The sequence below is a fragment of the Apium graveolens genome, chromosome 8 (genome assembly GCF_009905375.1).
Source record: "Apium graveolens cultivar Ventura chromosome 8, ASM990537v1, whole genome shotgun sequence".
NCBI lineage: Eukaryota > Viridiplantae > Streptophyta > Magnoliopsida > Apiales > Apiaceae > Apium > Apium graveolens.
Genome location: NC_133654.1, coordinates 131017820 through 131161998, shown reverse-complemented (window position 1 = coordinate 131161998; position 144179 = coordinate 131017820). Strand labels below are relative to the sequence as shown.

At 36.2% G+C, this 144179-nt stretch overlaps 1 pseudogene; it reads right to left on the bottom strand.

The window, feature by feature from the left end:
• Window positions 1–73656: 73656 nt before the first annotated feature.
• On the bottom strand, window positions 73657–73753 carry LOC141681346 (small nucleolar RNA R71; annotated as a pseudogene).
• Between the last annotated feature and the right edge of the window lie 70426 nt (window positions 73754–144179).

The window sequence follows — 144179 nt, the reverse complement described above, 5'->3', positions numbered from 1 at the left end:
AATCAATTAATATTTAAATTAATTGATCAATTAAATAATTAATTATCAACTAAAATTAATTAATTAAATAATTAAGATTTATTTTGTAATTAAAAATAATTTTCAAAAAAGAATTAATGAATTTTTCAATTTTTAAAATAATAAAATCAATTTCTGAAAATTTTATAAAAGAAATTGAAACAGAAATCTTGTTTCTGCAATATTTTAAAACAGAAATATGATTTTTATAAGTTTTTAAAACGAAAAGGATTGGAATGTAAATTTTGCAAAGATGGGGGGTTCAAATGGCAAATTGCCATCTTACCCACGTCACCTTTGCCGGTGGTCGCCATTGACGGCGACCCCGAGCTTTTCCGGTGACTGAAAAACAGCCCACATCGTCGTCAAATTAACTAGGATTAAAGCCCTTGCATCCAGCAACAATTATCTGTAATCAAAACAAACAAACGATCTCTAAATCTCCTGGAAAATCCGTTCAAAAATCCCGACGTTACCGCGGTAAATTTTCCAGCGAACCTATTCCAGGAATCCTCCGTTCAATCCATTTATACCATTCGATTCCTTGTTCTACGATCAATCTACTGATGCAAACAATTCAATCTAATAACCCCTAGTTAAGAAATGCCCAATTTTCAATTAAGAACATTCAAGAACATAAATCCTAGTTCTTTAATCAGAGAATCAAACATCATTTTAAGCATGTTAATGAAAGTTTTTGACATATAATATACAAAATGACCAGGAAGAAAAGATCTACACCATTATGGCATCAAATCATATTAAAAATATCAAGAACAAAAATTCATAATTTAATCCATATTTAATTTGAATTAAAATAATTAAATTAGAAAAATACCTTGATTTATGGGCAAATACTGATGGTTGATTCAGAAAGAGGATTTCGAGATATTCGATTTTATATATTGTGCACCCGAATCGGAGTTCGATAACGCCTTCGTTTGTGCGGTTGATTTTCAAGAATACGGTGTTTTTAATAAAGTTTTCTCTGGTTTTCAGGGTTTGTACTGTCTGATTATGATTTTACGCATGAAAATGACATAAGATAGGGCTATTTATATTTTCAGAATATTAGACGTTCTGGATCGTGTTGGATCGATACAAACGTTTATTTTGGATAAACACTATCCTGTTTTGGATAAGCACTATCCGCTTTTGGATAAGCACTATCCTGTTTTGGATAAGCATTATCATATTTAGGATAAATATCAAAACTGGGGTTTTATAAAATGATTTGTACGAAGATATTGTTATCGAAAAGGGTTAGCGTATCGAAAATATTGCGCCGGGCCGCGCACGGGTCAAACCGTAATCCAGATCGAAAAAGTCAAAACATGAAAATGTCCGGAATTACCAGATTAGGTTAGGAAGGAGTTTTTGGAAGAGTTTCGGGTTATAAAAACGTAAAAATGGTTGAGGTTGGACGATTCCCGGCTTTATAAAATAATTTTATAATTATTCAGAAAGTAGGTAATAAATTCATAAATCAATATAAAATCATATAACACTCCAAAAATTGCCAGAAAAATACCTTAATTATCTATATTTTATTTTGTACATAATAAAATTAACATAGTTATACTTTACCATATATAAACATCCACATAACAACACCAAGCATCATATAATTCACAAAAAATCACATAATAATCACATCATAATCATTTATCAATAAAAATAATTACACGCTATGTCCCGGATATTACATCCTCCCCCCTTAAAAGGATTCTGTCCTCAAAATCACACTAAGGATCAGATAATAATATATTCCAGTATCTCACTTCCATTTTATATATAATGGAGCTTAGTTACTTTTCGTGAATATACACATATAAACACCTTATGAACTAGCTATACATGTGGCGGTGAAGCCAACTCACTTGCACTTATTTTCCCTATTCTACTGTTTCAAAAGGGCCAGCATAACGCCTATTAGTTCTCTTTTCTTTGTAATTCTAGAAATTCGTGATCATAAACGTTTCCAATAGTTACTGGTTGTTGAATCTCATTCCCACATGTTTATCTGTTAAATTAACCTAGTTTGTAATTGCTTCCAATCGCATTCGAGGCTCTAATCATTCGTTTAATCTTCTCGTCCATCTGCGAGTGATATACTGAAACTAGGACGTATTCGATTTTTAACATTCTCGAAATTACACTAGAGTAACGAATTAACGAGTAAATCTTGACTGGATATGGTTGGCGCACAGCCGTAACATCATAGCTTAATTTCCTTGAATCACAATCGAGTAGATTTTCCGAGCGAAATTCTCTTACTACTTAGAAGAAAGTATACTAATTTGGAGGCATCACCCGCTTATTCTAATCCATATTATCATTTTTGGTTTTAGGGAGTTCTCATACGAATTGACTACAATGCTCTTCCATGATGTCCAGTCACATATAACGCTTATTCTTCCTTTGTGCCATACTATCAGAAAGTCCTCTTTGACATCTATGTTTCGTATCATATTTTTCGGAGTAGTTTGAATCCCTTGAGTTATAGTAGCCAAATTCCTATCTTTTAGTTCTTCCTTACTTACTGTCTGTTCATCTAGGAGTGGTATATACTATTCTGGTTCGACATATTTCATCGTATTCTGAATACTCCTGTCAAATCTCAAATCAAGTAATATCAATCATTTACAATCAATTTCCTGATCTGACGACGTACCACCATCTCTTCAAGCAGCAACTAACCCACTTATTAGACAAACTTTGGTTCTCAGGTGACTTCACTACATCGTTTCCTGGCAAAATATATCCATCTAGTCTTTGACGTCCCGCCTTAACTCTTGGGTCGGCATAATATTCATTCACATATTTCCTCCCATTTCCTCTTCATGTCTAGTCACTAAATATCTTCTTTTAGCCCTCGGTACTTGATCGTTAACCTGGGTGCCTTCCCTATCTCAATTTACCAATGTTTCCCAAATTTTTCACCTTACTTCTGTCCCTGATATTACCCATATTTTACCTATAAAGTTTCTTTATCATCCTTTTCATTCCACTTTCCTTCCTATTTTCATTCTTCATTCTCATAGCTCATTCACAACCGAACTCCTCATATTAATACTTATTTTGATGTCATAACAAATTAGATATCAATATGAACTTTGATGCTCACAACATCCCATACTGAAGTAAACATCAATCATCTATATTAATACCACTTTTGATATTTAACAACAACCTAAGTATCAATATCAATCAGAAACTGAACTAAAACTGTACCTCACCTTTTATCCAAGACAGAAATACTTGATAAATCATTTATTTAATGATTATCAAAACAATTCAGAAACAAGACACCCTTTGATAAAACTTTATTGCAGATGATAGAATCTCTTTGATTGGCTAATAAAATCCATATTGGTGTAGGTACTAATTTCTTCTTTATTCCACCTCCCTTCTTCCTTTCCTTCATCCCTTCTCTTTGCTCTATCTTAATTCTTTAGTTCTTAAAAACCTCTTTCTCAGCTGTCCATACAAATAACTTTCTATCTTTCTTGTCCCTTACTAAGGGAATATTCATTTAAGTAAAGCTTCACACACTTGCATCAACTTCTGGACTATACTGGTGTCCTTACCTTCCCCAAATTCCTCATTTCTTTGATTTCAGATTTGAAAGTCACATCAAAATTTAACTTAATCTAATTGGAATCGATTTCCATCTAACTGACCATTAATTGGTAAAATTAACCAATTAACTCATTTAATTGATCAATTGCACCAAGTGATGACTAGCTAAATAAAATCAAAGAATAATTATATATAGTCAGATTGGTTGTGACAACCTCTTTCAAGAACCGATATCATAATCATTTGGATTATTAACATGAATAGCGATAACACACGGAAGTATACTTTCTATCGTTAAAAGTAGGGTATTTTCCAAAAATTTGGGCAGCATCTCCTTTATATTATTGACTACCAGCCGGACTCAAGCCGACACCAACAATCAATCAAACAACCAACAATTAACTCACAAGTAGACCAATCAACTTCCATCTTCTAAACTCACCATTTCACTATCACATATAATACTAACCAGTACAACCCATATTTTAGTTCAACTTAAGATAATAGCGAACAATTCTTATTATATTATACCCTTTCTCACATCCTTTTATACCCGAATACCACTACGGAGTACTATTATAATTTATTCTAAAATTTCTTCCGGTTTATGTTTCATTTTAAGCTCTCTCTCTAACAATTCGTCTATCCTCGACAATACGCGTTCTTATCAGTTAACTCGTTCAACTTCTAATAACCAACACATGGTCTCAACCAATATTCTCATAATCTTGTGAAAGAGTTCCTTTGGTTTAAAAACATCACTTCTTAAAAATCCTTACAATTACCATATATTCATCTCTACCTATATCGTTCTATACTGAACATTCTTTGCCTACTCAGTTATTCCTTGAAGAACACCTTTGAAGTTTATTCGTAACTAGCATTTCTTCGATCTTGAACCTTCATGACAAGTATCTCTCACATGATTAAGGTAGGCTTCATCTTTACAATGTATTAATCGATTATCTGGTTATTATTAAGAATTTCTTCATTCGCTTCTGTTGTCCAACCAATCATTTGCCTTATCTGATATACGCAGCTTTACTTTCTTATTCTTCTAATTAATTTACCTCATACGATTAGCTAACTATTCCATTTCACGCCAACATCTCATACTTGCAACGTATCATGTATACAACATATCTTCGCCTATGATTTAATGTCCTCGCAACAATCCCGTTATCGGTATAATGGTTCTTCTCTATATGTAAATGTCCACCATTTATCAGCTTGCAATTATCCACACTTATCATATAACTTCATCGGCTACACGGTTTCATTTCACTTCTTTTAAAAATATTCAAGGAATAGACCTTACGCAAGAAGGAATTTGTGTATATGATTCTGATTGGAAACTTTTTGTAAGGGATAACAGTACAAGGAAACAATCGAAAGGGTTCATAATACAGGAAATCAACATTGAAGAAGAAAGAATGAATGATGATTTAGATATGAGTGAGACAACCATATTTGTACTCAAGATGGCCGGTCTTTCATACTATATGGCATACAGCACATGATTAGGTGGCGTCCCACCAGACTCTTTGTCATTTCGACAAAGCGTCACACCATAACACTGTTTGTCTCAATCAGAAAATAATATTTTGAAGGAGGAACAATTTGAAAGGAATTCAACAATTTTCTAATCACCTCATAGAGCTGATCATGAAAGAAATTCATACTTTATTCAAGATTCATAAGAATATATATGGTTTTATAGAAAAGAATGATATCATTGGTCGACATCCACATTTCATCTGTTTACAGCTTCAACGCTTGTCCAACCAATAGGTCCCATTCTGAGTCATATATCAACTTTAGAAAGTTCTCAAAAAGGCTTTCTTGGATCGATTATTAAGATAATTTCCCCTTTATTAGGTCTTGTATCTTTAGCGTCATGCTTCCATGTTCAATATTCCTATAATTTGACCCTATTTGCATTCTTTACGAGATTTACAATCACAACTTCCAAATTCCATTTACACTACGGATGATATCCACTCCCTTGCTAATAACATTCTTCCTTTAGAAAGTCTGGAGATTTCCTTAATCTTCTTCGCTCGTACTCAGCTTCTCGTGAATTGACATATTCTTCGAACTCTAATCATCTCAGAACTTGAATAAACAGCTTCTCTGTACATTGGTCCAGTTGTTAAACTTATCGAATAATACTTGCACTCTTCTGCTAAGAACAATCAAATCTTCTCCATAATAGTGGGTCCACTTGGCCTTCTAAATGAACCATACTAACTTCTATGACAAGTATTCTCTTGGAAAATCTGAATCTTATGAAAACCAACAAACTCAAGTAGTAGTTCGACAACCAAGTTTTAAAACTTGTTTTGTTCCAAGGACTTTTAGAAAAATATTGTTATGAAAATCTCTTTTGAAAACTATTTAAAATTTTGAAAATCATAAACCTGATCGTCATTACTATATGAGTTGGTCGTCATCCTTTACTACTAAGTATCAAATTAGGAAAATGCTCAGGTAACAGCCCATTCATTTCCATATACCCTCTATCCCTTATTGGGTCTATTTTACTTTCATTGGTCGACAAAAACTCCAATTACCGTTGCATACTATCTTATTCATAACTTCACTTCTAGTCTCCATACTGGTAACATTCCCATCATCATCTCTTACAATTACTAAGTATAACAAATCTATTCAGCGATCATCAGATTTATTTTATAACACAAGGTCGGTCACATTATTTCTACACGTATCATGCTTAGTCATAACATCATCTAATTCCAAGAAAACTCTCGATCTCCAATTGATGAGGATCAAGGAATGAATATGTTAATTTGGATTTGGTTATGTATGCTCGTGGTGATGTTCAATTGGAGAGGACGCAAACATGGGTTATGCAGCTTACTTGGACAACAAGAAATAAAGGAGCGATGCATGAAGTTGGACAAGTAGCTAATTATTATATAATTATTAATTTGAATTTTGCTTGCAAGTTTTTACCTTTCACTTGAAAGGGTTTTTCTTGTTTTAAGCACTTAGGATTTTATTTTCCTATTTGTATTTAATTTTTGTCTTTTTTCTATTCAGATTTGGTTTTTAAATTTGTTTCCTGGAAGGATTCAGATATTGGCTAATTCAAGCTGATATTGAATTTTTCTTGGAATCCTATTGGGTTTGGGTTATTGTCTAAGCCTATAAATACCCTTCTCATGTAATATTTTAAGAGAGACAATGGATGACATAAAACTTATGTTTTGAGATAAACTATGAGTAGTTTTTCTTTTCTCTAAACTTCAATTACTGGATTGTTTTGAATATTAGATTCGAATTACTTAGTTTCTGGATTGATCTAAGCAATTTGAGATTCAAAGTTCACGTTTATGGATTGATCGTGTTCTTTTGAAATATCATCTTCTTCTCTTATCCCTTTTCTTCTTCTTTTTTTCTTTCTTTGTGGAGAGATCCACATCAATTTGGTATCAAGAGCCAAGGTTTTTTCTCCAATTTCTTAATTGTTGGGAGATCTAGATTTCAAAAAAAAAATTACTATTTACGAGTACTGTTCACGGGGGGTACTGTTCATCGGCACTGTTTCACGAGTTTACTGTTCACGGGCACTGTTCATCGGCACTGTTCACGGGTACTGTTCATCAAAAAAATTCAGATTTTTCTTATGGCTACGGATGAATTGCTCAGAAAATTACTTGGAAAATTGGATGAGATTGATAAACGTACTCAAAAGCTTGCTAATTCAACGGAATCGAGGTTTGATGAATTGGATAAAATTTTAGTTAAGGTGAAAGATAGTGATGAAGTCTATGATCCTGGTATAGAGCTTGGTTACTTTACAGGTTTGGGTAGCATAGATGATTTTGTTGAATGGGTTACACAAGTCGACAAGATTTCTGCTTATACAGGTTGGACTGAGATGAGAATATTCAAGATTGCAGCGCTTAAACTTATAAACAAAGCAGGTTTGTGGTTTGATAATCTAAACACAAAAAGAGTTAGATCTGGAAAAGAAAAGATTATGACTTGGACATCTCTGAAGAAGAAACTTCGTGCAAAATATATTCCTTTGCATTATAAATTCGAATGTATAATGAAGATGACATCCCTCTCTCAAGGTACTATGAGTGTTTCCGAGTATACTTCTGAATTTTATAGATTGCGCCTTATTTGTGACTTGGAGGAAACATAAACAATTAAAATTGGAAGATTTATTCATGGATTGAATTTGCCTATTTATCGAAAGGTTAAATCAAGTCCATATATCTCGTTTAATGATGTATGCAATCTTGCTTTGGAATTTGAATCTTTTCAACAAGACGAGAAATTGAAGTCTTCCCTTCACGAGTTTACTCTTTCAGAAGAAACTAAAGAAGAAAACTTTGTCAGTGTGGAGAATGTCGCGGATCTTGTTGTTGATTACCAGGTGTTACATGTGGCGACTACATTAAGTTTGGATAAAAAAGATGAACCAGTTACAAAAGAAGCTATGATAGAGAAGCATGAAGAAAGAAAGTCACTTGTTGAGAAAATTTTGGTTGTTGAAAAAAATCAGATAGATGCATCTCCTAAATTTGTGTGTGACGACATTGTTGAAGAAGAAGAGATACTAAAGGAGAAGTTCGAAACTAAAGAGGTTGTCTACAAGGAAAACAACATCATCCTAGTGGAACACAATGATTTTCTGGGGGTAGAGAACTTGTTGAATGCACCTATCTCATCAAACTATCTTATTCTTTCGAGTTTACTTCCAAAGCTATTGCTGATGGAATTGAAATTTAAGGCTTTCAAGTTGTACAAGAAATCTCTTCATTGTGTGCTTATTCTTAAATACTTCAGAACTCGAGGGCGAGTTTTCTTCAAAGGAGAGGAGAATTATGAGGATCAAGGAATGAATATGTTAATTTGGATTTGGTTATGTGTGCTCGTGGTGATGTTCAATTGGAGAGGACACAAACATGGGTTATGCAGCTTACTTGGACAACAAGGAATAAAGGAGCGATGCATGAAGTTGGACAAGTAGCTAATTATTATATAATTATTAATTCGAATTTTGCTTGCAAGTTTTTACCTTTCACTTGAAAGGGTTTTTCTTGTTTTAAGCACTTAGGATTTTATTTTCCTATTTGTATTTAATTTTTGTCTTTTTTCTATCCAGATTTGGTTTTTAAATTTGTTTCCTGGAAGGATTCAGATATTGGCTAATTCAAGCTGATATTGAATTTCTCTTGGAATCCTATTGGGTTTGGGTTATTGTCTAAGCCTATAAATACCCTTCTCATGTAATATTTTAAGAGAGACAATGGATGATATAAAACTTATGTTTTGAGATAAACTATGAGTAGTTTTTCTTTTCTCTAAACTTCAATTACTGGATTGTTTTGAAGATTAGATTCGAATTACTTAGTTTCTGGATTGATCTAAGCAATTTGAGATTCAAAGTTCACATTTCTGGATTGATCTTGTTCTTTTGAAATATCCTCTTCTTCTCTTATCCCTTTTCTTCTTCTTTTTTTCTTTCTTTGTGGAGAGATCCACATCACCAATCCTCTCAAATTTTTTTAGAAATCCATCCAGCTCACTTCACAAGATAATCATGGGTGACATACTCATTAGCAGCTCCATATAACCTAGTAGCAGCTATCCTTCGGAATAACTAAAATTTCTCTCTAGCTTTCTTCTTACCCCTCTTAATATCTCGTGTATTCACTACATGTTGTAGCTCTCAAATCCATCCTCATAAGTGTTATTACTTCAGAAGACGGATTTTAAAACTGATGGTATAGAACATGTATAGGGGAGACAAAAAAGATGCACCCACAGTTGAATATCCGGTAGAACCAGAATTAGCATGTGGGGGATTCTCGAATAGGTAGTCTCGCATCAGGGGATGAGATAGGAACTTGAAAAGGTACAATCGCTGTAACAGAATGTGACATGGCTAACACCGGTGGACGAGCAAGGCATGGATCAGCTGACGGTCCTCCAACTGACGGCTCCGAGTGATCAGATGATATCGAAATAAAGGAATCTGCCATCGCCGCTATCTGAATATTACACTTCTAGATAAGAATCTCGAATCTCACCACGAATCACACTAAAACGTACTATTTAATCACACTTAACCTCTCGACGTTCTATTTCTTAATACTAATCTTAACCCTCTACCCATTCCCGATAATCTAGGCTTGTTTAAGGGACTTATAACCAGTAGCTCTGATACCAAACCTGTGACGCCCTCCAAACCCGGGTCAGAAGTTTGGGGTTCACAACACACACACACTCAATTTATAAATACCTACTTATGAAAGTAATATATACAAAGACCCTCCTTACCACAACCATGGATCGCAACAGGTTAAAGTGCGAAAACAAGCCACAACCTTAACTTTTATTACATCGTACCAAATCCCAACTAGTTCTGCATACAACTGATAATGATATTGTTTTTTTCTCAATCTTACACAACTCATCTACATTATAAAGCTCATGCTAACTCGGTCCATCTTATCCTGGAATTCTAGCTTGCACACTGGACTGGGAATCCTTGTTACCAACAATTTCCTTTTCAACTATAAAATAAGATACACAGATTTGCAAGAGTGAGCAAACTAGCTCAACAAGTCAAGATAACAATAGCTGAGTTTCAACAATGATCAGTTGAAATGATTCATAAGAATCAAGTTTCTAGATAAGCAATGAATAGAATTGGATATTCTTTTCATTTTTTTAAAAACAGAATCATAATCAACATTGATAAAGCATTTATCTCAGAAAATAAAACATTTCACAGGTATCACCAGGATATATCAAGGTGTAAATATGAAGAATGACTTTAAGCCTGATGAAAAATCAAGTATCGGAAGAACAATGGTTCAATGATAATACAGGGTATTGACCTTTGATGTGGGAGGGTATTCCGGGGTGTATAAGTTTTTGTGTACTCAAGAAATTCTGTTGAAATACTTGGTTTACGGTGTTTATATATTTGTGGAGTAGTATCGTATATATCTGGCTCGTATATGAGAATTCAACAATCAATGGTTTATGAAGAATAAGGCTTATGGCTCAAGATCAATAAGAATCAAGATTTAAGGTTGAATAGTTTAAAACGCTTGCAATATAAAACAAGATTTATTTTGAATAATAGCAACATGTTATGAGAAAGTTCAAATATATTCACAATATATCTCGAAGAAAGGTTCAGAAAGACTTTCATTATCATAGATGATTTCCAACTTCACTTGTACTCATCTAACAGTTCTACTCATCAATCAATTTCCTTCTTTTTCTATGCCTTGCTTTTATTCGTCAATCATTTGCCTTCTCTTTCTATGCTTCAATTCTATCTACGGATCATTGACTTTCTTTTTCTATGTCTCGCTTACTCTTCTAGGAATCATAATCATCTATCAATACTCAATCTCATACTTTTCTAATCATCACATAGTCGTCATAAGATTTTATCTACCCTTCGTTTTACCCAAATCTGATTTACGGATTGAAAGTTACAACAAAAAAACATTCAAACAATAATCACATAGGTACATAACACATCAATTAGATAGCACGTAGCACATAGCACGCAAGATATTCGATCAAAACAATTTTTCAAAGAAGACTCGGGGTCAAAATGATTTTTCAGGTATTTAATGCGAATTTTTGAACATTTTTTAGAATTAAAATTTAACCCCGAATCATTTTATAATTAAATAATAGGGTTCGACACCCGAGTTTGACTTTAAAATGATTTTATAATAATTATCGAGCTTTGAAAATAATTTAAGATAATATTTAAAAGCTCGAAACTATTTTACAAAATTTTTAAATCAATTTTAAATAATTAAATCTAATTATTAAATCAATTAAAATTAATTAATAACTAATTAAATTAAATAATCGATTAATATTTAAATTAATTGATCAATTAAATAATTAATTATTAACTAAAATTAATTAATTAAATAATTAAGATTTATTTTTTGATTAAAAATAATTTTCAGAAAAGAATTAATGAATTTTTGAATTTTTAAAATAATAAAATCAATTTCTGAAAATTTTACAAAAGAAATTAAAATAGAAATCTTGTTTCTGCAATATTTTAAAACAGAAATATGATTTTTATAAGTTTTTAAAACGAAAAGGACTGGAATGTAAATTTTGCAAAGATGGGGGGTTCAAATGGCAAATTGTCATCTTCCCCATCGTCACCTTCGCCGACGGTCGCCATTGACGGCAACCCCGAGCTTTTCCGGTGACTGAAAAATAGTCCAGATCGTCATCAAAGTAACAAGGATTAAAGCCCTTGCTTCCAGGAACAATTATCCGTAATCAAAACAAACAAACGATCTCTAAATCTCCTGAAAAATCCGTCCAAAAATCTCGACACCGCCGTGGTAAATTTTCCGGCGAACCTATTCCAGGAATCCTCCGTTCAATCCATTTATACCATTTGATTCCTTGTTCTACGATCTATCTACTGATGCAAACAATTCAATCTAATAACCCCTAGTTAAGAAATGCCCAATTTTCAATTAAGAACATTCAAGAACATAAACCCTAGTTCTTTAATCAGAGAATCAAACATCATTTTAAGCATGTTATTGAACTCGGTTTTTGACATATAATATACCAAAATGACGAGGAAGAAAAGATCTACACCATTATGGCATCAAATCATATCAAAAACATCAAGAACAAAAATTTATAATTTAATCCATATTTAATTCGAATTAAAATAATTAAATTAGAAAAATACCTTGATTATGGGCAAAAACTATTGGTTGATTCAGAAAGAGGATTTCGAGAGCTTCATTTTGATATATGGCGTGCCCGAATCGGAGTTCGATAACGACTTCGTTTATGCGATTGATTTTGAAGAATACAGTGTTTTTAATAAAGTTTTCTCTGGTTTTCATGGTTTATACTGTCTGATTATGATTTTACGCGTGAAAATGACATAAGATAGGGCTATTTATATTTTCAGAATATTAGTACGTTCTGGATCATGTTGGATCGATAAATATGTTTGTTTTGGATAAACATTATCCTTTTCGGATAAGCACTATCATGTTTTGGATAAGCACTATCCTGTTTTGGATAAGCATTATCCTATTTAGGATAATTATTAAAACTTGGCTTTTATAAAATGATTTGTACGAAGATATCGTTATCGAAAAGGGTTAGCGTATCAAAAATATTGCGTCGGGCCGTGCACGGGTCAAACCGTAATCTGGATCGAAAAAGTCAAAACATGGAAAATGTCTGAAATTACCGGATTAGGTTAGGAAGGAGTTTTCGGAAGAGTTTCGGGTTATAAAAACAGAAAAACGGTTGAGGTTGGACGATTCCCGGCTTAAAAAATAATTTTATAATTATTCAGAAAGTAGTTAATAAATTCATAAATCAATATAAAATTACATAACAATCCAAAAATTACCTAAAAATACCTTAATTATCTATATTTTATTCTATACATAATAAAATTAACATACTTATACTTTACCACATATAAACATCCACATAACAACACCAAGCATCAGATAATTGACCAAAAATCGCATAACAATCATTTATCCATAAAAATAATTACACGCTATGTTCCGGATATTACATTAACTTTACTTGAAGATTGCTATGCAAGTAACTCAAAACTCATACCATTCTAATATACCAAAGTAATTGTGATGTTGAACCCTGTATAAGTTATACTCAGTAACCTTATCTTGACACCTAAAAGTCAGTTATTCCTTTAAGTTTTTCATGATTCCTTGATAATTCGATTTTTACCCTTAAACCATGATACCATGTTATACTTTGAATTGATGCTTACCTCCTTTATATTCTAATACTTATGCCTTATCTGGAACCACTATATTGAACCTAGTTTGACCTAGCTCTTTTCAATAACCCTGTTAAACTTCATTATCAAGTCCTTAAAAATCTTGTTTAATATTGTAATCTCTTTAAACATTAAATTGCTGATCTATCTAAATTTCACCCTATGTAGTTACAACTAAAACCTTTAGTTCTTGCACCCTGAGTTAATGTCATGAACTCAATATAACCCTGATTATTTGGTTAATACCCTTATGTTTAGTGATCAGATTCCTTGGAATAGAAACTTTGCTATACCCGTTGATAAGATATCAGTTTAGTTGATCATGGCCTTAAAATTGATTGAACCTATTCCATGTGCTTCGAATTTGACCTAGAACCCCTGATAAAGATGTTCACTGTTTAAGAATTTAACCGTCACTTGGCATCAGTTTTTAAAATTAAAAGTTAAAAGTGGGTTTTCAGTCCCAAAGGGGGATGAATGTTTTCTTTAAATAGTGGATCTGGACTGATACGCAAGTCCTTTCCTCTCCTAATTTATAGGCTTAAAAGTTGCCGAGGGATCCCATTAATGTTCTAGAACCCAACGAGGTTCGGGATTACTTCGCGGCTGATCACCGGCTATAATCCGTAGCGTCATAAAATGATTTTTGATAAAGAAATGGTTTTTAATTGCTTGTTACAAATAAATGATGACATCACCCTGAAAGTTTATCTCTTGTTACTATATTATTGGATCTTTCATTTCCATGGTTATTCTTTCATTCTTGTTTATGTATTATATAGCACTTGTTGAGCATTTGGCTCACTACTTGCTTTCACCCTGATATTTCAGCTAGCAGATATGGTTAGATTCAAGCAGACCGCCCGTAAGACTTGTGATGTCGATTCGTATGTTCGAGCTCAGGTAGTATAGTGATCGTTTCGTGTGAGGACTCGGTATTGAAATCAGGTTGTAATAGTTAATAGTGTTGGGTTGTTCCAAACCCTAAACTATAAGATCTTGGATTTGGATGTATTTATTTCCTTTTGATAACTATTGTGATTATTCATATAGTTTCTTTTGTTAAATTTGGGGTGTGACAGGGTTTTTGGTATTAGAGCTACGGTTTAGAGTCACTGGACAACCCAAATAGGTTATAAGATATATATACATAGGTTACAAAATATTATGTGACAGTGTGAGTATAGTTTAAGCGAATCCATCGTTAATAATTCTCTTATATATATATATATCTATGCATTGTTTGGTAGCAAAGGGTGCATTCCTCATCATCCTCTGAACCGTCTGACACAATTACTTTCTCCGTGTATGCTGAGTTGAGGCGTGAGTTCGACAGGCTTCAGGGCAAGTACGATCGACTGTTAGAGCGATTGAAGAACGTATATCCGGACAGCCGAAACTTTGGAGGAAAACCTAAGGAGTAAATGATTGCGAGGCTGGAATCTTTGGTTCAATACGTAAACACTAAGCTTGATGAGATTTCATCGCACCGAGACCGTACCAGCTAGTATACTATCCAGATGATTGTGGACGAGCTCCAGTGTATTGTGAAGATGCTTCGTGAGGAGAAGACTACCGGACCCCGTTCAGATGGAGTGGAGCCTTAGTTCTTTCCATTATCTACTTTTCATGTTGTTGTGTTATTGGACTTTGTAGAATTCCCTGTTGTTTTCCTTTAATTAAGCATGTTATCCCTAGATTCAGACTTTATTCTGATCTTGATGTACCTTGACCTTAATTTCGATAAATATGCACTATCGTTCTATTTGCTATCAATTATTTTTACGCCTTATATGTATCACCCTTATTGTTTAATTTGAAACCCGATCGTATATGTGAATATATTGACTTGTGATACCCTAACCTTGAATTATCTGAATTGTTCATACATGTTGTGTTATAACTTTTATTTCAGGATAATGCCACCTAAAAAGAAGAACCCGGCAACAACTTCTACCACAGATCCTAATATTCTTCGATTGCTGGAAACCTTACAACAGCGAATAAATGCTATAGCTCAACAACAAAGAACTCTTCAACAACAATTTGAAAACCAAGATTACCGTGAACCACACCAACCACATGATCCACCAGTACCACCTTGACAAGTTGTCACTTTCAAAGCTTTTCAGAATGTGAATCCACCTGCATTTCATGATACCACTGATCCAGTAATAGCTAATACATGGATTAAGGAAATGGAAAGAGCTTTTGAATTGGTTCAGCTAGGAGAAGATCAGAAGACGCCATATGCTACTTATTTTCTTAAAGGTGAAATCATCTATTGGTGGGATTAGTGAAAGCTATGGAGGCAAATCAACCGGTTTCTTGGGAAAGGTTTAAGAGGCTATTTCTGAAAAAGTATTACCCTAAGTACATGCAGAATTAGATGGAGCTTAAATTTCTTGAATTGAAGCAAGGAAGTATGTCTGTATTGGAGTACGAGAAGAAGTTTACAGAGTTGTCAAGGTTTGTGATGAAGTATATGAACATTGAGGAGGAGAAAGCAAAGAGATTCCAACAAGGATTAGAGCCTTGGATCAAAGATAGAGTGGCTATATTTGAGCTTGATACTTATGCTGGAGTAGTACAGAAAGTTGTTCTGATTTTGAGTAATGGGATGCAGTCAAGGAAAGAAAAGGATAACAAGAAGAGGAAGGTTCCATTTTATGGAGAGAAGTCTGAAGCTTGAAGCTCACAAGAAAGGAGTGCGAAAAGGATTGGATTCTGCAAAGGTAGAAATTTTCAGAAGAAGGAAAATTTAAATAAGAGACAAAATCATAAAGGGGAACAACCAAGCAAGCCAAGGACAAGTTGGAGAAAATAGATTTTAGAGATCAGAGTGCAAGCTTTGTGGAAAAAGACACCCAGGAGTGTGTAATAAGCTGAACATGACATGATATAGATGCAATTAAGACACCCATGAGTGTGTAATAAGCTGAACATGACGTGCTATAGATGCAACCAGAAGGCACACTTGGCTAATGAATGCAAGGTACCGAAGCCGGGAGTTACATGCTATAAGTGTGGAAAGACTGGACATATAGCTAGGGAATGCAAGTCAACTGGACCAGTCAAGACTTTGATGAATGTGGCAAGTACTAGTGCAAACATGCCAGCTGAGGTATTCGCACTACCTCCACCATCTACTACAACTCCACAAGCAACAGCAAGGACATTTGATTTAAAGATGAAGGACGTTATTCATAATTCTAAGGTGATAGCAGGTAAACTTTTAATGAATAATGTTGAAGCTAAGGTATTGATTGATTCTGGAGCTACGAGTTCTTTTATATCAGAAACTTTTGTTGATAAACTTCAATATGATAAAATGACTATGAACGAGGTAATAGATGTGGTAATTGTAAATCAAGAAAAGATTCATGTGAGTCAATTATGTCCTAAGTGTGAGATTGATATCTCGGGACATAAATTTTCAGCAAACTTGATACTTTTCAAGTTAGGGGAGTTTGATTTAATCTTAGGCATGGATTGGTTAGGAGAGAATAACACTCAAATAAATTGTAAATCTAAGAAAGTGTATCTAAAGATGGAGAGTGGAGAGAAAGTGGTATTTAAGGGTCAGAGGCAAGAGCGACTGTTTCTTACAATCGTCCAGGCTAAGAAATTGCTTAGGAAAGGTTGTGAATCGTTCCAAGACTATGTAGTAGATTCAGAAAGAGAGAGCCCCGGCATAGAAGATATTCCTGTAGTCAACGAATTTCCAGATGTGTTTCCAGATGAACTACCAGGTTTACCGCCAGATCGACAAATTTAGTTTGAGATCAACCTTGCTCCAGGCACAGAACAGTTTCGAAGGCACCTTATAGGATGGAACCAGCAGAAATGAAAGAGTTGGTGAGCCAACTACAATAATTATTGGATAAAGGAGTGATACGGCCAAGTACGTCGCAATGGGAAGCACTTGTTCTGTTTGTAAAGAAGAAAGATGGAAGCATGAGGTTATGTATAGACCATCGGGAGTTGAATAAGATGACGATTAAGAACCGTTACCCGCTACCAAGGATAGATGATTTATTTGATCAGCTGAAAGGAGCTAAGTGCTTTGCCAAGATTGATTTAAGATCAGGATACCATCAATTGAAGACAGCATTCAGGACAAGATACGGACATTATGAATTCTTAGTGATGCCTTTTGGGTTGACTAATGCCCCTGTAGCATTTATGGATCTGATGAACTGGGTATTTAAAAGTATTTGGACAAGTTTGTAGTGGTATTCATTGATGATATTCTTATATATTCAAAGTCAGAAGAAGAACATATGCAGCATCTATGGATAGCATTGGAGATAATCCGATAAGAGAAGTTGTATGCCAAGTTTTGTAAATGTGAGTTCTGGTTAAAGGAGGTTCAATTTTTGGGACGTTATTGGAAGTGAAGGAGTTAAAGTGGATCCGGCAAAGATTGAGGCAATTATGAGTTGGGAGAGACCAAAGACACCTACGGAAGTGCGAAGTTTTCTAGGATTGGCGGGATATTATAGAAGATTTGTTAAAGATTTCTCGAAAATTGCCACGCCATTGACTAAGTTGACTAGAAAGAATCAAAAATTTTAATGGAATGCAGAATATGAAGATAGTTTTCAAGAATTGAAACAGAGGTTGGTTACAGCTCCGGTGTTAGTATTACCAGACAATCAATGAGACTTTGTGATTTTCAGTGATGCTTCGCATAAAGGTTTGGGTTGTGTGCTGATGCAACACAACAAGGTGATTGCGTATGCATCAAGACAGCTAAAACCACATGAATTGAAGTATCCTACACATGACTTGGAATTAACAGCTATAGTATTTGCACTTAAGATCTGGAGACATTAACTTTACAGAAAAAGGTGTGAGATCTACACGGATCACAAGAGATTAAAGTATATTTTCACTCAGAAGGAGCTCAACATGAGGCAAAGGAGATGGTTGGAATTGATTAAGGACTATGATTGCTCGATAAATTATCATTCGAGAAAGACGAACATGGTAGCCGATGCTTTGAGTAGGAAGGAGAGGTTGAATATGATAGCAATACCAAAGGAATTATCTGAAGAAATTAAGAGATTTGAATTAGAACTTTGTGGTTGCGGAAAAGTTGAAGAGATTTGTCATACTATGACTTTTCAGCCAACTTTGTTGGAAAAGATAAAGAAAGGTCAGGAAGAAGTGATGAAACAGGAGAATAATCAACTGACCAGAGAAGAGATTTGAACTCAAAGGGATGAGCAAGGTATAATAAGGTTTTCCTCAAGAATTTGGATTCCTAATGTGACTGAATTAAAGAATGAGATATTGCAAGAAGCTCATAATTCTAGATTTTCAATCCATCCGGGAAGCACCAAGATGTACCAGGACTTGAAGCAGAACTTTTGGTGGCCAAATATGAAGCGAGAAGTCGCAGAATGGGTTGCGAAGTGCTATACTTGTCAGAAAGTGAAGGCAGAACATCAAAGACCAAGCGGATTAATTTAGCCCTTAAAGATTCTAGAATGGAAGTGGGAAAACATTGCCATGGACTTTATAGTAGGATTACCATGAACGAAATCCGGACATGACGCTATATGGGTTATAGTTGATCGCCTTACGAAGTCGGCACATTTTCTTCCAATTACTGAGAAGTCTTTATTGGACAGATTGGTCCATCAGTATGTGCGTGAAATCGTATTACGACATGGCGTGCTTGTATCAATAGTTTCGGACAGAGATCCACGATTTAACTTGAGATTCTGGAAGCAATTTCAAGAAAGTCTTGGCATAAAGGTAAACATGAGTACGGCATATCATCCGTAGACTGATGGTCAAAGCGAAAGGACAATCCAAATAATTAAAGACAGGTTGCGTAGTTGTGCGATTGATTTTGCAGGAAGTTGGGATGACCACCTGCCATTGGTAGAATTCTCCTATAATTCAACAGCTATCAGCCCAGTATTGGCATGCCACCATATGAAGCTTTATACTGATGGAAGTGTAGATCAGCAACTAGTTGGGATGAAGTGGGAGAAGGAAAGATTCTAGGCCCAGAATTGGTGCAATAAATGCATGAGACAGTCAAATTGATTCAGAGGAGATTACTTGCTGCTCAAGATAGGCAAAGAAAGTATGCGGACCCAACACGTAAGGATATCAGATTCCAAGTAGGTGAAGCCGTATTGCTGAAGGTATCACCGAGGAAAGGATTGTCTAGATTTGGTAAGAAAGGGAAGTTAGCGCCTAGATATATTGGTACTTTTGAAATTTTGAGTCAAGTAGGGAAGGTAGCCTATGAGTTAGCTTTGCCACCTCAGTATCAGCATGTCCATAATGTGTTTCATGTATCATTGCTTAAGAAATACAATCCTGATGTCAACCATATGATAGAGTGTGAACCTATAGGGATTCAGGCAGACCTGTCATTTGTGGAGCAACCGGTCAAAATACTCGACTGGCAAGAAAAGAGTCTTAGAAATAAGTTGGTCAATTTGGTAAGAGTACTTTGGAGAAATCCCAGGGTTGAAGAGTCAACGTTGGAACTAGAGTCGGATATTGCGTAGCCGGTATCCTCACTTATTCTCCTAGATTCTGAGGACAGAATCCTTTAAGGGGGAGAGGATGTTACGACCGGTATTTCTAAATCTTATTTATAATTGTGTGTTTATATTTGAGATTTAAATTGTGTGGAATTATAGATGTGGGTGATCTATATGTTGGGTGCCCATAAACTAAGTGTTTAATGTATTAGTTTATACAAAAAATTTCGAAAGGAAGATCTTATTATTTAGTATTTTTAAATGATAATCAAAAGTATTTCATTCTATAGGAAAAATTGATTTTTAAAAATCTTTTAACAAAAAAAATTTCAAATTTTATATCATTAAATTACTAAAATCATAAGCTATTTTATGATATATATTTTATGATTTATGGAAGTGTATTTATATTTATAGAAATTGTTTTATATAGATTAGTTAATTTTTAATTTGCAATTTACTTAGTTGTCCATGCATGCATTTTACTTCCAACAAAAGATAGGGCAAACTTGGAAATTCCAACCCCAATAACTACTACTTCACTAGCCAAAGTACATAAATAACCTTGCATGTAAATCTTGCTAGTAGTGGAAGAAGGATAGAATAGTAAAATTTAACTCCAATTACTATATCTTTGAATATTAGTATTTGAATAACCAAAAGCTAGTAAAAACACTCAACCTTACCTCATTCTCACTTCACTCCACTCCACTCTCTCCCCTCTTCTCCCTCTCTCGGCCGAAGCCCCCACCCCTCATTCTCCTTCATTTTTCATTCAAACATCCACCCTCCATTAAGTAATCTCACTTCCCATATATTGTTCATTTATAATCCAAAGAGTTTATGATGAAAAATCTATGTTTTAATCTTGCATGGTAGTGTTTTGTTAAACTCAAAGTGAACACCTTTGATTCTTGTGAATATAAGGTTTTCACCATGAGATATATTAACATGGGGTTGAGAATGGCTAGACATGAGTGTGTCATACTTGTGCAAATGTTGTTTTCACCCTAATCCATTCGACCATGACTTGTTAGGAGCCGAATGGATGTGTTCTTGTTGCTTTGTTTGATTTTTGTATGTTTTTGTGATTAATAGCATGGATTTGGAAATAAAAACTTGATAAAACTCTTTGCATGCTAAGTGATCATATTAGTTATGACTAATGCTAGGCTTGCATGTTGATTCTATGATGAAATTTATATGGAAACCATATTGTTTTTGGCTTGTAAGTTCGAGAGCATGCATGTATATGTTCAACTCATGATTTTTGAAAGTTCTTGATCATTTGGATTGATTTTTGTTAATAAACTCTAATTTCAGTTGAGTTAAGATATTAAATATGATTTGTGCTCTTTGTTATGTGATTTTAATTCATATATATGTGGAGGATTTGAGTTGTTATTCTCGAAATTGTGATGACTTGTAATTAGTGTATTATTTTGACTCTTGTTTTGCTATATTGCACTTTAGGTAAGGGTGATCTCCACTAAGCCAATATTGTGTGTGGGAGTGTTAGTTCAGTAGGTTTCCTTGGTTGGGGTTTATTTTGGGTTTTGTTTGATGTTTGGTTTGGCTTGTCAAGTAGGAAACATGAGGGAAAGGGTACATTAGATTCTGCAGATTTTCAGTTTGGTATCATGAGGTTTAGGGTGAGATATGACCTTGTAATTGTAATACACTTTGAGGCCCAAACCACCAGAAGCTAGTAATAGGAGTATATTTCAGATTTTAGATATTAATTAGAGGTTTGTAGGTTGTTTGGTTAGGTGCACGAGTGAAAATGCTAAATCTGTTCCGCAGGGGACAGTTTGACTACAGCCTAGAAATGAGGAGTTTTGACCATGTCATGGGTAGGACTTCACTAGGTCTTGGTTGGCCCTAGTTAGAGGGAGTGTCAGAGGTTTTTTTTCCAGCCATAGTTAATAGGAATTGAGTTAGAATCATGTGTCACAAGTTAGTGCAAAACATGACACGTTTCTATCTAGAAAACAGGGGAACCATGGACTTTAAGCTTAGGCCTAGGGAGGCCCAAGATAGGCCTTTGAGTCACACCAAATTTGGGAGTTACCTTATGATGAGAAGAGTCTAGTGTAGAAGTTTTGGAGGTAAACTTGAGGTGTAAGGGTGTCAACTATACTCAAGAAACCATTGATGTCATCCTCAAATCACTATAATGAGTACATTCACTTAACATTTAGTTTTAGAGCACTTTTGAGTGAGGCCTAGGTTGACCATCATAATTTTAAGATAGTATGAGATCAGTAGAATGTAGGGACTAGGTCAGGGTCAATAGGAACTTGATGTTTTAGGAAAGGCACTTCGAGTTATGGGGTCAATATTAGGAGTTTTGACTAGTTTAGCATAACTAAGTGACTTGAGTAAGTGGAGTGAGATCATCCAAGCTTAGTGATGCAATATAATGTGTTGATATATTATTATGTACCTAAATGTGTTATGTGAGCATATGTGGCTATGTGAACTATTATGCTTATAAGGTAATTGTAAGCATGTATGTGTATATAGGCCTAAGTGCCAATGTGCTTAATTTCGGTTTATAATTAGGTTGAGTTAGTGAGAATATATTATAATGAGGTTATTATTATTTTGTGTAGGCTCACGAGACGAGTGTAAACTTTCCATTAAAGTCGAGTAAAGCTCCCAATTGCTCCTACCTTCCAGTCAAGTCAAGCATTTCTCAAGGCAAGTGTTTCAATCAACCTTTTTGTTTACACCGCAAGTGTGTGCTAACCCAACTTTTATATATGATGCAAGTATTCTAAATCTCCTTGATATACATATATACATGATCCAAGTGTTTTCAATTCTATCTTTCGTATTATATGCAAGTGCCATGAACCCTCAAGTATCTAATACAAGTAGTTTAACTTTACTTGAAGATTGATGTACAAGTAACTCAAAACTCATACCATGAAAGTATACCAAAGTAATTATGATGCTGAACCCAGTATAAGTTATACTCAGTAACCTTATCTTGACACCTAAAAGTCAGTTATTCCTTAACATTGTTCATGATTGCTTGATAATTCTATTTTTACCCTTAAACCATGATACCCTATTATACTTTGAATTGATGCTTACCTCCTTTATATTCTAATACCTATGTCTTATCTAGAACCACTACATTGAACCTAGTTTGACCTAGCTCTTTTCAGAAACCCTATTAAACTTCATTACCAATTCCTTAAAAAATTTGTTTAATATTATAATCTCTTTAAACATTAAATTGATGCTCTATCTAAAGCCAACCCTATGTAGTTATAACTAACAACTTTAGTTCTTACACCCTGAGTTAATGTCATGAACTCAATGTAACCCTGATTATTTGCTTAATACCCTTATGTTTAATGATCAGATTCATTGGGAATAGAAACTTTGCAATACCCATTGATAAGATATCAGTTTAGTTGATCATGGCCTTAAAATTGATTGAACCTATTCCATGTGATTCGAAGTTGACCTAGAACCCCTCATAAAGATGTTCACTGTTTAAGAATTTAACCGTCACTTGGCATCAGTTTTTAAAATGAAAAGTTAAAAGTGGATTTTCAGTCCCAAAGGGGGATGAATGTTTTCTTTAAATAGTGGATCTAGACTGAGATGCAAGTCCTTTCCGCTCCTAATTTATAGGCTTAAAAGTTGCCAAGGGATGCCATTAAAGTTCTAGAACCCAGCGAGGTTCAGGATTACTTCGCGGCTGAACACCGGCTGTAATCCGTAGCATCATAAAATGGTTTTTGATAAAGAAATGGTTTTTAATTGCATGTTATAAATAAATGATGCCATCACCCTGAAAGTTTATCTCTTGTTACTATATTATTGGATCTTTCATTTCCATGGTTATTCTTTTATTCTTGGTTATGTATTATATAGCACTTGTTGAGCATTTGGCTCACTACTTGCTTTTACCCTGATATTTCAGCTAGCAGATATGGTTAGATTCAAGCAGAACACCCATAAGACTTGTGATGCTGATTCGTATGTTCGAGCTCAGGTAGTATAGTGATCGTTTCGTGGTATTGAAATCAGGTTGTAATAGTTAATAGTGTTGGGCTGTTCCAAACCCTAAACTGTAAGATCTTGGATTCAGATGTATTTATTTCCTTTTGATAACTATTGTGATTATTCGTATAGTTTCTTTTGTTAAATTTGGGGTGTGACAAGAATAATCTATAGAACATATACATTAATAATCCTAATATCTTAAACTAAAACATCATAATGTTGTCTCTAGGGCACAAACACTAACACAATTGAGTATCTCTAGCAATGAGACTCTAGTGGAAATGCAATAAATGCTGGATCTATCTGAAGATGATGAACTTGAATTCCACAGACAACTCCATAATCAAATAGAGGAAAACAATAGGAAGCTTGGGAAGAAATTCAGACAATCAAGGAAGTAGAATTATCTGCTCGGACTATAGGAGCACCTTGATAATGATTGTGAGAACTCTTTGTACACTTTGCTTTGTTCAATTTTCAATAAATATTGTAACACTTATCAGTTTTAACTACTACTTTTTAATATTTAATTTTAGGTGTGTTTTGTTATCATCAAGTTTCTCTTAATTTATGACTACAATTCCAGTAGAAATAAATTGGGGGAGATTGTTAGGAATATGTTGTGAACTTGATGATAAGTTAAACAAAACACCTTAGTAGATTTAACTTAGTGAACTTTGTAGCACTCGACGGATGATCTAATATAGTCCTGATGGATGAACTTTGTAGTCCCGACGGATAACAGATTGACATCCATCAAGCGATTAGCTTATGTAACAATAAGATTGTACCACATTTCTGTAAGCAATAATGTGTAGATTCTGTAGGAGTATATGAGTCATGTTGACTACTAGTGGATATACAGAATAGGGTGACTAATTGTAAATATAAAATGTCTAATAATTCTGTATAAATGAAATGGAGTCAAGTGACAGAAAAGGCTCCCGACGGATGGTTCACAAAGACTCCCGACGGATGATCAACAAAAGCTCCCGATGGATGATCAACAAAGTCCCGACTGATGATCAAATTCAAATAGCTATTGATAGTGACAACACAGTCACATGTGTTGGGTGTTTGCAAAAGGAATATGGTAGCCTGTTAAGCAGGATTTCAAGAACAAAGAAGCATTGCCATTTCCATGCAATTGTGAAGATATTCAAAGATGTTGGAATAGAGTAATGAAGTAGCATGGAGTTAGACTAGATATGTTTTGTTTTATTATGATGTCTTATTGTCATGTAAACTTGGTGATATATAAACCATGTGTAGCAAGTAGAACAATTAACTAAGCAAGCTTATTTTCAGAGAAACATATCAAGCTATATTATGTAAGCATTTTTCTGTAGTTTAGTTGTTCAAACTTGTAAGCAGCTGTGAGCTATTCAAAGATTCACAGAGTTCTCAATTTGATATATATATATATATATATCTGGTGGATACTTTCAAATCCGCCAGAAAGTTTTAAAAGCTTGTATTTTTATTACTTAGTGTTTTGATTTCTATCACTTTTTTATTCCGCACCATTGCTAATCAAACACTGTTATATTTATCAAGTTAGAACATTCTTTAAATTTGAAAAAGTAGTCAGAATTACATTCAACCCCCTTCTGTAATTCTTGTTGTATTGTTAGGGAATAATAAATTCGTAGATCAGATTTTTTATCTTAAGAAGCTTTACGATTATGGTTGTCAAAAGGAGATCCTATCTTTAAACGAACACCACGTCTCCCCCCTTAACGATCTACGTCGTAGAGGTATCCACACGAAAGCTGGTACGGAGGAGGCGTAGACTAGCACCAAGAACGGTCCTGTTTTCCCCTCTCTTACTTTCTCACCTTTAGCTACTAGGGTTTTATGTTTTTATCTAGTAAAACGTAACCCTAATTTTAGCCTTAAGGATATTTATATAGAGAGGCCAAAAATTGTCCTAACCCTAATCCAAGCTAGAGTTTATTAAAATATGAAATTCTATTTATTTAATAATTAAGATTAACTCAATTACTAAATAATGACTGAATTTTGGATTTAATAATATATAAATTTGAAATTCATTTATCCCATTAAATAAGTCCAATTTAATTTATAATAAATAATTCAAATTTCCTTTTTAATTCAAATCCGAATTTGAATTAAATATTCCTCCATACTTTCTCTGTGCGACCCTATAGGTTATTATTACGTTGGCAATAATTTAAATATCTCATATTTAAATTATAAACTATGAGTGGCATCTAGTAATACATCATTGCTACCCAAGTAATAATAATTAAATCGGTAATCTATTAAACCTTTCGTGAATAATGTACAATGTAATATGATCCCTTTAACCAAATATTAAAGTTTAAACTAGAGGCATGTAATGTGTCATCCTCATCAATGTTTAATCCAGGTTTCCTTGATCAATGAGTAGACTATCATATCAAATCAACATTTGAGCGGGGCTACGCATTTCATAGTCTAGCTCACAGAAGAGGCCAATAATATCACTCCTAAAATAGGAGGGTTAAATCTCATCTAGATTATTCATATTTCTCATACGATTCATAATATACCCAATGTCCACTTTTATCATTACCTGGTCAAGGATAACTTTTAATGGAATCAATGTATATGAATTCTCGTATAGAAATATAATGACTTCAGGTCTAAGGACCATTACATCATTATCACTGTGAGAATTACTTATGACACAACAAACATGTAGAATCTCACATTGGGTCTATCCAGCACCATGTGACATATACATCTTCCTGTGTTTTTGACTTTAGTATCACTATACCTATGATCAATGAGATGTGATCATCAGTCAACAAACACACCAGTCTTAATGCATTATTATTGTCCCTTAATAGTAATACTCGACTAGGGACCTTTAGGAATATTGATACTATTCTCATAATCTCATTTCTAAGTCACGTACTTAGAGATATAGAATTGCATATCATATTCTAAGGACATTTATTAATCTAACATTTATATCGTAGTAAATTAAGAATCAATAAACTATAAAGAGAATAATCGATAGAACATAAACATTAATAATCCTAATATCTTAAACTAAAACATCATAGTGTTTTCTCTAGGGCACAAACACTAACAATATCCCACTTGCACTAGAGCCAGTCACCCATGTATCTAATACTCATGGAACTAGTATGATCCTCGTGCTTATGCTGCAACAAAGCCTTAGTCAGTGGGTCTGCAATACTATCATTACTATGTGTTATGGATAAAAAACTAAGGTTATTATTTGCTGTATTTATTACTAAGATTCGGGAGCTCAAGGCCTTTAATGGCTGCTCTCGTGTATCGTAACTTAATTCTGCCTTAACAAGATGCCTACGTATCTCTGTGAATTAGAGAATCAAGCCAAAAAACGTAGTTCTGATTTGTGGGGTGAGGCCCCTTATATAGATGTTGGGAGTCCTTGAATTGGACTTGGTATAGGAGACTTGGTGGGCAAGTCTCATAATTAGAATGGACTTTGGAGTCCTAGATAGTAGGAAACTGATTCCTTATCCTTTTAGGTCCCCTTGAGGCTAATCTATAAGGATTTATATCCTTATCGAGACTCTTCTCAATAGCTGATTTTTTCCTTATTAATTAATTACGAAATTAATTAATAATCAGGGCTTTTGGTCCTTCTTTTTTCCATCAGGCCTGATCTGGTCCATCAGGCTTAACCTTTCTGGTATGAGTATCATATATCTTTTTATTGGGCCTAGCAGCCCACACCTTGCAGTATTTAATTATACTATCATAATTTATTTATCCCTATCATTTGCCCCCCAACTTTTGGGAAACATTGATTAGGTTTCGCAGAAGTTAAGTCTGTTTATTCCCTTACAGGGTTTCGTTTTCGCGTAAAGTGTGGAGCGACCTACACATTTACAATGAATTTTCCTTTTATTCAGGAATTATCTTAATTTCCAGGAATTTTTCCCTTATTTCCGGGATTTTTCCCTAATTTCCGGGATTTTTCCCTAATTTTCTGGATTTTCCCCTTAATTTCTGGATTTTTCCCTAATTTTCTGGGATTTTTCCTTAATTTCTGGATTTTTCCCTAATTTTCTGGGATTTTTCCTTTAATTTCTGGATTTTTCCCTAATTTTCTGGGATTTTTCCTTAATTTCTGGATTTTTCCCTTAATTTTCTGAATTTTTCAGATTTCCAGCCCTTTTTCGACCAGGATCCTAGTCGAAATTTCGACCTGGATCCTAGTCGAAATAGGGGTCAGCCTTGCCATCCTGGTCGAAGGAATTCGACTAGGATCCACGACCTGGAATTCGACCAGGATCCTAGTTGAAATTTCGACCTGGATCTAGGACCTGGAATTCGACCAGGATCCTAGTCGAAAACTCGACCTGGATCTAGGTCGAAAATTCCCCCACCTTTTAGCTTCTGGTCATGAGCCTATCGACTAGGATTTCGACTAGGATTATAGTCGACATTTCGACCTGAATCCTGTTCGAAAATTCTTTGGTTTTCTTGCTTCCTGGTCGAAGGATTTCGACTAGGATCCACGACCTGGAATTCGACCAAGATCCTAGTCGAACTTCGACCTGGGTTTTTAATCCTTATTCTTGAAAGATGCTTGGCTAATTCGACCTCATTCCTGGTCGAGGTTTCGACCTCAATTCAGTCCTATTTTTTCCGTTGTTTTCGTGTATCTAGTCGACAAATTTCGGGCAGGATTCACGACCTGGAATTCGACCTGAATCCTGGTCTTTTTTATCCGTTATTTTCGGGTGCCTGCTCGAAAGTTTTCGAGCAGGATTCACGACCTGGAATTCGACCTGAATCCTGGTCTTCCACTAGCCTTTTTTATTTGGCTTTAATTTAAGGTATTGTATTTTCCAAATCCTAATTGGATTTGGGCCTGGCCTTTTTTATTGGGCCTTATTGAGTTTTTCCAAATCTTACTGGGCCTCTTCTATTGGGCTTTTCCAAAACTTACTGGGCCTCCTTTATTGGGCTTCTCCAAAACTTACTGGGCCTCCCTTATTGGGCTTAATATTGATCTGTTTATAATCCTCTAGAATCCTTGGAATATTCTGGAATGTTCCTTTTTCTGGGCTTTTTCCCATGGGACTTTGTCCTTAATGGGCTTTCGTCCCTTCAACTTCCTTTTCCTCTTATATAAAGAACTGAGGAGAGGCTACTACTTCTTACCTTCTCATTTCTAAGTTTTCTTCTTTCTCCTCCTGCTAAGATTCTCAGAGCAATAGCAGCAAGTCGGAGCTCAAGGCCTTTTTCAGGAGTGCTTCTTCAGGTAAAATTCCTCCCTTTGCTTTTCGTGTCTATTTTTCCATTGTGTGCCGTTTTAAGGTAGCCTGTTTACGTGCCCCTTTCTTTTTCAGATGGCTGACAAAAAAATGACTCGCTTGGCCAAGATGAACGTGGCTAGAAAGTCCAACGAATTTCCTATTCGATCGAGGTATACTTCCTTAATCGATATGATCAACACTCGAGGGGACGAGTACCCGTCTGATGCGCATCTGGACGCGCACGATCATATTAGTGCTTTACGGGATCCCAAGGAGCTGGAAAAGTTGAGCAGCTGCTTCAAAATCAAGGAGCCTTTTAAGCTGGTTCTTGCGGGTCCGGCCGACAGGGCCTGTCAGTGGAAGAAGGACGCGCTATGCGTCTATAGGGATACTCTAAGGGCAGGTATCAGACTCCCTTTTCATCCATTCATTCCTTTGCTACTGGCTGATGTGGGCATCCGCCCTTGCCAACTCCCCCCTAATTCTTGGAGGCTGATTATGTGCTATCTGTCGCAATGTGCCAAGCACAATGTCCCCACATCTGTTGCTGTCTTCAGAAAGATTTTTCAGTTCAAGAACAGCCCTGATAAAAGTCCGGGTTGGGTTTCTATAAATCAGCGCCCCACTATCCCCCATATCGTGAATGGGAAGTCCATCCCTGACAACAACTTGGGGTGGAAGAAAGATTTTTTGTTCATTGTTTGGGAAGGTGGAGATTGGGGCTCCCTGTTTCGATCATCCTTCGGGCTGGCCGTGGACGGGAGCCCAAATGATATAACTTTGTCTGAGGAGGAGGCTAAAGCTTTCAACCTCCTTACGCAAGACAACGGTACTTCCCATTCTTGGGACCTTATCCGGGAGACCGTCCTGGTAGAATGCGGCCTCTCGCCTGTTCATAAGAAAAGTAAGTTCCTTTCTTTACCTCCTTTATTTCCTGCATTTTTTATTCTATTGATTTTCAACTGACTTCGTTTGTTGCAGTGGCTGAGAAGATTGAGGAGGCTACCAAGCCTAAGGACCTGGAGACAACCAGGATGAAGAGGGCTGGGAAGGTCTTTAAAGACCCTCGACTTGGTGACCGCTTCCCTGAGTTCCTTCTTCAGGCAATGGAGCCAAGCGAGGAAGGCCCTAGCCAAGTTTTGCGCACCAAGCAGAGGCCAGGGGCCTATTTTCAACCTGCTTGGGGGATCCGGGGCAAGGACTCAATCGTGGGCAGCACGGCGCTGTCCAAGGAATGGTCTAAGCATTCCATCTCCCCGGTGGACTATCAAGATTTTGTCCTTCAACAGGACTTAGAGGGGAATGAGCTATTTGGAGCCCAGGCTCTGGCGACGGTACGTCCTTTACCTATGCCCTTGATACTTATCTTTCCATGTTTCTTTTCTAAACTTTTGCTGTTTCTCTTGCAGGCTAACGCCCATTTCCAAGGGGCAATTCACCAAGCTAAGGCTTGGAAGGTTGGCCTGGAAGATGCCAACAAGAAGTTGGAGGAGGCCAACCAAAAAATAGAGGCCCTTGAAGCTCAACTGGCCTCTTCCACTTCTGACCTGGAAACGGCCCGGGCCGAAAATGTCATTCTAAAGGCGCAGAAGGACAAAGCTTTTGATGGCTGGATGGACACCCAGGAATTCAAAGACTTGATGGTGGAGCATGATGCCCTTCTTCACCCAGTTAGCTACAAAGAGGGCTGGGATGCTGCTGTGGAGGCCATCCAGGATGATTTCCCAGAGGTCCTCGAGCAGTCCTCCTTTCCTTGCCCTGTGCGAGTTCCAGAGCTTGGAGGTGTTACTGAGAAACTTGCTGATATGATCAAGGACGGAGAGGAGGAAGATTCTTCCGAAGAGGAGCTTGAGCCTGTCGCTAAGAAGGCCAGGGTGGAAGAGCCTCCAAGAGCAGCGCCTCAACAGCCATAATCTCCCGCAGAGGGAACCTCTACAGGGACTTTGGAGGGGACGACCGAGATGTCCGAAGGAACGACTGAGACATCCGAGGAGACTTCGGATAGTGGTTCTGAGGAATCTCATCCTTCCAAGGCCTAAGTTTTTTTTTGTATATCTTCTTTTTATACTTCATTCATATCAGAACTTGTTACCCTTCGGGGTTATATTTCATATGTTGCTTTTCTTGCCTCTTTCTATTTTAACTTTACAATCTTAATATGCATTTGAACTTTAAACATCCTTAGATTGAAATAATTTCAAACTCTTTAATATGAAGTCTGGTTTTCCAAAACCTTACACAGCATGGGTTCGACCCTAATCAACAATAACTAGACAATGTAAATTCTACTGGAATATAAAATCCTACGCAAGCAAAGCTTCAAGGTGCTTTTAAACCTACTTGTCACAATGACAAGTGAGAATCGTACTTCGCCTATCTTATACGAAGTAAACCTTCAGGTTTTGTGCGTGCCAGGTTCTCGGGCCTTCAAAACCATCCATAGTCTCCAGCTTGTAGGTTCCTCTACCTTGAACGCTCTTGACTCTATACGGCCCTTCCCAATTTGGGGCAAGCTTTCCTTTCTGTCCGACACCAGAAGCCTCTATTTTTCTCAAGACTAGATCACCTTGTTTGAAAAACCTCTCTTTAACCCTTAGGTTGTAGTAGAATGAAGCATTTTTCTGATATTCTACTATCTTTGCATGTGCTTTATCTCGCACTTCATCGATTAAATCCAGGGTTAACCTCTGCCCTTCCTCATTTTCTTCTGCATTGAAAGCCTGAATCCTTGGAGAGGAATGTGATATCTCTACTGGAACTACTGCTTCTGCCCCATATGCCAACATGAAGGGAGTTGCTCCTGTCGTGACTCTACAGGTAGTCCTGTAGGCCCATAATATTGGAAGTATTTCATCCACCCAATTATTTCTTGACTTCTCGATCCTCTTCTTTAGTCCATCCAAGATTATCCGATTTGCTACCTCTGCTTGCCCATTGGCTTGCGGGTGAGCCACAGAGGTGAATCGTAACTCAATTTCATTTTCTTCACAATACTTCTTGAATTCCTCATTGTTGAATTGTGTTCCATTGTCAGTGACGAGGATACGGGGAATTCCATATCGGCACATAATGTTTTCCCACAGGAATTGTGCAACCTGCTTAGTTGTGATTTTGGCCAAGGGTTTGGCTTCGATCCACTTGGTGAAATAATCAATGGCTACAATCAGAAACTTCCTTTGTGCCGTGGCCATAGGAAAAGGCCCTAGAATATCCATCCCCCACATAGCAAAGGGAATAGGCGAGTTGATAGAGGTCAGCATCTCGGGGGGTTGCCTAACAACTAGTGCATGCTTCTGACAGCGATCACACTTTTTCACATATTCTTTGGCATCAGCCATCATTTCTGGCCAATAGAAGCCTAAACGGGTTATCTTATGAGCCAAGGCCCTGCCCCCCAAGTGTTGCCCACAAATACCTTCATGCACTTCCTCAAGAGCCAAGCGTGCCTCGTCGGGCCTGAGACACCTCAAGTAAGGAACCACGAAAGATCTCTTATGTAGAATTCCATTTATCAAGGAGTACCTTAGTGCTCGAATAGTTAGCTTCCGTGCCTCAGTTGCATCGCTTGGAAACCAACCGGTCTGAATGTGAGCCTTGATGGGATCAATCCATGACGTCCACAAGCCTATGGGAGCCACAAGCTTAACATCTATGCTTCGTGTCTTCAAAACACGGAAGTACACACTTCCTGGACTTTCTTCAATCTCAGATGAAGCAAACTTTGATAGCGCATCTGATTTAGCATTTTCTTCCCTTGGAATGTGTTCAACATGGCATTCATTAAATTGGGTCATCACAGCCCTTACTAGGCGAACATACTTAGCCATCGTATCATCCCTTGCCTCAAATTCTCCCTTTACCTGGGATATGATCAGCTTCGAGTCTCCACGGACCTTTAAGTTTTTGACTCTAAGTGTCCCAGCTAGACCAAGGCCAGCAATCAGGGCTTCATACTCTGCCTCATTGTTTGTGGTTGGGAAGTCTAGCTTCATAGCATACTCAATTAAGAATCCATCAGGGCTTTGCAAAACCAACCCTGCTCCACTGGAATTTGTTTTTGATGCTCCATCAAAATAGAGAACCCAATATTCTTTCTCCTTATCATCCTTCTCCCTGTCCCCATTGTCGACTCCCTTGTCTTGAGGTATGGTATCTTCCTGATCAAAATAGAGAACCCAATATTCTTTCTCCTTATCATCCTTCTCCCTGTCCCCATTGTCGACTCCCTTATCTTGAGGTATGGTATCTTCCTGCCCCCCAACTTCTTGGTTGGGTATGGTACATTCCACCAAGAAGTCAGCTAGTGCCTGGGCTTTTATGGCCGTACGTGGCTTATACTTGAGATCGAACTCTCCCAACTCTATTGCCCACTTAATCAGTCTCCCACTTGCCTTGGGATCGTGAATGATATTTCTCAGTGGCTGATTTGTTAGCACTTCAATCTGGTGAGCTTAAAAATAAGGACGCAGCTTTCTTGAAGCCATTACCAAGGCTAAAGCGAATTTCTCAATAGTTGAATAATTCAACTCAGCACCATGCAAAATTTTGCTGACATAGTATACGGGTTTCTGGACTTTCAGTTCCTCCTTAACCAACACCGCGCTCAAGGCGCTCTCTGAAACAGCCAAGTACAAGAATAAAATTTCACTCAGAACTGGTTTGGCCAACAACGGGGCCTGGGCCATATACTTCTTTAACTCTTCAAATGCCTTCTGGTTTTCCTCACTCCATACAAAGTCTTTGATGCTCTTTAACGACTTGAAGAATGACAAACACTTGTCCCCCGACTTTGAGATGAATCGTCCTAGCGCAGCAACCCTTCCTGTAAGCTTCTGAACATCCTTAACAGTTTTTGGTGGTTCCATGTCCAGGATCGCCTTTATTTTATCCGGGTTAGCCTCAATTCCCCTCTTTGAGACCATCAGTCCCAAGAATTTTCCAGATCCTACTCCGAAAGCACACTTCGTAGGATTCAACATCATCTTGTGGTACCTCAGGACCTCAAAAGCTTCCCTTAAATGGGCTATATGATCAGTCTTTACTAGACTCTTGACTAACATGTCATCAACATAGACTTCCATAGTCTTACCAATAAGATCCTTAAAAATTCTATTCACCAACCTTTGATAGGTGGCTCCTGCATTTTTGAGACCAAACGCCATAACAAGATAACAATAAACACCAAAGTCAGTGATAAATGATACATTTGGAATGTCATCCTTATGCATTTTGATCTGGTTGTATCCGCTAAATCCATCCATGAAACTCAGCATCTCATGTCGAGCAGTGGCATCAATCAAAGTATCAATTCTAGGCAGCGGAAAACAGTCTTTGGGGCATGCATCATTCAGATCAGTGAAGTCTATACACATCCTCCACTTTCCATTAGCCTTCTTCACCATTACAGGGTTTGCTAACCACTCCGGAAATTGAATCTCCTCAATGAAACCAGCCTCTAAGAGCTTTTCTACTTCCTGTTTTATAGCCTCTTGTCTTTCCGGGGCAAAATTTCTTTTCTTTTGTTTCACTGTCTTCCGGCTTGGATCCACATTTAGCTTGTGAGTAATTAACTCCGGGTCTATGCCTGGCATATCAGCTGCTGACCATGCAAACACATCACTATTTTCTTGCAAAAATTTCACTAACTTCCCTCTAAGGGGCTCCTCTAATGTGGCTCCAATGAAAGTCATCCTCTCAGGATTCTCGGGGTCTAAAGGAACCGAAACTAATTCTTCTGCTGGCCTTCCTCTATTCTCATCATTTTCTCGAACATCCATATCTTCAATAGGAAGAACCTGCCCCCCAACTCCATCTGCCCTCAAAGAGGCCACATAACAGCTTCTAGCCATTTTTTGATCTCCTCTCTCTTCTCCAATCCCGTTTCGGGTGGGAAACTTCATGACTGAATGGTAGGAAGAGGGGACTGCCTTAAAGGCATGTATCCATGTTCTCCCCATGATAGCATTATAAGTTGAACTAGCCTTTAACACTACGAAATCCAGCATCTGCGTTGCTTGCCTTGGTTCCGTACCTATGGTGGTCGGCAATTTGATTATCCCTTCCACAGGACATTCTACTCCAGCAAATCCATATATCGGCATGTTGGTTGGTGTCAACTGGGAGTCGTTATACCCCATTCTTAGAAAGGTGTCATGGAGCAAGATATCCACAGAAGCACCATTATCCACAAGGACCCTCTTAACCGGGCTATTTCCTATTATCGGTGTTATGACCAGCGGGTCGTCATGGGGAAACTTCACACCCTCTAGGTCGGAATCATCAAAAGCCAATGTTACTTCTGTCCTGGCCCTCTTCGGGGCTTCTCCAACAATATGCATAACCTCCCTAGTATATGCCTTTCTGGAATTTTTGGACAATCCAGCCGCAGTTGGACCTCCAAAGATCGTGTTTATCACAGGTCCTCGAGGGCATCGCGGTCCTCCAAAAATTGCATTTATAACCGGCCCTCTAGGTTGGGGATTCCGCCCCTGATCGTCTTGGTCCCTCCTACGATCTTCAAAGTTCTTCCCTCCATTATTATTTATGTCCCCTCCATCTCTAGTATACTTGTTCAATCTTCCTTTTCGAATCAAAAACTCAATTTCATCTTTCAATTGCCTACACTCATCGGTGTCATGGCCAACATCTTTGTGAAACCTGCAATACTTGCCCTTATCTAGCTTGGCGGGATCAGCCTTCAAGGGCTTAGGCCAGCGAATATCTCTGTCTTTCTCAATCTCCATCAAAATCTGACTTCTAGGAGCATTCAGCTTAGCGTATTCAGTGAACTTTTGCCCAGGTCCTCCCCTCTTGGGGGTTGAATTAGGGTTTTGTTCGGTTCTAGGATATTTGTCCTTTGCAATATATTCTAAATCAGTTTTCCGCTTCTTGCCTCCAGTGGGCTCATTACTTACTACGGTCTTCCGCATACTTTCTTCAACCTTGAGATACTTTCCTGCCCTCTCTTGGAGCTGCAACATGCTTTCAGGGGGACGTTTGGCCAAGGACATCTTAAAAAACTCGTCCCTAGTTCCTTGTTGCAGTGTTATCATGGCTACCTTATCATCAAGGTCCGGGACTTTTAAAGCCTCCTTTGTGAAACGATTCAGGTAATCTCTCAAGGATTCCTTAGCTCCCTGCACAAGACTCATAAGAGATGCTGAACTTTTATCATGGACTCTTCCACTGATGAATTGCTTAATAAAAGCCTGACTTAATTCTCTGAACGATCCAATAGAATTTGGGGGCAGGCGACTGTACCATCTTTGAGCCATACCCGACAGGGTTTGAGGGAAGGCCCGACACTTTATAGCATCATTCACGGGTTGCAGCAGCAGTGCATTAGAGAATGTCCTAACATGATTAGCGGGGTCTCCCGTGCCATCATAGGCTTTGATAGTGGGCATCTTGAATTTCCTTGAGATATGGGCATTCATTATCTCTTCTGTGAAGGGTGGAGTTGGATCATCAGGATCTCCAAGGGGAAGGAGATTGCTTGGATCAGTTCTTGGGACAGCAGCCCTTCTTCGTACCGGACCATCCAGGTCTATGACAGGAGGAGGATTTCTCCCCCTAGGAGGTATCTGGGGTCTGCTGGCCTGGTGAGCCTCCAAATCACGCCTCAGCCTTTGGATTTCAGCTTCATGAGCCCTGATCCTTTCCTGCACTTCTTGGGGATTCGCCCCTGGGGTGCTTTGGGGGCGTTGCCTTCCATCGGCCATTGGCTCTTTTCCAGGACGCCTCCTTCTCGGGGCCACTTCATCATATTCGGAGTCTCTCTCAGTGTAAGGACCAGAAAATTCCCGATCCTCAGGGATAGGACCCAAACCTCGTATATAGGGGGCGACTGCCCTCGTGCTTCGCTTCGCCCAGCATATCCGCTTCCTCCAACCTCAGGGTTAAGGGGCATCCCATAAGGGGGGTTAGTAGTAACAATAGTTGAATATTCATACCCGACGGGTCGAGAATTCACAGGTATATGTACTTGTTGAACTTGAGGATTCGTACCTTGAATAGTCGGGGGAGTTGTCCCTTGTGGCTGAGGTTGAGTTGCCCCTATCTGGGCTTCCCCCTGAGTAGATGCATAAGTCGAATGGGGAGGAACCTCCACGGTTGACGAAATCACCTGGGTTGTCTCTGATGGTGTTCCTTCCTCTAGAGCTCTAATTGTTCTCCGTGTTCTCGCCATGGTTGTTGTTGTGCTTTCCCACAGACGGCGCCAAATGTTATGGATAAAAAACTAAGGTTATTATTTGCTGTATTTATTACTAAGATTTGGGAGCTCAAGGCCTTTAATGGCTGCTCTCGTGTATCGTAGCTTAATTCTGCCTTAACAAGATGCCTACGTATCTCTGTGAATTAGAGAATCAAGCCAAAAAATGTAGTTCTGATTTGTGGGGTGAGGCCCCTTATATAGATGTTGGGAGTCCTTGAATTGGACTTGGTATAGGAGACTTGGTGGGCAAGTCTCATAATTAGAATGGACTTTGGAGTCCTAGATAGTAGGAAACTGATTCCTTATCCTTTTAGGTCCCCTTGAGGCTAATCTATAAGGATTTATTTCCTTATCGGGACTCTTCTCAATAGCTGATTTTTCCCTTATTAATTAATTACGAAATTAATTAATAATCAGGGCTTTTGGTCCTTCTTTTTTTCATCAAGCCCGATCTGGTCCATCAGGCTTAACCTTTCTGGTCTGAGTATCATATATCTTTTTATTGGGCCTAGCAGTCCACACCTTGCAGTATTTAATTATACTATCATAATTTATTTATCCCTATCACTATGCACTTTACATTTATATCTCCTTGATCATTAATCTCATTAATAAGGTGATATCGCTTAAGGACATGCCTAAATAGTCTCCTTGGCTATTTCGAAAATATCAATATATTCAGCTTCCATAGAATCATCAATGTTTTTGCTGTGAACTATTCAAGCTAACATCAATTATATTTAGATAAAATACAAACCAGGAATAGACACATAATTATCCTTCTCTATCCATAAATTAGGTTCAGAAACTAGTATCGGTGTAACCCTTTACAACTAGTTCCCTATCTTATTCTTACACCAAAAATAAATCTTTAGTCCTCTTTAAGTACTTAAAAATATTCTTGACAACTATCCGGTGACCCTCACCTGGATTAGACTGGTATCTGTTCGTCATGCTCAAAGCATACGAAATATCAGGAAAAGTACATATCATTGCATACATTATAGATCCAATTGTTGAAGCATATGGAGCTTTTCTAAGACGGCCCTTATCATCTAATGATATATGGGGAAATTATCCTTTGAGATCACTATCCCATGAGACATCGAAACATATCCTTTCTTTGTCTCCTGCATCCTAAAATGATGCAACATTTTATCAATGTATGTACTCCGACCAGATCGGTTAATCTCTTCAATCTATCTTTATAGATCTTGATCCCTAATATATAGGTAGCATCGCCTAAGTCTTTCATCAAGAAACTATTTCTCAACCAAGTCTTAACAGCCTGTAGAGAAGGTATGTCATTCCCTATATATAATATGTCATCTACATATAATACTAGGACTGTTACATGGCTCCCACTAACCTTCTTGCAAACACATGGTTCATCTTCGTTTTGAATAAATCCAAACACTTTGACCATTTTATCAAAATGAATATCCATTCTCCTTGAGGCTTGCTTCAATCTAAAATATATAGAAGCAATTTACAAACCATCTTAGCAAACTTTGAATCGAAAAAACCCTCAGGTGGTATCATATATACATCCTCTTCAAGGCTCTCATATAAGAAAGCAGTTTTGACATCCATTTGTCAAATCTCATCGTCAAAGTAAGCAACTATTGCTAACAAAATCCTGATGGACTTGACCATGGCAACTGGTGAAAAAGTCTCATCATAGTCTATACCATGAATTTGTTTGAAACCTTTTTGCCACTAGTCGCACCTTATAGGTCTGTACTTTACCATCCATGTCAGTTTTCTTCTTGAAAACCCACTTGCACCCTATAGGTTTTTACCCTTTCGAGTGGATCAACTAAAGTCACCATAAGCATTATCATTATCCGTAAGCATCACATCACCATCTTGAGTCAAAAGAAATCCATAATTTCTCCCGGACTCATGGTGAATCCTACTAGATCTATGAATAACCTATGTTTCTTGGACATGATTACTTTCAACATTTTGATGTACATCCTAATCTTATTCCAACTCTGGTTCAATGTTAACATGTGGTTCTCGATCTTCATCAAGATGTATTATCCTCCCACTGATTTTCTTAGAAAGTAGTTCTTCCTGAAGAAATACAGCGGCTCGAGCAACAAACACTTTGTTCTTGGAAGGATTATAAAAACTATACCCTAGTCTCACTTGGATATCCCACAAAATAGCATCTATCTAATTTTGGTACAAGCTTGTCAGAGGTTAAACGTTTCACAAACGCTTCATGTCCCTAAATTTTCATAAATGACATGTTATGACATTTATCACTCTATATCTCATATGGAGTATTTTGAACCGCTTTAGTCAGAATTTGGTTAAGTGTATATACAGCCGTTTCTTGAGCATAACCCCAGAATCTGAATGGAAGATCCACTTGACTCATCATCGATCGCACTATGTCCAACAAGGTACGATTTCTCCTCTTAGAATCTCTATTCCATTAAGGTGTTCCAGAAGGAATAAGTTATGATACACTATCACACTCCTTCAAGAAACTCCTGAAATTGAGGCTTAAGTATTCTCCTTCATGATCTGATCGTAGAACTTTTATACTTTCCTATGTTTGCTTTTCTACTTCAGCCTTATATTCTTTGAACTTTTCAAAAAAATTGGATTTGTTCTTCATAAGAACCACATATCCATATCTACTGAAATCATCAGTAAAAGTTATGAAGTAGTATAAGCCACCCCTTTCCATCATACGCATTCGACCACATACATCATTATGTATAAATCCTAATCGTTCGGTGGCCCTTTCACCTGATCAGATAAAAGAAGCTTTAGTCATTTTGCCAATGAGACAAAATTCGCATCTTCCGTATGATTCAAAATCAAACTTATCCAAGTATCCATCTATATGTAACTCAGAAATGCATTTCTCATTAATATGGCTTAATGACAATGCTGGAGGTAATGTTTAATTTGAGTCAACTTAGAACATATAAATTGTTAACTCATTGTGTAACATTATAAGCCTTATCATTAAAATAGAATAAACAACTATTATTTATTTAATTAAAATGAAAACCTTTCTTGTCCTGACAAGAAATTGATTTAATGTATCCGCTAAAGGCAGGCACGTAATAACAATTTATCAAGTTCTCAATCTCGCCTTATGGGCAAAATTAGGTATCAAGTTCCTTCAGCTAGAGCAACAACTTTTGATCCAATTCTAACCCGATACCTGAAGCTTGACCATTATTGGTCTTCTTCTTTAGATCTTCCAAACAAGCTCGACAATTTAACTTCCAATCATCTAGTTATTTCCACAGAAGTGACAATCATCTCCTTTAGCAACACCACTATTAGGCTTCAAAATCCCTTTGGGATTGAACTTTGGTTTGGCACCGAATAAGATCAAATCTTCACCTTGTCTGTCCACTTTCCTTTCCCATTTGCATTCCATGTGTACACCATCAATATGGACATAATTCATGCCTTTACCGTGTTATTTTCAGCAGTTCTAAACATGCTTAACAACTCAGTGAGTGTTTTGTCTATCTCATTCCTTTGGTTCTTAACAAACTAAGAATAGAAGTTGTTCAAAGATTATTTAATCAAATCAAGCTGAGTCTCTAGACTATTCTTGAAACCCAAAATATCAAGATACATATACATATCATCTTTAGAACATATGGTCCAACCGGATATCATTCTTCCATTAATGCAAAATTATGGTGCCTTATTATTGTCAAATCTTTCTGACGAGCCTATCCTTTAAACATCCTTTGAAGGTGCTCAATTATATCATAAGCATCATTATGCTCTTGTTGCTTCTAAAGCTCAGCACTCATAATTACAAGCATGAGACATGAAACATCAGTTGCATAATCAATTTGCTTCTGGTAAGCATTTTGTTCAACACATGTTTCATTCTCAGCTAGAAGAAATAAGGGAGGGGTTTGAGTGACATCTTTGAGCCTAAGAACAATCCTCAAGTTCCGATGTCAATTGAGGAAATTATTTCATGTCAGCTTGTCCTTCTCAAGGACTATTACATAGAGAAGTTATTTGTGTTATTTGTCATTTGATATCTACAATATTAAAGTGCATAAAATGACTTAGCCTACAAATGATCATTAAATTATGTTCAAGTGATTATTCATATATATATTTACAATATATATCTCCCACTATTTTTATCAAATAAATAGCCCTAACTATTAATTCGGAAAGAATATCTTTTATATCCTTTCTAGTGAGCCAAGATCCATATTTCACCATGCATTAGGTTAGCTTTGGCTTTTCTCCTAAATCATGATTATTTAGGTAGACAACATTTATAAATTATATTAACTATATAACTCTTGGATAGTTTGGTGGAACAACATTTGTTCATATTTATCTAATAAATCTCGTCAAACTCTATGCCTATAAGTTCACAATCCTATTGTGGTAACTTAGTTAATTCAAACTCAATAGTTAAAAAGTATCAATATACTTCAACACATCTCCCACGATAGATAGGAGTACTTCGCTTTGGCGAACCCACTCCTTTTCGATCCAGGGGTTAACGCATTGGACTAATTGGAAGGCATTTGATCAATTTAATATTAACTTTAGGGTTTTGTTAATTTTAAAATGATCATGATCCCATCATAAAGAGATTCCCAATTTGTCCTTGAATAAAATACTTCAAATCAATATCCGTCAATGGTTTGATTTCCAGGTAGTGAGGGAAACACAATGGTCTCGCTTAAAACCCACAGCCTTACAAGTTCAATGAACTCGCTTTTGACAAAATTGCACCATATCAGAAACAAAGAAATTTTGTATTTTATTCCGTGTTTCATAAACACGAGAATCTCATAATCATTTGTTCATCTTAAAATCTTGAATCGTTATAGATTTTATCTTGTTTAGCAAGCATGGCATGGGTGTCGTATCTAATACATACATCCTTAATCTAATTAAGCATGCATCTTTATAAACTACTTTACCCATACATTCATCATAAGCGCATATATATGTAAAGTGCAAAAAATAAATGTGGTTGGTTATGACTTCATCCTATGTGATCTTTATCAAGCTAATGACAAAGATCTAGCTCAATCTAAGGTGGAAAATAAATACAAGCTAACTATTGCATGTCTTCTTTCTTGTATTGCTTCCTTAGATGGCCTCCATGTGGGATTACCCTTGATCTTAAAATATTCATATCTTCATGTACATTACAAGAATGAAATATGAAAACTAAACTAATGAACTTATAAGAAGAACTCGAGTTACATTCGAGATTTAATAATTACAAGATTTAAACGACATGCAAGCCGTATTTGAAAAACCAAAACCATTAACCTAAGGTCATAAGCCATAATCTTCCACCATGCTCAATTAACATAAAAGAACATGTTAAAACACATAATCTGATCTTAATATCATACCCATCATGATCTAATCATAAAAAACCAAATATTGAAAAAATCAGAAAATTCAAAATTAAATCTGATAACATTAAATTACAGATTACAGTGCCTAAACGATGTCAAACACCTTACAGATCAGTCGATGATAGTAATAGCTATCAGTTACGTTCAGATGCTCAATTCCATATGAAATAGTGTATTCGTTCGCCAAAATTGGACACAAGACACAGATTTCATCAAATTCGCTACATCCGATTCAAAATCGTATTAAATACGATTCTTATAATAAGAACAAACACAAAACATGTATATATCAGAATATATACAGATTATATAATCATCATATGATTATACAACTCTCATGAATATCATATATTCAAAACATATATATACGCATATATAAACATAATAATATGTAAAACATACAAAATCGCACACTGAACAGTCATCGAATATTGTATACATGTTATCATCATAAAATCAGTAAACACATAAATGAATTAAACACTTTTCACAAGTAGCTCTGATGCCATTGTTAGGTTTCGAGCACATAAACGCAATGGAAATAGTAATTAAAATGTGAAAATCAGAGTTTTCGAAACCCACCGCAGGATCCATGTGAAAAACAAATATTTAATTTGTAGATCAGATTGTTTACCTTAAGAAGTTTTATGATTATGGTTGTCAAAATGAGAAATATGAATGATCTAGAAAGGATTTATCCCTCCTAATTTTAGGAGTGATATTATTGGCCTCTTGTGTGAGCTAGACTATGAAATACGTGGCCAAGCTCAAATGTTGATTTGATATGATAGTCTAGTCATTGATCAAGGAAACCTGGATTAAACATTGATGAGGATGACACATTACATGCCTCAAGTTTAATCTGTAATATGTGGTTAAAGGGTTTATATTACATTGTACATTATTCATGAAAGGTTGAATCGATCACTGATTGAATTATTATTAATTGGGAAGCAATGATGTATTATTAGATGCCGCTCATTATTTATGATTTTAAATTAGATTTTAAATTCATTGTCAACGTAATAATAACATATAGGGTCACACACAAATAATGCTAGAAGGATTATTTAATTTAAATTGGATTTAAATTATATTAAAGTAATTCAAATTATTTATTATATTAATTAAGTATGACTTAATTAATTAGATAAATAATGATATTTGAATTTACTAATATTAATTATGAAATTCAGTTGTTAAATAATTAAGTGTGACTTAATTATTATACAAATAGAAATTTTGAAATAATAATAATTCCTAATTGGTTAAGAGTTATGATTCGTTTTTCAACTCTCTATATAATATGTCTTGCGGCTGATTTTAAAGATAAGACTTTTATTAAAACCCTAGCCACCAAGAGAGAAGATGGAGAGAGCAAGAAGAAACGAGTTTGTGCTAGTACACATTGAATCCTTGAATTCAAGCATTCGTGTGGATACCGATAGAGCGTAGATTGCGAGAGCGGGATGTGTGGTGATTGAACAATCTTTGGATCTCCATTATTCAACCAATTTATAAAGCTTTATAAGGTAAACAATCCGATCTATGAATTAAATATTTGTTTTTCGCATGTATCCTGCGGTGGGTTTCGAAAATTTGGTTTTTCACGTTTTTTAATTACTATTTCCGTTGCGTTTATGTGCTCGAAACCCTTCAATGGCATCAGAGCTACTTGCGAAAAGTGTTTAATTCGTTTATGTGTTAACTGGTTTTATGATGATAGCATGTATACAATATTTCATGACCATTATTTATGCGATTTTGTATGTTTTGCATGTTGTTATGTTTATATATACGTATGTATATATTTGTTTTGAATATATTATATTCATGAGAGTTGTATAATCATATGATGATTATATAATTTGTATATATACTGATATGTACATTTTTTATGTTTGTTCTTATTATAAGAATCGTATTTGATACGATTCTGAATTGGATACAGCGGATTCGCTGAAATCTAGGTTTGGTGTCCGATTTTCACAAAAGAATACCCTATTCAATAGGTAATCGAGCATCTGAACAAAACTGATAGGTAAAACTATCACCGACTGATTGGTAAGGCGTTTGACATTGTTTAGGCCATGTAATCTGTGATTTAATGTTATTAGATTTTATTTCGAATTTCCTGATTTTTGCCGTATTTGGTTTTTATGATTAGATCATGATGGGTATGATATGTTGTGACAACCAGCAAATTGTTTAGAATATTATATGAGTATATATATATATATATATTCTGTGTAATAATGTGAATTCTTGTGGATTGCGTATGTGTACGATTATTTAGATATGGGAATTTTGCGCTTAGACGATTAGATAAAATTGAGATAGTGATATATTATATTTCAAAATTTTAGTTGCATAAAAATGTGATTAATTGCATGCTTAAATGGTTTATTGTTCAAGCATTTAATCTTAGAAAATTCCTTTTAAAAATAATATTTTTGCTCAAAAATTTTGATAGCACTTTTATAAAATTTCTAATTTTCTAAGTATTTTATGGTATAATTTTTGTGATTTATGAAATTATAAATTATTTATTAAAAATCTTTCTTTTAAATCAGGTTTTAATTTTTAGAATAATAGTGGATTACTATAGTACCCTTGCATGCAAATTTTCACACAAAGAGACTAAGGCTATGATTGACATTCACACCCCATTATCTCATTTTTACCAACTAAAAGACTTGTTTACCCTTGCATGCATTAGTGCTAGCTTGGCAAAAGCATAAAATTGACCTTCTCAATTTCACTACCAATCTAACCATTTAAAAGACAAAAGATCAAGTGAGTGCTATCATTTTCCACCCACCACCATATTTTCACTTCACCTCCTTCCTCCTTGTTCCATTCGGTCGAGAGCAACCCCCCACCCTCGTCTCTCATTTTTTTCCATTTCTCAAACCAAACCAAGCTAAAAACCTTGTTCACCTTGTGATATCTTTTTGATACTTGGAAGTTCTTGCAAATTTGAGGTAAGCTTATTAAGTGCATGTTATGTTCTTGGAGCCAAAGGTTTAGACTTTGATTCTCATGAATCTAAGGTCTAAAACCATGGTGGCTTGTAGATATGAACTCAATATGATTTTGGAGAAGTGTTTTACTTCTATTTCCCAAGTCATAATCTTGTTCATAAACATTTGGCAATGATTTCTTAAGAGCCGAATGTTTAGAGTGTTGATCTTGAGAAGTTTTATGAAAAATGACCATGCATGTTGTTTTCAAAAGTCTTGCTCCTTAAAAATGTTGTTTTATAAAGTTTAAATCTTGCATGCCATGTTTTATTCAAGATAAGTTAAGTTTAGCACTTGCATGTTGGTTTTAGCACTTGTATGTTGGATATAGCACTTGCATGCCGGTTTACAAGCGATTTTCGAAGTAAAAACCATACTTGATGATTTTGTGCTTTGGTAATTGATTTTTAGGTGATGCAGGCTATGGTTTATGTTATAAAAATGCTATATGAAGTATTCCATGATGAAAAGTGATTATATTAATTAGATATAAGTGATTATTTTGAATATATAGTTCGAATTTTTGCTTAAAAACTCGAAGATATAAAATTGCTATTGTAGTTGCTTCTTTTAACCTCGTCATAATCGATTTTTGTGTTAAATAAAATATGATTAGACCTTGTATACTAGAATTCAATAGGTATTAGTTCATCATAGGACTTGGTTGTTGATTTGTTGTTTGGTTTTGGTTAATAAGAAAGGAGTTAAGGTGGAAGGAGATGCATTAGACACTTAGTGGCAGATTTTGTACCATAATTTTAGGATATTTTAGGTGTTCATTGGTGAGGCCTTGATAGACCCGAACTCAGTAGAGTTAGGACTTGGTATATACTTGAGTCCAGTAGCTTTCGATTTAATAAAAACATGCATTTGGGCAGGTGCACAAGCATAAAACCGAGAGGAGCCCAGAACATGGCAGATTTGGTGTAAGTCCACATTTGAGCCATTATAATCATGATTTAAGTTAAGAATTCATTGGGCATTGGTTTATATGACTATAATTAAGTCTTAGGAAGCTTATCAAGCCATTAAAATCAATAAATGAACTAGATAAGTGAGTATTAAATTAGTAAAAATAGGGCAGTTTGGAAATTAGGGTAGGCAGTTTTGTGTCAACTTCCACTTAAGGCCTAAGGAGGCCTGAGTGAGGTCTTTGAGTCATTCTAACTTTGAGAGTCATTTTAGAGTCTTAATAACCTTTGATAGTTGGTTTGGAATGAATGTACAAGGTGGAGATACCCCATTTCCACCAAAACACCCAAAAGTCATCATTAGAGTTGTAATCGAAACTTGAGAGGAGTGCATTGCATTCGTGTGTCTTTAATGTGAGGCATTGATGTCAAACCAAGTTTGGGAGTTAGTATTATGTCATAAAATTTTGTGGGAGTCATAATTGAGTGAATGCATAAGGTGGAAATGAATATTTCTGCCAAGGCACACAAAGGGTGCCAAAGTGAGCATTCAGGAAAGTTTAGAATGTGCATTGGCTTTGTGAGTCATTTGAAATGAGACCTAAGTGTACCTTATAATTTCTAAGTTGAGTTGAGGTTTGTAGAGGTGAAGTAGGAGTATTGGTCATAATGCTTGTGTGTTACTTGGTCATTGCATAAGGATCTAGAACAGCAAATAAAGTATAAGTATGCTTTGTTAACTAAAAAATAATTGCCATGCCATTTCGTGTTTATGTGAAATATTGATGCATATATTACTTGTAAATAATTAAGTTTATGTGGATATATATATACTAGTTAATAGGGTAGGCATATGTATATTAGATGCCTATGATTAGTAAAGAGTTAAGGTATAATTAGTAATATGGTCTAATATTATGTGTAGGTTCCGGAACTGAGAAAGGAAAGACTCGTGCCCTTAAAATAGAGTAATTTCCAAATCGAATAAGAAGGCGAGTACTTCTAACCCTTTTATTTCATTGCAAATATTCCCATCCTCGATTCGTAAATTACTATAAATGCTTTTGATTGTATCTCATGATGATTGCCATGCTTTTACCCGTAACTTATAAATATTGTAAAGGCTTTTATTTTCAACTTGTACCCTTGCTAGTGCTTTATCCTTGATATATTACTCATTCCATTAACTCCATCTATATACCTTATGAACTAAATTCATTGACTATTCCCTAATGCGAACCGATAATTGTTGTTACAATACCCTCCCTAGCATCCATGTTATAAGACGAATGACTGTTTAAAAACAAAATAAATGTTTTCTTGATTTAGTGGATTGGACTTAGATGCAGGTCCCTTCCACACGTATTGATAGGCTTAAATGTTGCCTAGGGATCCCATTATATTTGAGAATCCGGAGCGGTTCGGGATTACTTCGCGGCTGATCACCGGCTGTAATCCGTAGCGTCCTAAAATGAGTTTTGAAGATGTTTTGATAAAATATTTTATAACATGATGCCATTATGCTTTATATCATGTTCCTGTTGTTATTATGCCTTTATGATATGATTTCTTGCTATTAATGCCATAGATACCATCCATCCATTTCTTCAAATTATGCTCTTCTGATTATGAGATTATACCATGTGTTGTTGGAACTGTTTAGTACTTGTTGAGCACTTTAGCTCATTTTCTTGTATTTAACCCTTATCTACAACTAGCAAGTATGGTTCGTACCAAGCAGACCGCCCGTAATTCAACTGGTATGCAAGCTGAAGACTATGTGAGGGTTTAGGTAGTTTTGACAACCTAGAAGGACGAGAGCGGTCATCATATATTATGTAATAGATGGAAGGGTTGTTCTATACTCCAAACCTGTAGCGATTCTTGGATTGTTTCTATTTTGTTGGGATTGTAATCTAATTACGATTATCTTCTGTATTTTATTAATATGTAGTTCTATTTATGGGCTATATCTGGTTTGTGTGTGTGTGTGAGTTGGGGGCGCGACAGGTTGGTATTAGAGCCGAGTTTTGGAGTCCCTGGATAGCCCAATTAGGTTCTAGGAAGTATAGGTATAAAGGATAGTATTGAGAGTACGAGTACGCATTATTTGAGTTAATTGTATCTAACCCCTTATATATATAAATATATTTCTTGGGAGCAACTTGCCCACTCATCTTCTTCGACCCCGTCGGCCGACACCATTGCTTTTTCAGTATACGCTGACTTAAGGCTAGAGCATGATCGACTCTAAGGGAAGTATGATAGGCTGATGGAGCGACTCAATGAGGCACATAGGAGTGAGCAGGCTTGACTCATTGATCCAGGTGGCTACTACCAGACTCGGAGAGATGCTCGTGCACCGAGACCAGACTAGCCAGATCACTATCCAGATGATAGAGGATGAGCTGACGAGTGTGGTCAGAATGCTTTGAAAGGATAATACCCCTGATTCTGTGAGGACCCAGCTTATTAAGGAGGAGACCGAGGAGGAAACCTGGGATTAGTTCTAGGAGATTCGATCCTTTATTGCTTTGTTAGGCCAGCCTTGGTGCCATGCAAGTTGACTCTGTTTTCTAGACTTTTGAACCATTTAAAACTTGAATTCGTATTATGACATTTGTACCCTTTAAAACTTTAAATTTGTGTTCATTTCAATTATGCACCTTTTTAGAACTGCTTAATTCCTTTATTGCTCTTTTAAACTTCATAATTGTTGCTTATATCGACACTTGTATACCATGACAATCCCCTAGCCTTGAATCACTTGAATTATTAAAATTGTATAACTCTTATTTCAGTAAATGGCACCTAGGATAGCCCGTGGAAGAACCACTACTAACCCAGGGAATGAAGAGGAAAATCGAAACCCTGATATAGCCCAACTATTGGAACTAGTACGACAACAAACAACCACTATAGCACAACAACAACAACAACTTATTCAACAAATACAGCCACCTCAACCACCCCCAACAATAATCACTACCTTTAAAACCTTTCAATCTGTAAAACCGCCAGAATTTTGAGGAGCATAGGACCCGGTAGAAGCCCATGATTAGCTTAAGGAGATGGAAAAGGCTTTTTCCTTAGTAGATATCGGAGATAATCAGAAGGTCGAATATGCCACCTATTTTCTCAAGAGAGAGTCGAATTATTGGTGGGAGACGGCTAGGACTTTAGAAGCTATGGAATTATCATTAAGGATAGGTTTAAGAGAATATTTTTGGACCAATATTTTCCCCGCTACATGCAAACTCAAATGGAGATGAAGTTCTTTGAATTGAAGCAGGAGAATATGATAGTTGGAGAATACGAGAAGAAGTTTACGGAGCTTTCCAGATTTGTTGGTGCATATGTCAATTCTGAAGAGAAGAGTGCAAAGAGGTTTCAGCAAGGATTGAAGCCCTAGATTAGGAGTCGCTTAGCAGCCTTTGAGTTGACTACTTACGCTGAAGTGGTCCAAAAGGCTATGGTGATTAAAGGCGAAAGTGAGCAAAGCCAGAAGGAGAAGAACAACAAGAAAAGGAGATTTGAGACGGGAGAAGAAGGCTCAAGTCACAGGAGCCAGAATCAAGGAAGTAATCAGAGATTTAGACCTCAGGTTGGACCTTGAAACTTTAAGAAGAAGAAATTTGGGAATAGGTCACAAGAAAATAGGTCTCGGGAAACTAGTGGACAGAAACCCCCGCAAGCATCAGTACCGAAATGTAAGATTTGTAACAAGTGGCATACAGGAACCTCGCGGCCACTCTTGCTCTGGTAGTCGCCCTGACTACGGTCATCAATTCCTCAGCGGTCCTCTCTTCATTCTCATCAGGATCCTCCACGAGATCCTCCTCGGTAACAATCCCTTCTGGGATAACATCCTCAACCGAAACATTCTCAATATGAATCTCATCTGGTCCCTCGTTAGGGTACTCTATCAGATTCACAATTTGATCTCCAACATGTAATAAAACATCCTCATGCTGATGCTCCTGAACCTCAGGGTGCGGTGCCCCGCTGCCCTATACGAGAACGAACTATGTTACTATCACGATATTTATAAGGATTCCCATAAGGGTTTTAACTGTCAGTACTACGTTAGGTACTCCGACTATGAACTTGGCAAGAGTTCTTATTATCTTAGTGAACTTATTATCTTAACGTCACATCATCTCTGAGGTTTATAACGCTTCGCTCTGATACCACTTCTGTAACACCCCCAAATCCGGGGTCGGGGATCCGGGTTGTCACGAGTTCCATTTCCCTTAATAACACCCAATCTTAATAAATAATCAACTATTATGTACTGTGACCCCACCATAAATACACACACCACAAGTTATAGTCTCAGAGATGAATATCCAAAAATAATCACAAGTCATTTTATTCCACAATTATATGTCAATACACCTTAAAAGAGTTTCTAAATAAATTTACATTTCTTTGCCATTATTACAATTCATAAATATACATAATTCTGGTTCATCAATAGTTGAAAACCTAGCCTATTGGTAGCTCCTACCTCAGCTACGGCGGCATCAACGCTTCTAGAAAACTGCGGAACATTTTCTAACCGCTTGCGAATTGGAAGCTTGGTCCTGTTCATCTTGTCTATTTGATGTTGTGTGATGAAAGAAGAAAGCAAGGGTGAGCAACAAGCCCACCAAAATAATATGTATAATGATTTACAATATATGAGCATTCTCATAGTCCTCATGAAAGTCTTGGTCAAGAAGAAATGAACCAAGTTTGATATCTTACCGCGACCAAGTCGCAAAATATTCAGTATATATGTACATATATACTTTTCACAATCTTTGAAATCCTCTGACATGTATAATACACACAGAGTTCCCATTTATAATTGTATAAAATATCGTTGTAAGGTGATCTCATATATCTAACCTTGTCTCAACATTTTTCTGAAAATCTTTGATATGCATAAGATAATCATTTACTAGATATAAGTTTAAAAGATGAAGTTACAAGATACTCCAATATACTTATATCTTTTCCGAATACTACTTGAACTACCACCGTTCAAGTTATAATTAGTTTCAAAAGTTCATCACACTGATGAGACTACAAGATAAGACTTGAATAGATTCAATCTTTGAAATATCATTATAAATAATGAAGTTACGAGATACGTCATTAAGTCCTGATATATATATACACCTATATATATATATATACATTTCATACACTCCTTGAAAATCTCTGTTATGAAAATTATAAACAGAGTTGCAATATCCAATGAATTTTGGAAAGGAGAAAACCTTGGCATAAACCTGATATCTTGCTGATCAGACAAAGATACCAATAAGTAACCTTTTCTACTAGTAGATGGACGAATTCCCCACTGGTCATCACTCTGGTCGCAATAGGACCTTATGCTGGACTGCCACTCAGCCACTTACGCATTTGATGGACTCCCACTGAGCCACTTATACTTTCATGGACGCCCACTGAGCCCATGTTGCTTATGCCGACTCAATAGATGGACTTACTTCCCGAACGTTGGGTAAGTAATCAATTCATTTATGAAAACAACAACCTCGTTGCGAATGTAAAATACACCACTGAGCCGGATCCCTCAAATTTTGAGCGAGTATTTAAATCCCCTTCGAAAGGAAGATCTTAAATAAAAAATGAGTTTTGGGATCCGCTGTAATTTTTAAAATCATTTTGAAGACTCGAAAACATTTTTAAGAATGTTTGGAGTAATTCTGATTTAATGAAATAAATCAGTCCTGATATATTAGAAAATATCTGAACATTATTATTTAAATAATATTCCCACAAGGATAATCCTTATAAAAATAATTGAAGTAGAAGTTTTAAAACTTATACTTGAAATGAATAATAAATAACCAAAGATATACTTATACGAAAGTACGATCTTTATTTGAATAATCGAAAATAAGTTTGATTATCGAAACATTATTCTTTAATAAAATAAAGAATATTATTAAATAATAAGCGGAGTCATAATACCTCGAATGAATATTATAAATAATATTCATTAAATAAAATAAACGGAGTCATACATCCTCAAATAAATATCCAATTAATAATCATTAAATAGAATAAACAGAGTCATAAGTCCTCGAATGAATATTCAAATAATATTCATTAAATAAAATAAAGTTATCGAATAAACCTTATTCGATCAATAGTTTTGAAAACTATATCCATATATATATAAATATATATATATATATATATATAATATACTCGGGAGTATCGACTCCCGGTTTAGAAAATGTTCCCCTTTGGGTCCCCTATACTAAGGGTATACGCCACTACTGCTTATCTCTAGCATAGGTATTATGCAACTAATAAGCATTTGAACCAACAAATATATAAATCAAGAATACGAAACAGGCATGCATATATACCATATCACATGCTCCAATGTATCGCAAGAATTTGCTAATAACAAATATGCATTTATCACAAGATCATGCATATACACATATACATCACAACAACAGTATAACGGGTTGAAAACTTGCCTGAGTGCTCCCAGATAGACTTAAGCTTAGAGTGGGTCCGATAACCTATGAACAACAACATAAGTTAGAATTAGACCCCAGTCGCTTAAGAAACTAGACTTTAACCAATTGAACCCTAACGTTTGCTTATGGTCACTCCTACGCTAAACGAATCACCTAAGTCGTTCGAGTACCCTCGGCTCCACCATTTTTAATAAATTAACCATTAAGAGTTTTAAGGCGATTCTTTCGCGAGTACCTTACCAACTGCCTAATACACTTAACATAATTGTTTCATACCCCAATTAGTCATTTAAAGTCCTTAACCAAAGTTTCAAAGTAAGGCGAGGGGTAATGGTTCGTTCGCGAAACGCCGTTACTTAAAACGGTCGTTTCTCCTAAACCGTACATCGGATTCAAACGAACCACATATCAAAGCGAAGATCGTAACATGAACTATCTAAACATGACAATGGTCAAAACCTAACAGTGAGTTCAAGGGTTCTGATGTTAAGAACAAAAACAGTCTACGGTAAATCGGGCATTACGACGGCTATGTTTACGTGATTACCCAAATTTATACCACTCCAAATCAACCCAAAATCAATCCACAATCAACATCACAACCAAACTCCATCCATACTTCACCATAACAGCCCCAACAACTCAATATTATCAACTTATACTACTTCCCAATCATGAACTAAAAGCTTACTTAAGTTCTTTAACTAATTATCAAGATTTACAACTCCAAAAACACCACAAAACCAACTAATCTCTACAAACTCAACCAAACTTTAAACAAACAAGCATCATGCTTCACATATAATATATCAATCATATTCATTCCTAATTACTCAAAACTAAAGCTAGGGTTTGGAGTTTAGACCTTCCTTGGAGAGTGGAGAATCAAGAGAATGGCTTGGAATCACCCTTAAAGTCCTTATCCAAGCTTAAGCTAAACAAAACTTCAAGAACAAAAATTTTAGTTCTTGAAAAACACTATTCACCATCTTCTTCCATGATTTTTAGGAAGAGATTGTGAATGATTTAGGAGCTCAAACTTATAGGATATCCATAACTATGCATAAGGAGTTTTAGATAATTACCTCACTAATTAACAAGGCTTGGATCTTGAATTTTGGAATTTTCCTCTTTGAAAAAGAAGAAAAGCCGAGAGCTCTTCTTGAAAATGGAGGTGTTTTGTGTTTTTTGATGAAAATGAAATGTTTTGGCTTGGTTGGTTGCTTTTGATTTGTTTTGTTTTGTTTTCTTACATTTTACCATGGTAACTTTTGTGTGGTTCTAAATCAACCAACAACACACTTACTTTGGTCATGCTTATGTCACCAAGTGATATCATCCTCCCACCTTTGTCCTCCTCTTATTGGTTTGATGACATCATCCCCACTAATCTCTTTGATTAGCTTCTAATTACTTGGCTAATGACCGCTGATCTGTTATACGGTTCGCTTAACTTTCGTTTTCGTTTATCGTTTGAGGGATCATACCCGGGATCTTATTACTTGGGTTCCCTTAACCTTTCTCAATACATTATATTCCTTTTATGATCCTCTCTTAAAATCCTTGAATTTAAATCCTTTTTATCATGTTACCTTATACTCAATTCTTTTGATATCTGGTGGATTTTCGGGTAAAATCAAAGTGTTCGGATTTGGATTCTGACGATCTTTACATACACTTATATACCATATAGAGTACTAATAATATCCCAGAAGATCAATAAAAGAACCCCTACATAGTGTGGCATGAAAAGTTTTCTTATTCAGCATAATCAGCAAAACACTATTCATAAGGGTTTCAAAAATTCCAAAATTTGGGGTTATTACAGTCTCCCCTCCTTAAAAGGATTCCGTCCCGGAATCAGATAGAAATGAGTAGGGATACTTTCTTAGCATTGCACTTTCTAACTCTTACATAATTTTCCCACATTGTGGTTCTACCATCAAACTCTGACTAGTTTGATAACTCTTCTCCTAAGCATTTGTCCATTTTTGATCTATAACTCTTCCTGGTTGCTCCATATAGGTTACGTCTGGTTGCATGTCTATGCGCTCATATGCCCCTATTTTTCTAGCATCCGGATTACATTTTCTTAATATAGATACGTGGAACACGTTATGAACTTGCTACATGTTCGGGGGTAGGGCTAGCTCATATGCTAACTTCCCAATACGTCTTAATACCTCAAAGGGTCCAAAATTCGTAGGCTTAGCTTTCCTTTCTTTTTGAACCTCATCAATCCTTTCCAAGGAATACCTTTAACATTACTAGGTCCCCTACTTCCTACTCTTTGTCATTTCGTGTCAATCAACATACTTCGTGTGTCCATCTTGGGCTAATACCAGCTGTCCTCTGATTAGATCTATTATATCCCTGGTCCCTTGGACTACTGCGGGTACGAGCATCTTGCGCTCTACAACTTCATCCTATCATAAGGGAGATCGACATTGTCTTCCCTCAAGGATCTCATAAGGCGATATCTCGAAATTGACATATCATCTATCGTTGTAAGAAAACTCGATACGTGCTAAGTGATCATTCCAAATTCTTTCAAGTCTATCGCACAGACTCTCATCATAGCTTCTAGCGTTATAGCTTTTGCTTCTCAATACCCACTCTTTTCCAGTTCGTAATCGTTACTATTTTCCGTTCCTAATATTATACTGGTTGCACCTTTGCTCGTTAGCATTCTATAACCTTTTGATAATCGCGTCAACCTTAGTATCACGAACGCGTTAGAATCGGAATACCACCATACTTGGTACCACTTCCTCTCTAGTTGCCTCCATCTTCGAAAGCTTGGTCTTTCATATAGAAGTAAAAGAACTTATTGAGAGATCACTATGATCATGAACACTTGTTACATTGCATAGTTAGTACAGAAGGTGGCCAGCCTTTAGTACTTGACAAGCAATTAAACAATAGATGGTATCCTACTCGGCTTCTATCACACAGATAGATAGTCTTTCGGCAATACCTCCCCTTCTGGAAGGGTTGTTCTTCTCAGTTTATATGAAATGAAAAGAAGAGAAAAGAACGAATTGAAGAGAATTGTATATATAAAAAATATACTGCCACAAAATATCCGGCTTGGAACCTACCTCTGAACTATAGAGGTTTAACATAGGAGAACAAAACATATATGTATATAAATCCACATCAAGTATAATAGCATCGCATTTTACATGCTTAAATATTTACTATTCCATCCATCATTCTATGGACCCATGCTCTTGCTCGAGCTTATACACAATCACCTTCGAAACTCCCTCGACATCAAAAATCGAATCTGGAATCTCATTTTATACATCATCGTTACTAGAATTCTATACTTGCACCGCAACCTTCCTCGTATAGTAATACGACTCTCTATTGATAAGAAGGAATAAATATTCAATAGGTAGATAATCTACTTAATTAGTCTATCAATGATAACTTATACACCACCACGACCCGATTAGTGGTACTCAATCTCAACATCCATTCCAATACAACTCTCATGGTTGTAATCGACTCATTACTCGCAGAATCATTGCTGCATTACTATGGTCCACCACTGACCTACTGTCGTCATTCACTTTCCATGAAATCTTAATATCTAACCATACGGAGTCCATACATGTCTTATAGAATACTTCTAAGGAGTTAACATAATCACCAATCATAATTCATGAAGAACACTCCAAACTCTGACGTACTTTCATGACATGAAGTAGATAAAATTACAGAAGAGTTTCAGTCAAAGCAACGATAGCAGGTTAATACCATTCTTAATCGTATGCCTTAAATGGAAGACTTAACTCAAGGGTTCGTCTAGTCCTTTTTGAAACATGGTCCTGGCTTATCTCAAGATAGTATCTTCTGAGATAGATAGCCCGCTCATGGCGATTATATGAATTAAACCTTTACCAAACTACTATTACAGTTGGGTATTGCACAATCATCAGAAGGAATGTCAATCTTTCAAATCATAATACAATCTTCACGGCTTTAACCATTATTATTGTATTCTTCTGGCACGAGCACCGATAATTATCCTCTTACCTTTAAAGTGTCGGTCACCTCTTTGGCCTTTCCTGATAGTAAAATTTCCTTACAGTCAATGTCATTTTAACCACCTCCAAATAAATTTTCTACCTCATTTCAATCACAGCTTATGTGAAGATGTTTTCCTTAAAATTTGATGAGTAAAAAAAAAATATCACCATTTTTCCATAAGTTATTGCCTCAGTCTTTAGAGGTTAATCACTGTCACGACTGACTCTCAATCAGACTTAGAACATCTTTTATCTTAAGTCCTAATTGCCCTGAACAATTTTGACAATTACTGGTTCGATCCATACTTTCTCGTGGTTTAACACGTGCCCCACTTGGCATCATTATAATTACGTCATATTTCCTTTATCAACATTTCTATTCTTGAGAATTTTGAATATTACCTTTCTCCTTGTAACACCTCTAAGGTTATCCTTGAATCGTTCCTCATGTATTCCCTAGATACAGGGCATATCAAGATACCATTTATTAATACCAGAATCATTGTCTATATACTTCTGAAAAATTTCTCCACTGATTCTTAAAGGTTGTTATTACCTTAATCCTTTCCAATTTATACTGTCAAAACTCATACTATCCCTATTAAGGGTGAAATGCCAACCTTTATGCATTCCCCTAGGATTCATTTTAAGTTACCGATGTTATATCCTTAATTCCACCTTTAAAAAGGTACATGCATCTTTCCATTGATAATCAAGTCATATATCCCTGATAAGGGTGTCTTATTCAATCATTCCCACCTCGATAGTATATGCTGAATTTCACAATAACATCTGTATTTAAAATGAGGTCAATCAATATGGCCTCCAAAAGATAACAACGGTTATCCGCTTTTATTGCCTAAATTGGGTAACGATAACAAGGATGTTCTGGAATATATTGGTCGTGTTCAACATGAACTTCTTCATAATAATTCCTTATTTACTTTTGTTGTTTATCTCAACAGTCATCTCAATGTTGGGATATCTTTCATACCTGGCGTCTCCCTTTTTGGGTATCAAGCCACCGGTCTTACACTTCATATTCTTGAAGGTCACTTCCTTCATCCAATTTTCCTAATTTCTTACTTTCTTGTCTCCTCGGCCTATCCGCGTCTCATTATTTATCCTTCGAACTATCTCAAGGTTTCCCTAATCCTTCCAACTTGAAGGAGGTACAACATATATGTATCTCTTATGCCTTCAACCATCAATTTAACTCATGGTGAATCACCCTCATCCTGACGATTACTTACTTTTCTATTTCTATTGCTACGAGTCTTTAGGGTTTCCTCATACCCAAATTCCTTATTATTCCTCAAACTCTATTGCCTTTATATTCCTTTCAACTTCAGTTTCTTTTTATTTTCCTTTCTCTTATCATTATTTCCTGAACTAACACAACATAAGCATTGATTTCAAATATCCCGTCATTCTGGATTCGTGTCCTCAGAACGAATCTTGACAACTTTTACAACTTAGATTCATAATTCGTCATACTCGTCCGCCTTGTTCTGGCTCTAAAGCTTTTACACTATCTCCATAAACTTGGGAAGTACTTTAATGAAAACAATTGACTGAACTGTAATCAGTTTATCATAACTTCTTGCTCCTTGCCTTTCTTGGTCTTTCACCAGTGGGTGGTCTCTCTCTTAGGAGGGTAAGTGACAAAAACACTATTTTCTGATTCATCAATCATTTAGAATCACAAATGATTCCTGTATTTCCTTTAGCCAGGCTCTTACCTCGGCTGGGTCAGCTATTCCCTTGGAACTCTGAGAGCTTAGCGACTTAAAGGTCCTGAAAGAATTTCACACCACATTGTTTCCTCAAGGTGGTGGTTAGGGTAAAAGTATAAGTTTTATTTTAGGCAGGTCCATGGATTGCCCAATAGGAGTACCATCCTGGTTCTTCCTATCTTGCTCGACTTCTGTTTTCTCAGTCTAAATATTTCTTCCTACTCCCTATAATTGGGGTCATCTTTTAATTTAAAATCTTCATTTTCCACTTCATTATATTCTGGGTTCCTTATATCTTAATTACGACCTCCCTAATTATCACATTCAAGGTTTTCCCCTAATCTTATTCCTCATGGGGGCATAATGCTTGGAAAAATTTTAAGAATCTCTGGATATTTATTTTACTTACTTTGCTTAAGTCTTTCCCTCGTTCTGTCCTTGCATGATTGCAAATTATGAATTCTCAAGTTCTATAAACTTCATGACACTCTCTTAAGTGTTAATAGTGCAATTAACAATATGAACTTATCACAAACAACTGATCTGAACTGAAATTAACGAATATATACATAATCATTTATTCGAGGGTACAACTACTAAACACATTAAAGAGAATTACATCATTTGATCTGATCGCTTATATCCCAAAAGTACTACCATAGATAATCATCTCGTCATTAAAACTAATCATTCATAACTTAGGCTAATCCTCCAAAAGCGGTGCTACATGAAACCCTTGTCTGATCGCTCTGGCTCTGCACACTACCATGGATCAAGAAATGCGGGCACGCACGACATCCCTAACCTGCTCCATCACAGGGGTGATGGGGTCTAAGATAGTGGCAAGTAGATCTGGATCAATCTGACCCTCAAGATGGCCTCTAGCTGTAACACGGGTGATAGCCTCAATCCTTTCCATGCTATGAGCTAATCCTGCTGGAAGTATCCCGCCCTCAATCCTTGGTGCAGTAAGTCAATCCAACAGATCACTCCAAACATTACGGGCCTCGGATAGGCCACCCAAAGTCATGTAATAATCGGCGATAAGAGAAGCCTGAGTGGTTGCATCTAGCAGTCCATGGGGTGCAGGTGGTGTAGGCCCAGGGGATCCAAATGGATAACCAAGCACGGTATCAGGTGACAATGGCGCAGCAGATAAAGGTGGCATTTCCTCAGTAGGTGTTGGGCTCTGTACAGGGGAGGGAACAGGAATTGGTGGAACCTCATGGATGTCTTCAGGAGCCTCGGGAAGAGGGTCTGATACTGGTATAATTGGTGCCGTGGAAGGCCCCACTCCTTCTGCCCTCATTAACCTTTGTGCCCTTGGTAACTCTTCATTCTCTAGTGCCACCCTCGCGGCCACCCTTGCTCTGGTATTCGCCCTGACTACGGTCATCAATTCCTCAGCGGTCCTCTCTTCATTCTCATCAGGATCCTCCACGAGATCCTCCTCGGTAACAATCCCTTCTGGGATAACATCCTCAACCGAAACATTCTCAATATAAATCTCATCTGGTCCCTCGTTAGGGTACTCTATCAGATTCACAATTTGATCTCCAACATGTAATAAAACATCCTCATGCTGATGCTCCTGAACCTCAGGGTGCGGTACCCCGCTGCCCTATATGAGAACGAACTATGTTACTATCACGATATTTATAAGGGTTCCCATAAGGGTTTTAACTGTCAGTACTACGTTAGGTACTCCAACTATGAACTTGGCAAGAGTTCTTATTATCTTAGTGAACTTATTATCTTAACGTCACATCATCTCTGAGGTTTATAACGCTTCGCTCTGATACCACTTCTGTAACACCCCCAAATCCGGGGTCGGGGATCCGGGTTGTCACGAGTTCCATTTCCCTTAATAACACCCAATCTTAATAAATAATCAACTATTATGTACTGTGACCCCACCATAAACACACACACCACAAGTTATAGTCTCAGAGATGAATATCCAAAAATAATCACAAGTCATTTTATTCCACAATTATATGTCAATACACCTTAAAAGAGTTTCTGAATAAATTTACATTTCTTTGCCATTATAACAATTCATAAATATACATAATTCTGGTTCATCAATAGTTGAAAACCTAGCCTATTGGTAGCTCCTACCTCAGCTACGGCGGCATCAACGCTTCCATAAAACTGCGGAACATTTTCTAACCGCTTGCGAATTGGAAGCTTGGTCATGTTCATCTTGTCTATCTGATGTTGTGTGATGAAAGAAGAAAGCAAGGGTGAGCAACAAGCCCACCAAACTAATATGTATAATGATTTACAATATATGAGCATTCTCATAGTCCTCATGAAAGTCTTGGTCAAGAAGAAATGAACCAAGTTTGATATCTTACCGCGACCAAGTCGCAAAATATTCAGTATATATGTACATATATACTTTTCACAATCTTTGAAATCCGCTGACATGTATAATACACACAGAATTCCCATTTATAACTGTATAAAATATCGTTGCAAGGTGATCTCATATATCTAACCTTGTCTCAACGTTTTTCTGAAAATCTTTGATATGCATAAGATAATCATTTACTAGATATAAGTTTAAAAGATGAAGTTACAAGATACTCCAATATACTTATATCTTTTCCGAATACTACTTGAACTACCACCGTTCAAGTTATAATTAGTTTCAAAAGTTCATCACACTGATGAGACTACAAGATAAGACTTGAATAGATTCAATCTTTGATATATATATACACCTATATATATATACATTTCATACACTCCTTGAAAACCTCTGTTATGAAAATTATAAACAGAGTTGCAATATCCAATGAATTTTGGAAAGGAGAAAACCTTGGCATAAACCTGATATCATGCTGATCAGGCAAAGATACCAATAAGTAACCTTTTCTACTAGTAGATGGATGAATTCCCCACTGGTCATCACCCTGGTCGCAATAGGACCTTATGCTGGACTGCCACTCAGCCACTTACGCATTTGATGGACTCCCACTGAGCCACTTACACTTTCATGGACGCCCACTGAGCCCATGTTGCTTATGCCGACTCAATAGATGGACTTACTTCCCGAACGTTGGGTAAGTAATCAATTCATTTATCAAAACAACAACCTCGTTGTGAATGTAAAATACACCACTGAGCCGGATACCTCAAATTTTGAGCGAGTATTTAAATCCCCTTCGAAAGGAAGATCTTAAATAAAAAATGAGTTTTGGGATCCGCTCTAATTTTTAAAATCATTTTGAAGACTCGAAAATCATTTGGAGTAATTCTGATTTAATGAAATAAATCAGTCCTGATATATTAGAAAATATCTGAACATTATTATTTAAATAATATTCCCACAAGGATAATCCTTATAAAAATAATTGAAGTAGAAGTTTTAAAACTTATACTTGAAATGAATAATAAATAACCAAAGATATACTTATACGAAAGTACGATCTTTATTTGAATAATCGAAAATAAGTTTGATTATCGAAACATTATTCTTTAATAAAATAAAGAATATTATTAAATAATAAGCGGAGTCATAATACCTCGAATGAATATTATAAATAATATTCATTAAATAAAATAAACGGAGTCATACATCCTCAAATGAATATCCAATTAATAATCATTAAATAGAATAAACAGAGTCATAAGTCCTCGAATGAATATTCAAATAATATTCATTAAATAAAATAAAGTTATCGAATAAACCTTATTCAATCAATAGTTTTGAAAACTATATCCATATATATACAAATATATATATATATATAATATACTCGGGAGCATCGACTCCCGGTTTAGAAAATGTTCGCCTTTGGGTCCCCTATACTAAGGGTATACGCCACTACTGCTTATCTCTAGCATAGGTATTATGCAACTAATAAGCATTTGAACCAACAGATATATAAATCAAGAATACGAAACAGGCATGCATATATACCATATCACATGCTCCAATATATCGCAAGAATTTGCTAATAACAAATATGCATTTATCACAAGATCATGCATATACACATATACATCACAACAACAGTATAACGGGTAGAAAACTTGCCTGAGTGCTCCCGGATAGACTTAAGCTTAGAGTGGGTCCGATAACCTATGAAAAACAACATAAGTTAGAATTAGACCCCGGTCGCTTAAGAAACTAGACTTTAACCAATTGAACCCTAACGTTTGCTTATGGTCACTCCTATGCTTAACGAATCACCTAAGTCGTTCGAGTACCCTCGACTCCACCATTTTTAATAAATTAACCATTAAGAGTTTTAAGGCGATTCTTTCGCGAGTACCTTACTAACTGCCTAATACACTTAACATAATTGTTTCATACCCCAATTAGTCATTTAAAGTCCTTAACCAAGGTTTCAAAGTAAGGCGAGGGGTAATGGTTCGTTCGCGAAACGCCGTTACTTAAAATGGTCGTTTCTCCTAAACCGTACATCGGATTCAAACGAACCACATATCAAAACGAAGCTCGTAACATGAACTATCTAAACATGACAATGGTCAAAACCTAGAAGGGAGTTCAAGGGTTCTGATGTTAAGAACAAAAACAGTCTACGGTAAATCGGGCATTACGACGGCTATGTTTACGTGATTACCCAAATTTATACCACTCCAAATCAACCCAAAATCAATCCACAATCAACATCACAACCAAACTCCATCCATACTTCACCATAACAGCCCTAACAACTCAATATTATCAACTTATACTACTTCCCAATCATGAACTAAAAGCTTACTTAAGTTCTTTAACTAATTATCAAGATTTACAACTCCAAAAACACCACAAAACCAACTAATCTCTACAAACTCAACCAAACTTTAAACAAACAAGCATCATGCTTCACATATAATATATCAATCATATTCATTCCTAATTACTCAAAACTAAAGCTAGGGTTTGGAGTTTATACCTTCCTTGGAGAGTGGAGAATCAAGAGAATGGCTTGGAATCACCCTTAAAGTCCTTATCCAAGCTTAAGCTAAACAAAACTTCAAGAACAAAAATTTTAGTTCTTGAAAAACACTATTCACCATCTTTTTCCATGATTTTTAGGAAGAGATTGTGAATGATTTAGGAGCTCAAACTTATAGGATATCCATAACTATGCATAAGGAGTTTTAGATAATTACCTCACTAATTAACAAGGCTTGGATCTTGAATTTTGGAATTTTCCTCTTTGAAAAAGAAGAAAAGCCGAGAGCTCTTCTTGAAAATGGAGGTGTTTTGTGTTTTTTGATGAAAATGAAATGTTTTGGCTTGGTTGGTTGCTTTTGATTTGTTTTGTTTTGTTTTCTTACATTTTACCATGGTAACTTTTGTGTGGTTCTAAATCAACCAACAACACACTTACTTTGGTCATGCTTATGTCACCAAGTGATATCATCCTCCCACCTTTGTCCTCCTCTTATTGGTTTGATGACATCATCCCCACTAATCTCTTTGATTAGCTTCTAATTACTTGGCTAATGACCGCTGATCTGTTATACGGTTCGCTTAACTTTCGTTTTCGTTTATCGTTTGAGGGATCATACCCGGGATCTTATTACTTGGGTTCCCTTAACCTTTCTCAATACATTATATTCCTTTTATGATCCTCTCTTAAAATCCTTGAATTTAAATCCTTTTTATCCTGTTACCTTATACTCAATTCTTTCGATATCTGGTGTATTTTTGGGTAAAATCAAAGTGTTCGGATTTGGATTCTGACGATCTTTACATACACTTATATACCACATAGAGTACTAATAATATCCCAGAAGATCAATAAAAGAACCCCTACATAGTGTGGCATGAAAAGTTTTCTTATTCAGCATAATCAGCAAAACACTATTCATAAGGGTTTCAAAAATTCCAAAATTTGGGGTTATTACAGTCTCACCGAAAGTTACACTGGGAGGAGATTGTCTTGCTAGTTCATTCTGATAGTCTTGCTAGTTCATTTGATTGTCATACCGAAAGTCTTGCTAGCTGTTGAGATTGTCTTGCTAGTTCAAAGGATAGTCTCACCGAAAGTCGTACCAGCTATGGGATTGTCATTCCAGTTCAGTCCATTCTGTCGATTGATTAAAAAGACAGAAGCAGCCATTCAAGAATTAACAATTCAACAGAAAAGAAGTCAAGAACATACAGAGAGAAAAAGCAGCCAAATATTTCATCTTATCTGCTAATTCAAGATCACAATTTCTAGTTTGTAATGTTAAATCCAATCAACTAGAAATCATTCTCTTGTTCTTGTGTAACAATCTAGCGGATCAAAATCCCTAGAACTTAATCTCAAATTGCATTTAGCATTTGAATCTTTTTATTACAAAAATAGAAAAAGTTCATGTCGAATTTATTCTAGATTTGTGATAATTAATTTGAGATTAATTCCTTGTAATCGATACAGTTGTTGTAACACCTTTCAAGTTTAATAATATTTTTATTTAACTTGAATTTTGTTTCACATTTTTTATTCCGCATTTATTCGATTATTCGGTACTGTTTGTATTCAACCCCCTTCTACAAACACATTGGGACCTAACAATTGGTATCAGAGCCTTCTGATTAACGAACAAATCAAGATCCTAGACTTTTGTGATTTTTCAACTCCTTGAATTTTTATTTATTCAAAAATTCATAATGACTTCATAAAAAGTTGGAACCGTTAAAATTCCACTATTTGATAAAGAAAATTACATCATGTGGAAGAAGAAGATGCTATTATTTTTACAAGTTGCAAATCCCAAATATCTGAACTTGTTAAAGAAGGGTCTAAAAACTCCGATGGTTATTGAACCAGAGGTGATTGTAGATGATGTTGTGATTACCAAAGCTAGAACCTATCCAAAAGAGCCTGAAGATTTTACTCCTGCTGAGAAGGAAGAAGCCTCCTTGGATGCCAGCCTTCAATTAATTTTAATTGATTCCCTTGATCCCTTGATGAACAGACATATGATGAACTGTAAAAATTCCAAACACATGTGGGAAACTATTGAGGTGATCAATGAAGGCACAGAGGAAGTTAGGAGGAACAAGTTGGAGATCCTAACCTCTGAATATGAACATTTTAAATCAAATCCAGGAGAAGGAATTACTGAAGTGTTTGAGAGGTATAATGCGTTGATCAACAACCTGAACATCAATGGAAAATTTTATTCAATCAGGGAGGTCAACAAAAAGTTCCTTTTAACACTGCCAACTCATCTTGAACATAGAATCACTGCCATTAGAGAAGCTAGAGATCTGAGTGAGATTTCTTTGCACAGGCTCTATGGAGTGTTAAAAACTTATGAGTTGGAGCAGATTCAACAGAAGGAAGTCTACGGGAAGGATAGAATGGTCAACACATCTACTGCACTTGTAGCTGAAGGTCAACAACAACAGCAATCTCAACAATTGGAGAGAATGGTACAGTGTTCCAAGGCTGAGGAAAATATGTTAGTAGCAGAATATGATCCTCCTACTACAAATCAATCAAGTGATGATAGGAAGAGCTGGAGCAATTGGAAGACGAGTCAATGGCCCAAATTGTCAAGAGATTCTCCCATGTCAGATTCAAGAGGAATCCCAAGCTTAAGTACAAGTCCAACTACAACAAATTCCAGAAAGGTGGATCTTCATCCTCTAACACCAGCAGTGGTGGATACAAAACAGGGATGGTTGATCGGAGCACCATTAGATGCTATAACTGCAATGAGTTGGGACACTTTGCCACAGAATGTAGGAAGCCAAAATAAGTAAGAAAGAACTCTGAAAGGGCTTATCTGGCAAAGGGAAGAAGCTGGGATGATACTGACAGTGAAGATGAAGAAGAAGGAAATCTTGCTCTTATGGCTATTGATGGAAAAGCTTCATCATCAAGAATAGAGGTAAAACTTTCTGATGCTGAAATGGTTTATCATCTAAGAGGTAACTTAGATTGTGCACATCGTGATAATGAACTGTTAAGTTTACAGATCACAGACCTTGAGAAAGAGGTCAATAAATTAAGACTTATGCACATTAATCAAGAAAAATTAAAAGAACAAGTATCTTTTTTAGAGAATAGAGTTGACTGTTATAGAAAACTCGAAACTATTCTCAAAGACAAGATCACCGGTCTTGAGACTAAGGTTAAAGCCTACTTCAATTCTTGTTCGAAGGCTAAAGAGTTCTACAGTAAGCAAGCTGTTAATCAAACATCTGGAATAGGTTATGATTACAATGCTGCTATTGGAGAATTAGGCATAAACTCCCCTCCTCATGTATGTGCTAAAGGTAGGGAAGTACCACATGTGCTTAAGGGTGTTGATGAACCCCTCTATAAAGCATCAATTGCTGAACCATTTGATGTGACCTCTTCTGTTATTCAAGAAGAAATACGTGCTGAAGATCATGCTAATGAGAAAGTTGTTTCCAAGTCAAGTGTGTCAAAAGTTTCAGTCAAAGTTGTGAAAGCAACTGAGACTAACTCAGACACACATGAGTTGGATAACAAAAATGCCATGCCTACCATGCATCAATTGCCTGCTGTTAATCACTCTCATAAAGTATGCGGTGTTTCTAATTATATGTCTTGTGCTTTTAATATGATGTATGCTTATTTTAATGGTAAGCATGTTTCTAATGATAAGACTACTCCTCGTTAGCATGTGAATAACAAGAAGCATGATAGGTCTAAGACTGCTAGTCCTTCTAAGGCTAGAAAGGAGACATTTGTGCCTAAGCTTAAACAGAAATTTGTTAAGGCTGTCTACAAGGTCAAATGTTCAGTCATTGAGAAAGTTGAGACCATTAAAGTTAAAAATGTTGTGTTGCCTGACAAAGGACAATTCTAAAGCTTGTAGTGCAGGGCATTAAACAGGTGTAATCGGTAGTGTGGATTCTTGACAGTGGATCATCAAGACATATGACCGGAGATAGAGCCCTGCTATCAAATGTGGTTGAGAAAGATGGCCCCCTGGTTACTTTTGGAGATAAAAACAAAGGTTTATCCGAGGGATATGGCTGTTTGCAAGCTGGTAATGTTATCTTGAACTTGTAAATAGTTTCTATATTTTTGCTTTATTTATATAAGTTTTTATTTGTATTTTCTGTAATTGTAAATATTGTATGATATATGAAATTGAATGCTGATATCTTGTTGATAGATATTTGGTATTTAATTCATTGATATTTGTTTTTATTATTATCATTTGTATTGTATTATTTTTTTTATTTTTTTATTTTTATTTTATTTTAAATGTTATGCAACATAACAATTAGTATCTAAAGTACTTGACAAGTATCGGTCAATGATATGTTGTTAACATTATGTTGCAGATATTTGTAAGCTTTTGACATGAATGAGAATTACTTAGACTTTACCCTAAGTGATCAATGTTTTATCAAAAACTCATTCATATTGAAAAACAAAATCAAACTTCTTTCTACATTAGTGATTTCTTATTTCATGTAAAATTCTTTGAAATCACTATTGTACATCATTACTCTTAAAAGATTAAATGTATAATTTTTATTCATTATAGATCTTAAATACATTTTATCTCTATAGTGCCATATATTCTGTGTTACAGGTTCAATCTCCAATGACTTTCTTTCATTGACAGTCATGAGGTTAAAAACCCACAACGTCTATCCCAGACTGTAAAGACAAACACAAAAACAGAACCAACCAACACTCTCTTACCACTAAATGTAGTATGAATGAGCGTGAGGGAGATAGTGCCTTAGTGCACCACATAAGGAAGGTTCTGAAGTCAACCCAGTAGCTCTGTCTCCTACATAGATGAGTAGTATTTAAACCGAGACAACTGCTAGCCCCCATACATCTTCTCAAAAAGAGGTAATGGCTGAAAAGGCACAAAAACAGTTACTAGATTCATTCTCTCAACAGGGTGCGTCTATTGAAATTTGCCTGTCGGCCAAGGTATCCTATGTTGTCACCACCTCAAATATAAACAATTCTTGATGCACAAGGAAAGGTTACACACACAAAGGATGAGTTGAAGGAAACAAGAGTTTCAACCATTTTAAGGTCAGATTCGATTGTTCAAGGTTCGTTAATGGACCAATTGCCTTTACAGGTGTTTGGAGAGGATACTGATCCAAAAGCCATATGTCAGTGGTCAGTGTCTACCTCCCCAGGCTTAAATCCCCTGGATGCATCTCCGGATAGTGGATCTGACATAGGCGCAGATCAGCAACTTGTTGACAATGATTCAGATATTACCTGATGAGTCACAAGGAAATGTCTTCACAGACATTAGAAGGGAACTTTGATCTTTATGCTAAATTCGTTGGATCATTGTTTACCTTCCCAGAATTCAAATCTGGAACCCTAAACGGGAAACTAGCAACTTGTAGATTATGACTCAGATTCATCTGACGAGTTTAACAAGGATGGGAATTTGCGAACTCCCATTACACCACCTGTGACCTCCTTAAGGATGCCTAAGGTGATTTTCCTTGCAGGTACAGCTGGATTATGGAGCTATGAGAGAAGAGTGATACACTTGTGAGAATGAGTGTAAACACGAGTGGAGAGAAGAGTGAAACACATGTGAGGTACACTAAACAGAATCACACACTCACAGTGAGGAAGAAAGAGAAACTACTTGTTATTTCTTTTCCAACCAAGTGAATATGAGAACTCCTTCAGACGACGGCATACATTCCTTCTTTAAGGGGGAGATAAAAGCTTAAGTAATAGTTTGGAGGATTCCTCAACTAAGGGGGAGAAATAGCAGGGAGTAAGAAAAAGATCTAACATGTACACTACACCACACCATTGTTGTTTGTAACTACGAATCCTATTGTACGGGAGAGGTGGTAAACACAAGGTGATTTTCTAGTAAGGGAAGAAGCTATTTTCAGAAGGGGAGTACCATTGGTTTTTATCTGCGGATCCTATTGTACGGGAGAGGTGGTAAACGAAGGTGATCTTCTTTAATCAGTTGATTCTCATAGGGGGAGAAGCAAGAGAGATATGTGCTTCTCAACAAGAAATGTGGTTGTACAAAAGAAGATGAAACTACTTGAAGATATGTTCAGTCTAGAGGAACATCTATTTGGAATCTGGAAAAGGTTAAATGTTATCCAGAACTTTTCTGCTATTTACTTTGCATTTCAGTTTATATCTTTTTTCTTATTTGTTAGTTGAGTTATCCTCTAGGTATTTGTGTGTTATTGTCTAACAAACAAATAGGGGGAGATTGTAAGGCATATTTCATAGCCTATTTGTATATTCGAGGATTTAACTCAACTCAAATAAGAATGTAATAAGTAAATAGTGGATCTACTGTCAAAGAGATCTCGTAAAGTAATATATGTCAAAGGATTCAGAGACAAGGTTCATCTACAGACTTGAGGAATTAATTCACTGGAAGAAGTTCAAGAAATTGATCAAGCCTCAGTGATGCAAATCAAGATTGTGGATTTAATCAAGTGACAGAGATCTCATCAGGGTATCAGATAATTACAAGGATTTAATCTGAAGAAAATCAAAGTGTCAAAGTCAAGACATGAAGAAACGTCACGGAAGTTAGTCACTCATGAACCAGACAGTACATCGAGTGTCAACATTGAAGTGGTGGAATTGATTCATAATTGATAGTGATTTTCAAAAGATTTTCAGAAGAATGGTTGCAGCTCAAGATTAGTATTAATTCTCTATTAATTAATTAAGTCATATAATTTAATTAAGAAACTAAATTATATTTGCAAAGATTAATTTATTGATTAATTGAATTAATTGATTAATTAATTCTGAATTAATATTAAGGTTTTTCAGAATTTTAATTGGATTAAAATCTGCATTAAATCAGCAAGACAATTGAAAATGAACTAGCATGACAATCAGGATTGTCATACCGATTTTCATGCCAGGCCATTTTCAATAGTCTCACCGAAAGTTATACTGGGAGGAGATTGTCTTGCTAGTTCATTCTGATAGTCTTGCTAGTTCATTTGATTGTCATACCGAAAGTCTTGCTAGCTGTTGAGATTGTCTTGCTAGTTCAAAGGATAGTCTCACCGAAAGTCCTACCAGCTATGGGATTGTCATTCCAGTTCATTCCATTCTGTCGATTGATTAAAAAGACAGAAGCAGCCATTCAAGAATTAACAATTCCACAGAAAAGAAGTCAAGAACATACAGAGAGAAAAAGCAGCCAAATATTTCATCTTATCTGCTAATTCAAGATCACAATTTCTAGTTTGTAATGTTAAATCCAATCAACTAGAAATCATTCTCTTGTTCTTGTGTAACAATCTAGCGGATCAAAATCCCTAGAACTTAATCTCAAATTGCATTTAGCATTTGAATCTTTTTATTACAAAAATAGAAAAAGTTCATGTCGAATTTATTCTAGATTTGTGATAATTAATTTGAGATTAATTTCTTGTAATCGATATAGTTGTTGTAACACCTTTCAAGTTTAATAATATTTTTATTTAACTTGAATTGTGTTTCACATTTTTTATTCCGCATTTATTCGATTATTCGGTACTGTTTATATTCAACCCCCCTTCTACAAACACATTGGGACCTAACAACTTGTCTTAAGTGTGGAAAAGTGGGACATATGTTATGAGAATGTAAAGGAATGGGTAGTAATCAACTATTGCAATTGACTGTTGCACCCTACCCAATGAATCAAGCAACCCCCGTGTCAACTCCAGTATTTCCAATGTCTTCCAATCAACCTCAGATGGTATCATCTTCGGCTTACCCAGTTTTGAATTATCCCGCTCAGGCCAGAACTTTTAACATGAACATGAAAGATGTAATTCAAAGTTCAGATGTGGTGTCAGGTACACTTTCTATGAATACCATTAGCGCTAAAGTATTAATTGATTCTGGAGCCACAAGATCGTTTATTTTGAGATCATTTATTGATAAACTGAACTTTGAAACCCAATTGTTGTGTGAACCTTTATCCATCATCTTAATAAATTGTTGAGTGGCATTTATGACACTTTATAATACTCTATTAAGTGTTTTTACGTGTTTATACTCTTGATTCTTTGTTCTAAGTTGTAACTTGGATGCTAGTTTTCTTATTTTTGAACCTTACTCTTGTTTCCTACTTGGTTTTGTTATTTATTCAGTATAAAGACTATGTTTATTATACCATGTTTTCATCAGAATCCACGTTGATGATGAGTCCGATTATGGGCTAATCGTTATCGTGGGGTTCTAGCAGATTTATTTATGGATTTCTTTAGTTAATTGGTTTTGATGCCTTAGTGTGTGGTGATTATATGATAACCTAGTATTGGTTGTGCTTATTCGTCTTATAAGAGTCACGAACTTGTAAGATAGCGTGTTAATCTTTAATGAAGCGTCAGTGAATTTAAGGATTTAGAACTTTCCATGCTAGCATAGGTTCATGTGTTATTGTTAAGCATAATTCGTAGGTAATTTTACCCATCTTACTTGCCCAATGTAATCATGATAGATAACTTGTGCTTTAAACCTTTATGTTGTCAAATTCTACAGACATATAGGGTCTCAATATAATTGGTGTCTATTCAGCTTCTATCTCTTTTGTGGATGTCTGGTAGTATGTTATTCGTGCATCGAAAGTTGGCATTCAACAGTTTCGTGTTTTCTGATTAGTGTCATCACCATTGCATGCTAAGTTTAAGAACAATAAGGCTATTAAATGAAGTATTTAATGAAGTTAGAATCCCATATTTGTCTCATATAATATACAACTCTCTTTACTCTCTTAGTTATAATTGTTAGTTTAATTCGTACTTATAATCAAACCCAATTTGTTATCATCTTAGCATTGGATAATAACCATATCATCGGTGCATAAGTGTAAAAATTACATAGTTAACCAAAGCCAGTCTCTTTGGGAACGAACTAGAAACAATTCTATATTACTTGCGAATACGTATACTTGTGTGAATTATTAGCGCGTGTTTAGCCCTAACATGTTTTTGGCACCGCTGCTGGGGATTGTAGTGTTAACTTTTAATTTTTGTGTTTGACATCAGTGATCGTCAAATTTCATTGACTCAGACATTGTTACTTATCTACTCTTTTTCTTATCATATTTCAGGTAATCTAGCGATCATTTATGCAAACACGTTCAAGAGTTCGTAGGAGAATTCTGGAAAAAGACGAGGAAGAATTTATGGAGGAGCGAAGGGAAGATTTTGAGGACAAAGAGAAAGTAGTAGAAGAAGAGAAAATCGAAGAACCACCTTTATTAGAGATGGGGGATCAAGCAGATAATTTTAAGGCTTTTATGGACTATTCCAAGCCTAAGATCAATGATATTTAGTCAAGCATCATCAGGCCAGCCATCACGGCTAACACTTTTGAGATCAAGTCGAGAACGATTTAGATGATACAGAACTCAGTTCAGTTTGAGGGTAATCCTATTGAAGACCCCAACATACACATCAGGGATTTCATCGAGATCTGCGACACTTTCAGGTTCAACAATGTGTCTGAAGATGCTACCAAGCTGTGACTATTCCCGTTCTCTTTGAGGGATAAAGCAAAGTGTTGTTACATTCTCTACCACCAGGGTCTATCACCTAATGGGAGGATCTTGCTCAGAAGTTTCTCACTAAATTCTTTCCTATGGTGAAGACTGCTGTAATAACGAATGCTCTTACTCAGTTTGCTCAGCAAACTGGTGAATCTCTGTGTGAGGCTTGGGATCAATATAAGGAGATGCTAAAGAAGTGCCCACACCACGGCATGCCTGATTGGATGATTATCAACTATTTCTACAATGGTTTAGGTGCACAATCTTGACCTATGCTCCATGCATGGTGGAGCCTTATGGGCTAAAAGTTACAATGAAGCTTATGAGTTGATTGAGCTAATGGCAGCCAATGAATACCAGAATCCTAGGCAAAGAATGTTGCAAAGAAATATAGCAGGAATTTTGGAAGTGGATCAAGCTACTGCTATAGCTGCTCAACTTCAAGCTTTGACGATGAAAGTGGACTTTTTGGCTAATTATGGAGTTAATTGGATTACTAATGTTTATGAGCTTTATGCGGGGGCACATGAAACTAAGCAGTGTGCTATTTCTAGCGAATTCGCTCAATTTGTGAGCAACTTTCAGAGATCACAACAACAAGCTCCAGCCACTTATCATCCGAACAACCGCAATCATCATAACTTCAACTGGAGTAACAATCAAAATGCGGTGAAACAATTTTATCAGCTATATATAGCAAGGCAGTATAACCCTCCTGGTCTTCAGCAACCGCAATATGCCCCGAAGCAGCAACTTCAACTTCAGTAGTTACCTCAAGCTAATGAAAAATCTGAATTGGAGGAGTTGAGACTCATGTGCAAGAGCCAAGCTATCTCTATCAAGACCTTGGAAAATCAGATTGGGCAAATTGCTAATGCATTACTGAATCGGCAACCTGGCACGCTTCCGAGCGATACTTAAGTGCCAGGCAAGAAGGAAGCTCAGGAGCATGTTAAAGCCATCACATTGAGGTCTAGTAAGGTTGTGAATCCTGAAGAAGCTAAGACTCTAGATCTTGAAGTGGAGGCTAATGAAGAAGAAGTGCAGAAGGAAGCCGAAGTGGAACCAAGGAAGACTACTGTTGAGCACACTCCTCCTGAGGGTAATACATGGGAGAAACAAATATATCATCCACCTCCTTTTTCTAAGAGGTTGCAGAAGAAGAAACTGGATAAGCAGTTTGCGAAGTTTCTGGAGGTGTTCAAGAAACTTCACATCAACATACCTTTTGCTGATGCTCTTGAGCAAATGCCTAGTTATGCAAAGTTCATGAAAGTTATTCTCTCTAGGAAGGTGAAGCTTGATGACTTAGAGACCGTTACTCTCACGGAGGAATACAGTATTGTGCTGCAACAGAAATTGCCTCTGAAGCTTAAAGCTCCTGGAAGCTTCACTATTCCTTGCACCATTGGAAATGTGTCACTTGATAAGTGTCTATGTGACTTGGGAGCTAGCATCAATCTGATGCCATTGTCAATCTTCAAAAAGTTGGACTTGCCTGATCCAAAGCCCACATACATGACTTTGCAGTTGGCCTATCGTTCTATTACATATCCGCGAGGTATTGTGGAGGATGTCTTGTTCAAGGTGGATAAACTCATTTTCCCTGCTGATTTTGTAATTCTTGATTTCGAGGAGGATAAGAAAATTCCCATAATCTTAGGAAGACCTTTCTTGGCTACTGGCCGAACCTTGATAGATGTGCATAAAGGTGAGCTTAGCATGCTAGTGATGGATCAGGATGTGACTTTTAATGTGTTCAATGCCATGAAATTCCCTACATAAAATGAGGAGTGTTTTAAGGTGGAAATGGTTGATACCGTGGTTAATTATGAACTCGATCATTTGCTAAGGTTTGATGTCTTAGAGAAGGCCTTATTGGGGAATTCTGATAGCGTAGATGATGAGGGTGATGAGCACTTGTAATATTTGAATGTTTCTCCCTGGAAGCAAAAGATGGATATGCTTTTTGAATCTCTTGGATTGGAGGAGTTGAAAAGTTCTCTGAAATGCCTTAAGCTATCTATTGAGGAAGCTCCTACTCTTGAGCTTAAACCTTTACATGAACATTTGAGGTATGCATTTTTAGGTGATGCATCTACATTGCCTGTTATTATTACATCTGACCTTTCAGGTACCGATGAGGAGAAGCTTTTGAGAATTCTTAGAGAGTTCAAATCGGAAATTGGTTGGACTATAGCAAATATCAAGGGAATCAGCCCTTCTTATTGTATGCACAAAATTCTGCTAGAAGAAGGAAGCAAGCCTACTGTTGAGCAATAGAGAAGGCTAAATCCAATCATGAAAGAGGTTGTGAAGAAGAAAATCCTCAAGTGGCTAGATGCAGAGATCATCTATCCTATTTCTAACAGTTCATGGGTGAGCCCAGTTTCAGTGTGTGCCAAAGAAAGGTGGTATCACTCTGGTGGAAAATGAGAAGAATGAGCTTATTCCTACACGAACAGTCATGGGATGGAGAGTTTACATGGATTATAGGAAGCTGAAAAAGGCTACGAGGAAGGATCACTTCCCTCTTCCTTTCATTAATCAGATGCTCGATAGACTGGCTAGGCATGAGTACTATTATCTTCTGGATGGCTAGTCAGGATATAATCAGATTTGTATCGCTCTAGAAGATAAAGAGAAGAATACATTCACATGTCCCTTCGGCACTTTTATATTCCGAAGAGTTTCTTTTGGGCTATGTGGAGCGCCAACCACATTTTAGAGATGTATGATGTCTATCTTCTCTGATATGATTAGAAATAACATAGAAGTGTTCATGGACGATTTCTCGGTCTTTAGAACTTCTTACGACGAATGCTTGCACAATCTTGGGTTAGTGCTGAAAAGGTGTGTTGAGACCAACATGGTTCTCAATTGGGAGAAATGTCATTTTATGGTGCGCCAAGGCATCATTCTTGGTCACAACGTCTCTAGCAGGGGCTTGAGGTGGACAAGCCCAAGGTGGGGGTGATCGAAAATGTTCCTCCACCCATATATGTTAAGGGAATTCACAGTTTTATTGGTCATGCCGGCTTTTATAGGTGTTTCATCAAGGAATTCTTGAAGATTTCGAAGCTGTTGTTCAATTTGCTAAAGAAAGACGTTCCTTTCAAGTTTGATGATGAGTGCCTTACTGCTTTTGAGACATTGAAGAAGAGTTTGATTACGGCACATGTCATAACTGTACCTGATTGGTCTGAACCATTTAAAATGATGTGCGATGCAAGCGACTATGCAGTTGGAGCATTTCTTTGGCAACGCAAGAACAACATATTTCATGTAGTCTACTATGCTAGTAAGACTCTTAATGGTGCTCAACTGAATTACACCACTACTGAGAAAGAACTTTTGGCTATCGTCTATGGTTTTGAGAAATTTCGATCGTATCTACTTGGGATGAAGGTGACAGTTTTTACTGATCACGCAGCAATTCGATATCTCATCTCGAAGAAAGACTCGAAACCAAGGTTGATTCGATGGGTTCTTTTACTTCAGGAGTTGGAGTTAGAGATCAAGGACAGAAAAGGGACTGAAAATCAAGTCGGCAGTCATCTCTCACATTTAGAGGACCCAATTGCTACTTCACAAGATAAGTCTTTGATTAATGAGTCTTTTCCCGGTGAGCAGTTATTTGGAGTGCAAACAGAAGAACCGTGGTTCGCCGATATAGTGAACTACCTTGCAAGTAACGTTATGCCTCCAGATTTGACTCCCGCTCAAAAGAAGAAGTTTTTACATGAAGTGAAGTGGTATATATGGGATGAGCCGTTTCTTTTTCACCAAGGAGCTGATCAAATCATCAGGAGATGTATTCCTTACAGCGAAACGGGGGGATCTTGCGAGATTGCCACTCAACGGCCTATGAAGGACATTATGGTGGAGAAAAGACAGAATCTCGTATTCTTCAAGCAGGGGTTTTTTGGCCAACTTTGTTTAAAGATGCTCATAAGTTCATTTTGAAATGTGATCGATGTCAACGAGTGGGAAATATGTCTAAGAGGGATGAGATGCCTCTTAATATGCTTCTCGAGGTCAAAGTCTTCGATGTTTGGGGAACTGACTTCATGGGGCCATTTGTCTCATCTGGTAACAATCAGTATATCTTGTTGGCAGTTGATTATGTGTCAAAATGGGTTGAAGTTAAAGCATTGCCAACGGATGATGCAAATGTAGTGCTTAATTTTCTTCACAAGCAGATATTCACAAGATTTGGAACTCCAAGAGTCATAATCAGTGATGAGGGGTTGCATTTCTGTAACCGCAAGTTCACTGCTATGATGCAAAGGTATAATGTGAATCATCGCATTACTACAGCTTATCATCCTCAGATGAATGGTCAAGCCGAGGTATCTAACAGGGAGATTGTTACGACCAGTATTTTGTGTAATATTATTTGTGAACTTTGTATAATATTAGAGCTGATTATAAATATACTTAATGATTGTACATTTGTGTGAATGGAAATTTCTGCATTATAAATTGTTTTATGTAGAATATAAATTTTTCAAAGCAAGAGTTTTATTAATTGCCCTTATTTTTGATTTATAAGGAATATTCTATACCTGGAAAAATTTTCTTTTAAAAATTATTTCATTCACAAATTTCAAAAGTGATCTCATAAAATTTCTAAAAATCCAAGTTATTTTATGGTATAAATTTTATAATTTTTGAACTTTTATTTTATTTTATAAAAACAAATCTTTGAAAATTAGTTGCTTAGTAATACTCTTCCATTCAACTAAGGGGCAAGGAAGGCATTTCCAACCCCACTCACTTTCATTCTACTAGCCAAGTTACCACTTTGTCCTTGCATGCAAATCTACCTAACTTTAGTTAGAAGGTTACTCTTGTCATTTCCTAAATCCACTCACTTGTGGTCAAATCAAAAGCATAAAAACCAAGCAAATATGATGATCACTCCACTTTCACTCCACCATTCCACACCCCCTCCTTTCTCATCCCTCCCCTCTCGGCCCTCCTCCCTCTCGGCTCTTTTGGCCGAGCCCCACCCCCCTTTTTTCTTTCTTTTTCATTTAAGCTTCTATCTACCATTCAAGTAAATGTTACTTCCTATGTCTTGATCATATATAATCCAAAGAGTTTTGAGTGAAAAGTTTCAGTTTTGAGTTTGCATGTCAAAGTTTTAGTTGGAACTCAAAGTATAATTTTGATTCTCATGGATTTAAGGTTGCATTTTCAGAGAACTACAAGGAATGGTGAAATGCCGAGTCATGAGAATGAGGCTCTTGATTTTAAATGGTCATTTCCCTTCCATTTCATTCGGCCATGACCTTGAGGGAGCCGAATGAATGGTTCTTGAGGTTGTTTTGTTGCCTTGTTTCATTTTTATGTGTTTTTTGTGGTGATAACATGAATTTTATAGCAAAAACTTGATAAAACCCTTTGGATGCTAAGTGATCATTTAGTTATAGCTTATGCTAGGCTTGCATGTTGATTTTATGGTAAAATTTATTTTGGAAACCATATTTTTTTGGTTTGAATATTCGAAGGCATGCATGCATGTAAACCACTCATGTATTTCGAAAGTTTTTGATCATTTGGATTGATTTTTGTTAGCAAGCCTTAATTTCAGTAGGGTTAAGATATTAATCTTGATTTGTGCTCCTTGATATGTGATGTTAATTCGTATATATGTATAAAGAATATATAAATTGTCGTTTTCAAAAACTTGATGACTTGTAAATTGTGTAATGTGTTAACTTTAATTTTGCTATGTTGCACCTTAGGTAAGGATGATCTCCACCAAGCTTATTTTGAGTGTAAGAGAGTTAGTTCAGTAGAACACCTTAGTTAAGGTTTGGTTTGGGTTTTTGGTTGTTGTTGGTTGGGTTTGTTAAGTAAGAACCTTGGTGAAAAGAGAGTATTAGTTTCTGCAGAAAATCAGTTTGGTACCCTGAGGTTTAGAGTGAGATTTGACCTTGTCATTGTTGTGCACTTTGAGGCCCAAGCCACCAGAAGCTAGAACTAGGAGTATAAAATGGGTTTTAGGTGTATGTTGGAGGTTTGTAAGACGTTTGGTTAGGTGCACGAGTGGAAACACCAAATCTTTCCAGCAGGGGACAGTTTTGTTGCAACTTAGAAATGGGAAGTTTTGACCATGTCATAGATAGGCCCTCATTAGGCCCTGTTAAGCCTTAGTTAGAGGTAGTGTCAGAGGAGTTTTTCCAGCCATAGTTCATAGGATTTAAGTTAGAACCATGTGTCATAAGTTAGTTCAAATCAGGACCCTTTTCTGCCCAGAAAAACAGGGGAGTCATGGACTTTAAGCTTAGGCCTAGGGAGGCTCAAGCTAGGCCCTTGAGCCACATCAAGTTTGGGAGTTGCCTTATGATCCGAAGAGTCTAGTGTAGAAGTTTTAAAGGAAAATTTGAAGTGTAAGAGTGCCAAACGCACCCAAGAAACCTTAGAGGTCATTCTGAAATTTACCATAATAAGCACCTTCACTTACCAATAGTTTTAGAGCACCTATGAGTGAGGCCTAGGTTGACCACCATAGTTGCAAGATAGAATAAAGTCAGTAGAGTAAAAGGCCCAAGTGAGGGTCAATAGGAATTGGATAGTTTAGTAAAGGCACTTCGAGTAGGAAGCCAAAATTTGGAGATTTTATCTAGTTTAGCGACCAAGTGACTTAAGTATGTGGAGCGAGATCATCCAAGCCTAGTGTTGCAATATGGCGTGTGTGATATTATTTGGTACTTAAATATGGTATGTGAGCATATGTGGCTATTGGTACTATTATTGTAACACCCCCGGATCCGGGGTCAGGGATCCGGGTCGTCACGGTCTTTCTTTCCACAATATCACTTCACTTAATTAATAATAAATAACCTCAAGCTGTGACCCCACACTAACACACACCACCACACGTCATAGTCTCAGAGATGAAATTGAAATAAGTACAAGTCCTTGAATCCACAATTAAAAGTTATTACAACCCAAAATGATTACTTGATAAATTTACAGTTAATTGCCATTATCTGCCACAAGTTATAATTATACATAATTGATTCTCAGAAGTAGAATGCCTGATCTACCAATAGATCTACCTCTGCAGCTATAGCAGCTACAACATCAACGGGAAAATGCGGGACGCTTCCCACGTGCTTGCGCTGGGTCTGCTGGAGTCTGGCCATCTTTCATAACTGTTGTTGTGTGATGAAGAAATAAAGCAAGAGTGAGCCTTACAGCTCGCAAGATAATATATAGTGATAACAATAATACAAGTATCTAAATGGATACTTACTAGAATTCTTTATCATGTGTAAGATAATTACTTACTAGATATAAGTTTTAAAAGAAGATGAAGTTACCAATTACTTCACTATACTTATACCATTTTTAGAAATCTACTTGAACTACTACTGTTCAAAGTATAATAAGATTCACGAGGTCATCCCATAGATGAGACCACAAATAAAACTTGAAAATATTTGATCTTTGAAATATTTTGAAAAGAAATGAAGTTACGAGATACTTCATTCAATGGATACACCAATAAAACTGTTTGACCCTGTCAATGCTTCGGCAACCACCCATTAGTAGCCTTTCGATCGAAATGCTACGGGTAGTGTTGCAGAATTATCCAAATGGATGATGAACTCATTACAGGAGTTTGCCGCGCCAGGAAGACCACTTATGATGATCAGTCGTAGTAGTACAACCCCACCATTTTCTACATGTAGAGGAGAACCTGTCGGATTTACTTGTCAACCGAACACTGAACTCCTATGGAATGGACCACCTTAGCGGAACTTCCAGGCCATTTGGGCCAATATAATAATACGGCTGGGCCGGCGCTAGTCGGCCACTTACGCCACTCCTAGTTCAAATGAAATCCATGACTCTGAAACGTAAAGCTCGTCCCCACTTTCCCCAAGTAAAAACTTGTTGATACGGCTCCACCAAGAAGTCGTATCTAGTTGGAAAGGAAAACTCACCGATATTTCCCAGGTGATGCCTGTTAATGGATTAACTTGTTCCAAGAATTTTACTTCCCGAGTATTGGGTAAGTAATCAAAAACTCTTTTATCAAGACAGCAACCTTGTTGCGAATATAAAACACACCACAGAGCCGGATCCCTCAGGTTTTGAGCGAGTATTTAAATCCCCTTCGAAAGGAGGATCTTAAATATAAAAATGAGTTTTGGGATCCGCTCTAACTTTTTAAAAATCATTTTAAAGACTCGAAAACACTTTAAAGAGTGTTTGGAATAATGCTGATTTAATAAAGTAAATCAGTCTCAATAAAAAGAAATATTTGGATATTATTATTTAAATAATATTCCCATAAAGAGTAATTGAGGTAGAAGTTGGAAAACTTATACTTGAAATGAATAGTAAATAATCAAAGATATACTTATACGAAAGTAATATCTTTATTTGAATATCAAAAGTAAGTTTGATTATCGAACATTATTCTTTAATAAATAAAGAATATTAATAAATAATAAGCGGAGTCATAATACCTCGAATGAATATTATAAATAATATTCATTAAATAAAATAAAAGAGTCATACATCCTCAAATGAATATCCAAGTAATATTCAATAAATAATATAAAGGAGTCATAAGTCCTCGAATGAATATTCAAGATAATATTCATTAATAAAATAAAGTTATCGAATAAACCTTATTCGATTAATAGTTTTGAAAACTATTACCATATATATATATAAAATATATATATATATACAAAATCTACTCGGGATCCTCGACTCCCGGTTTTAGAAAATGTTGTCACCTTTGGGTCCCTATACTAAGGGTATATGCAATTTACCGCTATTCTCTAGCATATGTATTATAAACTGAACCAACAGATATATATGGCAAGAATACGAAACAGGCATGCATATGTACCATATCACATGCTACAATATATCGCAAGAATTTGCTAATATAACCATCATGCATCTACTACAAGATAATGCATATACAAGCGTATACATCACAACAACAGTATAACGGATAGAATACTTGCCTGAACGACTGGGGGTGATAAAAGGCTCGGGACGAGTCTGGTAACCTATAAACAACAAGTAAGTTGGAATTAAACCAAAGTCACTGGTAAATCTATACTTTAATCAACTTAGACTCTAACGCTCGTTTTGCGCTCACTGATTCTCTTAAGTCACTCGAGTACCCTCGGCTCCACCATTTTTAATAAATTAACCATTACGGGTTTTAAGGCAATTCTTTCGCGGGTGTCTTACCAACTGCCTAACACTCTTACCGTAATTGTTTCATACATTAATTAACCCTTTTTGGTCTTTAACCTATGTTTCAAAGTAAGGCGAGGGGAAAAGTTTCGTTCGCGAAACGCCGTTACTTGAAACGGTCGTTTCTCCTAAATCGTATATCAGAATCAAACGAACTACCTATCAAAATAAAGCTCGTAATATGAACTATCTAAACATGGCAATGGTCAACATCTAGAAGGGATTCTCGGGTCCTAATGTTATGAACAAAAGAAGTCTAAAGTAAATCGGACATTACGACGGCTATGTTTACGCGAATTCCCAAATTTAAACCATTCAAAAACCATCACAATTCAACCTCAACCCATTCATACAACCAAAGTCCATCCTTATCACATCATAACAGCCCCAATAAATTCAATATTAACATTTATACTTATGCCTAAGCTTGAATTTAACTATACTTAAGTTCTTTTAACCAAAATAACAAGATTCACCATTTCATTTCACTACCACTCCAACCCAAACTCTAAACCACAAGCATTAAGCTACTTTATCACCATAATAATCAAAATCATCTTATTATACAAAGGAATCTAGGGTTTGGAGATGATATACCTTCCTTGAAGTGGTGGGAGTAGCTAGGAAGCCTTAAGAAGCCTTGAGAAGTCTTAGGGATGCTTGGATCTTAAAGGAAAACAAGAAAAATTCAAGTTAAAAACTTTGAAATCACTATTCATTGTCTTCTTCATTGATTTATTGAAGAAGATTGAGAATGAATGGGGTGCTTAAACTCATGATATAGCCATAACTATGCATAAGGATGATTAGGGAATTATCTTACCAATTTAGGAAGCCTTGATCTTGAGTTTTGAAATTTCTTGCTTCTTGAAAATGGAAAAGTCGAGAGCAAGCTTTTGTTGAAGAGAATAGATTTCTTTTGTTTTGATGAAATGATTTGTTTGGCTTGGTCGGTTGAATATTTGATTTGTTTTTGGTTAATTACCAATTTAACCTTGGTTTTGTGTGGTTAACAATCCACCACATTTCCTTCCTTCTTATGTCATGCTTATGTCATGATATGATGTCATCTTCCCCTCCTTGTCCTCTTCCCATTGGTTGGGTGACATCATCCTCTCTAATCCCTTTGATTAACTTCCTAATTGTTTGCCTAATGACCGCTGATCTGTTATACGGTTCGCTTAACTTTCGTTTTCGTTTATCGTTTGAGGGATCATACCCGGGATCTTATTACTTAGGTTCCCTTAACCTTTCTCAATATATTATATTCCTTTTATGATCCTCTCTTATAATCCTTTAATTTAATCCTTTTTATCCTGTTACCTTATACTCAATTCTTTCCATATCTAGTGGATTTCCGGGAAAAATCAAAGTGTTCGGTATTGGATTCTGACGATCTTTACATACACTTATATACCATGTAGAGTACTAATAAAATCTCAGAATATCCATAACAGAACCCCTACATAGTGTGGCATGAAAAGTTTTCTCATTCAGCTAAAACACTATTCATAAGGGTTACAAAAAGTTGAAAATTTTGGGGGTTATTACAGTCTCCCCTCCTTAAAAGGATTCCGTCCCGGAATCAAATAGAAAACAAATGGGGGTACTTTTCTAGCATTGCGCTCTCTAGTTCCCAAGTTGATTCTTCTATATTATGATTCTGCCATAGTACTCTGACTAGCTTGATCACTTTATTCCGAAGCACCTGCTCCTTCTTATCTATAATCCTTACTGGCTTCTCCACGTAAGTCAGATCTGGTTGCATATCCATCTGCTCGTACTCCACTATGTGTCTGGCATCCCGATGATACTTCCTTAGCATTGACATATGGAACACATTATGAACTTGTTGCAAGTTAGGGGGTAAGGCTAGCTCGTAAGCTAACTTTCCAATCCGTCTTAATATCTCAAAAGGTCCAATGTATCTTGGGCTTAGTTTTCCTTTCTTTCCAAAACTCATTAATCCCTTCCAAGGGGATACTTTCAACAGTACTAAGTCCCCTACTTCATATTCCTTATCCTTTCGGGCTAGGTCTGCATATTTCTTCTGTCTGTCTTGGGCTGCTACAAGCCGTCCTCTGATAAGATCCACTATGTCTTTGGTCCTTTAGACCACTTCGGGTCCGAGCATCTTCCGCTCTCCTACTTCATCCCAGTATAAGGGAGATCGACACCTTCTTCCGTACAGGGCCTCATAAGGCGGCATTCTGATGCTAGCATGAAAGCTATTGTTATAAGAAAACTCAATCAACGGCAAGTGATAATCCCAACTTCCTTTAAGGTCTATTGCGCAGACTCTCAACAGATCTTCTAGTGTCTGGATGGTCCTTTCACTCTGCCCATCCGTCTGGGGATGGTACGCGGTACTCATATTTAACTTGGTCCCCGCACATTCTTGAAAGCTCCTCCAAAATCTGGAGTTGAACCTGGGGTCTCGGTCTGAGATAATGGACACTGGGACTCCATGTTGCGTCACTATTTCCTTAAGGTAAATGTCCACCAGTCTATCGGCTGTGTATCTCTCATTGATAGGAATGAAGTGGGCTGACTTTGTCAGTTGATCTATAATTACCCATATGGCGTCATGATTGGCTTTCGTCCTTGGCAAGCCTACAACAAAATCCATCGCTATCTGTTCCCATTTCCACTCGGGCATCTCCAGGGGTCGTAAAAGTCCACTGGGTCTCTGGTGCTCTGCCTTTACCCTTTGGCAAGTCAAACATTTGTTTACCCATTCTGCTACGTCCCTCTTCATGTTGGGCCACCAGTAACATTCCTTCAAATCCCTATACATCTTGGTACTTCCCGAGTGAATGGAATACCTTGAACTATGGTTTTCATCCAAAATCTCATCTTTAAGCTCTTGAACGTTCGGAACCCAAATCCGGTAGGAGTACCTCATTATCCCTTCATCATCTTTCTCAGTATGGATCTCCTCTCCAGTCATTGACTTTCTGCCTTCATTCATTATTTTCTCTTAGCATAATCGGATCTTTTCCAATAACTCTGGCTGCATTGAGATCTCAAAAAGCTTTTCAGTTCCGGTTCCGGTTACCTTTACTTCTATTTCCATTCTCTCAAAATCCCTTATCAATTCTTCCGAAGTCATTATCATTCTGAGTCTTTCCTTTCTACTAAGGGCGTCAGCCACCACATTGGCTTTCCCCGGATGATAGAGAATCTCACAATCATAGTCCTTGATTAGTTCTAACCATCTCCTCTGACGCATGTTGAGCTCTTTCTGCGTAAATATGTACTTGAGGCTCTTATGGTCTGTGAAAATCTCGCACTTCTCTCCATACAAGTAGTGCCTCCAAATTTTTAAGGCAAATACTATTGCCGCGAGCTCAAGGTCATGAGTAGGATATCTAATCTCGTATTCCTTCAGTTGTCTCGACGCATACGCAATCACCTTACCGTGCTGCATAAGCACACATCCTAATCCTTTGTGCGACGCGTCACTATATATCACAAAATCTCCTTTTCCGTCCGGCAATACTAACACCGGGGTCGTTACCAACCTTTTCTTTAATTCCTGAAAACTGTTCTCACATTTCTCCGTTCATTCAAACTTCTCTGTCTTACGAGTAAGTCGTGTCAAAGGGGCTGCGATCTTCGCAAAGTCCTGTACAAATCTACGATAGTTGCCGGCCAATCCTATGAAACTCCTTACCTCTGTGGGTGTGGTTGGCCTTTCCCAATTTGAGACCGCCTCTATCTTGGAGGGGTCGACCAATACTCCTTCTTTATTGATCACATGTCCTAAAAACTGTACTTCATTCCGCCAGAATTCACACTTCGAGAATTTGGCAAATAACTGTTCCTCTCTGAGTATTCCTAGAGCTATCCTCAAATGCTCTGCATGTTCTGCCTCAGTCCTGGAGTAGATCAAAATATCATCGATAAAAACTATCACACACTTGTCCAAGTACTTCTTAAATACTCTATTCATTAAATCCATGAAAGCCGCTGGGGCGTTGGTTAATCCAAAGGACATTACCAAGAACTCTTAATGCCCATACCTGGTACGGAACGCTGTCTTGGAAATATCTTCGAGTTTAATCTTTAGTTGGTGATATCCAGTTCTCAGGTCGATCTTGGAAAAATAAACAGCATCCTTTAGCTGGTCAAACAGATCGTCTATTCTAGGTAATGGGTACCTGTTCTTTATGGTTAGCTTGTTCAACTCTCGATAGTCGATGCACAGCCTCATGCTCCCATCTTTCTTCTTAACAAATAAAACTGGTGCTCCCCACGGAGACACACTGGGTCTTATCATACCCTTATCCAAGAGTTCCTGCAATTGGATAGCTAATTCCTTCATTTGTAACGGGGCTAACCGGTAAGGTGCTTTTGAAACTGGCGCCATCCCTGGGGCCAATTCAATAGCAAATTCAATCACTCTATCGGGTGGTAATCCCGGGAGGTCTTGTGGGAATACGTCTTCAAATTCATTGACTACCAGAATATCTTGTAAGTTGGGCACCTCCTTCTGCATGTCCACCACATAGGCTAGGTAAGCCTCATTTCCTTTTCGTAGCATCCTTCTGGCTTGGGCCATAGTCAAAAATTTCTGCGTCTGCCTCTTTCCTCTAAATATAACTTCTTTCTTTCCTGGGATATTTAACTTAACTTTCTTCCCTTTACAGTTTGTCTGAGCATCATTGCTAGATAGCCAGTCCATTCCCAAAATTACATCAAACTCCCCTAATTTAAAAGGGATCAGATCAACACTAAAAGATTGTTCCCCTATGCCTATCTCACAGGCTGGGTGAATCTGGTTAACAGGAATAATTTCATGATTGGCTATTTCTACTTGTAAGGGTTCTATCAAGGGTTCAGCCTTAAGTCTTAATTTACGCGCAAAGTCCCTTGATATAAAAGATTTAGTTGCTCCCGAATCAAATAAAACGTTTGCATTGACTGAATTTAGAGAAAGGGTACCTGCTATCACATCTGAATCTTTCATAGCATCCTGGACTGTCATGTTGAAAGTCCTTGCAGTAGGTGGCTTATTGGAGGCAGCCCTGCTGGCTCCTGAAGCTGCTGGTTTGTTCATTGGGCATTCCCTCTTCCAATGACCCGGGCGTCCACACTGATGACAAGTGGTGGTTGGAATGACGGCAGGGGCTGACGAAGGGCATTTGTGAGAATAGTGACCCAATTGCCCACACTTAAAGCAGGTTACTGGCTTTCCTTTACACTCCCCAGTGTGCATCCTTCCACAAGTGTTACAGGCTGGCAATGGGGGTCGAGACTGGTTGGAATAGGACATTCTTGACTTCTGGCCGCTCTGGCTCACACTCACGTTCATTGGCCGCTTAAACCCAGTGTTCTTTCCCGGTAGGGACACTGCTCCTCGATTAAATCTAGTTGGGAAGCTCCTTCCTGCAGAACCTCCACTCATGCTCATACTTTTCCTCTTTATTCCCTTCTTCTCCCTTTCCTTCTGCATCTGTTCACTTTCGGCTTCTACAATCATTGCCTTTTGCACCAGAGTGGCATAATCCGTAAGCTCAAAGATTGCCACCCTATTCTGAATCCATGGTTTCAGTTCCTGCTGAAACCTCCTAGCTTTCTTTTCCTCAGTGCTCACAAACTCCGGCACAAACCTTGATAACTCAGTAAATTTCGCTTCGTACTCTGCTATAGACAAGTTATTCTGCTTTAGCTCCAAGAACTTGAGCTTCATCTGGTTTTCCATAAACCTCAGAAAATACTTTCCCAGAAATAACTGATTGAACCTCTCCCAGGTTATGATAGCATCTATCTCCATGTTTTTCTTGGCCTCCCACCAGTAGTTAGCCTCTCTTTTCAGAAGGTAGGTAGCAAATACAGTCTTCTGTGCCTCATCGATACTCAGAATCTTAAAGGATTTCTCCATTTCCTTTAACCATGCCCTTGCCTCAACTGGGTCGGCTGATCCGTGGAACTCAGGGGGCTTAAGGGACTTAAAAGCCCTGAAAGAGTTTGCCACAGCATTGTTATTCCTTGAAGGGGTGGGTTGGGTTGACGTTCCAAGTTCTGCCTTAGGAGTTGCATGAACTGGCCCATGGGATCCATGCCTGGGTTTGGTACTGACTTCAGTTTCTCCTTCTTCAGCCTCTATCTCAAATCCCTCAACATCATATGTTTCCTCTTCCTCTTCATACAGGGAGTCATCCTGTTCCACATAATCCTCATCTTCCTCTTCATTGTGTTCCTGGTTTCTATTGTATGATTATGGCTTCCCTGGTCCTCAGATCCAGGGTTCGCCCTAGTTCCAATCTTTCTTGGCGGCATGATTCTGATAATAAAAAAAATTATTGGGAATTTCAACGTTAGGTCACAATCATATACAACATTGTGACTTGCACAGCTCTTATAATGGGGAGAACGTATATCACAATTCTATTATTTTATGACAGTTCTAATAAGAAGTGCAGTAATAATAATGATAAAAACAGTGATCTCGTCACTAAGGAACTGAACCGAAAGGAAACAAATATATACATAATGCGAGAAATACATAGTTTGATCTGGTCAAAAGTACAACAGTGCTACAGCCATCTGTCCCAAAAGTGATACACAAGAGTCTATCTGTCTAGTCAGAGAAAGGGATGCTATATACAAGTCAACTATCCCGGAAAATTGGCTCTTACTAAGGCCTCGACTAACTAGACAACTAGACTATTCCATCATCAATCCTGAATCACATACCGGAGCGGGTCAGCTCCCATACCCTTTCCATCGCACGACGGAAGATATAGTCGGCCTGCCGCCTGGAGATCCTACCATGCCTGTCCCCCTGGAGCGATCTGAGCCTCGCTCGGGACGTGAGCTCTATCCCCGTAAGCTCCCTCCGTAAGGATCGGGGTATAGAAGCCCTAGTCTCATAAGCTCGGGTACGCCTACCCGCCCTCTCCGCATCCAACTCCCTCCTGGCCTCATCCAGTCGGGCCTCAGCAATAGCCACTCGGGTCCTCAGTACATCCTGAACATAGCCGTGGGCTAACGAAGACTGTCTGTGGGCAGGGTCAAGAGGTGGTGAATCCGGAGCCGCTGGGGGTGCCTCCTCGGTCTGTCTAGGCTCGGAAGTATGGGTCTTTGAGCTGTCATCATAAGGGATCCAAGATAGTGGTGGAGGGGTAGGAGCTCTGACCACCGGAAGTGTGGGTAAAAGGGTACCAGCATACACTACCATAGGTCCGACACGCTCCTCAGCTACTGGGACCTCATCCGGGTCCTCCTCATCTGGAATAGCAATGACCTCTGTCTCTGACTCCTCTGAGGGGTCCTCCTCATCTGAAATAGCAATGACCTCTGTCTCTGACTCCTCTGAGGGGTCCTCCTCATCCTCCTCCATCTCAGGCTCCTCCTGATCCTCAACATCTAGCAGTGCCTCATCATGCTCACGCTCGAACATCTCAGGGTCCTCTATCTCAGGCGCCTACACATTAAACGAGCTAAGTTACTATCATAATACTTATAAGGGTTCCCGCAAGGGTTTTAACTGTCAGCACTACTTTAAGTAGTCCGACCATGAACTTGGCAAGAGTTCTTATTAACTTTGTGAGTTTGTTATTATATCGTCGCATCATCTCTGAGGTTTATAACGCTTAGCTCTGATACCATTTCTGTAACACCCCCAGATCCGGGGTCAGGGATCCGGGTCGTCACGGTCTTTCTTTCCACAATATCACTTCACTTAATTAATAATAAATAACCTCAAGCTGTGACCCCACACTAACACACACCACCACACGTCATAGTCTCAGAGATGAAATTGAAATAAGTACAAGTCCTTGAATCCACAATTAAAAGTTATTACAACCCAAAATGATTACTTGATAAATTTACAGTTAATTGCCATTATCTGCCATAAGTTATAATTATACATAATTGATTCTCAAAAGTAGAATGCCTGATCTACCAATAGATCTACCTCTGCAGCTATAGCAGCTACAACATCAACGAGAAGACGCGGGACGCTTCCCACACGCTTGCGCTGGGTCTGCTAGAGTCTGGCCATCTTTCCTAACTGTTGTTGTGTGATGAAGAAATAAAGCAAGAGTGAGCCTTACAGCTCGCAAGATAATATATAGTGATAACAATAATACAAGTATCTAAATGGATACTTACTAGAATTCTTTATCATGTGTAAGATAATTACTTACTAGATATAAGTTTTAAAAGAAGATGAAGTTACCAATTACTTCACTATACTTATACCATTTTTAGAAATCTACTTGAACTACTACTGTTCAAAGTATAATAAGATTCACGAGGTCATCCCATAGATGAGACCACAAATAAAACTTGAAAATATTTGATCTTTGAAATATTTTGAAAAGAAATGAAGTTACGAGATACTTCATTCAATGGATACACCAATAAAACTGTTTGACCCTGTCAATGCTTCGGCAACCACCCATTAGTAGCATTTCGATCGAAATGCTACGGGTAGTGTTGCAGAATTATCCAAATGGATGATGAACTCATTACGGGAGTTTGCCGCGCCAGGAAGACCACTTACGATGATCAGTCATAGTAGTACAACCCCACCATTTTCTACATGTAGAGGAGAACCTGTCGGATTTACTTGTCAACCGAACACTGAACTCCTAAGGAATGGACCGCCTTAGCGAAACTTCCAGGCCATTTGGGCCAATATAATAATACGGCTGGGCCGGCGCTACTCGGCCACTTACGCCACTCCTAGTTCAGATGAAATCCATGACTCTGAAACGTAAAGCTCGTCCCCACTTTCCCCAAGTAGAAACTTGTTGATACGGCTCCACCAAGAAGTCGTATCTAGTTGGAAAGGAAAACTCACCGATATTTCCCAGGCGATGCCTGTTAATGGATTAACTTGTTCCAAGAATTTTACTTCCCGAGTATTGGGTAAGTAATCAAAAACTCTTTTATCAAGACAGCAACCTTGTTGCGAATATAAAACACACCACAGAGCCGGATCCCTCAGGTTTTGAGCGAGTATTTAAATCCCCTTCAAAAGTAGGATCTTAAATATAAAAATGAGTTTTGGGATCCGCTCTAACTTTTTAAAAATCATTTTAAAGACTCGAAAACACTTTAAAGAGTGTTTGGAATAATGCTGATTTAATAAAGTAAATCAGTCTCAATAAAAAGAAATATCTGGATATTATTATTTAAATAATATTCCCATAAAGAGTAATTGAGGTAGAAGTTGGAAAACTTATACTTGAAATGAATAGTAAATAATCAAAGATATACTTATACGAAAGTAATATCTTTATTTGAATATCAAAAGTAAGTTTGATTATCAAACATTATTCTTTAATAAATAAAGAATATTAATAAATAATAAGCGGAGTCATAATACGTCAAATGAATATTATAAATAATATTCATTAAATAAAATAAAGGAGTCATACATCCTCAAATGAATATCCAAGTAATATTCAATAAATAATATAAAGGAGTCATAAGTCCTCGAATGAATATTCAAGATAATATTCATTAATAAAATAAAGTTATCGAATAAACCTTATTCGATTAATAGTTTTGAAAACTATTACCATATATATATATAAAATATATATATATATATATAAAAAATCTACTCGGGATCCTCGACTCCCGGTTTTAGAAAATGTTGTCACCTTTGGGTCCCTATACTAAGGGTATATGCAATTTACCGCTATTCTTTATCATAGGTATTATAAACTGAACCAACAGATATATATGGCAAGAATACGAAACAGGCATGCATATGTACCATATCACATGCTACAATATATCGCAAGAATTTGCTAATATAACCATCATGCATCTACTACAAGATAATGCATATACAAGCGTATACATCACAACAACAGTATAATGGATAGAAAACTTGCCTGAACGACTGGGGGTAATAAAAGGCTCGGGACGAGTCTGGTAACCTATAAACAACAAGTAAGTTGGAATTAAACCAAAGTCACTTGTAAATCTATACTTTAACCAACTTAGACTCTAACGCTCGTTTTGCGCTCACTGATTCTCTTAAGTCACTCGAGTACCCTCGGCTCCACCATTTTTAATAAATTAACCATTACGGGTTTTAAGGCGATTCTTTCGCGGGTGTCTTACCAACTGCCTAACACTCTTACCATAATTGTTTCATACATTAATTAACCCTTTTTGGTCTTTAACCTATGTTTCAAAGTAAGGCGAGGGGAAAAGTTTCGTTCGCGAAACGCCGTTACTTGAAACGGTCGTTTCTCCTAAACCGTATATCGGAATCAAACGAACTACCTATCAAAACGAAGCTCGTAACATGAACTATCTAAGAATGGCAATGGTCAACATCCAGCAGGGGGTTATCGGGTCCTAATGTTATGAACAAAAGCAGTCTAAAGTAAATCGGACATTACGACGGCTATGTTTACGCGAATTCCCAAATTTAAACCATTCAAAAACCATCACAATTCAACCTCAACCCATTCATACAACCAAAGTCCATCCTTATCACATCATAACAGCCCCAATCAATTTAATATTAACATTTATACTTATGCCTAAGCTTGAATTTAACTATACTTAAGTTCTTTTAACCAAAACAACAAGATTCACCATTTCATTTCACTACCACTCTAACCCAAACTCTAAACCACAAACATTAAGCTACTTTATCACCATAATAATCAAAATCATCTTATTATACAAAGGAATCTAGGGTTTGGAGATGATATACCTTCTTTGAAGTGGTGGGAGTAGCTAGGAAGCCTTAAGAAGCCTTGAGAAGTCTTAGGGATGCTTGGATCTTAAAGGAAAACAAGAAAAATTCAAGTTAAAAACTTTGAAATCACTATTCATTGTCTTCTTCATTGATTTATTGAAGAAGATTGAGAATGAATGGGGTGCTTAAACTCATGATATAGCCATAACTATGCATAAGGATGATTAGGGAATTATCTTACCAATTTAGGAAGCCTTGATCTTGAGTTTTGAAATTTCTTGCTTCTTGAAAATGGAAAAGCCGAGAGCAAGCTTTTGTTGAAGAGAATAGATTTCTTTTGTTTTGATGAAATGATTTGTTTGGCTTGGTTGGTTGAATATTTGATTTGTTTTTGGTTAATTACCAATTTAACCTTTGTTTTGTGTGGTTAACAATCCACCACATTTCCTTCCTTCTTATGTCATGCTTATGCCATGCTATGATGTCATCTTCCCCTCCTTGTCCTCTTCCCATTGGTTGGGTGACATCATCCTCTCTAATCCCTTTGATTAACTTCCTAATTGTTTGCCTAATGACCGTTGATCTGTTATACGGTTCGCTTAACTTTCGTTTTCGTTTATCGTTTGAGGGATCATACCCGGGATCTTATTACTTAGGTTCCCTTAACCTTTCTCAATATATTATATTCCTTTTATGATCCTCTCTTATAATCCTTTAATTTAATCCTTTTTATCCTGTTACCTTATACTCAATTATTTCCGTATCTAGTGGATTTCCGGGAAAAATCAAAGTGTTCGGTATTGGATTCTGACGATCTTTACATACACTTATATACCATGTAGAGTACTAATAAAATCTCAGAATATCCATAACAGAACCCCTACATAGTGTGGCATGAAAAGTTTTCTCATTCAGCTAAAACACTATTCATAAGGGTTACAAAAAGTTGAAAATTTTGGGGGTTATTACAATTATGTTATAAGGTGAATATAAATTGCGTGTATATAGGCCTAAGTGCCATTGTGTTTAATTTCGGTTTGCAAATAGGTTGAGTTGGTGAGAATAAATTATAATGAGGTTATTATTATCTATGTAGGATCTCGAGATGAGGGTAAACTTGCCATAAATGTCGAGTAAAGCTTCCAGTTGCTCCTACCTGCCAGTCCAGTACAGCCTTTTTCAAGGCAAGTGATTCAATCTGCTTTTCTTCTCGATTACACTGCAAGTGTGTGATAACTAGTTCCTATATATAATGTGAGTATTCTGATTTACCTTAATATACATGAACCAAGTGGTTTTCAAATCTATCTTTATATTATATAGAAATACCATGAGCCCTCAAGTGTCTATTACAAGTAATTTTACCTTATTTAAAGATTGTTATGCAAGTAGATCAAAAAGTCATATTATACTAGTATACCAAAGTAATTGTGATGTTGAACCACGTGTAAGTTATAATCAGTAACCTCACTTGAAGCCTAAAAGCTAGTCATTCCTTAAAGATTTATTAATGATTGTTTGATAACCCTATCCTTACCCTAAGCGTGATACCCTGTTATACCTTGAGTTGATGATCACTTTCTTTGTATTTAATACCTATATCATACCTGGAACCAGTGATGCTTATCTTCTTGATATTTTAATACCTATACCTTATTTGAAACCATTATTTTAAGCCTGGTATGGCATTATTCTTTCATATTATCTGATAGCCTTACTAAATCTCCTTGTCAAAGTCCTTGTAAATAGAAACCTTTTAATTACCCTGATAAAGTAAAGTCTAGTGGATCATGGCCCTAGTGGATATATTCCCAGTGTTTCATAGTGGATTTATAACCCTTGATAAAGATTTTACTGTTTAAGAAATTAATTGTCAATCGGCATCCATTTTTGAAATGATTAAAAATTTGGATTTTCAGTCCCAAAGGGGGACAAATGTTTTCTTTAAATAGTGGATCTGGACTGAGACGCAATTCCTTTCCGCACTTAAATTGTAGGCTTAAAAGTTGCTTAGGGATCCCATTAATGTTTTAGAACCCAGCGAGGTTTGGAATTACTTCGTGGCTGATCACCGGCTATAATCCGTAGCGTCATAAAATGGTTTTTGATTAAGAAATGATTTTTGGAAATGTTTTAATACAAACAAATGATGCCGTCACCCAACATTCTATCTCTTGTAATTAATAGCTCTATCTTCCCATTGTTATTCTTTTATCTTGTTTTATTGTATAGCACTTGTTGAGTATTTGGCTCACTACTTGTTTTCACTCTGATATTACAGCTAGCAGCTATGGTTAGATTCAAACAGACAACACGTAAAACTTGTGATGCCGATACGTATGTTCGAGCTAAGGTAGAATAAGAAATAGTTTGTGTGAGGACTCGATATTAAAAAACCTGATTGTAATAGTTAATAGTGTTGGGCTGTTCCAAACCCTGAACTGTAAGATCTTGGATTTGGTTGTGTTTACTATCTTTTGCTAAATATTGTAATAATTTGTATATTATGTATTGTCGAGTTGGGGGCGTGACAGAGATCAAGCGCATTTTAGAGAAAGTTGTGTGTCCATCAAAAAAGGATTGGTCTTTGAAGCTTGATGAAGTTGTTTGAGCGTATCGAACAGCATACAAGACTCTGCTAGGGATGTCACCGTATTAGTTGGTTTATGGTAAGGGGTGTCTTTTGCCGGTGGAGCTAAAGTATAAAGCGTATTGGGCTTTGAAGAAATTGAATATGGATTTGGATGCAGCTGGAAAGAAGAGGATGCTTCAATTGAATGAGCTCGACAAGTTTCGACTTCAAACTTATGAGAACAACAAAATGTATAAGGAGAAAGTCAAGAGGTGGCACGATCGGGGTCTAGTGCTCAAATCTATTGTGCCATGGCAACAATTTCTCTTGTTCAACTCTCGTCTTCGTTTATTGTCAAGATGGTCAGGGCCGTTTATTGTCAAAACTGTGTTTCCATATGGAGCGGTGGAGATTTTTTAGAATGATTTGGGCCAAGCATTCAAGGTAAATGGTCAGAGGTTGAAGCATTACTATGGTGACACGGCAAACCGCGAGGTGGTTAGTGCCATTTTATTGTCCGTTTGATCTCGAGTTCTATATTAAGCTAATGACGTAAAGCAAGCACTTTTTGGGAGGCAACCCAAGTTTGTTGTACATTAGTAAGTAGAGGAAGCCAGAAGAAAAGAGAAAATCACAAAAAAACAGAAAAAGTGAAAAAATTTAGGGCCAACTATAGAAGCCACCCGCGCTGTCCTAGCGCACGCCCGTGCTGAAATCACAGAAACATGGTGCGCCCGCGCTGATCCAGCGTGCACCCGTGCCGGTTTGGCAAAAGTTGCGCGTGCCCGCGCGCGCGCCATGTTCCTGATTCAGAAAAAAAATAAAAGGCATTTTTGAAGGGAAAAATCGCGATTTTTGCTACAAAATCAATTCCCTACCGAATTTTACTCCCCCACATCCCAAATTTCCCTCTCCTAATCAAACCCATTACTTCCATTATTCCCATAATCAAATCCCACTTTTATTCCATATATAATTCTCTTTTCACCACCTATATATACATACACCTCATACACAAACTTCTTAACCACTTCACAATTCTCTCTCAAACACAAACTCTTATTCTCTCTACTCAATTCCAATGGCACCAAAGAGACAAAGAACACAAGTAAGCAGCAGCACCACCAATTTTTCAAGTGTGGGTGGTATAAGGCCGAGGTTCTCTACTCCCGAGGCTGAAACAGAGTATACAAGGCTTTTCTCGAAGCCGATCATCAAGGAGCGAGGTTTTCTGCCATCGGGGAAGGATGGTAAGCTATTGGAGACGATTCAGGAGATGGGATGGGTTTTCTTTTGTGAGGAACTCGCTGTTGTACCCATGAGTGTTTTTCGGGAGTTATATGCTAATGCAAAGCGGAGAAAAATGGTTTCACGGTGGTTAGGGGAATGAAGGTGAGGTATAGTACAGGAGCGATAAGGAGGGTAATTAATCAGCCCGTGAAAAAGCTCGGTCAGGACATTTGGAATGATAAGAGTACGGAGGATTTTCACTTGGATTTAATTGTTGCTACTCTATGTGTGCCTAAGACTCATTGGAAATTCAAGAGGGGCATAACTGATTATGCCACATTCCCTGCTTCTTTTATGAACAGATTTGCTCGTGCTTGGAATGCCTTTATTTGTGCTAATACTATGCCATCGTCTCATATACATGAGGTTACTGTGGAGTGAGCACGCTTATTGTGGGTATTCTGAAGGGTGATTATGTGGACATTAGTAGGATTATTAACCATGGTATTCTAAGATTTTTGAGAGGTAGCACTACGGGTTCTATACCCTATGCGTCCATAGTGACAAGGTTGTGTGCGGCAGTTTGTGTTCATTGGGCTGCACATGAGTAGCTTCAGCTCCCTAGTTCTGCCATTGATAGTTCGATTATATTGAACATGGTGGAGTGGTATGGTGGTAAGCCCGATCCTAAGGGGCTTGGTTATTCGTTTGATATGCTTCCGGGCAAGCGTCCAGCTGATCAGTATTATGTTGGTGGTTCAAAGAAAGCCCGTGAAGCGGGTTGGAGAGCTTAGTTGGGTGAGGAGATAGAGTCGTCACAGTTACAGGAACCATCGAAGAAGGGCAATACGCAGTACAGGTGTCTAGCTAGGAGGATGGATGTGATGCATGATATCCACGGCAGATTTGCACGAGATCTCACCCAGGCATTGGGGACAGCTTTCAGAGCAACCTGTGTTGATATCCAGTGGCCAGTTTTTAGTGGGATTCCGTGTATCCACCTCCCGACACACCTGACACTCCACCTGTTGAGGGTGAGGAGCCTGATTCTGATTAGGTATGCCTGAATTCCTTACTATTATCTTCACTGAGGATAATGAATATTTTAAGTTTGGGGGTAGTAGTTGAAGGAATATTTTTTGTGAGTACCATATAGTTTGCATATTCATGATAGTTTAGTTCATATAGTTGCATATTTTGCCATGTAGTTTTTTTCTATTTTTGATAGTTTTTATGTTAGTTTGTCATATAGTTCATGCATGTACATTATAACATGATTACTTAGATATTTTTTCTAGTTGACTTGTGATATCGATGCTAGTGTAGTGATGTCGTATTTAGAGATTTTGAGTCGTATTAACACTACGCCATAGATGGCCTATCGCAACACCCCTCTTTAAGAATGTTACCTAATATGTTACCCTAGATATGGTACTCATAAGCTAATTTAACATTGTATTTTTTGTGTTACCTTATCCAAAAACGTGATGTTGCACTAGGTAAAAAGTGTTGCAGCTTGTAACATTTTTGTCAAAATGTTACCTTAGAGTATTAAAACATATATATAACATTTTTAAAAATTAAATCTTTATTTTATAAGAATACTTAAGGTGGTATACAATTTTAATAAATGAGTTACAGGTGGATATAATAAATATTTAATAAAATTTTAAATAGGAACTTTTAAAAGTAGTAAATTTAAAAAACTTAAAAATTGAACTTTAATAAAAATTAAAAATAACTTAAATTCCTAGTTTTTAAGATGAGCACTAATATAGAAGTTTTAAAAATAGAAAATATATATACAAATTTTTTAAAGTAAACAAATAGAAATAAGTAATTAATTTTTTTTGTAAAAGAATAACTAAATTTTAACTTAATAAAAAAATAAAACATAAAATATTTTATGAAACTTTTTAGGCAGTAAAAATTTTATAAAACGGGGCAAAGTTTTAACAAAAAGGCCGCCCAAACTTTGGGCAAAAGGCCGCCCAAATTTTCAATAACCCTAAATTGACACACTCCTCTCTCAAATCTCAAAGTCCAACAATCTCTTTCTCTCATATCTGGCCACCCAAATTTCCAGTACACTCTTATCTCTCTTATATCTCAATTGTTAGCTTCCAAAATCTCTTCAATTCAATTAGTCGATCATCGGTGTTTGAATCTCCAACAACAGATTGCTTCTAAATATTTCGTTATTTTGTCGATAAAGACTCTAATTGATCTCCTCAATTCTGAATATACAGACATTTGGCAACAATTCAGGTTGTTTTTGGTTTTTTGTATTTGTCAATTTAGCTGTTTCTCGTAATGACATTGTTATAGTTGTTGGCTGAGATGCACTGATTGAATTCATTTTGTTATAACTCATTTTGTCAAAAACTAGGGTTTTGAAGAGTGAAGTGCAGGAGCTGGAGGAGTTGGATAAAGAGAAGGAGAGGTTTTTTGTGTCCAAAATGAAGGAAATGGAGAGTTTTAAAGCGGAAGAGGCGAAATTTGCTGAGAAAAGTGAAAAGGAGATGCAGGTGCTTAAGAATCATACGGAATGAGTATATTTTAATGTTAGTTTAGCTATATTGTATGTTTATTGAAATAGGATGCTTGCTTAATTGTGATTGCTTGTTCTGTTACGTTTTTTATTGATTTAAAGTTTTTTTAAGTTTTGATCGCGTGATTTGTTGTGTATGATGTTATAAGATTGTCCTGATCGTATCTAAAAGCTAGCAGGGGTTGCAGTTTTGTATGCGAAAGATTTGGGTTTTTGCAAGCCTCATTCGAATATCCTCTGTGCTAGATACGACCTTTCCATTTCGCTACTTGGTTACTTATTGCCATATCTTCACATGTAATGTATTGGATTTTAGCATCAATATGAATCATTATTAGTTTACCATCCCACGGCATAGACTTTGTCCATTCTCTAATTTACATTTCAAGTTTCTTCTTGTATTTCTTGAGAAATTAATGGTGTACATATGCTTTTGTCTGAAAATGTTCTGCGCATAGAAGTGTTTATCATCTTAATTTTTTAAACTGCTACACTCTTTTGCTTGCATTTAAATTGTTCTCTGGATATTGTTTAAAGCTAGAAGCAGTCTGAGCATCCTGTGAATATTTTCTTAGAAGCAGTCTTGTTCTCTGGATATATCAGCAAGGAAACCTGCTACTTTCATGGCTCTCGGTGGATGGTTTATAAGCAGTCACTAATTTCCACATATACGGTACTTAAAAATATGGATTTATGTTAATCCATATTTTTATAATGTTATACACGTAGCATAATACAATTATATGTATCATTCTTTATATTAATTCTTCATTTGTACTGGCATTACATCAATTTTATAGCTATTACAATTATGGTTTTACAAACAAAGAGAAAGAATGTCAACTTCAGATATTTGCTGGTTAATAGCTGGTTATCATATGGATTTTAAATATATGTACTTGTAGGAAATGTGCCGAGCTTGTTTCATATATTTAATATATAATGCTTCATCTGACAGATATTTGTAAGACTATAATCACTGGTAATCATAACGTGGATGATGGGTGGACAACATTTAACAGCGCAATATTTAGTAAGTTTCTCAATCTATAATCAATTCTAATATTCGATGTGCTCATTATGCTTGTTTTTGACGTCCAAAAATTTCAGACAAGAAAGAATTCTATCAACAATTGTAAATGTTTTTATTAAAAATACACAAATACAGACACACACACTTATAATGTCTGTGAGATATCTGAAATTAAAAATTAATACACCTAAATATTATACAGTTGTAACAGGAAAAGGATTTGTGGGAGTAGACATTACCTTCCCTAACACAGCAGGAGCAGCAAAGCATCAAGTATTTGCTCTTCGAAGTGGCTCAGACTTATAGACATTTTACAAATGTAGCTTTGAAGGTTATCAAGACACGTTATACACTCATTCATTAAGGAAATTTTACAGAGAATGTGATGTATATGGAACCGTAGATTATATATTCAGAAACGCAACAATTGTTCTTCAAAACTGCAACTTATATCCAAGGCTTGCGATGCAGGGTCAATTCAATGCCATAACTGCACAAGGTAAAACAGATATAAACTAGAATACAGGGACTTCAATACAGAACTGCACCATTAAGGCAGCTGAAAGTTTAAGGTCAACTAAAACATATTTGGGACGGCCCTGGAAAGAATACTCGAGAGTTGTATATATGCGGTCATTTATGGATAGTCTGATTGATCCTGCAGGTTGGCACAAATCTTTGTCTATGAATTTAACCATTATTCTTTCATGGAGGATGTGTTAATATGAATATATAGTTTGATATGGTAGCATTGTTCATGTAGATTCCTGTAATATTTCAGATGGTGGTAGCATTGTTCATGTTTGCTGGTTATTAACTAAGTTATTAACTATATTTGCTGGTTCGATTTCTTTCTTGCAAATAACTTAGTTAATATTTCAGGGAACAAAGAAGACTTACAAGAGAAAGTTTCACGTGTATAAAAAGAGAAACACCCGGTTGGTGGAGTCGAGGAGAAAGTGAAGCAAATTTAAGCATTAACTTATAGTAGTACTTTTTAAAATTTATAATCTTGGGTTGTTGTTAAGTAAAAAATATGAACTAGTTTATAGTTAGTTTTGACTTTTAATTTGGTTGTATATTTGGATGTTTAATGTTTGGGTTGGATGCATTATTTTACAGTTATGAAATTGTATAATTGGGATTCTTCAGTTTACAGAATAAGCATTTCAATTTGTTTGTGGTAAAGTGTTACAATAGCCTCCTAAACTGTTACCATATTATCTTTAAAATATTTTATTAGGCTAGTTATAATGTTACAACAGCTTATCAAAGTGTTACATTAGGTTCTATGGGTCCACTTGCAATGTCATCAAGACAACTCAACACTGTGGGCCCCACACTTTCCATGTCAGGTAGTGGGTCCCACCGTGGGGCCCACTTTTAAAAAAAACTCCAAGGTAACATAAAAATAAGTTACAACTGATCTCTCTTTCTATTGCATTAGCAAGCTAAGGCAACATATAAACAAGTTACAATACGATGTTGCCTTAGGCACCAAAGATGTTACCTTAGACCCCTAAGGCAACATGGAAAAACCTATCTTTATGAAAATATTACCTTAGCTTAAGGTGGGGCAAGAGCAACATATTTACCCCCTAATGTAACATTTTTTTGGTGTTATAGTAGGCATTTTATGGTGTAGTGTAAGTTGATTTTCATGCTAGAGACACTTGTATTTCACTAAGTCTTATAGGTTTCTTAAGTTCTAGATCATGATCATGGTTTATTTGTTTGTCGAGATTTAATCGCTTGTTTATATTTAAAATTTAGGATATTCTCTTAATAATAAAATAACATGGATTTTTAGAAATTGGAGAAAATTGGATTTCATTGCTAGTTGTTGTGGCTAGGTGTCAAATGGCTAGTAGCCGACTCATATTTATATGAGTAGTCTAGGGTTGAACGAGATGGAGCGAAACACACTCGTTCAGAAATTAAAAAAAAAAGTGTTATGTATAATTGATCATGAGTGGGCTCTTTAGTACTCGACTTATTAAGTTCTTAGGGGACTTTGTTCCTAGTGACCTAAGGCTTTTATAGTCTGGGATCCGCTAACCTAACGCTCGCTACATGGGTACTATTGTATAAGTCTTTTGTGGACCTCACTCATTGCACGATCAAATAAGCATATGTGTGTTGTTTTGTTTGAATAAAAGCATGAATCCATATAAAACTCTAATATAAGAATTTAAGTGTTATAATTTATTTTGAGTCTAGCTTTTTATTTTATTTATAACCTTGCGATTGTCTTGATGAGTAGTGAGTCATGATTATTGATCTAGTTGCGATAGTATATCTGTAAGCAGTTGCACACACGCACGTCTCTAGTTTGTAAGTTAATTTGTATGATTTGATTGATCTTTATTCGAGGAACAGCATTTGTTGAGATGTTCCTTGTTGATTGGTTTAGTTATTCTATTGGGATAGTTGCATTCATGTATTTTTTGTTTCTTGTTCTTTGAGTCTATTTATGCTTGAGGACAAGCATCGATTCAAGTTTAGGGGTATATTGAGTGCATTTATGACACTTTATAATGCTCTATTAAGCTTTGAATTGATTCGTTTGTACTCAAGTTGTTAAGTGTTTTAACATGTTTTCTAGTGTTTTTGCATTTGAGGCATTATCTAGGTAATCAGGTGAATTAGTATTATTTTGGTGCTAATTTGGTGTCAAGGTGGTGTTGGAATAAAAGCTCGTGGAAAGCCGGCTCGAAGCAGCAAGGAAAATAAGAAATCGGAAGTTTTTTCCAGATGTACTATAACGACTCGCGTATTTTCGTATTATTTAAATGTGTGTTTATGGAATTATTAAATAAATAAATTATGTGTATAGCTTCTGTTAGATATGTGTTGTTTTATTATTAGCTATAGGTGATTTGTCGTGCACAGGTTGTTCTCATAATTAATTATTGAGCTGTATTGTTTTTGTTTCACTTTTAAAAGTGGATTTAATACAAAATTTATTGGCATAAATATTTGAAACATCTCTAAAATTGTTTTTATAGTTTTATAATTACAATAATTATTTTTGAGATTTTATAAAATTTAGGAATTAATATTTCATCAATTATTTAGCCCTGTATGCTTTTCTGATTGCATTTATTTATAAAATCCGTATTTAATTCCATAATTCTTCAAAAATAATGAAACTCATATTCATTTAAGTTTGAAATATTCTGAGAATTTTAAAATTATTTTGGAAAATTTTGGGATTAATTTCACCTACGCGTTGATTCGTTTAATTGTGAAACGTGGGTACGAGTTGCGTTTCAAAAATGCTTTAAAAATTATGAAAATTTTATTTTATTAACTTCGGGATTTTTAGAAAATTTTAAGACTATTTTGATAATTTTCTGAATGTATTTTATGTGCGGCTTGGCTCGATAAATTGTAAAATAGCGAAACAAAAAAGGGTCGCAGTACATATTTATAAATACGTGTCCCAGTTATGAGACACGTGGCAGTCAGGTAATATTGTTTGAGCCATGTGTTGGCTGCATATTGGCATAATAAAAAAATGAAACAAACTGCACAGCCCTGTTTTCCCCACCCCCTTTTCTGTTGTATCTCTCTCCCTCTAATTCTTTTCTCCTGTTTCATTTTCGGCTCAGTTGCCCTTTTCGCCGCGTTACTTTGCTCCGGTAGGTGCTGCTCTATTTTTTCTAATTTCTATGTACACATACACATATATATATATATATATGTTTATATATATGTGTGGTAGTTAGTATTTGCTGGGCTGCTGTTTTCTTCTTTTTGATCTTCCGGTTACCGCCGGCCTGATTCCAGCGAGGTGACCCTGTGTCTTTCTGGTAGCGCGTGCGCGCGTTGCCTGCTCCGTTTGTGCAGATTGTTTCATTTTTGGTGGTGTTGGTTCCCTGTGTTAATTTGAAGCCTGAATTTTTGGGTTATTCAAAATGTTTGTCTGAATTATGAAATTACTCGAATAAATTTTGATGATTAATTGATTGTTTACTGTAATTATTTAAGAATTAATCGGTGAAAATTTGTGATGGAAACCCGACGAACACGGACACCTGCGAATTTTCGCCGCCGTCGGTGATGAGCCTCGGCGAGCAGACGGTGTGTTACAACCGGCATTTCCATGTAATATTAATTGTAAAATTTGGTGTAATTATAAAGCCGAATGCCAATATATTCAACTATTGTATGCTTGTGTGAATGAGAATATCTGCGTCTTAAATTTTCGATATGTGGTATATGATTTTTCAAATCAAAAGTTTAATTATTTCTTTCATTTTTGATTTATAAGGAATATCTTAAACCTTGAATAAATATCTTTTTAAAGTTATTTGTTCACAAAATTCAAAAGTAGTTTTATAAAATTTCTAAAAATCCAAGTTATTTTATGGTATAAATTTTATAATTTTTGAACTTGTATTTTATAAATATAAATCTTTATAAATTTTAGTTGTCATATTTAGCAAATTACAAGAAAGCCCTTGCATGCAAACCACCCTTTCATTCTTTTCAAGGACAAAGAGGACAATTCCAACCCCACTAACTCTTATTTTTCTAGCCAAATTCCTTATTTACCCTTGCATGCAAAATGAACCAAGTATAAGTGGAGGGATAGTCTTGTCAATTCTCATTCCCACTCATTTTTGTCAAATCAAAAACCATAAAACAAGCAAGTGCCATGATCATTTCAGACTCCACTCACCATGTTATTTTGAGTATAAGGGAGTTAGTTCAGTAGATCACCATGTTTAAGTCTTGGTTTGGGTATTGGGTTGTTGGTAGTTGAGTTTGTCAAGTCAAAACCTTGGAGAAAGGAGAGTTATAGTTTCTGCAAAAAATCAGTTTAGTACCCTGAGGTTTAGAGTGAGTTTGGACCATGTCATTGATGTGCACTTTGAGGCCCAAGCCACCAGAAGTTATTATTGGGAATATATAAAAGGTTTTAGGTGTTGGCTGGAGGTTTGCATGTTATTTGGTTAGGCGCACAAGTAGAATAACAAAATCTGTCCAGCAGGGGACAGTTTTGTTGCAACTTAGAAATAGGGAGATTTGACCATGTCATGGGTAGGCCCTCATTAGGCCCTGTTGGGCCTAAGTTAGAGGGAGTGTCAGAGAAGTTTTTCCAACCATATTTCATAGGATATGAGTTAGAACCATGTGTCACAAGTTAATTCAAGTCAGGGTCTTTTCTGCCCAGAAAAACAGGGGAACCTTGGACTTTTAGCTTAGGCCCAAGAAGGCCCAAGCCAGGCCCTTGAGCCACATCGAGTTTTTGAGATGCCCTTAGGTCAGGAGAGTATTCTGTAAAAGTTTTGAAGGAAAACTTGTAGTTTAAGAGTGTCTAATGCACTCAAGAAACCATAGTTGTCATTCTGAAATTTGCACCAGTGAGCACTTTCACTTATCACATAGTTTTAAAATATTTAGGAGTGAGATTTAGGTTGACCACCATAGTTGTAAGATAGTATAAGGTCAGTAGAGCAAAAGGCACAAGTGAGGGTCAATAGTTTTTTGGATAGTTTAGTAAAGGCACATCGAGTTAGGAAGCCAAAATTTGAAGACTTTGTCTAGTTTAGCGACCAAATGACTTAAGTTGTGAGTCGAGATCATCCAAGCCTAGTGTTGCATTATGGTGTATATGGTGTTATTTGGTATTAATATATGATATGTGATTATGTGGCTATGTGTGTACATTTGTAATTTAAAAGTGAATATAAAATTAAGTGCATATAGGCCTAAGTGACATCCATGTTTAATTTCGGGTTGTAAATAGGTTAAGTTGGTGAGAATATATTATAATGAGGATTTTTATTATTTATGTAGGATCTCGAGACGAGGGAAAACTTGTCATAAAGGTCGAGTGAAGCTCCAGTTGCTCCTACCAGTCAGACCAAACCAGCCTTTCTCAAGGCAATTGATTCAACTTGACCTTCGTATTTACTGCTAATAGTTCATACATTGCTACAACTATCCTGTGTCATTTGATATATTAAATCAAGCGTATCTTATGTTTATCTTTGAATTATATAGAGATACCATGAACCCTCGAGTACGTATTGCAAGTAGTTCAAAAGTCTTTTCATGATAGTTGAATGCCATGATAAAATAAAGAGTTGTTATAATACTTGATTGATCCTCTTGATTAACATGTTAATGATTCCTAAGTATTAATATCTCACCCTGAAACTTGAACCCCTATAGAACCTTACCTTGAACTCTGATAGTCAGATACTTACCAACGTGATTCCTCATTGATTGATACCCTCTTTCTTATCCTAAAGCTTGACAATTCTGATATATCATGAGTTAAAGATCATTTCTGCATACCCTAACACCCTTAGTATTCATGAAGCTTACCTTCTTAATGATCCAACACTTGAACCTTGATGAGAAACCATTGCTTAAAGCCCAATTTGGCATTACCCTTTTTATAATATTCAATAGCCTCACTAAATCCCCTTGTCCAATCTTTTATATATGAAAACCATTCAATTACTTGAATAGAGTATAGTTTTGTGAATCATGGCCCTGATATTCAGTACCTTATTTCCCGTGTTTCGAGTTGATCTATAATTCCTTGATAAAAATGTTTACTGTAAAAAGAAATTTTTGTTATAATTCGGCATCAGTTTTGAAATAAATAAAATGTGGGTTTTCAGTCCCAAAGGGGGATAAATGTTTTCTTGAATGGTGGATCTGGACTGAGACGCGAGTCATTTCCACACTTATATTAGGCTTAAAAGTTGCCTAGGGATTCCCATTAATGTTTTAGAACCCAGCGAGGTTCGGGATTACTTCGCGGCCGATCACCGGATGTAATCCGTAGCGTCATAAAATGATTTTGATTAAGACATGATTTTGAAATTGTTTTGATACAAGCAAAAAATGATGCCATCACTTATAGTTTATTCCCTCGTTATCATTGGTTATGTCTTTCCATTGTCATTCTTTAATGTATATCTCGATTTATGTTTTGTATCGTACTGTTAGCACTTGTTGAGCATTTGGCTCACTCCTTGCTTTACCCTGATATTACAGCTAGCAGCTATGGTTAGATTCAAGCAGACTGCCCGTAAGACCTGTGATGCTGATGCTTATGTTCGAGCTCAGGTAGAATAAGAGATAGTAGTTTTGTGTGAGGACTCGGTATTTAAAATCAGATGTAATAGTTGGTAGTATTGGGCTGTTCCAAACCCTAAACTGTAAGATCTTGGATTTGGTTATGTTATTTCTTTTAAAATGTTGTAATAGCTATATTTAATAAGTTGGGGGTGTGACAGGTTTTGGTATCAGAGCTACGGTTTAGAGTCCCTGGATAGCCCAAATAGGTTATAGGATATGTGTGTAGGTTATAGATATTATGCGAGAGAGTAGGTTAAGTAAATTTATTATTAATACTCCTCTTATTGGTTATCAGCAAAGGGCGCATTTCTCGTCATCCTCTGGGTCGGACGACACTATTGCTTTTACTGTGTATGCTAAGTTGAGGCGCGAGTTCGACATGCTTCATGGGAAGTACGACCAACTGATAGACCGACTGAAGAACGTGTATCCGGACAGCCGAAACTACGAAGGGAAGCCCAAGGAGCAGATGACTGCGAGACTTGAGACCTTGGTTCAGTACGTCAACACTAAGCTTGAGGAGATGCCAGCGCACCGGGACCGCACCAGCCAGTATGTCATTCAGATGGTGGCGGATGAGCTCCAGAGCATTGTGAAGATGCTTCGAGAAGAAAAGACTACCAAGCCCCGTTCAGATGGAGTGGAGCCTTAGTTCTTTCCATTTACCTTTCATGTTGTTGTACTATCAGACTCTATGGAATCCCCAGTTGTTTCCGTTGTTTCCTTTAAATAAGCCTGTTATTCCTAGAATCAAACTTTATCCTAATCCTATGTATTGTGACCTTTAAAAAAATTTCAATAATTATGTTTTATTGTTCCATTTGCTCTCAACTGTTATTTTACGTTTTTATATGCATCACCATATCTGCTTAATTTGGAAACTTGACCCCATATGTAAATAAGAATGCCATGCGATACCCTCGAATCATTTTATCATTCATATCTGTTTTGACATAACTCTTATTTCAGGATCATGCCTCCCAAAAAGAACAACCCAGCAACCACATCCACCACAGACCCAAACATTCTTCGACTACTGGAAACTTTGCAACAGCAAACCAATGCTATAGCTCAACAACAACTAACTCTTCAACAACGAATTGAAAACCAAGATAACCGTGAACCACACCAACCACCTGAACCACCAGTACCACCTAGACAAATTGTCACTTTCAAGGCTTTTCAGAATGTGAATCCACCTGCATTTCATGATACCACTGATCCAGTGATAGCTAACACATGGATCAAGGAGATGGAAAGGGCTTTTGAGTTGGTACAGTTAGGAGACGATCAGAAGACGCCGTATGCTACTTACTTCTTGAAGGGAGAAGTCATCTATTGGTTGGAATCAGTAAAAGCTATGGAAGTCACTCAGCAGGTTTCTTGGGAGAGATTTAAGAAGTTATTTCTGGACAAGTATTACCCCTAAGTACATGTAGAATCAGATGGAGCTTAAATTTTTGGAGCTGAAGCAAGGGAACATGACTGTATTGGAGTATGAGAAGAAGTTTACTGAGTTGTCAAGGTTTGTGATAAAGTATACCAGCACTGAGGAGGAAAAAGCAAAGAAATTTCAGCAAGGATTGGAGCCTTTGATCAGAGATAGAGTGGCTATGTTTGAGCTTGAAACTTACGCGGGAGTAGTACAGAAAGCTGCTCTGATTGAGAATAATGGGACGCAGTCAAGGAAGGAAAGGGATAACAAGAAGAGGAAGGTTCCATTTTATGGAGAAAAGTCTGAAGCGGGGAGTTCACAAGATCGGAATGTAAAGAGGATTGGTTTCCATAAGGGCAGAAATTTTCAAAAAAAGGAAATTTGGGCAAAAGGCAAGAATCGAAGGGGAACAATTAGGTGAGCCAAGGGCAAGTTGGAGAAAACAGGTTCCAGAGACCGGAGTGCAAGCATTGTGGAAGAAGGCACCCTGGACTATGTAATAAGCTGAGCATGACATGCTATAGGTGTAATCAGAAGGGACATTTGGCGTATGAGTGCAAGATACCGAAGCCAGGAGTTACATGTTACAAGTGTGGGAGAACTGGACACATAGCTAGGGAGTGCAAGGAAACAGTACCAGTCAAAGCTCTGATGAACGTGGCAAGTACCAGTGCAAGCGTGCCAGCCGAGGTATTAGCATTACCTCCACCACCCGCACCAACCCCGCAAGCAACAACAAGGACATTTGATTTGAAGATGAAAGATGTTGTTCAGAATTCTGAGGTGATAGCAGGTACACTTTTACTCAATAATGTCAAAGCTAAAGTATTGATTGATTCGGGAGCAACAAGATCTTTCATATCAGAAACTTTTGTTGATAAGCTTCAATGTGATAAAATGATTATGAGTGAGGTAGTAAATGTGGTAATTGTGAACTAAGAGAAGATTCATGTGAATCAATTCTGTCCAAAGTGTGAGGTCGACATTTCAGGATATAAGTTTTCAGCCGACTTGATACTCTTCAAGTTAGGGGAGTTTGATATAATTCTAGGTATGGATTGGTTAGGAGAGAATACGCTCAGATTAATTGTAAGACCAAGAAAGTGTATTTAAAGATGAAGAGTGGAGAGAAGGTAGTATTTAAGGGGCAGAGGCAAGAACAGCTATTTCTTACAATTGTTCAGGCTAAGAAGCTACTTAGAAAAGGATGTGAGTCGTTCCTAGCGTATGTAGTGGATTCAGAAAAAGGCAGTCCCAGCATAGAAGATATCCCCGTAGTTAACGAGTTTCCCGATGTGTTTCCCGACGAACTACCAGGCTTACCACCAGATCGACAAATCGAGTTCGAGATCAACCTTGCTCCAGGCACGGAACCAGTTTCAAAGGCCCCATATAGGATGGCACCAGCAGAAATGAAAGAGTTGGTGAGCCAGGTACAAGAATTGTTAGATAAAGGAGTGATACGGCCAAACATGTCGCCATGGGGAGCACCTGTTCTGTTTGTCAAGAAGAAAGATGGGAGTATGCGGCTATGCATAGATTATTGGGAGTTGAATAAGGTGACGATCAAGAACCGCTACCCGCTACCAAGAATAGATGACCTTTTTGATCAGCTGATGGGAGCAAAATGCTTTTCAAAGATCGACTTGAGATCGGGATACCATCAATTAAATATCAAAGAAGAAGATATTCCCAAGACAGCATTTAGGACCAGATAAGAGCATTATGAATTCCTAGTAATGCCGTTTGGATTGACCAACGCTCCAGCCGCATTTATGGATCTGATGAATCAGGTATTTAAGGAGTATTTGGACAAATTTGTCGTGGTATTCATTGATGACATCCTTATTTATTCTAAGTCGGAAGAAGAACATAAGCAGCACCTCTGGATAGCATTGGAGATACTTCGGCAAGAGAAGTTGTATGCCAAGTTTACCAAATGTGAGTTTTGGTTAAAGGAAGTTCAATTTTTGGGGCATGTCATTGGAAATGAAGGAGTTAAAGTGGATCTGGCAAAGATTGAGGCAGTTATGAGTTGGGAGAGGCCAAAGACTCCTACGGAAGTGCGAAGTTTTCTAGGGTTGGCAGGATATTATAGAAGGTTCTTCAAGGATTTTTTAAAAATCGCCACGCCATTGACCAAGTTAACCAGAAAGAATCAGAAGTTCGAATGGAGTGCAGAATGTGAGAATAGCTTTTAAGAGTTGAAACAGAGATTGGTAACCGCTCCGGTGTTAGTACTACCAGATGATCAAGGGAACTTTGTAATTTTCAGCTACGCTTCACATAAGGGTTTGGGTTGTGTGTTAATGCAACACAGTAAAGTGATCGCATATATGTCAAGACAGTTGAAACTGCATGAGTTAAAGTACCCGACGCATGACTTGGAACTAGCCGCCATAGTGTTCGCACTTAAGATTTGGAGAAATTACCTCTACGGAGAGAAGTGTGAAATCTACACGGATCACATGAGTTTAAAGTACATTTTCACTCAGAAGGAGCTCAATATGAGGCAGAGGAGATGGCTGGAAGTGATCAAGGACTATGACTGCTCGATAAATTACCATCCTGGAAAGGCGAATGTAGTGGCCGATGCTCTGAGTAGGAAGGAGAGACTGAATATGATGATAACATCAAAAGAGTTATCTGAAGAAATCGAGAGATTTGAACTGGAACTTTGTGCTTGCGGAAAAGTTGAGGAAGTTTGTCGTGCAATGAACTTTCAGCCAACACTAGTGGAAAAGATAAAGAAGTGTCAAGAAGAAGTAATGGAGAAAGAGAAGAATCAGTTATCTGGAGAGGAGATTAATACTCAAAGGGATGAGCAAGGGATACTAAGGTTTTCTTCCAGAATTTGGATTCCTCATGTACCTGAATTAAGGAATGAGATCCTCCATGAAGCCCACAATTCGAAATTTTCAATCCACCCGGGAAGTACCAAGATGTATCGAGACTTAAAGAAGAACTTTTTGTGGCCAAATATGAAGCGAGACATGGAAGAATGGGTTGCGAAGTGTTATACTTGTCAGAAAGTGAAGGCAGAACATCAACGACCCAGTGGATTAATTCAGCCCCTGAAGATTCCAGAATGGAAATGGGAAAATATCGCTATGGACTTTATAGTAGGACTACCGCGAACGAAATCCGGGCATGACGCAATATGGGTTATAGTTGATCATCTTACAAAGTCGGCGCATTTCCTTCCAATTAATGAGAAGTCGTCATTGGACAAATTGGTTCATCTGTACGTGCGTGAAATCGTACTAAGACATGGAGTACCCGTATCGATAGTTTCAGACAGAGATCCCCGATTTAACTCGAGATTCTGGAAGCAATTTCAGGAATGTCTTGGCACGAAGTTGAATATGAGCACGACATATCACCCGCAGACTGATGGCCAGAGTGAAAGGACAATTCAAACAATCGAAGACATGTTGCGCAGTTGTGCAATCGATTTTGCAGGAAGTTGGGATGACCACTTGCCGTTGATTGAATTCTCTTACAACAATAGCTATCATTCCAGTATCGGCATGCCACCATATGAAGCTTTGTACGGGCGAAAATGTAGATCACCAACAAGTTGGGATGAAGTAGGAGAAGGAAGGATTCTCGGCTCGGAATTGGTACAACAGTTACATGATTCAGTCAAGTTAATTCAGAAAAGGTTGCTTGCTGCTCAAGATAGACAGAGGAAGTATGCGGATCCAGCGCGTAAGGATGTTCAATTCCAAATTGGCGAAGCTATTTTGTTGAAGGTGTCACCTAGAAAAGGGTTGTCTAGATTTGGCAAGAAAGGAAAGTTAGCACGTAGATATATAGGTCCTTTTGAAATTTTGAGTCAAGTAGGGAAGGTGGCCTACGAGTTGGCCTTACCACCTCAGTATCAGCACGTGCATAATGTGTTCCATGTGTCATTGCTTAAGAAGTATAATCCTGATGCTAGTCATGTGATAGAATATGAACCTGTAGAAATTCAGGCAGACTTGTCATTTGTGGAGAAACCGGTTAAAATACTCGACTGGCAAGAGAAGAGCCTTAGAAATAAGTCAGTAAAGTTAGTAAAAGTGCTTTGGAGGAACCCTAAGGTCGAAGAATCGACTTGGGAGTTGGAGTCTGATATGCGTTTCCGGTATCCTCATCCATTCTCTTAGATTCTGGGGACAGAATCCCTTAAGGGGGAGAGGATGTTACAACCGGCATTTCCGTGTAATATTAATTGTAAAATTTGGTGTAATTATAAAGCCGAATGCCAATATATTCAACTATAGGTATGCTTGTGTGAATGAGAATATCTGCGTCTTAAATTTTCGATATGTGGTATATGATTTTTCAAATTAAAAGTTTAATTATTTCTTTCATTTTTGATTTATAAGGAATATCTTAAACCTTGAATAAATATCTTTTTAAAGTTATTTGTTCACAAAATTCAAAAGTAGTTTTATAAAATTTCTAATAATCCAAGTTATTTTATGGTATAAATTTTATAATTTTTGAACTTGTATTTTATTTTATAAAAATAATTTTTTATAAATTTTAGTTGTCATATTTAGCAAATTACAAGAAAGCCCTTGCATGCAAACCACCCTTTCATTCTTTTCAAGGACAAAGAGGACAATTCCAACCCCACTAACTCTTATTTTTCAAGCCAAATTCCTTCTTTACCCTTGCATGCAAAATGAACCAAGTATAAGTGGAGGGATAGTCTTGTCAATTCTCATTCCCACTCATTTTTATCAAATCAAAAACCATAAAACAAGCAAGTTTCATGATCATTTCACACTCCACTCACCACCACACTCTTTCTTCCCTCCTCCCTCTCACTCTCGGCCCTCCTCTCCCTCCTCTCGGGTTTTCAGCCGAGACCAACCCCCTCCCCATTTTCTTCATTCCTCCACCAAGTTTCCACCTTCTACACAAGTAAATGTTACTTCCCATACCATGATCACATATATTCCAAAGAATTTTGAGTAAAAAGTTCAAGTTTTAAAGTTGCATGTTAAGGTTCTAGTTGAAACTCAAAGTACAACCTTGATTCTTGTGAGTTTAGGGTTGTTTTTGAGAGGACTACAAGGAATGGATAAGTGCCAAGTCTTGAGAAGGAAACTCTTGATGATTAAATGGCCATTCCCTTCCATTTCATTCGGCCATGACCATAGGGGAGTCGAATGAATGGTCCTTAAGACTATTCTTGTTGCTTTGTTCAATTTTTGCATGTTTATGTGATAATGGCTTGAATTTTATGGTGAAAATTTGATGAAACTCCTTGCATGCTAAGTGATCATATAGATATAGCTCATGCTAGGCTTGCATGTAAATTTCTTGGTAAAACATATTTAGAAAATATGTTGTTTGGCTTGCAAAACTTGAAGACATGCATGCATGTGGATTTCTCTTAGAATGTTATAAGATTTTGATCATTTGGAAAGATTTTGTTAGTGATCTTTAATTTCAGTAGAAATAAGGTGTTAATATTGATTAATGCTCCTTGATGCATGGTAATAATTCGTGGTTATCTTTCATAAAAATGCATATCTTGTTGTTTCAAAAGCATGAAGATTTGTGAGTTGTGAAATGTGGTTTCTTTTGTTTTGTCATAATTGTACCTTAGGTAAGGATGATCTCCACCTAAATTATTTTGAGTATAATGGATTTAGTTCAGTAGATCACCATGTTTAAGTCTTGGTTTGGGTATTGGGTTGTTGGTAGTTGAGTTTGTCAAGTCAAAACCTTGGAGAAAGGAGAGTTATAGTTTCTGCAGAAAATCAGTTTAGTACCCTGAGGTTTAGAGTGAGTTTGGACCATGTCATTGATGTGCACTTTGAGGCCCAAGCCACCAGAAGTTATTATTGGGAATATATAAAAGGTTTTAGGTGTTGGTTGGAGGTTTGCATGTCATTTGGTTAGGTGCACAAGTAAAATAACAAAATCTGTCCAGCAGGGGACAGTTTTGTGCAACTTAGAAATAGGGAGATTTGACCATGTCATGGGTAGGCCCTCATTAGGCCCTGTTGGGCCTTAGTTAGAGGGAGTGTCAGAGAATTTTTTCCAACCATAGTTCATAGGATATGAGTTAGAACCATGTGTCACAAGTTAATTCAAGTCAGGGTCTTTTCTGCCCAGAAAAACAGGGGAACCTTGGACTTTTAGCTTAGGCCCAAGAAGGCCCAAGCCAGGCCCTTCAGCCACATCAAGTTTGTGAGATGCCCTTAGGTCAGGAGAGTATTGTGTAAAAGGTTTGAAGGAAAACTTGTAGTTTAAGAGTGTCTAATGCACTCAAGAAACCATAATTGTCATTCTGAAATTTGCACCAGTGAGCACTTTCACTTATCACATAGTTTTAGAACATTTAGGAGTGAGATTTAGGTTGACCACCATAGTTGTAAGATAGTATAAGGTCAGTAGAGCAAAAGGCACAAGTGAGGGTCAATAGGTTTTTGGATAGTTTAGTAAAGGCACATCGAGTTAGGAAGCCAAAATTTGAAGACTTTGTCTAGTTTAGCGACCAAGTGACTTAAGTTGTGAGTCGAGATCATCCAAGCCTAGTGTTGCATTATGGTGTATATGGTGTTATTTGGTATTAATATATGATATGTGATTATGTGGCTATGTGTGTACATTTGTAATTTAAAAGTGAATATAAAATTAAGTGCATATAGGCCTAAGTGCCATCCGTGTTTAATTTCGGGTTGTAAATAGGTTAAGTTGGTGAGAATATATTATAATGAGGATTATTATTATTTATGTAGGATCTCGAGACGAGGGAAAACTTGCCATAAAGGTCGAGTGAAGCTCCAGTTGCTCCTACCAGTCAGACCAAACCAGCCTTTCTCAAGGCAATTGATTCAACTTGACCTTCGTATTTACTGCTAATAGTTTATACATTGCTACAACTATCCTGTGTCATTTGATATATTAAATCAAGCGTATCTTAGGTTTATCTTTGAATTATATAGAGATGCCATGAACCCTCGAGTACGTATTGCAAGTAGTTCAAAAGTCTTTTCATGATAGTTGAATGCCATGATAAAATAAAGAGTTGTTATAATACTTGATTGATCCTCTTGATTAACATGCTAATGATTCCTAAGTATTAATATCTCACCCTGAAACTTGAACCCCTATAGAACCTTACCTTGAACTCTGATAGTCAGATACTTACCAACGTGATTCCTCATTGATTGATACCCTCTTTCTTATCCTAAAGCTTGATAATTCTGATATATCCTGAGTTAAAGATCATTTCTGCATACCCTAACACCCTTAGTATTCATGAAGCTTACCTTCTTGATGATCCAGCACTTGAACCTTGATGAGAAACCATTGCTTAAAGCCCAATTTGGCATTACCCTTTTTATAATATCCAATAGCCTCACTAAATCCCCTTGTCCAATCTTTGATATATGAAAACCATTCAACTACTTGAATAGAGTATAGTTTTGTGAATCATGGCCCTGATATTCAGTACCTTATTTCCCGTGTTTCGAGTTGATCCATAATTCCTTGATAAAAATGTTTACTGTAAAAAGAGATTTTTGTTATAATTCGGCATCAGTTTTGAAATAAATAAAATGTGGGTTTTCAGTCCCAAAGGGGGATAAATGTTTTCTTGAATGGTGGATCTGGACTGAGACGCGAGTTATTTCCACACTTATATTAGGCTTAAAAGTTGCCTAGGGATTCCCATTAATGTTTTAGAACCCAGCGAGGTTCGGGATTACTTCACGGCTGATCACCGGCTGTAATCCGTAGCATCATAAAATGATTTTGATTAAGACATAATTTTGAAATTGTTTTGATACAAGCAAAAAATGATGCCATCACCCATAGTTCATTCCCTCTTTATCATTGGTTATGTCTTTCCATTGTCATTCTTTAATGTATATCTCGATTTATGTTTTGTATCGTACTGTTAGCACTTGTTGAGCATTTGGCTCACTCCTTGCTTTACCCTGATATTACAGCTAGCAGCTATGGTTAGATTATAGCAGACTGCCCGTAAGACCTGTGATGCTGATGCTTATGTTCGAGCTCAGGTAGAATAAGAGATAGTAGTTTTGTGTGAGGACTCGGTATTTAAAATCAGATGTAATAGTTGGTAGTATTGGGCTGTTCCAAACCCTAAACTGTAAGATCTTGGATTTGGTTATGTTATTTCTTTTAAAATGTTGTAATAACTATATTTAATCTGCTGTTTAAGTTGGGGGTGTGACACGGTGGACTGTGATGATGCGTTCTGAGTCCTACAATTATTATTAAAATAATACATAGTGCAAAAAATTAATTTTCGGAATGAAAAATTTGTTATGCTATATCAAAGCCGGGTAAATAAATTGTATTGTAAATTGTGATTGTTGAATTGCGGATTTGATTGGTTGTGTTTGAGACGTCGAATTATTTCGACGAGTAGGCTGATAAACAGAGGAGGTGCTGCCCGAATTTTGGGAAAATTAAATTCAAAAATACGAGGCATATCCTGTGATTATCAGGGTTACTAGTTGAATATATATATATACGTATATAATTATAAATAAGTATTTTACAGGACCTACTTATATTGTGATGGAGTATTTTGTAAAGTATATGACAACACTATTTTTCGAACGTTGGTCATATGTATTTTCTTGAAATGATCATCGAACCAAGTTTTGAATGTTGAACCGAGTCTTGAATGCATGAATCCTAATTGTTGCATGTATGATTACAATACAAATAACTACGATTCGGGATTGTTATCGTTTGGGTAGGATTGGTATCGAGGATATGTCAAGTATACCTAGACGTCTAACATCAAATACTTCGACCCTGTAGGTGCTAGTCGAATGACTCAAGAATTGACGTTGGACTAAAGATAACCTAGTGATCAATCGACAAGCTTAGCGAGGTTCCAAGCGAAGGACCTGAGTGTCAAAGTCGGATCGTAAGACGATAAAGTCGAGCGTCCGGGTCGATCCAAAATCAGTCAGTGATAGTTGTAAGCTCTAAAAGGCAAGTACCCCTGACCATTCTTTTATGGTTCTATACGTATGAATAGCTAGTTTTAATCTCGTAATGGAACAGAATCATTTTAAGTTACGTATCCCCTGTAGTTATAAATCACTGTTTTCAACCTGTTTTGGGGAAAAGTAACTTCGAAAGGTACCTATCTCGAATGAAATGATTTGCGAACTAGATTTTATATGTGTGCTGTTAAAAATAAATGAAATTTGGAAATGAGATAGGTACAAGTATTTTGAAAACTGGATAAAACGATCAGATATGAGATAGATAGGGGCCAGAGTAGGCCTATTGAGGTGGCGTAAGAGGCTAATTCGGTTGCGCGCAAATTATAACCGATTAGTCCAGTAGATCAGAGACCTAGCTAGTCTTTGAGTTCCGGAACAGGTATTTGGGATGGCAGTGGGAGCCGTCTGGTGTTGATAGCCTGATCAACTATCTTCACATATCTGTACGTATGTGATTTAGCTTTGTGGTTTCCGTAACGGAACAAGTGATTTATACAGTGGATTTGGAAATGAAGATAACATGCTAAAATTTGACTTTGTTATTTATACATAGCACACAACTGATGTTATTGTTTTATAGAGCATGCTAGTTTTGTATCCAGTTTATGTAGGTTTTTACTTGATGTGCATCAAATTATAATTTATGCTCCGATAATTGTTTTACCATAAATTGTTTTACTCGTTATTCATATAGTGGTACTACTAAGCAATTGATTGCTCACCTTTGCAGAATATTTTATATGTATTGCAGATGCCTAGGAGATTCTTCCGTGGTAGTCAGGGCAGAGTTCCAGTTCCTCCCGTGTCAAGCTCCTCTGAGGAAGTCGTGTTAGACCAAAGTTGGTCTGTTGAGTTGCTGTAATAAGATAGTATTGTAAGGATTATCTCTGGTAAGTTAGTTTTGTGATGATTGTAACCTAAATCATACTTAAACCTGGAAAAAGTCTTGGTAAAGTGGTCGTGGTTATGTATAATTAGTGATTTTGATTATATTATGTTTAATAGTTTGGTTGCTGGTGACGTCAACACCTGACCCCGGGGTTGAGGCTGTCACAGGTACGGCGTGCCCGTGCTGGTCAAGCGCGCGGTCGCGCCAGTTTTTCAAAAAGGCAGCGCGCCCGCGCTGGTCAAGCGCGCAGCCGTGCCAGGTCGGGATTGCAAAGTCCTGATTCTATTCTAAGTACGATTAGAGGACTTCTATCTTGCATGGGGCTGCTATGTATATTCAAATAAAGGATGTTTTCAAGAGAGAGATGTACCAGAGTGCAAGGAGAGCCGTAAGAAGACCGTGTTAGCACGATTCAATGAAGACGAAGAAGATTTAGTTTATACTCTTGATTCTTTGTTCTATGTTGTAACTTGGATGCTAGTTTTCTTATTTGTGAACCTTACCCTTATTTCGTACTTTGTTTTGTTATTTATTCTGTATAAAGACTACATTTATTATACCATGCTTTCATCGGAACCCACGTTGATGATGAGTCCGATTATGGGCTAATAGTTATTGTGGGGTTCTAGCGGATTTATTTATGGATTTCTTTAGTTAATTTGTTAGATGTCTTAGTGTGTGGTGATTGTATGATAACCTAGTATTGGTTGTGCTTATCCGTCTTATAAGAGTCTCGAACTTGTAAGATAGCGTGTTAATCTTTAATGAAGCGACATTGAATTTAAGGATTTAGAACTTGCCATGCTAGAATAGGTTCATGAGTTATTGTTATATATGATTCATAGGTAATTTTACCCATCTTACTTGCCCTATATAATCATGATAGATAACTTGTGCTTTAGGCCTTTATGTTGTCAAATTCTATAGACATATAGGGTCTCAATATAATTAGTGTCTATTCAGCTTCTATCTCTTTTGTGGATGTCTGGTAGTATGTTATTCGTGCAATGAAAGTTGGCGTTCAACAGTTTCGTGTTATCTGATTAGTGTCATCACCATTGCATGCTAAGGTGAAGAATAATAAGGCTATTGAATGAAGTATTTAATGAAGTTAAAATCCAATGTTTGTCTCATATAATATACAACTCCTTTACTCTCTTAGTTATAATTGTTAGTTTAATTTGTAGTTATAATCAAACCCAATTTGTTATCGTCTTAGAATTGGATAATAACCATATCATCGGTGCATAAGTGCATAAATTACATATTTAACCAAAGTCAGTCTCTGTAGGAACGAACTAGAAACAATTCTATATTACTTGTGAACGCGTATACTTGCGTGAATTATTAGCGCATGTTTAGCCCTAACACTAATCAGGATGAAGTGTCTGTCAATCATGTTTGTCCTTATTGTAGAATAGAGATAATCAGACATATTTTCCCTGCGAACGTTATACCTTTCCAATTAGGCAAATTTGATGTAATCCTAAAAATGGATTGGTTGTCTAATTTCAGTGTGCATATAGATTATAGGAATAAGAAGGTAGTATTAAGTACACCTGAAGGTACAAGAGTGACATTCAACGGCCATAAGCAAAAACGAACATTTCTCACCTCGATGCAAGCAAAGAATTTGATTCGAAAAGGACGTGAAGCGTATTTAACATATATAGTCGACAAAAGTAAAGAAGTTTCTAAACCAGAAGACATTCCAGTAAGTAAGAGATTTTCTAGACATTTTTCCGGAAGAACTTCCTGATTTACCCCCAGACCATCAATTAGAATTCACGATAATCTTGGACCCAGCACCGAACCCGTATCAAAAGCACCATATAGAATGGCACCGACGGAGATGAAGGAATTGGCAGAACAATTACAAGAATAATTGGACAAGAGAATCATAAGACCAAGTGTTTCGTCGTGGGGCCACCAGTTTTATTTGTGAAAAAGAAAGATGGAAGTATGAGACTTTGTATAGATCATCGAGAGTTGAATAAGTTGATGATCAAGAATCGGTACCCTTTGCCTAGAATTGATGATTTGTTTGATCAATTCAAGGGAGCTTCTTGTTTTTCGAAGATTGATCTGCGATCAGGATACCATCAATTGAAGATTAAGCCTGAAGATATATGAAAGACAGCTTTTCGAACGAGATACGTACATTACGAATTTCTCGTCATGGCTTTTGGATTAACAAATGCATCGGCTGCTTTCATGGATTTGATGAATCGAGTATTCATGGAGTACCTGGACAAGTTCATCATAGGTTTCATTGATGATATCTTGATATATTCAAAGACGGAAACTGACCACGTAGAACATTCAAGAATAGTTTTGGAAGTGCTGCGAAAGGAGAAATTGTATGCTAAATTTTCAAAATGTGAGTTTTGGCTAACTGAAGTAAGGTTCTTAGGACACATTGTTGGACGTGAAGCGATAAACATGTGAATGTTATATGAAAATGAGTAGATAAGTCTATGAGAAGTGATAGTTCTATTGATTTCAAAGTAGTATAAATATGTTTTATACTACTAACTCTTTCTCTAGTTTTTTCACACCACTATTTCCTAAAAATTTCTACCATTCGAATGAGATGAATGACACATATGATGTGACTACTTGTCTTTGCGATAAAAGGGTCCGTGGGACGCCACCTGATTATGTGTTGTGAACTATATAGTACTAAGACTGGCCATCTTAAGTACCAATATGGTTGTTCTTGGCATATCAATTCCTATCCATTTTTCTTTTAAAGTCGATCTAGTGATTTTCTTGCATTGCTCTATAACCATTCCTTTCCACAAAATTTTTTGTGTCGAGACTTTGTGATATACAGTGACGCCTCTTATAAAGGATTATGATGCATATTAATGCAACATGGAAAAGTGATAGCGTATGCCTCGAGACAACTCAAACCACATGAACAAAGGTACCTAACACATGACTTAGATTTACCCGCAGTAGTGTTTGCTTTGAAGTTATGGAAACATTACCTGTATGGGGCGAAATATGAGATTTCACAAATCATAAGAGCTTGAAGTATATTTTCACTCAGAAGGAAGGAACTGATCAAGGACTACGAGTGTTCGATACATTATCATCCGGGAAAGGCCAATGTGGTAGCAGACGCCTTGAGTAGAAAGGAGAATCTGAATATGATAACGATACCAAAGAGTGAAACCGGAGCATCAGAGACCAAGTAGTTTAATTCAACCGTTGAAGATTCCAGAATGAAAGTGGGAAGATATTGCAATGAATTTAGTAGTAGGTTTACCACGAACACAATCTGGATACGATGCTATCTGGGTAATAGTTGATCACCTTACGAAGTCGGCACATTTCCTTCCAGTCACTGAGAAGTCTTCGTTAGATAGACAGGTTCACATATATGTACGCAAAATTGTATTATATCATGGTGTATCTGTATTGATAGTTTCAGATCGAGATCCGCGATTCAACTCGAGATTCTAGAGACAATTTCAAGAAAGCCTTGGAACAAAACTGAATATGAGTATGACATATCATCTGTAAACTGACGGCCACAGTGAACGATCGATCCAAACCATTGAAGATATGTTGCGAAGTTGTGCATTCAATTTTGCAGGAAGTTGGGACTACCATCAACCACTCGTAGAATTTTCATATAATAACAGTCACCACTCCAGTATTGGCATGCCACCGTTCGAAGCTCTATATGGATGAAAATGCAGAACACCAACAAGTTGGGACGAAGTTAGAGAAGGGGAGATTCTAGGACCCGAATTGATTCAACAAATGAAGGACACGGTCACTGTGATTAAGAAGAGATTGATTGCCCGCGAACCCCGCTCGAAAGGATGTAAACTTTGAAATGGGGGAAGTTGTATTGTTAAAAGTGTCACCATGGAAAGGATTGACCCAATTTGGAAAGAAAGGGAAATTAGCAACGAGATATATCGGACCATTCGAAATCTTGAATCAAGTAGGGAGAGTTGCTTATGAATTAGCATTGCATCCGCAGTATCAGTATGTGCATAATGTATTCCATGTATCATTGCTTAAGAAGTATAACCCAGACGCTAACCATATGATAGAAATTAAACCAGTGGAGATTCAGGTAGATTTGTCGTATGAAGAGCAACCTGTTCAGATACTTGATCGATAAGAGAGAAATCTTCGAAAGAAATCAGTAAGTCTTGTTAAAGTATTGTGGAGAAATCCCAAGGTTGAGGAGTCAACATGGGAGCTAGGGTCAGAGATGCGGAACCGGTATCCTTATTTGTTCTCTTAGATTCTAAGGACAGAATCCTATAAGGGGGAGAGGATGTGACAACCGACAAATTATTTAGAATATTATATGAGTATATATATATATATATATTCTATGTAATAATGTGAGTTCTTGTGGATTGCGTATGTGTACGAATATTTATATATGAGAATTTTGCGCTTAGACGATTAGATAAAATTGAGATAGTGATATATTATATTTTAAAATTTTAGTTGCATAAAAATTTGATTATTTGCATGCTTAAATGGTTTATTGTTCAAGCATTTAATCTTAGAAAATTCCTTTTAAAAAAATATTTTACTCAAAAATTTTGATAGTACTTTTATAAAATTTCTAATATTCTAAAGTATTTTATGATATAATTTTTGTGATTTATGAAATTATAAATTATTTATTAAAAATCTTCCTTTTAAATCAAATTTTAATTTTTAGAATAATAGTTATTGGATTATTATAGTACCCTTGCATGCAAATTCTCACACAAAAGAGACTAAGGCTATGGTTGACATTTCACACCCCACAACTCATTTTTAACCAAAAGACTTGTCTACCCTTGCATGCGTTAGTTCTCAAGCTTGACAAAAGGATACAATTAACCTTTCTCAATTCCAAAACCAATCTAACCATTTAAAAGACTAAAGATCAAGTGAGTGCCATCATTTTCCACCCACCACCACATTTTCAATTCACCTCATCCCTCCTCCCTCCTTGTTCCATTCGGCCGAGAGCAAACCCCCCTTCTCTCATTATTTTTCATTTATCAAACCAAACAAAACTAAAAACGTTATTCACCTTGTGATATCTCTTTGATAATTGAAAGTTCTTGCAAATTTGAGGTAAGCTTATTAAGTGCATATTGTGTTCTTGGAGCCAAAGGTTTAGACTTTGATTCTCATGAATCTAAGGTCTAAAACCATGGTTGCTTATATATATGAACTTGATATGGTTTTGGAGAAGTGTTTTACTTCTATTTCCCAAGTCATAATATTTTTCATAAATATTTGGAAATGATTTCTTAAGAGCTGAATGTTTAGAGTGTTGATCTTGAGAAGTTTTGTGAAAAATGACCATGCATGTTGTTTTCAAAAGTCTTGCTCCTTCAAAATATTTTTTTATGAAGTTTAAACTCTTGCATGCCATGTTTTATTCAAGATACATTAAGTTTATCACTTGCATGTTGGTTTTAGCACTTGCATGTTGGATATAGCACCTGCATGTCGGTTTACAAGCGATTTTCGAAGTAAAATCCATACTTGATGATTTTGTGCTTTGGTACTTGATTTTTAGGTGATGCATGCTATGGTTTATGTTATAAACATATTAGATGAAGTATTCCATGATGATAAGTGATTATATTCTATAGATATAAGTGATTATTTTGAATATATAGTTCAAATTTTTGCTTAAAAACTCGAAGATATGAAATTGCTTTTGTAGTTGCTTCTTTTAACCTCTTGATAATCGATTTTTGTGTTAAATAAAATGTGATTAGACCTTATATACTAGAAGTAAGTAGGTATTAGTTCATCATAGGACTTGGTTGTTGATTTGTTGTTTGGATTCGGTTGATAAGAAGGGAGCAAAGGTGGAAGGAGATGCATTGGACACTTAGTGGCAGATTTTGCACCATAAGTTTAGGATATTTTAGGTGTGCATTGGTGAGGCCTTAATAGGCCCGAACTCAGTAGAGTTAGGACTTGGTATATAATTGAGTCCAGTAGCTTTAGATTGAATAAAAACATGCATTTGGGTAGGTGCACAAGCATAAAACTGAAAGGAGCCCAGAAAAGGGCAGATTTGGTGTAAGTCCACATTTGAGCCAATATAATCATGCTTTAAGTTGGGAATTTATTGGGCCTTGGTTTATATGAGTATAATGAAGTCGTAGAAATCTTATCAAGCAATTAAAATCAATAAATGAACTAGATAAGTGAGTATTAAGTTGGTAAAAAACAGGGCAGTTTGGAAATCAGGGAAGATAGTTTTGTGTCAACTTCCACTTAAGGCCTAAGGAGGCCTGAGTGAGGTCTTTGAGTGATTCTAACTTTTAGAGTCAGTTTAGAGTCTTAATAACCTTTTAGAGTTGGTTTGGAGTGAATACACAAGGTCGAGATACCCCATTTCCACCAAAACACCTGAGAGTCACCATTAGAGTTGCATTCGAAACTTGAGAGGAGTGCATTGCATTTGTATGTCTTTTATGTGAGACCTTGATGTCAAACCAATTTTGGGAGTTAGTATTATGTCATAAAAGCTTGTGGGAGTCAGAATTGAGTGAAGGCATAAGGTGGAAATGAATATTTCTTCCAAGGCACACAAGGGGTGCCAAAGTGAGCATTCAGGAAAGTTTAGTATATGCATTGGCTTTATGAGTCATTTGAAGTAAGGCCTAAGTGTGTCTTATAATTTTTAAGTTTAGTTGAGGTCTAGAGGTGAAGTAGAAGTATTGGTCATAATTCTTGTGTGTTACTTGGTCATTGCATAAGGATCTAGAATAGCAAATAAAGTATAAGTATGCTTTGTTAACTAAAAAATAATTGCCATGCCATTTCGTGTTTATGTGGAATATTAATGCATATATTACTTGTAAATAATTAAGTTTATGTGGATTTATATATAAAAGTTAATAGGGTAGGCATTTGTATATTAGAAGCCTATGATTAGTAAAGAGTTAAGGTATAATTAGTAATATGGTATAATATTATGTGTAGGTTCCGGAACTGAGAAAGGGAAGACTCCTGCCCTTAAAATAAAGTAATTTCCAAATCGAATAAGAAGGCAAGTACTTCTGACCCTTTTATTTCATTGCAAATATTCATATCCTCGAATAGTAAATTACTACAAATGCTTTTGATCGTATCTCATGATGATTGCCATGCTTTTACCCGCAACATATAAATATTACAAATGCTTTTATTTTCAACTTGTACCCTTGCTAGTGCTTTATCCTTGATATATTCCTCATTCCATTAACTCCATTTAGACCTTATGAACTAAATTCCTTGACCATTCCCTAGTGCGAACCGATAGTTGTTGTTACAATACCCTACATGGCATCCATGTTATAAAACAAATGACTGTTTAAAAATAGAATAAATGTTTTCTTGATTTAGTGGATTGGACTTTGACGCGGATCCCTTCCACACTTATTGATAGGCTTAAATGTTGCCAAGGGATCCCATTATATTTGAGAGCCCAACACGGTTCGGGACTACTTTGCTGCTGATCACCTGCTGTAATCCGTAGCGTCCTAAAATGAGTTTTGAAGATGTTTTGATTATAAATGTTTTTAACATGTTGCCATGATGCCATTGTGATTTATATCATGTTCCCTGTTTTTATTATGCCTTTATGATATGATTTCTTGCTATTAATTCCATTGATACCGTCCATCCATTTTTTAAATTATGCTCTCCTGATTATGAGATTATACCATGTGCTGCAGAAAATAGCTACTTTGCTCTAAGGAATATAGAAGTTGATCAAGACCTACTTTGCTCAACAAAAGCTGAAAGCTGAAACTCAAGCAGGAAATAGCTGAGGAGGGACAAGATTATTTGTGTCAGCACAGCCAATTACTGATGCTTAGGTCAATTTCTCTACTGATACATCTGTCACAGTTTCTGATTCTCCAATGAAGCTGAAGATAAAAGTGAGGGAGTTCACTCATGAGCAAGTACAGACAATAGCAAAGAGGCTGCAGAAACAAGGGAAGTTTCTTGGATCTAGTACACAAGAACCTTTATCTCAAAGGGATATAATTGCTACAACTCTAAATACTGATCTAGTCACATAAGAACCTAAAACTCAAAGGGATGTAGAAGACATTGCACCTTTTGTTGAACATTCAATCCAAGACTAGCATGAAACAACTGCTAATAAACTTCATTCATAAGTTTCTCAAGTCAAAGATTTCTATCAGCAGCTTGATCCTTACAGATTCAAGCAAACAACTGGTATTAAACTTGGAGCAGCATAAGAGTCAGATACTGAAGTCGAGGAGAGGAGTACACAAGAACCTAGGTTTCAAAGTAATCTAGCAACTCCTGAATCTCCAGCCCCATAAGAACCATTGTCTCAAAGTGGTAATGAAGGCATGACTCCTATTCCAGTTATTTTGGCAGTTGACACTGAAGGAAGGATACATCCAACTATACCATCTACTGATATTCTATCAGTACCTCCTATGGATGTTATCTTGGAAGATGAACCTTCAAAAGCACAAGGTACAAATATTGATCTTTTTTATCAACATTTAATTTAAATCTTGCTATTGTTATGACAGTTTCTATTAGTTCTATAAATCCTGATGGAGTGATCATGTCTAGTCCTTTACAAAAGGGTACCCCTAGTCATGTGACCACATAAAACTCTTCTCAACCACCTTTTATTTCTGCAGGACAAAATTTTTTGAGCCTTTCATGTGATAATGTGAGAAAAGATCTAGAGTAAAATAGAATTAAAGAGAGGCAGGATCCTTACCTGAAAAAGGAGAAGTAGATGAGTGTCAGGATTTAGTTAATCCTTGTGAGGAAACTCTGACTCTTAAAAGTCATGAGATGTGTGCAGTGAGAAGTAGTGAGACTAATTTAAAAGAATATAGAGATTTAAGTGGTTCTTTAATTTATTTTGCAGATGCTCATAGTATTAAAGAAACAGTTGCTGATATCCAGCCTATAGTCCCTACTGTAACGACCGAGAAATTACGCTTGTATTATATTATAATAAAGATAAATTATGTGTACTATTATGTGATTAAATGTGTTGAGTCATTAAACCCTAATTGCTATGTGCTACATGTTGTCTGTTTTGATCCGAACGTGTTTTGGATATTTATTGAGTGTTTTACCGTAAGTTATATATTTTATATACAAACCCGTACAGCTCAAACAATGTTTTAAAAGCCCGTATTTCAAACAAAATCATTGGCCCTATTTTTCCAAAAATAACCTACACCATATAGCTATTCTGAACCCCTAGACGTTTTACAAATTTACCTTTTTCACGAAAAATGACTTTTTCGGACCCCTTCGGGTACCAAAAATCCCACAAAAATCACATTTTTATTTTTATATGATCATGAAATTATATCCCTCATTTTCTTTGCATTGTTGTAATATTCACAATTTTTTGGGAATTTTTGACATTTTTTTTGTATTTATTGGATATTTAAAAATTCATTATTAATACCCAAAAATTATAAAAATTGGGGCCAAATATTTTTATTAGATGTGTAATTAGACCCTTAATTTTATTTAGGGGTATTATTTTCATAAATATAAATACCTGAATTATCACTAATTAATTAGTTAATTATAGTTAAAAATCAGAAAAATTAAGAAAATAGGAGTGTGGGTGAAGAACATTCAAGGAATTCAACTGCAGATTTCATAGTGATTTTGTTACTCGTTTTGATCATGTGAGTAACCAAAAAAAAGCTCTTGATCTCTACTTTCTGTTCATACCATCAATTTCGTGTGTTGTTGCTTAGATTTTCAATTCATATTTTAGGGTTCTTGGACTGAAATTGGGGGTTTTCGATTGTGGGGTTCTGGGTTGAAATTGATGCTTGTAATAGTTTCCTGTGTTAGTTTACAATTGATTTGTGCTATTTATTTGATCAAACGAGTCCTTATATTCAAGTTTATACTATTTTGATTTTAGTTCGTTTTTGATCTTGCACGAACCTGAGGTTATTGTGTTGATAAGGGTTAGATTATATGAACTATAAGCTTTATTTTGGTATTTTATTTGCAAATTTTTCGTGTACGAATCTGTTAGTTTAGGTTTTGGCCGAAAATTAGAATGGTTTGGCCGGAGAAATTGTTTCCGGAGTTATTAGACGATGTTGTTGGCATGGGTGTGTTTCTGGAGTGATTTTGAATGGAAACCTGCAAAGAATCGATTCAAACGGTTCGTGTTTGAGCCAAATAGGCGTCGCCGGAGTTCGCAACGGAGCTCGCCAGCCGTTGCTCTGTTCCTGGCCGGAGAAGACGCCTCGCGCGGTGGCTATGGAAGAGGACAACGGGGTTGTGTTACTGCAGTCACGTGGAATCGAATGGAACCAAGACCCTGAAGAAACGATGGCCTAAAAGCTGGTAATTTGCTCGCCGGAAAACCCTGCAGGTGGCCGGAGTTGTACAGATTCAAGCGGGTCGACCCATGTTCTTGGGGACCCGACTGTCGACCCGAAGACCCGGAAGCCTTGACCTGGTTTTGATCTTCAAAACCTGATTTCCAGTGTTGTTTCTTGTTTCTGAATTCTTAATTAATTAATTATATTTTATAAAATTAAAATCATATTTTAATAATTCTGAAAATCTAATGAAAAATTAGATTTAAATTCTGAAAAATATTATTAATAATTTCTAAATTATTTTATTAATTTAGAAATTCAAAATTAGTTATTTAATTAATTATTTAATTATTTATCTAATTATTTATTAGTTATTTAATTAGTTAATAATTAGGTAATTAATTAATTATTTAGGTAATTAATTAATAAATAAGGATTAAAAAAAATTGATTAATATGAATAATAATTCATTAATTAGTTGAATATCGCGAGTAGTTAATCGTTGAGTTAGATTATGATTCGAGTGATAATTGTTTATTCGATAAATAGTGTATCAATTAGTTGTATCGATTATTTATTTAAGAATAATCGATCTAATCGAGTAAGTAATAATAATTTGTAAATAATTGTAATAAATTGTAATTAATCCTAATAATTAGGGATTAATTATTATAAAATATAATAATTATTAATTAATTATTTAAAAATATAATTAAGGATTATTTAATTATAATTAATTATTAATTAATTAAATCTTGTTTAATTCATAATAATTAAACCGTTAGTCCGATTTGAGCAAAACAAAGACCCTTAGACTCAGAAAAATGAAATGAATCCAATAAAAATAATTGTAAATCATAATTTCTTCCAAAAGAGAGTTGTCTTGTGTTAGTAAATGGTTTATAGCCCTAATAGGGGTAGAATCGAGTCAAATAAATTCCGAAAAATTATAATAAAATCAAAAGGGTTAGTTAATATGGGTATGAGTCTAGTATCTATTCTAAAAATATTTATAAGTCCAAAAATTAATTATGTGCCTTATGTGCTATGTGCTTTACGTGATTATGTGAACCATAAGTGCTATATAATTATATGTGTATATATGCGAGTCAGATAGAAACGCATGGGTAGATTGATAGGGTTGCATAGTATCAATTCGAGATACGCATATATAGTAAGTTATCTAAACGACTATCTTTCTATGATTGATTCAGTATCATCAAGGCAGATCAAGCTAGAGACCGAAGGCGGTGAGTTGAACCAGGTTAAGTACGCGCAAGGCAAGTTTTTCCCCTATTCTAAATCTAGAATAGTGAATTATACCCCATTTTTCATATCAGTTACACTTTGATAATTCTTGTTCATATACACTGTTACGCAATTATTGATTTTTGTTTCTATTTCATTTCGATTCTTGATTTCTCCCAATTTATTGAATTTCCTATTCATATTCCTATACTTTTACCCTTGTTACATATACTCGGATATATCCTGATATTGGGATACATCAAAAGCATTCCGATTGTTCCGGATGCTAAACCTTGGACTGGATGGTTACGATACGGGTTGGGTTTTACCCAGACCTTTAATTAATAGGCCATAGTTGCCTGAGTACTCCTTATGTTGGTTGGGTCTATGCAGTTGGGTATAGATCCGCACTGTATCCTGACTGATCAGCAGGTTATAGTGCATATGTTGGTTCTTATTTCCAGTCTTGTTAATTTGGCACTCGCCAGTGTTGGCAAATTATTATCCTATACAGATACAGATGGTTGTTCAAACCAGCAGCTTATCGATTCCTTTATTCTTCTCTCTTTATACTATATATATTGTTGCAGGCTTGTTGAGCAATTTTGGCTCATCCCCTTTTATTGTTATTCCTATTGTTTTACAGTTAAGGTAAAGAATGAAACCCATCAGGACCCGCATAGTCAAGAAGCGAGTCAAGCAGCGGGACCCTCTTATACCAAGAGTGTTCATCCCTATCCCGGAAGAGAGTTTTGAGTTACCAGATCAGGTGTAACAGGATAAGTAGTATTATGGTTTGAATAAAAGTTGTGTGGTGAGAATGTAGATAGAATAAAGTTTTGTAAAAAAGAGAGTTCTTGAGACATATTGTTTTTATTTGGGTTTGTAATAAAGTTAGTGTGTCATTCTTGTTTTCAACTCTTAACCTTAAAAGATCCCGAGTAGTAGTAGTTTGGGGTAATTATTATATTTATATTCCGCTTGTGCAGGTTTAGTTTGTAGTTGATATTAATAATGCTCCAAATCTATACCCCGAATTTGGAGGGTGTTATACCTACAGTAAACTCTGATGCATCAAATGCTGATAATTTCCCTACAGGTTTAAGTACTGATACTTTATTGCACTACACTGATATTTCTATTCCATCCACTGTGATTCTCCCTGTACTTGCTGATGTTCATGAAGAAGAACAGTCCATTCATATTCACTCCATAATTCCTAAATCATCACAGCACTCTCTACATGCACTGCAGTTTTGGAGATAAATGATGAAGCTCCGCTTTATATAACCATAATTCATGAAGATGTAGAGTTAAATGTTGATGGTATGGCAGTTTATGAAGCAGCTGGATCACATACTGTACCAATTCTTGATTCTCTCTTAAATGTTGATGCTGAGGATGAATTAGTACAAATAGTTCAGGAACCAGTTGCTCATGAAGAATTTGTACATGACAGTGAGCCTAGTGATGGATAAGATATTGTTGAATCAAACATCAATGTACAATTAGATCTTGATGAAGATCTTGATGAGATTATCTTTCGTGAAGGCATTTCAGATTAAGAAAAATAATTGAGATTAGCTGCTCTGGATGCTAAAAATAATAAAGAGTTATTTGATGCAGAATGGACTTCTTAATGGAAGGATGCTTCACACCCTATCTCTGTTGCTAATGCATCTAAAAATTTGGAGACAACAGAAAAAACATTGCAAATCCTGAGATCCTTGCTCATCTCAAAGCTTCTATACTGGTGATCAAAATAGTTCAAAATACTCAGTCTCGGGCTAACTCTCAAATTGAAAAGCTCAAGGAATCCTTCCTGGAAACCAAACTTACTGATTCCCATGGGATGACCAAGCAATTGAGGCCTATCCTTACTAGACAAGAGAAATTGGAAGCCAACCAAGCTAAGTTGGAAGCAACTCAAAAGAATATGTTTGGTCAGTTGGATAAGGTACAACAGTCTTTGGAGCTTATTATTTCACTCTTACTTGGTGATGATGCCAAAAGGGGGAGAAAGTTTTGAAATCTAAATGCAAATAACTCCAAATGAAAGATGTTGATGACAAAGATGATGGTCCCGATGGAGGAAGTAGAGGAGGTAGAAATGAGATTTCTGTAAAGAAAGGTGGAGAACTAGTTGGTACTAGTGATACTTTTAAAACTATTGGTAGCCAATCCAGAAAAGGTGGAGAAAGACGGAGAAATGGAAGACAACAAAAGCTGACTGTGCTTATAAAGCAAACTCTGATAGTCACAAATGCTAATGAAGACCAAGGCATTCTGGAAATGAAAGCTGGTGCTGAAGTAAGTCATTTTTTATAGACATTGAAGTTTAGAGGTAAAAAGATAAATCTATTCTACAAGGATCCTAAAATACAAGCATTTGATTCTGAGGTGAGTAGAAGGATTTATGAAAGGGAAAATAAAGGAGTTGATCTTGAACAATTAAGGCTTATGGAAGAGGAATTCAAATCTTTGAGACCAGTAACTGCTGATACTGTATCACCATATGAAGACATTCTTGGAAAAAGACCAACCAAAGGTGTAGTAACCAAAGAAATTAGTCAAACTAAAGGACCTGTTCTAAGGTCTCAAGATATATTAAATGCTGCTAGGAGTTATAAGGGAAATGAGAAGATTGGTGAGAAGTCTAAGTCCAAGCCTAAGTCAAACTCAAGAATAAATCAGCATCTACTAAAAATAAAATATTGATAAATAGTCTATTCAGTAAGTCAAGCTCATGATGATGCTGATGAAGGGCAGATTTTTGAAGAAGAAGCTAATCAGGTTCATAAGAAGAGAAAGGTTATTCCTAGATCTGATTGGGCTGAGAAGTTATAAATCATTCCAACCATTGACAATGCTCAAGTTGGAGAATTTACTGCTGAAATTCAACCAGTCACAACTAGTGATACTACTCAAGTTATTGACAGTTTAATTCATGAAATAAAAGCTGATCCTTCAAATCCTAATAGGAATTTAAACTCTGATTCAGAAGGCTCAAACTCTGATAAGCCAAAATTAACTCTTGAAGAAAAGAAGAAGCTGCTATGGAAAAGCAAGACACCTGCACCTAAAAGAGATTCTTCTAAGACTATAAATAAGATTTACAGTGGTAACTCATATTCTAGATGAGCTAGAAGAAGAGGTGGCTTGGGACTTCCAAATATTGATACTTATACTAGAAATGCTTTGATTCTAAGAGAGTCTGAGAATCTGACAGGGATTGGAGAAAACGTACAGGTTGAAGATTTAAAGAAGATGATATATGTTCAGATAGTGCTTAATTTGTATGACACAAGTAAACCTAAGAAAAATATGTTATATTTCCTGGAGTCTGGTAAAAGGTTGAAAATTTCACAAGAGCAAATGAGAGATAAACCATGGAAAGAGTTGGAGTATGTCATCACATTACTCAAGGTAATCAACTATATAACTGCTAGATGGTCTGCTTATCTGAAGGACCTAGTATACATGAAGCATAGAAGAATGACTTACAAGTCAAAATACACTCCAAAATATATTGATATATCTGGAAATGCTATGGATATTCCTATTGGAGGAGCCAAAGTGATTATGTTTTTAGGAGTACAAGTTCTTACTTTTAATATGAATGGTAATAAAGTTGGGTTCCTGGAACTAGATGACTTGTCACTTGGAAGATCTAACCTACATGACCTTAGAGCTACTATCGATCAGAATGACGAATCTATAGAAGAGCTCAAGGATATCAAGCAGATGATGGAGATATATTTAACTGTTCTTGAATATAATATACTTAAGAAATTTTTTGATGATGTTACTGGATTTATTAGAGTTCAAGACTGAAGTTAAGTCTGAAGACAATGACTTTAAGACAGACTAAGTGTTTATATTTCTGCATTTAGATAGTTTTGAGATCATTAATTAGGAACATGCACATATTTACATAATGCACAAGTTCGGGGAGATTGTTAGAAGAAATTGATGATATCAATATTTAAATTATCATAGTTTATTGATCAGTGTTTGATATCAGTATTTAACAGTGATGATGTCATCAGTATTTACCATCAGTACTTGCTGATCAGCTTTTGTCATCAGAATTTATTCATATCAGTATATGTCGAGATGGAAACCAGGAGATATCAAAGAAGGAAATATTTGCAGAATATATGTCGGTGTAAGACTTTACTTATTGTAGCAATCAATAAATGGATATGTTATAGGATTCATTATTGTATTGTAATAGGATTCCTTATTGATTGTGTAACTGTGCAGTATATAAGCACAAATTTGGTTTACATTATAAGTGTTACAAATTTTTATATCACTCATATAACCTAGCATCTCTTAAGTATTATTGTTCATCTTTTGAGAGAGTATTGTAAACAGTTTTTATATAGCAATAATAAAAATTGTTGATTGAATTGTGCCTGTTATTTCAAATTTATTGATTAACTGTATTCACCCCCTACAGTTTATTAAAGGCCTAACATCCAATTCTTTAACTTCTTCTCGATTATAAAATTCACTTTTATCTTCAAGCTCATCCCGAGCAATTTCGGCTACCAAAAATTTCCTTGATAGTTGAGGAGGGTGCAACTTTAACTTCAGAAGTTTTAGGTTCACGAGCCTTTATTAAAGGCCTAACATCCAATTCTTTAACTTCTTCTCGATTATAAAATTCACTTTTATCTTCAAGCTCATCCCGAGCAATTTCGGCTACCAAAAATTTCCTTGATAGTTGAGGAGGGTGCAACTTTAACTTCAGAAGTTTTAGGTTCACGAGCCTCAAGTTTAATGATCTTTGCAAGTGCCATAGTCTTACTGTCTACAAAACCATGGCCATATCTTTTAGTTTTCTTTTTTTATTCCAACTCATTGTCCTTAATTTTCCATAGATCACATCTAGGGGCATAGTTATAAAATCAAACATTTCCCTTATGGATGTACTTTTTTGTTCTAAGTGGAATGGTGGAGTTAGCATGAACTTTCTATTTGACTCATGCATCAGATAAGTTTTGCCCTGTAATTTCAACTCACACAAGAACCTTGCATATCTCCCAAAGAGTGATCACAATGTTTCTCCAGAATGTAATATAAATGCTTCATATTGAGTCGTTAGGATATATGTCCTATTTTCTTTCACTTCAGCAGTGCCTTCCATTAACAACTCAAATGTTTCCCATATTTCCTTTGCACTATTACTACCCAAAATTTGATGACTCATATCCTTATCGGGCGTTCTACTATTATGAGTTGAAGGCTTGTCTCCAAATTAATTAACTCTTTGTCAGTATATAAGCACATATCAAGTTTACATTATAAGTGTTACAAATTGTTATATCACTCATATAACCTAGCATCTCTCGAGGATAATTGTTCATCCTTTGAGAGAGTATTGTAAACAGTTTTTATACAACAATAATAAAAACTATTGATTAAATTGTGTCCATTATTTTGAATTGATTAATTAACTATATTCACCCCTTATAGTTCATTAAAGGCCTAATATCCAATTATTCAAGTTCTTCTCGATTATAAAATTCACTTTTATCTTCAAGCTCATCCAGAGCAATTTCGGCTACCAAAAATTTCCTTGATAGTTGAGGAGGGTGCAACTTTAACTTCAGAAGTTTCAGGTTCACGAGCCATAAGTTTAGTGATCTTTGCAAGTGTCATAGTCTTACTGTCTCAGAACCATGGCCATATATTATAGTTTTCTTTTCCTATTCCAATTCATGTGTCTTTAATTTCCCATAGATCACTGTGAGGGCTAAACACGCGCTATTAATTCACACAAGTATACGCGATCACAAGTAATATATAATTATTTCTAGTTCATTCCAACAGAGACTGGTATAGGTTAACTTTGTGATTTATGCACTTATACAACAATGATATGGCTATTATTCAATGCTAAGATGAATAATAATTTGGATTTTAATTATAACTATGATTAACTATTGAGAATTATACTAGAGAACATTAACTAAGAGATTAAAGAGAGTTGAATAATATATGACACAAACATGGGATTCTAACTTCATTAAATACTTCATTAAATAGCCTTATTGATCTTAACCTTAGCATGTAATGGTGATGACACTAATCAGATAACACGAAACTGCTAAACACCAACTTTTGTTACACAAATAAAATACTATCAGACATCCACAAAAGAGATAGAAGCTGAATAGACACCAATTATATCGAGACGCTATATGTCTAGAATTTAACAACATAATGGTTTAAAGAAAAAGTTATCTATAATGATTACATAGGGCAAGTAATATGGTTAAAATTACCGACGAATCATGCATAACAATAACACATGAACCTATGCTAGCATGGCAAGTTCTAAATCCTTAAATTCACTGTCGCTTCATTAAAGATTAACACGCTATCTTATAAGTTCGCGATGCTCATAAGACGAATAAGCACAACCAATACTAGGTTATCATACAATCACCACACACTAAGGTATCGAAACAAATTAACTAAAGAATTCCATAAATAAATCCGCTAGAATCCCACGATAACGATTAGCCCATAATCGGACTCATCATCAACGTGGGTTCCGATGAAAGCATGGTATAATAAATTTAGTCTTTATACTGAATAAATAATAAACCAAGTATGAAACAAGAGTATAAGTTCACGAATAAGAAAACTAGCATCCAAAGTTACAACTTAGAACGAAGAATCACAAGTATAAACTAGATCTTCTTTTCCTTTGTCGAATTGTGCTAAACGGTCTTCTTACGCCTTCTCCTTGAGCTCTAGTACGTCTCCTTATGAAAAACAATTTTTATTTATGTATATACAGCAGCCCATGCATAATAGAAGTCTTCCAATCAAAAGCCCACAAGAATCAGGATTCTAAAATCCCGATCCGACGCGGGCGCGCGCTTGATCAGCGCGGGCGCGCTGTGTCTCTGTTCCTCGGGCGTGGGTGCGTGCTATGACAGCACGGGCGCGCCGACCTTCTGGAAAAAACTCTTTTTTCTTCTTTTCTTGTTGCAACGAGTTGGTCTTCACGAGCTTTATTCCTTAGACACCATCCTAACACCATATTAGCATCAAATCAATGCTAATTCACCTGAATTCCGGATTAAAGCCTGAAATACAAAAAATACTAGAAAACACATTAAAACACCAACAACTTGAGTACAAAAACACCAATTCAAAGCTTAATGGAGCGTTATAAAGTGTCATAAATACCACTCAACAATCACATCCAGGGGCATAGTTATAAAATCAAGCCTTTCCCTGATGGATGTATTCTTTTGTTCTAAGTGGAATGGTGGAGTTAGCATGAAATATCTATTCGACTCACGCATCACATAAGTTTTGCCCTATAATTTCAACTCACTTAAGAACTTTGCATATCTCTCAAAGAGTGAGCACAATGTTTCTCCCGAATGTAATTTAAACGCTTCATATTGAGTCATAAGGATATCTATCCTATTTTCTTTCACTTCAGCAGTGCCTTCCATTAACAGCTCAAATGTTTCCCATATTTCCTTTGCAATATTACTGCCCAAAATTTGATAACTCATATCCTTATCGGGCGATTACACTATTATGAGTTGAAGGCTTGTCTCTAAATTAATCAAGTTCTTGTCAGTATATAAGCACAAATTAGGTTTATATTATAAGTATTACAAATTGTTATATCACTCATATAACCTAATATCTCTCAAGGATAATTGTTCATCCTTTGAGAGAGTATTGTCAACAGTTTTTATACATCAATAATAAAAAACTGTTGATTGAATTGTGCCTGTTATTTCAAATGGATTGATTAACTGTATTCACCCCCCCTCTACAGTTCATTAAAGGCCTAACATCCAATTCTTCAAGTTCTTCTCGATTATAAAATTCACTTTTATCTTCAAGGTCATCCTGAGCAATTTCAGCTACCAAAAATTTCCTTGAAAGTTGAGGAGGGTGCAACTTTAACTTCAGAAGTTTCAGGTTCACGAGCCACAAGTTTAGTGATCTTTGCAAGTGCCATAGTCTTACTGTCTATAGAACCAGGGCCATATATTATAGTTTTCTTTTCTAGTTCCAACTCACGTTTCCTTAATTTTCCATAAATCACATCCAGGGCATAGTTACAAATTCAAGCCTTTCCCTGATGGATGTATTCTTTTATTCTAAGTGGAATGGTAGAGTCAGCATGAACTTTCAATTTGACTCACACAGCAGATAAGTTTTGCCTTGTAATATCAACTCACTTAAGAACCTTGCATATCTCTCAAAGAGTGAGTACAGTGTTTCTCCATAATGTAATTTAAATGCTTCATATTGAGTCGTTAGGATTTCTATCCTATTTTGTTTCACTTCAGTAGTGCCTTCCATTAACAGGTCAAATATTTCCCACATTTCCTTTGCACTATTACTACCCATAATTTGGTGATTCGTATCCTTATCGGGCGATTCCACTATTATGAGTTGATGTCTTTTATCCAAATTAATTAACTGTATGTCAGTCTCACCTATATTTGGGTGAATATCTGGGAGTAGATATCGAAAGAATTCTTCTACCCGTCGAGGTTGACTATTCAAGAATTACTTCCGTTGGAATATGAGGACCATTCAGTCGTATCCCAACGTATAGTGGATTCGAAGCTTTTATCAACATCATCATCATTTTCTTTTATAGGTTTTAATTTTCTCGATCAAATGGGGGAACCTTGATACTTTCAATCCTTTATGTGTTCATTATCTTGACGGAATAAAATTATTTATGATTCAAAATTATGAGATTGAGAATTTTGAAAATTAAAAAATTTCAAGAAATTGTTCAAGAACTTGTTTGTTTTGATTTCTTTCTATGGATCTTGATTTGTATCTCAATCAACAAGCTCCGATACCAATTGTTAGTCCCAAAATATCTTAGAAGGGGGAAGGGTTGAACACGATACCTTCAAATTCTTTCGATTCTTTTCAAGTTCTTCGTTTAAGGTGCGAAATCAAAATAAGCATGAAACAATTCAAGGGATATATCTTTTAATTAATATAAACCTTGAGTTTGTTACACTCTAATCAATTACGATTACCTGCAACAAATTCGACAACATAATAGTACAAAATACAAGCTTAATAAATTTGGTCTTCAATGTACCTTTTATTTTTGCAGTGAGGTTGATAAGGAAGATTATTGAATGAATTGAATAAGTTCATTCACTTTAAGTGTAGACTTCAATTTTTTAGACGTGGCACATTTGTGTCCACATGTTTAAAATTTCTTCAAATGATGCAGTTGAATTACCAAGTCTCCATATGTTGACAATGGTCACATGTCGACATGAGCCATGATCTTAGATTCCAGATGTCAACATGGACTTTGGTTGTGGCTTCCAGAAATTGACATGAAACTTGGCATTGAACTTAGATGTTGACAGGAGCTTGACCTAGTTTTTCAGATGCCGACAAGGGTTTTTGTCTTGAAGTCCAGAAATCGACTAGAGCCAAGGGCTTGGCCATATACTAACATGAGTCAGGGACTTGGTTAGATGTCGACATGAGCCAAGGTCATTGGGATCCTCTGATTTTTAGATGTTGATATTAACCAAGAATGGTTTCCAGATGTCGACATCAACCTTCTTGACTTAAAGACTTTTTCTGCTTTTCTATATCTTCATCTAAGACTTGATTTTAACAACTATTTTTCTCCTGAAAGTAACCAAAACATTCTGTTCTTGATATGTTGACGCGTATTGCACTGGTCTGGTTCACATACGACTAACATAGAATTGAACATCTTGATTCAGGTAATTCTTTAATTGTTTAACACCTTCAGACTGCTTCAATGCTTCAAGTTACTGGAATCCTTGATCTTCAATACTAGAACCAACTCTTTTCTTTAACACTAAAAGTCCTTTGACATATTATTCTTCATGAAGGCTTGAATATTAAAATTAAATTCTTTTCATGACTTGGTTACGGACTTAGAGCTTAATTCCATATTTTGATTCTTTGTATTGATCCAATCTTCTTTCTTATGGATTTATGTGTTCAACAATTAATACTATTGACTCATCATACTAGAATAAATATAACTTAAATATTCTTTTTTTTATTTCATAAGAGATTTCACATAAGTCACATAATATAATACACGAAATATACGGTGTTAGATATATTTGAGATGTCATGTCTAATATGATTCATGTTTAGTTTTCAGATCTTAACAAACAGGACATATCAGGACTTACTGAAATCAGGACTTACTGGAAGTCAGAACTTAATATCAGAACTTAAGGTCATATCAGAACTTAAGTGCGGGAAGACTTTCATATAAGGAATGAAGCTGATTTACATTAGAAGATCAAGACTAAAACAAAAGAAGATATGCATGAAAAGAGTTAGAAGACTGGAAGACTTGTCGAAGATATCTGATTGATGTATTTTAGGAGACAGAATTATATTTCATATCAATTAGAAGTTATCTTGTAACCGTGTACTATATAAACACAAACTTAGGGTTTACACTATACGTGTTATCATTATCGAGAAGATTATACATTGTAACCTAGCAGCTCTTAGTGATATTTGTTCATCACTGAGAGAGAACAACAGTTCTTATTGTAACAGAGTTTATTCAATATACTTGATCTTTGTTACATACTTGTGTTAAATCAATTTGATTGTATTAACACTGTATTCAACCCCCTTCTACAGTGTTGTGTGACCTAACATACAAATCGTTATATCCTTCCCTCTTAAAAGGATTTTGTCCTCGGAATTAGGCTTAAGACATTGTTTAGGATACTTATCAAGCATTTCGCTTTCAAATTCCCAAGTCATTTTCAACTTAGCATCTCTTCCACTGCTCTTACTATCGTAACACACATATTCTTATTATTTTCTCGATTACCGATCTAATAACTTCTATCGGTCACATTAATAAGACAAGTAGGCTTAACTTTTCATAATTTGTAATATATTACATGGTTCGCGTCAAAACCGTAATCACTAATTCACAAGCATACGATATACTGAAAATAAGGTGCATATTACAGAGGTAAGAATACTCACACATATCTTCTTACGCAAGTCAAACTCTCGTGCGACTCCTAACATACGATATCTCGTAAAGGGGTGCGCTTACATTTCACACGCACTTTAATTCGGGGCAAAAGATGAAAAAGACAAGATTATATTTCTCACCAAATTTTGACTCAAAAGATTTTCAATGAAAGGCATCGCTTCAATTCAAACGAAGGAATTTACAGCCATTAAATTATGAAAATAGAAGGAATGAGCAATATAATAATGTTAAAATGACTCAGAATAATCATATTAGTACATATGATGTCCATTTTTTCGTATTATACAGTTTATAATATATATTTAGATATACAGTCTATAACATATATTTAGGTGGCATCCCACCGAACTATTTATCACAAAAATAAATAATCACACCATATATATCGTTTGTCGCAATAGGATCACAAGAATTTTAAGAAAACAAATGATTTCATAAGAAAGATCGGTAATATAAGATATATTCATATTACTTTAGAAATCAAAAATGATTATATTATATTATATTATATTATAATTATAAATCACATCTTTATTAATATGTTAAAAAATTTGTCTATCGAGGGATAGTTTAAGCTGCTACTAGTTATAGGTCAATAATTTTGGATTGTGTTTAAGGCGAGCACGGCTCGACATAAAAGCAGGTCAATCAAAATTATTAGTAGTCGAATGTTTAATTGTTTTGGTGAAATAATAAAATGGATTAAAAGATGATAAAAAGGAGCGAGTAATCTCTTCAATATATAATAGGAGAATAAGGGGATAAAATTTATGAGATGAGTTTCATTGAAAAGACTAAAGTACCCATGTTTACAATATTTATACAAAACATGTGGTTTGTGGGAATCAAACTTGAGATATTTCATTCACCTATACAACATCATACCACTACACCATATTGTCACATGTGCTTTTTATCATACACATAATATGTAAGTGTGCTAAATGAATATTTTATTTAACTTTAAAGATGGTCAATTGAATTCCGCAAAAAAAAAGATAGTTACTTGAATATTTGTACAGTTAATTTTAAAGAATTGAATTCCAAATATAAAGTTAGGCGTAGTACATAAATGGATCATTATCTTATTTACTAATTATTTTTTAGTTTGAAAATATATCTCATATATTTTTAACATTTTTTTTATTATAAAAAGTAATTAAAATGTACATATATAATTTTTAAAGAAAATATTGAAAATAGAAACGATTATATATAAATAATCTATATTGGTATTATGTATTTACATAAGTTCGAATTATAATGAGTCAATTCATTTTTGTTTATTTCGAATTTGAATTCAGAACTTGGTCCATTATCAAAAAAATACTCAAAAAATGTCATCACATTCTATATTTAGTAAATTTAAAATAAAAGTTCGGCGAGAATATCTTACCAATAATGTAATTCTTTTTAATATTTTATGTTAATATAAATTAATGTGTTTGAGGTCTTTATAGGATTAAGTCAACTGATTATTTGTATTAAAATTACTGATAGGGATAAATAAATTATGATTGTATAATTAAATACTGCATTAATTGTACAAGCTGTGGGCTACTAGGCCTAATAAAAAGATATATGAAACTCAGACCAGAAAGGTTAAGCCTGATGGACCAGATCAGGCCTGATGGAATAAAAAAGGCCCAAAAGCCCTAATTATTAATTAATTTCATAATTAATTAATAAGGGAAAAATCAGCTAATGAGAAGAGTCCCGATAAGGATATAAATCCTTATAGATTAGCCTCAAGGGGACCTAAAAGGATAAGGGATCAGCTTCCTACTTCCTAGGACTCCTAAGTCTATCCTAATTCAGAGGCTTGTCCACCAAGTCTCCTATACCAAGTCCAATTCAAGGACTCCCACATCTATATAAGGGGCCTCACCCCACAAATCAGAACTACGTTTTTTGACTTGATCCTTGGCAATCAGCAAGGTACGTAGGCATCTTGTTAAGGCAGATTGAGTCACGAAACACAAGAGCAGTCAAATCGAGCCTTGGAGCTCACGTTCCTTAGTATTAAATACAGCAATTATATATAGTAGTTTTAATCCATAACATTTGGCGCCCACTGTTGGGAAAACGGAACAACAACCATGGTGAGAACACGGAGAACAACCAGCACTCTGGAGGAGGGAACACCATCAGGGACAACCCAGGTGATTTCATCAACCGTGGAGGTTCCTCCCCATTCAACTTATGCATCTACTCAGGGGGAAGCCCAGACAGGGGCAACTCATCCTCATC